Below are 141594 nucleotides of genomic sequence, written 5' to 3'. Positions count from 1 at the left end.
ATGGGCCACAGAACAAAGGAGCTGTGAAAGGACAGGTCAGGGAGAGGAATGAAACCCTGCAGAACCACGGGCTGACCTCAGGGCCCTGGTCCTTCCTGCTCAGGGGGATCAGCTCCTGCAGGGCTCTGCCCAAAGTCCTGCCCTGCAGCCTCTGTGAGCCCCAGCAGCTCCTTGGGACACTGTGGGTGCAGGGAGGCCCTGGAGAAGTGCTGAGCTATTCCTCCCCCTCTCCTGGGCTGGGAACTGCCCAGGCAGGCAGCATCCTGCAGGAATTCTCTCCTCTATGGCTTAGCTTGGCTGAAAACTTCACGAGCCTGAGCGGAGTTTGGGTTTGTGATCGTATCCAAAGCGGGAGATGTTTTGCCAGGGGGTTGCTATGAAAATTGCTCCCAGCCCCGTTGACTGCCTGTGCTGCCTCTGCAGCATCAATTCTATCCCTGGCTGACACCTTTGATTTTGGAATTGTCTCCATTTTCCACAGAAAAGTATGTACATCAGCTATTTTTGGATAGCTTATATTTAATCTCCTGCAAGAAATGGAGCAAGTCACTTGTTCCTTATTTCCAGAGCCATTACATTTCTCTTGGTGACAGCTCCAAGGAGCAGAAACCCTTATCTTGTCTAATGTCTTCATCTGGGTGATCCAAAGACGCCACAGCAAAGATTCCCTCCTGTGCCACTGCAAATCCTGTGCAGCCCCAGCCAGGTGAGGCAGCTCCTCCCTCATTTGCTGAAAGGGAATGTTCAGAAGGAGCCAGGGTCAGGTTCTTGTGTCTGCCTGGGGGCCAAATGAAAATGCTCCAGGCTGTTCATCATCTTCTCTGGTCATTCTTTTCTTTTATGCCTAGCTGAGGATAAGCTGTGGTCTGTGCACCATGTAAAGTGTGTTTGGACTCTTTGCTGGAGTGAAAAATGAGCTGTTATCTGTGCCAGTACTGAGCAGAGAGGGAGAAATCTGGGACAGTCACAGGGGCTGCCAAGGGAAACAACCCCTGGAAGATCTGAGTGGTTTAACAGAAAACACAGAGAGCAGAGGCACTCACTGAGAGCTGCTCGGGATGGAAAAGTGTCCCAAAGCCTGAGCAGCTCCAGAGGGGCTCAAGGACAGGCCTGGGGGCTCTGGGCTGTGCCCAGACCAGGAGAGCTGGGCTGAGGAGGTCCTGGAAGGGCTGAGGAGATCCTGGAAGGGCTGAGGAGATCCTGGAAGGGCTGAGGAGGTCCTGGAAGGGCTGAGGAGATCCTGGAAGGGCTGAGGAGATCCTGGAAGGGCTGAGGAGATCCTGGAAGGGCTCTGCACTGCCCAGGGCTGGGGGATCCCAGCACAGCCCCAGCCCCAGGGGCTGGTTTGGTTTGCTCTGCTGTGCTGCCCCTCCTGCTGTGAATCCCCAAAGCTGGACACACAGGAAGGTCACCCAACAGTGGGACATTGTCACCTGGGAGTTTGATAGCAATTCTTCTCTCCTCACTGGCACCAGCAGCCAAAGGATGGAAAAACTCCCCAGGAAATGTTGGAAGGGCCATCATCTACTCAGCTGTGTTCTGGTGGGGAGTCACAGGAGGGGACACCAGCACTGTGGAATGAGGAGTGGTGCATGAACAGCTCTGTAAACCCAGCTGTAAATCCTCTGAAATGCAGCTCAGCTGCAGAGGAAAGTGTTGATAAAAGGGATTTCTGTTTCTGGCAGGACAGGTGGGCTGCAGGAGCATGGAGCTGGACTCAATGACCTTGTGGGTCCCTCTCAACTCCAGATTCCATCATTTCACTTTCTGCCTGGGTTCTGGCTGACCCTGAATGCATCTGATGGAGCAGCAGACCCAGAACACATCCAGCTGCCTTTTCCCTGCCTCTGTTTGCCAGCCCAGGGGGGAGAGGCTCCCTGAGCCTGGCTGGGAGCAGCAGCTGCTGGGGAACCACGAGCAGAGCGTTCTCTGGTCACCCCCAACACTGAGCTGGAGGATGGAACACTTGGGGAGCAGCTGGTGACCTCAGAGGCACAGCAAACACACACCAGGGCTTTTCAGAGCAGCCAACTCTCCCACTGAGCACTCCCCTGCCTTTGCCCTTTCCCTGTGCCACCCCTGCTGCTCCCACAGCCTCCTGAGCAGCACTCTGTCCCTCTGCTGTCTCAGCCCTCCCTCCAAGGCTTCCCCTTCCCTGCTCCCCATGGAGCTCTTGGCTCCTTCTGCTTTGGGTCCATTTTCCACCTGGCAGTGGATTGCCAAACATTTGTGACACCTGAGGCTCAGATGACTTTGCCCTCAAGGACAGAGCAAATTCCAGAACTGGGGGAAATCCGTGATTATTCACTGAGAACCCACCAGGGCTGGGTGCTGCTGTCCCCTGCCTGGAGCCTGTCCCAGCTGGGAGGTGACAGATCCATGTCTGCAGGACCTGCAGGGAGCAGCTCCCTTCCCTCACCTCATTCTGGCCTCTGCAGTCCCCAAATTACAGATGGCCCCTGTGGCCATGCCAGACCCTGGCTAAAAATTGGCATTTTCTGTGTGCTGGGGGGGAGAAGTTGAATTCTTTGCTCATAACAGTTTTGTAAACTGTGCTGCTGAAGTTGTTCACCTCTCACCTTCCAGATCCTTCCAGCCTTGCCAGGCCCTAGGACAGTGTGACATTTATGCCCCAATATCAGCCCTTGTGGACACTGCTCTCTGGGATTTCTGTCACTCCAATGCAAGGCACAAGAAAATTTCTTTCTTGCCAAGAAATGATTCTGAAATTTCAGAGGAGCAAAAGTTAAGGGTCTGGATTTGTAATTTCCTCTCATCTCAAAAGCTACAACTCATATTAACAATTTACATCAACAGCAGTAAAGCATCACACACAAACTCTTATAAAAGACCAGCACACCCAGAATTCAGACCTGAGTAAATTTTTGCTAATTTTACTCAGATAACTTCTGTTGCTTCACTGCAGTTGGTGGTGTTGAGCTGGAGCAGAGAATCAGACCACAGACACTTTAATTGCTGCTTTGTTGAAGGCCATGCAAGGGTTTCACTCAGTCTGATCCTCAAGTGAAGAATTTTGGCTCAGAACTGAACATTAAGTAGGAGAAAAGGCTGGCTCTGCAGTTGGGATAATCCACACAGGAAGAGAGGGCTGACCCTGCTTGGCTGCTGCCTCAGACAGCTCTTGGTGGGGACACAGAGAGTGCCCAGCCTGGGACAGCACCCAGGGAACCCCTGCAGGAGCAGGGCTGGGGCAGGAGCTGCTGCAGGGCTGTGCCCTGGGGTGATGAGGATGTGGATGCTCCTTCTGTGTCCCACAGGTCATTTCCCACCCTGCAGCCCCCAGGTCCCTCCCTGGCTGCTCCTTCTGTGTCCCACAGGTCATTTCCCACCCCTGCAGCCCCCAGGTCCCTCCCTGGCTGCTCCTTCTGTGTCCCACAGGTCATTTCCCACCTCTGCAGCCCCCAGGTCCCTCCCTGGCTGCTCCTTTCCCACCCCCAGCTCTCCCCCAGCTCCTGCAGGGACCAGGGCAGCATAATCCACCCTGCTGGGCAGACTCTGCCTCTGAGAGTTTCATTGTCAGCCCCAGGGCAGGAGTGCTGCCTCAGGGCTCTGCTCTTCCTGCTGCCAGTGCTCTTGCAGGCATCAAAAAGACTTTATTTTATTTATATACATATATATACACATGTTTAAAGAAGAGACAAAGCTTCTCCCAGCACCCCAAAATATCTGCCAGTGCTCTTGTAGGCATCAGAAAGACTTTATTTTATTTATGTACATATATATACACATGTTTAAAGAAGAGACAAAACTTCTCCCAGCACCCCAAAACACCAGCCATGGCTGATGGGGCTGTGGCAGGCAGGGGCAGCCTGGGGTCCCCTCCTGGGCAGGAACTGCTCCCTGGGGACAGCTCTGCCCTGCCCTGGGGACAGCTCTGCCCTGCCCTGGGGACAGCTCTGGGAGCTCAGGAGTGACTCCTGCTCTGTGCTGCTCACTGCCCTGCACAAAACGTGTTTGTCCAAAGCAGCACCTGGAGCAGCCCTGGCCACGCTTCCCTCCTGAGGAATCTGCACAGAAAGGTCAAATTCACAGCATCAGCACCTCCCAGTCCCTGCTTCCACTTCATTAAAAAGAATCAGATACTAATTAGTGGTTTTAATTGGGCTTATCAATTCCAAATGAACCCAATGGAAACCAATAAAATCCAAGTTCAGGACTTCATTAGCAGAATGAGAAGCTGTCTATTCTCCTTACAGAATGAAGCATTAATAAATAAAGCATTTCCTTACAAAATAAAGCATATTCTGAGGAATAAAGTTGCTCAGAATTTCCATCTGCCTTTGCAGAGCTGTCTGTGAATCCCCCAAGATGGTTTTGGGAAATTCACCCAAGGCAGCCAGGCTGGCACAGGGCTGGTGGCACAGGGATGGTGGCACAGGCTGGTGGCACAGGGATGGTGGCACAGGGCTGGTGGCACAGGGCTGGTGGTGCAGGGCTGGTGGCACAGGGCTGGCAGCACAGGGCTGGTGGCACAGGGATGGTGGCACAGGGCTGGTGGCACAGGGATGGTGGCACAGGCTGTCACAGGGCTGGTGGCACAGGGCTGGTGGCACAGGGATGGTGGCACAGGGTTGGTGGCACAGGCTGTCAAAGGGACGGTGACACAGGGCTGGTGGCACAGGGCTGGTGGCACAGGCTGTCAAAGGGACGGTGACACAGGGCTGGTGGCACAGGGCTGGTGGCACAGGGTTGGTGGCACAGGGTTGGTGGCCCAGGCTGGCACAGGGTTGGTGGCACAGGGCTGGGGACACAGGGTTGGTGGCGCAGGGATGGTGGCACAGGGCTGGTGGCACAGGGCTGGTGGCACAGGGCTGGGGACACAGGGCTGGTGGCACAGGGATGGTGGCACAGGATTGGTGGCCCAGGCTGGTGGCACAGGGCTGGGGACACAGGGATGGTGACACAGGCTGTCACAGGGCTGGTGGCACAGGGTTGGTGGCACAGGGTTGGTGGCACAGGGCTGGTGACACAGGGTTGGTGGCACAGGGTTGGTGGCACAGGCTGGTGGCACAGGGATGGTGGCACAGGGTTGGTGGCCCAGGCTCTCTCCCCAGCAGAGCTGTGCTAGCAGCAGCAGGGGTTTTTGGAAATATGGAAGAAGAAATTCCCTTTTATTTTGCTTGGAATCCTCTAAGTGTCTTTGACAAGCACGGCCATAATGTTGTTTACACAAGCAGAGGTACCAATATCTGAAGTATGGAAATATTGCCACAGAATAAACACAGAGCTGGGCCCAGCTCCTCCCCGCTATCGATGGGATGTTGCCATTCTCCTGACATATGGAAATGTTTTCTCCCAATAATCTCCTGCAGAAGGAGTTCTGGGCCAACCTCTCTTACATTCAAATTCCATAAAATATATAGCACAGCTTATAAAGTTATTAGAACAGAAATGGCTGGAGCTCTCATTTCGTTGTACAATGTGCAGCTTCAGCAGAAGAGATCTGTAAACAGCTCCTTTAGCTGAACACAAAACTCTCTTTAATATTTACTCTGACAATCTCACTGTGGACCTCAGCCAGTGTGTTTGTGCAGCTCCATGCCTGAAGTTTGTGCTCCAGCTTTACAGCTGAATGTTCTCCTGTGTGATGGACGATTATTTCAAACTGCTGCTCTCCCCAGCCCTCAAACCCAGGACAGTTTTTGTTTTGAGCTGTAATTTCAGTGTAGGGGCAGATTCCACACAGATTTCATGTCAGTGTTTGTGCACGAGGAGCAGAGCCTGAGGTTCCCTCTGCAGGAGGAACAGAACAGAATCAGTCCTTCAGGATTCAGTTAAAGAGCAATAAATAACATTGATGTGCATCCTCTGAACAATTAGGTTTACTAAAACAACCAAACTGAAACACCATCCCAGGATCTTTATGGCAGTTAAAATTCAACATTAAAACTGCTTTTTACAGTTGTTGCCTGGACACCCAGCGCTGGATCAGGCTGGGTGAAAGTCAAAGGAAAAGAGCTTTGTTTGGCTCTGAGCGCTTGTTCCTGCCTCCCAAAGCCGAGGGATGCTTCAGGAGAGACACAAACAATTCCCCAGGAGCTGGCTGCTCGATGCAGAGCTCATCAATGCAATTAGTGCAGCTGGCTGAGGGCTCAGTCAGCTTTGGGCAGAGCCTGTCACACACTGCCACCAGCAAAGGTGTGACACCCACAGCTCCTGCCCATCCTTTGATGCCACTATTGAATTACCTCCTCTCCCATCTGCACAGGCCAGGCTGATATAAAATGATGTGAGAAGTGTGCAAAGAAAAAGGTTTTTAAAGGTAATTTAAACAGAGTACCCTGTGAAGGGCCTGAGGAAATGCTGCTGAGCAGTGTGTGATAATGGAATAGAGGCAAAATTATGGAAATTGCTGATCACTGAGCATTTATTCTGATATAACTCAGCTCTGTGCCCATCTGTAGGAGGTGTAAGCAGAGTTCAGGGTGGCTGGGGCACCTGCACTGCTCTGGTTGCTTTAGTGACTGATGGTGAGCTTGTACTGAGGCTGGAATTTCAGAAGGGCTCTTCCATTGGCTTGTTTATATTTAGTGTAAGTCTAAATAGAGCAGCAATCAAATGATGAGATTAACACCAATTTTGATGCACTTTTACTGATTGCCACAGTATGACCTTCTAATTATTCTGTGCCTCCGACTCAGGCACCCTGAAAAATCCACGATTGCATCACTGGGGTTTCTCCTTTCAGAGCATGGTTCCCTCAACTCCTCCTCAGTTTCCTGCAGCCTCTGGGAGCCTTTCCTGCCTGTGCTCAGTGCCAGTAAAGGTGACACGAGTGACAAGGAGTCAGGAATTTGGGCTCCTGACATGACTGAACACACTTTGTGCTCAGTAAATATCTTCATGTCTCTTATTCCAACCTCTGTAACCAAAAACTAAATCAACACGACCTTGCCCAAGAACATGGATTTTGGTTTGGTTCCTAATTTTAACTTCTAGATAAAACTGAAGAGGTTTGGCTTTTGCCATCACTCCTCATTCTGAGCTGGCATCTGACCTGGGTGATTGAAGCAGCCTGGCTGCTCTCCAGGAGCTCCCTGAGCTGGGCCAGGCTCAGACATCTGATCATTATTGTGTGGCCTTATTGACACACTGCTTAGAGAGTCCCTGAGCTGGATTGGAAGAGACAGCTTTAAAACCCTCTGCAGGAGTTTTCCAGGAACAGAGGTGTGTGTTTATGTCCAGGGAGGGCTCTGTGCATCACCCCAGGGTCCCAGAGCCCCCAGCCCAGCCCACCTGTGTGCAATGTGGAACACAGCTCCAGACATCTGAGCTGGAAATGTGTTCACTTGTGGTATTCTGCCTTTCATAAGTCTGAGGCTTTCTGATGTTTTGGGACTGTTGTCATCTTGATTTATTTTCTGGGCTTGAAAGACTTGAACTTGGATATCCATCTTTAGGTCTGTGCCTGTCTGCTCAGCACTTCCCTGGCTGCTCTGGTGTTTTATCTTCCTGGAAGATTACTGTGCTGGAGTGAGTGTAAGGATGGCAGAACCCTCTGGAGGCAGTTTGGGCTGGTTTGTTTAGGAAGAAAAATGCAGGAGATTTTCAAAAACACTGCCGTGGGAAAGAAGGGAACAGGGAGTCTCTCTCCTGGAAATGTCCTGCTCAGGTGATCTGAGGGATGTGATCAATCCCCTGCTCCCACTGTGATCTGCCAGTGTGGGGTGTGGGAAATCACACTGAGCTGATTTCCAGAGTCTGAGGAGATCCATCCACTCCATTTCCATCTGGGTTTTGGTAGGCAGAAGGTTCTGGAAGTGCTGGGCTGTGGCAGGAGGAAGGTTCTGGAAGCACTGATGGGCTGTGGCAGACACAGAAGATTCTGGACTGGGCTGTGTCACACAGAAGGTTCTGGAAGCACTGATGGGCTGTGGCACACAGAAGGTTCTGGAAGCACTGATGGGCTGTGGCACACAGAAGGTTCTGGAAGCACTGATGGAATGTGGCAGACACAGAAGATTCTGGACTGGGCTGTGTCACACAGAAGGTTCTGGAAGCACTGATGGAATGTGTCACACAGAAGGTTCTGGAAGCACTGATGGAATGTGGATCACAGAAGGTTCTGGAAGCACTGATGGGCTGTGGCACACAGAAGGTTCTGGAAGCACTGATGGGCTGTGGCACACAGAAGGTTCTGGAAGCACTGATGGGCTGTGGCACACAGAAGGTTCTGGAAGCATTGATGGGCTGTGGCACACAGAAGGTTCTGGAAGCACTGATCTGTGGCACACAGAAGATTCTGGAAGTGCTGGGCTGTGGCACACAGAAGGTTCTGGAAGCACTGACGGGCTGTGGCACACAGAAGGTTCTGGAAGCACTGACGGGCTGTGGCAGAGGGAAGGTTCTGGAAGCACTGATGGAATGTGGCACACAGAAGGTTCTGGAAGCACTGATCTGTGGCACACAGAAGGTTCTGGAAGCATTGATCTGTGGCACACAGAAGGTTCTGGAAGCACTGATGGAATGTGGCAGACACAGAAGGTTCTGGAAGCACTGATGGGCTGTGGATCACAGAAGGTTCTGGAAGTGCTGGGCTGTGGCACACAGAAGGTTCTGGAAGCACTGATGGAATGTGGCACACAGAAGGTTCTGGAAGCACTGATGGGCTGTGGATCACAGAAGGTTCTGGAAGCACTGATGGGCTGTGGCACACAGAAGGTTCTGGAAGCACTGATGGGCTGTGGCACACAGAAGATTCTGGAAGCACTGATGGGCTGTGGCACACAGAAGATTCTGGAAGCACTGATCTGTGGCACACAGAAGGTTCTGGAAGCACTGATGGAATGTGGCACACAGAAGGTTCTGGAAGCACTGATCTGTGGCACACAGAAGGTTCTGGAAGTGCTGGGCTGTGGCACACAGAAGGTTCTGGAAGCACTGATGGGCTGTGGCACACAGAAGGTTCTGGAAGCACTGATGGAATGTGGATCACAGAAGGTTCTGGAAGCACTGATGGGCTGTGGCACACAGAAGGTTCTGGAAGCACTGATGGAATGTGGCACACAGAAGGTTCTGGAAGCACTGATGGGCTGTGGATCACAGAAGGTTCTGGAAGCACTGATGGGCTGTGGATCACAGAAGGTTCTGGAAGCACTGATCTGTGGCACACAGAAGGTTCTGGAAGCACTGATGGAATGTGGCAGACACAGAAGATTCTGGACTGGGCTGTGGCACACAGAAGGTTCTGGAAGCACTGATGGAATGTGGCACACAGAAGGTTCTGGAAGCACTGATGGAATGTGGCACACAGAAGGTTCTGGAAGTGCTGGGCTGTGGCACACAGAAGGTTCTGGTAGTGCTGGGCTGTGGCACACAGAAGGTTCTGGAAGCACTGATGGGCTGTGGCACACAGAAGGTTCTGGAGGTGATGGGCTATGGCAGACACAGAAGGTTCTGGAAGCACTGATGGAATGTGGCACACAGAAGGTTCTGGAAGCACTGATCTGTGGCACACAGAAGGTTCTGGAAGCACTGATGGAATGTGGCACACAGAAGGTTCTGGAAGCACTGATCTGTGGCACACAGAAGGTTCTGGAAGCACTGATGGAATGTGGCACACAGAAGGTTCTGGAAGCACTGATGGGCTGTGGCACACAGAAGGTTCTGGAATCACTGAGCTGTGGCACACAGAAGGTTCTGGAAGTGCTGATGGGCTGTGGCACACAGAAGGTTCTGGAAGTGCTGGGCTGTGGCACACAGAAGGTTCTGGAAGCACTGATGGAATGTGGATCACAGAAGGTTCTGGAAGCACTGATGGAATGTGGCACACAGAAGGTTCTGGAAGCACTGATCTGTGGCACACAGAAGGTTCTGGAAGCACTGATCTGTGGCACACAGAAGGTTCTGGAAGCATTTGATGGAATGTGGATCACAGAAGATTCTGGAAGTGCTGGGCTGTAGCACACAGAAGGTTCTGGAAGTGCTGGGCTGTGGTTGCCGTCACAGGGCAGATTTTAAAGAGCAGCCTTAGGACCTGGTTTGAATTTTTTGCAACTGTCAGATGTGTTTTAATCCCCGTCTTCTTTGACCAACAAAGACTGTAGATAAAAACTGTATTTCCTTGTGTTTTTCCGCCATCTGTTTGATGCTGCTCCAGTACCAAGTGATTCAGACAGCTCAGGCTGGGCGAGGGGAGAGCCAGATCTCCCTTCTTGTCTTTGCTAAAGCATTTCGGGGTCAGCTCCTCAGCCTCGCAAAAATGCAGCTCAGGAACGTTCCCGGGTTTCTGGTGCCAGGAGAGCTTTGTGGCAGTCACTTCAGAGAGCTGAGGGAACTTTTTTCTGAGATAAATCACCACCGCACTTTGACAGCAAATATCCATCTTCAGCCCAGAGCACTTAATGGCCATGAGCTAATCTTCATCATAAATACCAGTTCCAATTTTGCTTCAAACAGGTGGAATGTCAATGGTGAGTGTTGGCCAGCTGAAATTAGTTTGATCTTGATCAGGACTACAGTGGGAGCTCTGGCTCTGAGGGCAAACACAAAGATTAAGTGTCACCCTGCAGAAAAATGATGGATTTGCTGCAGGGGAAGAAAGAAACTGAGCTCCTCATTTCCAAGCCCCCTTGTTGGAATTGCTCCAAGCAGACTTTGCTCCGTGCTCAGAGCACACAGGTTCTGAGCACTGGGCAGTCAGAGTCCCCAGGGCTGTGCCAGCCAGGACGTGGGGACACAAATTCCCAGTGCCCTGAGTCACCAGTGTCACACAGCTCTGGGGGTGCTGCGGCTCCTCCAGCTCAGCCCAGCTTTGTGCCTTAAAAAAAAAAAAGGATTTTTTATATCCTTTCCCCCAGTTCCCTGTGAACTCCGCCCAAATTACCCAGCTCTGTGTTTCCTAGCCTTTTACCCACGATGAGAATGGCTTTTTTGTGATTACTAAAAAAGAATTCCGAGCTTCCCAGACATCATTGTGCACTAAAAGCATAAAGGAAGGTGCAGGCTGTGCTGGGGGGCTTCACAGGCTGATTTCTGTACCAGTGAGAGACTCCAAATCGAGCTGTAATTGAGCAGTGACTAATACTGAGTGCAGCTTTCTCCTCTTATTTAGATCTCGTGCATCACTTCTATAATAATGCTGAATAACATCACCAGGACTGGCTTGTGGCTTCTCTGAGGATTTCAGCTTGGTTATTAAAATTGCTGTATGGGCTCTCAGGGAGGCAGAATGGTTTGGGAGGTACAGCATCCAAATCAGGACTGAGATGTGTGACAGAAGGACAGAGGGACAGTGGGACAGAGGGACAGAGGGACAGAAGGACATGAGGACAGCAGGACAGAGAGACAGGACACGAGGACAGCAGGACAGAGGGACATGAGAACAGCAGGGCAGAGGGACAGAGGGACAGAAGGACATGAGGACAGCAGGACAGAGGGACACGAGGACAGCAGGACAGAGGGACAGTGGGACAGAAGGACAGAGGGACAGAGCGACATGAGGACAGCGGGACAGAGGGACAGAGAGACATGAGGACAGCGGGACAGAGGGACAGAGCGACATGAGGACAGCAGGACAGAAGGACAAAGGGACAGTGGGACAGAGGGACAGTGGGACAGAAGGACACAAGGAGAGCAGGACAGAGGGACAGAGGGACAGAGGGACAGAGAGACAGAAGGACACAAGGACAGTGGGACAGAAGGACAGAGGGACAGTGGGACAGAAGGACAGAGGGACAGAGGGACATGAGGACAGCAGGACAGAGGGACAGAAGGACAGGAGGATGCTGCCTACACAGCAGGGAGGGGACAAGGCCATCCCTGGGGCATGGCCACCACAGGTGGGACAGGAGGGACAGCACTGGCCAAGGTCAGCCCCTCAGAGAGCCCCCCAGGGGCTCTGCCCTGCAGATGTGTTGTTTATAAATCCGTGCTGTACTTTGGAAAGTGCCGCTCAATTCACCAATAACGCTGGATTTATTTTTCCCAGTTGTCTCCAGTCTCCGAGCCAGAGCTGTGCAGCCCATTGGCTGCTCGTGATGGTTTCTCAGGAAACTGGCAATTAAGGAGCAGGAAAAACGTCTGTGAGTCACAGAGAGTTATAAACAAGCTGGGGGGATTGATTGGGCTGCAGCAGGAGCCATCCAGCACTGCCAGGTGCCTGTCCCGGGGCTGGCAGAGCCATGGATGGGCTCAGGGATGGCATCAGGGCTGGCAGAGCCATGGATGGGCTCAGGGATGGCATCAGGGCTGGCAGAGCCATGGATGGTTCAGGGATGGCATCAGGGCTGGCAGGGCCATGGCTGGGCTCAGGGATGGCATCAGGGCTGGCAGAGCCATGGATGGGCTCAGGGATGGCATCAGGGCTGGCAGAGCCATGGATGGGCTCAGGGATGGCATCAGGGCTGGCAGAGCCATGGATGGGCTCAGGGATGGCATCAGGGCTGGCAGAGCCATGGATGGTTCAGGGATGGCATCAGGGAGTGACTGCTGTCCCAGTGCTGTTCTGGGCTAACCAGCTGAGTTTGGTGCAGTCCTGGTGCCATCCTGGGATCACCAGCTGAGTTTGGGTCCATCCACAGCCCTGGTGCAGTGATTGTCCCAGCACCAGTGCTCTGTGCCCTGCAGCTCTGGGCAGGGAGCAGCTGGATCCTGCTGCTCACACTGGGGACACAAGGACATTGAGGACAGAAGGACATTGAAGACACAAGGACATTGAGGACACAAGGACATTGAGGGTCCCCTGTGCACCTGGCAGGAGTAACCACTGGCATCTGGCAGGAGTGGCCACTGGCACCTGGCAGGAGCAGGAGTGACCACTGGCACCTGGCAGGAGTGGCCACTGGCACCTGGCAGGAGCAGGAGTGACCACTGGCACCTGGCAGGAGTGACCACTGGCATCTGGCAGGAGTGGCCACTGGCACCTGGCAGTTATGGCCACTGGCATCTGGCAGGAGTGACCACTGGCACCTGGCAGGAGCAGGGATGGCCACTGGCACCTGGCAGGAGTGGCCACTGGCACCTGGCAGGAGTAACCATTGGCACCTGGCAGAGATGACCACTGGCACCTGGCAGGGATGGCCACTGGCACCAGGCAGGGATGGCCACTGGCTCCTGGCAGGAGTGACCACTGGCACCTGGGAGGAGTGACCACTGGCACCTGGGAGGAGTGACCACTGGCTCCTGGCAGGGGTGACCATTGGCACCTGGCAGGAGTGACCACTGGCTCCTGGCAGGGATGGCCACTGGCACCTGGCAGGAGCAGGAGTGACCACTGGCACCTGGGAGGAGTGACCACTGGTGACCACTGGCACACACTGGGTAGGACTTTGGCCCCATTGGTGGTGGCCACCAGCCCCTCATGGTCTGTGCTGGCCCAGTGGGAGCTGGTGAGCAGTGAGGCACTGCAGAGGGAGACAGGAAACAGCCAGGGCTCCTCAACAGCTTTTTCTGTTTATTCCCTGCCCATTGGAAAAGCGATTGTGTCCCGGAATAATTCCTGTGCTGTGGTGCAGGAGCTGAGCAGAAGCAGAAATAGCAGTGGGAGCTGCTCTGGGTGTGCTGCAGACACAGCCCCGCTCCCTCTCCTCACCTTCATCCCCCAGCTCAACAGCAATGCTCAGAAATTTTGGGGAATTTCTCCTTTTCATTCTGAACCTGCCTCTCAGGGCCACACTAAACTGTCAGCGCTCCCATTATGGGTTTTGTACATTCTGACATACATTAGCCTGGAATATAAAAATCTTCTCTCATATTAAAGCTAATCTAGAATTTTGATTTAATAAATTGGATCATGCTCAAGGAAATCAGAGTGAAATATCAGCTTGTTAAGTTTCATATCACCAGCTCCCTGATAGGTGTAATACAGCAATTTCTGGTGAATAAATTATCAAAAGTTTTATGTGCTGTGTCTAATCTCAATTTCCATCAGATAGAAATTACCACCTACCTCCCAAAGGATGGATTTTTTATTATTATTCTTCTGTACAACAGCAAAATTAATTATGCTGTTTGGGGTGGGAGTTTATGAAAAAGACACAGAGGGTGGTTCTTAGGGAATTATCTTATTAATGTTCCTTCAGCCATCCAAATAAACACGAGGGATTCACCTGAGAGGGAGGCAGAGTCATCAACTGCTTCGATTCAGGGGATCAACTCTGTCCCACTTCAAAGTCTCATCTTCATTATTTGGCACCAGCTCCCAGCTTTATCAGTTTGTTAAATGCCCTCCTCTGCTCAGCACTTTGGAGATATTTTCCTGAGGGTTGTTTGTTCCACTGGCCCTTGCTGAGCTGCATCATTATTCCACATCTTAACGGCGCTCTAATCTTCCTCCTAATTACGTGTAATGAGTATTTTGGAGTTGACAGGAGTACATCAAGACATAATAATAAAGAAAATTACTAAATTGAGTCTTCCAATTACATTCTATTAGCTCGGTTGGTTGGCATCTAGTAGAAATAAAAATAGGCATTATTAAAATCCTTCAATTTTCCCTTGGTGTTTTCCCCTGACCCCACATGGTGCTTCCACAGTCACATCAAGAGCAGGCTGTGTGTCCGGGCAGGGCAGGGCAGGGCAGGGCAGGGCAGGGCAGAGCCAGGAGCTGCTGTGTGCAGAGGCCAGGACAGCTCTGGCTGCCCTGGGAGCAGCTCCATCCCTCAGCTGGGACCTGACCCCACTGAATTCACAGGAGTGAGGGCACTCAGCCCTTCCTGGGGTGAGCTCCCCTTTTTTCCTGTTGCTTGTTGAAGATTTTGTTCCTTCTCTGCCTGAAGGCTGGAGGCTCTGCTCCTCTTTCCTCACCACATCTTGTATTGTTTGTGTCTCTTTGCACAGTGCTGGTTTCAGTACAAATGGAGGAAAGGTCTGAATGGCCACAGCTCTTCCATCCACGGGTCCCTGTGAGATTCCTGCCCTGTGTGAGCTGTGCTCAGGGCAGGGTGAGCGCTGCAGGTCCTGCACTGGGAGCTGCACAAACTCTGCAGCATCCCCACCCCACATCCCCATTGCAGCATCCCCACTGCAGCATCCCCACCCCACATCCCCACCCCACATCCCCACCCCACATCCCCACCCCACATTCCCATCTGCAGCATCCCCACCCCACATCTCCATCTACAGCATCCCCATTGCAGCATCCCCACCCCACATCCCCAGCCCACATCCCCACCCCACATCCCCACCCCACATCCCCACTGCAGCATCCCCACCCCACATCCCCACCCCACATCTCCATCTGCAGCATCCCCACCCCACATCCCCCACTGCAGCATCCCCAGCCCACATCCCCACCCCACATCCCCACCCCACATCCCCACCCCACATCCCCACCCCACATCCCCACCCCACATCCCCAGCCTCAGCATTGGCACCCAGGCTGTCCCAGGGTCGCTGCTTGGTGCTGAAGCTGCTCTGGCTTTGGGATCAGTGCAAACACAGCTCCTGGGTTTGGCTCACCTTGTCCTCACCCTTTTCACAGCCTTCAGCTTCTCTTCTGTTCACCCCACTACAGAGGGGGTGAAATTTGGGAAAAGCCCCTCCAAACAGGGAGAGAACAGCTAGAGAAGAAGATTTAGCTATTTGACCATGTCCATGAGTGCTTTGTGACTCCAGGACAGGCTCAGAGGTTCATCCCTGCCCAGCCAGGGGAGAGTCCTGCAAGGCTTTCCCTGCTCCCCCAGAGCGGCCTCAGCTCCGGCTTGGAACGGATTTGTTAAACTCAGGATTAACAACGAGTGAGGATGAGCTCTGTGCTGTTCTGGGACACAGAACACTCAGCCATGCGGGGTCTGCCCTGGGACACAGAACCAGCATCCATGCAGGGTCTGCCCTGGGACACAGAACACTCAGCCCTGCAGGGTCTGTCTGCCCTGGGACACAGAACCCTCAGCCCTGCAGGGTCTGCCCTGGGACACAGAACACTCAGCCCTGCAGGGTCTGCCCTGGGACACAGAACACTCAGCCGTGCAGGGTCTGCCCTGCCCTGCCCTGGTCCCAGCAGAGCTGGCAGATGAGCAGTGAGCCCACGGTGTGCCCCAGCTGTTTGCTCGCCCTCCCCTCCCAAGGATGCTCCGCTCCCAGCAGTGCCAGCCCCACGCTCAGGCTCATCCCTGGGTGCTCAGAGCCATTTCCCACCGGCAGGGCTGCAGGAACAGGCTGGGCTGGAGGTGCTCCCTCGTGCAGTGCCGTTTGGAAGCAGCAGTGTGATCAGACTGAGGGATTGCCCATTAACTGCTCGAGTGGTGGAAATGAAACCTGTGAACAGCCCGGCTGTTCCTGCAGGGGAACGGCCCTGCTGCCGCTCAGCCCGGCTGAGCTTTCCCAAAGACAATTACAGGATGCAAATATTTGTAAATCACCCTTTTATTTTATGCCCCTCGATATGTTAAACACAGCCTCTGTGTTTCCAGCGAGGCCTGAACAAGCTCTGCCCTTGTCCATCGCTCCTGAGCGGGGACACGGGAGCTGCTGGGGCCTCAGGGCTGTCCTGGGGGAGCCAGGATCACATCCCCATATCCCTGCTTTCCCCAATCCCCACATTCCCCATCCCCACATCCCCATATCCCACATCCCCAAATCCCCAAATCCCCATATCCCATATCCTACATCCCCATATCCCTGCTTTCCCCAGTCCCCACATCCCATATCCCACATCCCCAAATCCCCAAATACCATATCCTACATCCCCATATCCCTGCTTTCCCCAATCCCCACATCCCCACATCCCATATCCCACATCCCCAAATCCCCACATCCCCACATCCCCACATGCCTAGATCCCCCCATCCCCATATCCCACATCCCATATCCCACATCCTTTATCCCACATCCCCACATCTCCACATTCCCCCTCCCCATATCCCATATCCCACATCCCCATATTCCCAAATTCCCACATCCCCACATTCCCCATCTCCATATTCCCACATCCCCATATCCCCACACCCCCTATTCCCAAATTCCCCCATCCCCACATCCCCCGTCCCCGTCCTGCTCAGCCTCCGGGATGGGGCTGCAGTTCCTTTCCTTTCAGAGGAGCAGGATGACGTCCTCCTAAAATTTTCTGTGATGCACTGGGAATGTGGAACTGGCAAAAAGAGAGAAGGTCCCTTCGGAGCTGCAGGTGTTGAAATGCAGTGGAATCAGCATTTGCCAGTTTGCAGTGCCAGCAGTGCCACCCTCCCCTGTGCCCCCAGCACTAACACTGTCCCCCAGCCCCTTTTGCTGCAGTTCCAGCCCTGTGTGTGAGCTCCTGTCCTACCCCTGCAGGGCAGGGAAATGTCCCCGTTTGTGGTGATGGGAGCTGGCTGTGGAGCCAGCCCTGCCCTGGCACTGCAGAGAACCCAAATCCACACTGAGCCTTTGCAGGACCATCCCTGCCTGGGGCTGGCTGTGGAGCCAGCCCTGCCCTGGCACTGCAGAGAGCCCAAATCCATCCTGAGCCTTGGCAGCACCATCCCTGCCTGGGGCTGGGTGTGGAGCCAGCCCTGCCCTGGCACTGCAGAGAGCCCAAATCCACACTGAGCCTTTGCAGGACCATCCCTGCCTGGGGCTGGCTGTGGAGCCAGCCCTGCCCTGGCACTGCAGAGAGCCCAAATCCACACTGAGCCTTTGCAGGACCGTCCCTGCCTGGGGCTGGGGCTCAGCTCTGCCTCGGGCTGGAGCGGGATCAGGCACGCTGTGATTTACACACCCTGGCACAGCAGAAGAAAAGCAGCGAGTGGAATTGCTGCTGTCACTTGTGCTTGCTGTTGATGAGGCAGCCGTGGGTGACACAGATGTCAGCATCTGCACCGGCTCAGGTACGGGGGAAATCAGGGAACATGAGCTCTCAAATCACATTTCGGTGCCGATAACTTCCTTAGCAATAAGGGGAGGAAGAAAAACAATTTCAGGAAAAGGCAGTATATAAGGCACGGCGGCTCCTGGAGCAGAACAATTATTGCTGCTATAAAGGAGCCTGTGATGCATCATCTGCTCCTCAACAACTCCTGGGAGAGGGGAGGGTTATCGAGGGACTCGGGGGGCCAATCTCCAACCCCAATCTTTAATAAAGAGCTGGAAAGAAGTCAGGAAATTATACACTTGTAGGGTTGATCTCAATGGTAAATGCGAGTCTACAGAAATTAATAAAGGATGAGGTCACCCAACAGCTGGAGGAGTTCGTGTTGGTTTGAAAAAAATGCTCCAGATGGCTTTTGTAATTTCTTTTTTAAAGGAATAAGGCCTTACCTGAACAGCTGACAGAGGAAACAAGGAAGGTGGGCAGGGGCAGCACCTGGGGGCAAACACAGCTCAATATTCCCGTGGGCAAGGGGGGCTCAGCCCCATGGAGGGGCACAGCTGGGAGCACAGCTGGACTGCCCTGCACATTGAACCAGCCAGATTTAACAGCTACAGTGACCTGGGGGAAAAACCCTTGAGTTTGGGGAGAAAACCCTGAGGGGTGTTTGGGGCTCGGGGCTGGTTTGGATCAGGAGTGCAGGGCTTGGGAGAGACAGGAGCTGCCTGCAGCCCTCCGAGTCACTGCTGGATTGTGAGAATGGGGAGGGCAGGAGCTGCCCACACCGTTCCACTGCCCCACAGGAGGGTCATGGCCAGCAGGGACAGGAGCCAGAGCTGGCCAGGAGAAGCCACCCCAGGGCAGAGCTGGCCCTGGGCAGAGCAGGGACAGCCCTGGGGATGCTCTGGCAGCGAGGTGCTGCTCTCCAGCTGGGGATGCACAGCCTGGGAGACTTTATCAGGAATTTCATGGCAGTGTTTCCTCACTGACGAGACTTTCCTCAGCTCTGCTGCCAAGACTCACACAATACAGGAATTTCTTTTGGTTTTACTGCAATGTCTCATTTTAACCTATTACTCCAGCCCCAAAATTGCAGTAAAACCCCAGTGAGTGGGAAATGCAGCAGAAAAGAACCTGCAGGAAGTTTTCCCAGCTGGGTGGTCTGTCCCTCAGCCCTGCAGCTCCCACATTTTCCACAGAGAACTTCAGGTGAACTTTTAGCACTGAGCTAATCCTGAGCTGGGGTCAGCAGGGATGAGAGCAGGGTTTTACAGGGCAGGGATTCTCCCCCAGCAGCCTCCTGACCCTTCCCTGCTGGAGAACTGCTCAGGGGACAAAAAGGGGCACCCTCAGCTCTCTTTCTCAGCCCTGGAAGGAGATGTGATGAGTAAATAAACATTTCAGCACTGAGCTGTGTCTGTGCTGGGGATCGTGGGGACTGCAGGGACTGCAATGAGTGAGCAGCACCTGACCCTCTGAGCAGGCCCTGACACGCTTCTGCCCACCCAGCCCTGCTGCTTTTGATAAAAATTCCTTGTTTTCCAGCTGTCTCTAGAGCCCTGTTAACCCCTTTGTGCCCTGGTGTGTGGGAATGGTTTTATCCCCTGGTTCTGCTCAGCCTCACGCTCTGACAGATTTCCTGGCCCTGTGCACCAACACAGTTACTAATCTATTTACTAATCTCTTCAACAACACATTTACTAACATGTTTACTCATTTATTGACTGCACACTAGTAAATATTCTGGCTGATTGGGTGGAAGCTCCTTCTGTTGGGCTCTTTCTCAGCTCCAGGGTGCTCGAGCTGTGGCAGCCAGAGCTGGGAGCCCCAGCCTGGGACACCCTGGGCTCCCTGTGCCCCTCTCTGGGCAGGATTTCACAGTGTCCCTGCTGCAGCCAGAGCTGGGAGCCCCAGCCTGGGACACCCTGGGCTCCCTGTGCCCCTCTCTGGGCAGGATTTCACAGTGTCCCTGCTGCAGCCAGAGCTGGGAGCCCCAGCCTGGGACACCCTGGGCTCCCTGTCACCTTTTCTGGGCAGGATTTCACTGTGTCCCTGCTTTGTGGTGTAACCAAAACCATAACTTTGGTCTTTTTTTCCTAATGCTTGATAATGGATACATGGAGGGGGAAAAGGAGAAAACCTCAACATTTGACCAGTCCCAGAGATTGCAAATCAGGGCAAATTTGAAACTTATACAAAGAAACTTACTTAAGATTTTTTAAATTTGATTTTATCTAAACTTAAGATTTCCATCATTTCCCTTCCCATTAAAAAGCTGACACACAGGTGCATGTCTAAGTCCACCCATTGCCATCTTTCATGTCTTGGCCCTTTTTGATTGCCCTTTTCTTTTTACCCCTGCTTCTATTCTTTCTCTCTTTTACTCAACAGTGACAATTCAAACCACCTTTTTAAAAACACGCTGCCAGGTCAGTAAATCACAGCACACACTTTCTAAAGTTAGGCTGCAACGTGCACGGCCATAAACAGCCAATAAATAAAATTGTTGGCATCTAAAGGTGTCCTCTCCCAACAACTTTCTTACAGTCATTTCCTAATTTTCCTGCTGACTTACCAAAGTCGTTCTTTCAGTCCTGAGGAGAGAAAGAAGAAATACTAAAGGATTTTTTTTTTTTCCATCAGCTATTTCTGCTCAATCAGTGGTGGGTCACGCTGGCTCATCCCTGCACCCAAATGGAGCTGTGCTATAAAAGCAGCGTGGTTACCGTGGGACTGGGGAATGGAGTTAAAAATAATCAGGGACCAGGGCAAGGTGGGGCTGGAGATGTGGCTCATCCCCCTCGTGAGCCTGCAAACGCCTTTTCATCCACCCCTCTGCAGGGGATGGAGCAGGGCAGGAATTATTGCAGTAATGTCCCTGTCACTCTGAATAAAACATGAACAAAATTAGTTACTCTTGCCTCAGATTGAAGCAATTATTTCATGTCTGCTTGCACGAGGCCATGTGTAACCGATTGCAGACAGGGCTGTAAAGGATGGAGGAATAACAGCTGGGACTAATTGGAGTTGTGGGGACTCGATCCACTCCATTTATTTATTTATTTGTGCCTGTGCAGGGAGGGGAGGGACGTTTCCCCTCAGCATGCAGAGTATTTAAAGGGAAAAGAGCCGTGGCAAGCGTGCTGGTGAGCTTGGCTGGTTTAATTGACCTTTCCACACTGACCCATTGCACTGCCCAGCTCATCACCCTGCCAGCACCTGCCTGTCCTCCCCAGCCCTGGTGGCACTGCCAGCTTGTCCCACCCCTGCTGAGGTGGGCACAGGGAAAGCCTTTCCCTGGGCACCCTGAGCTCCTGCTCTCTTTATCCATCCATGTCATTACTCACAGGCGTAAGGAGGCAGCTCTGAGAATTTTCAGGTGGCTCAGGCTGAAATTTTGGGTGCAGCCCAGAGCCCAGGCAGGCTCTGGGAGGGCTGGGGGGATCCTTTCCCAGGATCAGGGCAGAGGGATGAGGAGCTGGTGGAAATGTCTGGAGCACAGCAGGGTCCTGCAGCCCGCTTGGGCTCTGAGCCAGTGATGTTTGCACCCAAATGTGGGGTGTGAGCAGCCCCAGGGATCCACCAGGGCCACCCTGGGCTCTGCCCACCCCTGTGCCACCGTGGGACCTGGGGTGTGTGGGGTGTCTGGGGTGTGTGGGGTGTTTGGGGTTTCTGGGATGTTTGGGGTTTTTTGGGATGTTTGGGGTTTCTGGGGTGTCTGGGGTTTTTTGGGGTGTCTGGGATGTTTGGGGTTTTTTGGGATGTTTGGGGTTTTTTGGGGTGTCTGGGATGTTTGGGGTTTTTGGGGTGTCTAGAGTGTTTTTAGTGTTTGGGGTTTCTGGGGTGTTTGGGGTGTCTGGAAATCAATCCCCACAGTCTGAAAACAGCAAAATGCTGCTTGGCAGAGGTTGAATGTGTGAGAGGTTGAATGTGTGAGAGGTTGAATGTGTGAGAGGTTGAATATTTGAGAGGCTGAATGCTTGCAGGATGTTTCAGAAAGGCTGAAGCCTCCTGGCTACAGGTACAGAACCCACTGAGTCCACTGGGAGCACAGCACAGCTCATTTCGAGACATTGTGGGTTAATCTGGTGGTTTTTCTGCCCTACTTTTTTTTTTTTTTTTTTTTCCTTAAGATGTGGCAGGATGCTACTGAAAAATTTTTAAGTCAGAGCAGTGGAAAAAAATCCTGTGAGTTGCAGTGAATAAATGCAGAGCAGGGAGTGTAAAATAGATGTGTTTTTTAATATTTATTCATAGATTAAAAAGCCAATATGGTGGCTGAGATGAATGCTAAAAACTTTAATTAAAACCCAAACAACAACAACAACAACACTTTCTTTCAGTTGCTGTAGCAGCACAGAAAATGTAGGTAAACATCCTTCTCTCTGAAAAATGAGCTTTTCCTAGCAAAGCCCCCACCTCCCTTTCCCAACAGGAATGCATCATCCTGCTGAACTGAACCATGAAATGACACCAGGCAAAGTCCTCGGAAGTCAGCACGAGCCTTTCTGCTGATCTTGCTGGACACCGGATCAGGAGGTGGAAAATTATCTCATTTCATTAATTAGCTGGGAGAAAATTAATCATCTTCTGATGCATGAAAGGTTGAATGCTGATTTCCCCTCTCTGGGCTGTCGGTGCCAGGGTTGGGGAGCTGTGGCTCCTGTAAGGCCACGCTCAGCTCAGCCAAGGGTTGGGACCCACCTGGGCCTGCAGAGAGCAGAGTTTAACCCTGGCTGTGTTCCATGAGCCAGTGGAACCAGGGAACGCTGAATCTCTCCTACAAAAACCACATTTCACCAAATGTGGCACCATGAACGTTGATAACGTGTTTCAAGATGGGGACAAGCACCGAGCGTTGTCAGCTCACTTGGGTTCCATTGCTGGGGCTTCTCCCACTGCTTGTGTCATCTCCCACCACAGGGCAGGGATCAGGGATGGATGGATGGAAAGATTGATGGATGATGGATGGATGGATGATGGATGGATGGATGATGGATGGATGGATGATGGATGGATGGATGATGGATGGATGGATGATGGATGGATGATGGATGGATGATGGATGGATGATGGATGGATGGATGATGGATGGATGATGGATGGATGATGGATGGATGATGGATGGATGATGGATTGATGGATGAAAGATGGATGGATGATGGATGATGGATGGATGATGGATGGATGATAAATGGATGGATGATGGATGGATGGATGATAAATGGATGGATGATGGATGGATGGATGATGGATGGATGGATGATGGATGGATGATGGATTGATGGATGATGGATGGATGATGGATGGATGGATGGATGATGGATGGATGATGGATGGATGATGGATGGATGGATGGATGGATGATGGATGGATGGATGGATGGATGATGGATGGATGGATGATGGATGGATGGTTGATGGATGGATGGACGGATGATGGATGGATGGATGATGGATGATGGATGGATGGATGATGGATGGATGGATGGATGATGGATGGATGATGGATGGATGGATGGATGATGGATGGATGATGGATGGATGATGGATGGATGGATGATGGATGGATGATGGATGGATGGTTGATGGATGGATGGATGATGGATGGATGATGGATGGATGATGGATGGATGGATGATGGATGGATGGATGATGGATGGATGGATGATGGATGGATGGATGATGGATGGATGATGGATGGATGGATGGATGATGGATGGATGGATGATGGATGGATGGATGGATGGATGGATGATGGATGGATGGATGATGGATGGATATGGATGGATGGATGGATGATGGATGGATGGATGGATGGATGGATGGATGGATGGATGGATGGATGGATGGATGGATCTGGCTGCCCCTCTCCCAGTTGTCCCCACTTTGGACACTCCCAGGGACAGGGCCCCACAGCTCCTCTGGGCAGCCAGGGCCGGTATCCGGAGCAGGAGCTCCACGGGGTGCAGAGAGTGACTCACAGCTGCTTTGGAGATGCTTTATTGGCCTGGGGGAGAGCTGAGCTCCTGCATGTCAGAATTAGAAACCATTACTGCAGAGTTTGACAGAAATCAACTCAACCTTGACTGTTCACAAACATGGCCTGACATTTCCCTCGCTGCCTGCACACAGTGGGCAGGTTTTTAGAGTCCAACCCTATATAAAGGCTCACTGTTACGAAAAATAATTTACATTGGTTCCTTTCCCAAATACATCAATTACAACCTCAATAAGAGCACACGGTGTTTGCATTTCCACTTCCCACCACGTGCTCCTGTGAGAGTGCACTGCAACAGCTGGGGCACTTTATTCCTTCCACAGAACCTGGTATTCCCACTCCATGGGGCCCTCCTCATGGAAACATCAGAGTTTCAGGATCCTTTCAAGAGGAGACAACACAAATAAAATAGTCAATAGAACATTAATGTGTGTGGATACCTGTGCAGGATACCTGGGGGATGTGTGTGGATACCTGTGCAGGATGATGTGGGATCTGAGTGGATACCTGTGCAGGATGATGTGGGATGTGTGTGTGGATACCTGTGCAGGATGATGTGGGATCTGAGTGGATACCTGTGCAGGATACCTGGGGGATCTGAGTGGATACCTGTGCAGGATGATGTGGGATCTGTGTGGATACCTGTGCAGGATACCTGGGGGATCTGAGTGGATACCTGTGCAGGATGATGTGGGATCTGAGTGGATACCTGTGCAGGATGATGTGGGAGCTGTGTGGATACCTGTGCAGGATGATGTGGGATCTGTGTGGATACCTGTGCAGGATGATGTGGGATCTAAGTGGATACCTGTGCAGGATGATGTGGGATCTGAGTGGATACCTGTGCAGGATGATGTGGGATCTGAGTGGATACCTGTGCAGGGTACCTGGGGGATCTGAGTGTGGATACCTGTGCAGGACACCTGGGGGATGTGTGTGGATACCTGTGCAGGATACCTGGGGGATCTGAGTGGATACCTGTGCAGGATGATGTGGGATCTGAGTGGATACCTGTGCAGGATACCTGGGGTATCTGAGTGTGGCACAAACTCCAGCTCTCCTGCCCAGCTGGCAGCAGCTTTGCTTTATATTAAGACCTTGCATGCAGCTCAGTTACCACAAATGGTGCTGATAAGGAATAAAGAATATCAACAGCAAAACAGGAAAACAGAAATTATGTAAATAGCTGCAGGAGGAGTGTGGTAAAGATGAACTTTTCCCATTTGGGTATATTGAGTGTTTGATTGTATTTGTGGAATCGCAGCCTCTCCTGGGGCTGCTCTAACGCTGTGGTTTGCATGTGCTACTCTCAAGCCTAACCAGCTGTCTGCATGCCAGGGACATTTTTCCCCCCTTTATAAATGACAAGATTTTGATTTCACACCACAGTTATATCAATATTGCAGTCTCCCGAGAGCCTCTCCATGCGATGACAATCACAATATTAGTTCAGGCTGCTAATCCCAGGGCTCCTGTATTTCAGCATCTCCCCAATCTCATCAGAATTATATTCTTTCTAGAATATATTGTTGTGTTTATCTTCATATGTACCCCATAAATAATGCTGATGAGCATCCAGGCCACGTTCAGGAGAAGTTTCCAGGGGAGGGTGAGGAGCTGTGTGTGGTGCATTTGGCATCCTGCACCCTCCAGGAGAGCTTCACAGGCCACCCTGCTCTGCTTTTCATGATTTCCTTTTTTTTTTTCCTACTTTTACAGAGAGGAATTGCCTGGTGCTCTTTGCAGTCTCCAAAAGGAGCTCGAGGGGAAAATCCTCAGTGGATTTTCAGCCCTTTGGGAGGGAATGGTTTGGAGACCTCCCTGAGATCTCCTGGGCAAAGCAAAACCATCCCAGGGGTACAAAACCTGGGAGTTCCTTTGGTGCTGGGCTTGTTGTGGTTTGGGGTTCCTTCCAAAAAAGTTTCTGTGAATGTTTTGTATAAATTGGAGTGTGCTCAAGGTGGGTTTGTGCTGGGGGAGGCTGAGTCATGCAGGGGATGAGCCCAAGGCTGGTGTTTGTTTCCCACACGAATGGTGTGATTTTATCATTAACCAGATAAGGAGGTGCTGCCTGAAGCTCTGTGAATGATCTCACCCACCTTGCAGTGTCTTCTGTCTGCTGTTTAATTAGCCTGGGTTTTTAATGCTTCAGGCAGGCTCTAGATCTGGCTGTGACTTCAGGAATGGTGTGTGTGACTCCAGGAATAACCCTGCAGTCTGTTCTGAGAGGGTGCCACAGCTCCTCTGTGCCCTGGGAGCTGCACCTCGACCTCATGGACCACGAATAGAGGGAAGGTTGGGGAGATAGTGCAGCATGGAGGCAAATCAGAACCAGCACACAGCTGCCAGCTCGTGCTGCCTGCCTTTCCTGGCTTCAAATCACTCATTTGTGTTTAGCAGAAAAGAGGAATGTCCATAATAATTAATGTTATTTAGCAGAAAAGGGGGAATGTCCATAATAATTGTTATTTAGCAGAAAAGGGGGATGTCCACAATAATTAATGTTATTTAGCAGGAAAGGGGAATGTCCATAATAATTGTTATTTAGCAGAAAAGGGGAATGTCCATAACAATTAATGTTATTTAGCAGAAAAGGGGAATGTCCCTGGGAGGAGCAGGGTAGCAGGAGCTGGCACGTCCCCTCTGCACAGCTCAGGGTGCTCCCAGCCCTGCCTGGTGATTCTGGCCCAGGTTTGCTCCCTTCTGTGTCCCACAGGTCATTTCCCACCCCTGCAGCCCCCAGGTCCCTCCCTGGCTGCTCCTTTCCCACCCAGCTCTCCCAAAATTTCTCCCACAGCCCTGCCCAGGTGTGTCAGCACCCAAACCTCAGCCACACCTGGGGCAGGTGGAGCTGCCAGGGCTCCCCAGCTGGGGCTGGGGCTGTGGCAGGGGCAGCCTGGGGTCCCCTCCTGGGCAGGAGCTGCTCCCTGGGGACAGCTCTGCCCTGCCCTGGGGACAGCTCTGCTCTGCCCTGGGGACAGCTCTGCTCTGCCCTGGGGACAGCTCTGGGAGCTCAGGAGGTGACTCCTGCTCTGTGTCTCTGCACAGAATTAGAACTGCAGCACACTGGAGTCTCAGCACAGACCTGCATCCCCTCAGTTCAGGAAAAAGCTTGTGGCCCCCACAAGAGTGAAGTTGCATTAAACCCTTTTGTCTGCAGAAAAACCTACAGCAACACTCGCAGAGCTCCTCAGAAATTCTGCAAGTGGCCCAGAGCTTGCTTCGTCAAAGAATTTAAACATGTAGTCTTGACATGTAAATATTTCCAGAAATATTTCCTGAATAAATAAGATTCCTTCCAGGATGACCTCAGCCCTTGGCAGCAGTGGGAGCTGTACTGTACATCTTCCAGCAGGATTCATCTGCTGTGCTGGAGCCCCTGGAGCTGCTGCCAGGAGTTTGGCACCTCCAGGGGCTGGGGCAGCTCTGGGTTCTGTCAGCCCTGCCCAGCTCTCTGCTCTGGAGTCTCTTTTCTCTCCTCACCCCGTGTTCCTACAGGTCTGAGACACCCCTGGTCCCCACCATGTATAGGCAAATGTGGGGAGGCAGAACTGAGCACCAATGGAATTTATGGCCCATAAATCTGTTGGGTTTTATAGTTTCTGTGACTCCTCTCGCATTCCAGATAAGCAGGGCTGGGATTGGTTTGCCTCCAGTTTCTGGGGCAGGTTCCTGGGGCTCTGCAGGGCTGCTCCTGCTGGTCTGACCTTCCAAAGCCCATGTGGCCTTTTCTCCACGGTATTTTTGGAGTTTTCCTCCGGGGTGAGCATCTGTCCCTGCAGCCTGTGCCAGCTCCTGGATCCCTGAGGGACAGGGAAAGCATTTCCCTGCCAGCCTGGGGGGACTGAACCAGTGAACAAATAAACACAGAAATCAGTGTTCATCCCAGCCCCCTCTTAGAGCTATTTCCCACCTCTGTGTTTGGGAATTTCCCTGCCCCTTCCTTTTTCCCAGTCCCCCAGAGCTTTGCTCCCTCCCACCCTGAGCCCCCAGCCCACCTCTCCCCTGTCCCCAAACCTGGCACCTGCAGCCCTGTCCTGCCCAGCTGGCACAGCACAGGTCATTCCTGCCAATTCCATTTTCTCCAGCCATCCCCAGCTGGTTTCAGATGCCCAGGGAGCAGCAGAGTCTCAGTTCCCTGCGGAGGGGAGCACTTCTGCCTCCATAAAACTCTGCTTGTTCTCTCTGCTTGTCTGAAGCCATAAAAGTGATAAAAAACTCGGCTCATTTCTTCAAGTTCAAGGAGAACACAGAGAGTTTCCCAAAGGGTATCTCTCCACAAAGGAGGGTTTTAAAATCAGTTTTGTCTCTTGGCCAATTTGTTGCTCAGCCCTCGCTGTGTTATCACAATACTGTATTTGCAGAAGTGAGCAGGGCTGGCTGCAACACAAGAATGTCATTTTTTTGGAAAAGCCTGAGACTGAAATTTGTTTGCAATGCAAGTTGAACACAACCAAACACATTTTTTCAATAGGAAAAAAAAAGGAAAATGTGCAAACTGTGCCTCCTGGATGGGAGTGAGTTCAGCCCTGGGGACACAAACCCCTTTGGGGACACACAAACCCTTTGGGGACACACAGACCCCTCTGGGGACACACAGACCCTTTAGGGACACACAGACCCCTCTGGGGGGGACACACAGCCCCCTCTAGGGACACACAGACCCCTTTGGGGACACACAGACCCTCTGGGGACACACAGACCCTTTGGGGACACACAGACCCTCTGGGGACACACAGACCCCTTGGGGACACACAGACCCCTCTGGGGACACACAGACCCTTTGGGGACACACAGACCCCTCTGGGGGGACACACAGACCCTTTGGGGACACACAGACCCTCTGGGGACACACAGACCCTTTGGGGACACACAGACCCTTTGGGGACACACAGACCCCTCTGGGGACACACAGACCCTTTGGGGACACACAGACCCCTCTGGGGGGACACACAGACCCCTTGGGGACACACAGACCCTTTGGGGACACTGCTGTCCCCTGCACTGCTGTCCCCTGACATTTGTTTTCTGCCTCTGGCTTTTCCCCTCTTGGCTAATGATTGCAGTTCTATTGGAATGATGCATTTGGTACTGGACTATGGATTTCAAAAAGTTTTTGTGCTTAGCTGGAAATATGTTCTGGCCTGACTTGTAATTCCCTCTGCAGCCCTGTTGGAGTCAGGTAATGTACCTGGAATATGAAGTCAATAAAATTGTGCTGTAAGTCACTGCAGATTTAAAGATTCTTTTTTTTTTTTTTTTTCCTTTTAATGAACAAGAATCCCAGGCAGCCAGAAATCATTTCAAAAAATTCCAAGGCCTAATTAAGAGAATCGTTGAAGAACATGGTGGGGTTTAAAACAATCCAAGGGCTTTGTGTGCACAGGGATGGGCAGGGGCTGGGCACAGCTCAGCAGGGGCTGGGCACAGCTCAGCAGGGTCTGGGCACAGCTCAGCAGGGTCTGGGCAGAGCTCAGCAGGGGCTGGGCACAGCTCAGCAGGGTCTGGGCAGAGCTCAGCAGGGGCTGGGCACAGCTCAGCAGGGGCTGGGCAGAGCTCAGCAGGGTCTGGGCACAGCTCAGCAGGGTCTGGGGGAGGCAGGGAGGGAGCTGGGAGGTTTGGGCACTGCAGGGGATTTTCCTGCCAGCAGAAAGCAGAGGGGAGCAGAACATCCATCCTTGTCCTGGGAGCTGCCACAGCTGGGGCCACACCCAGGTGGCTTTGGGACCTTGTGCAGTGTCACCAAAATCACAGGGAATGAGAAAAGTGCTCGGGACAGAGCAAGAGCGTGGCCCAGAGCAAACCCAGCTCAAACCCAGCTCAAACCCAGCTCAAACCCAGCTCAAACCCAGCCCAAACCCAGCTCAGACCCAGCTCAAACCCAGCTCAAACCCAGCTCAAACCCAGCTCAAACCCAGCCCAAACCCAGCTCAGACCCAGCTCAAACCCAGCTCAAACCCAGCTCAGACCCAGCTCAGCCTGCAGCCAGGTCTCTGTGATGGTGACAGTTTCCCTCTGCAGCTCTCCAATGTCCCATTCTGCTCCTGAGCTGCCAGGAAAGTGTCACTGCAAAGCCTGGGGGACCCTGAGTGACCCCAAGTGACCCCTGGGACCCTGAGTGACCCCTGGGACCCCTGAGTGACCCCTGGGTGATCCCTGGAACCCCTGAGTGACTCCTGGAACCCCTGGGTGACCCCTGGGACCCTGAGTGACCCCTGGAACCCCTGAGTGACCCCTGGGACCCTGAGTGACCCCTGAGTGATCCCTGGAACCCCTGAGTGACCCCTGGGACCCTGAGTGACCCCTGGGTGATCCCTGGAACCCCCTGAGTGACTCCTGGAACCCCTGGGTGACCCCTGGGACCCTGAGTGACCCCTGGAACCCCTGAGTGACCCCTGGGACCCTGAGTGACCCCTGGAACCCCCTGAGTGACCCCTGGGACCCTGAGTGACCCCTGGGTGATCCCTGGAACCCCTGAGTGACTCCTGGAACCCCTGGGTGACCCCTGGGACCCTGAGTGACCCCTGGAACCCCTGAGTGACCCCTGGGACCCTGAGTGACCCCTGGCTGATCCCTGGAACCCCTGAGTGACTCCTGGAACCCCTGGATGATCCCTGGGTGATCCCTGGGTGACCTTGAGCTCAGGTCCCTGCCTCAGCCCTGAAATCCCAGGGAATTCCTTCATTTCCTCCCCCAAATGCAGCCCAGGGCTGGGGCTGGGGGCAGCTGGGACAGGGCACAGCCCCGTGGGGTGGGGGAGAAGCCCTGGGGCACTCAGGGAGATTCCAGCTCACCCACACAAGGGCAGGGCTCAGGTGAGCCCAGCTCAGGTGAGCCCGGCTCTGCCCCCCAAGGGCTTTCCCTGGCAGTTCTGCAGTGACAGCAGGTGTTTTTTATTCACACAGCCACAACCATACACAGATCCAGACTGCTGGGGGTACATTTGTCCTGTTTGGTTTTTTTTAAAGCAGCCTTTTTGTGGCTGCTTCTCCCAGTCAGGGGCAGTGTGAGCTGTGCCTGGAAGCAGCACTGCCCCAGGGGTGCACCCTCCTGAAAAACCCTGCTGGGACACATTAAAATAATGGTTTTGTTTAATGATTAATTCCACCTAATTCAGAGTTCCACTGACCTCAAACACAGGTAAAGCCTTCCTAAAGAATGCAAGATATGGTGGTTATTATTATTATTATTATTATTGTTATCATTAATTGATTATTAAATTATACCATTTCTGGGAAGCATCTGTTGTGTTATGTTTAACCTGGAAGTGTTTAATTCTGGACATAATTTGAAATAATGAATTTTGCTTTAGAGATAACTTGGAAAGAAGAATTCCAGTGAAAGGACCTGTGGTTCCAGCACCAGGCTTGTTTCTTCAGATCTGATAACTGATGGAGTCAAAGCTTATTCAGCCTCATAAAGCAAATGAGTGATTCACAGGCTGCAGCTCAGCACAGCCACTCTATTTACACCATCCCAGAAATGATATAAATACTGTGTTAATCATACATCTGCGTTCCCTTTGATGGCAAGGCCATCACTTCTCCCTAGCACAGCCCCATTCAGCAACTTCCTAGAGCTCCAGAGATCATTTAGTCCAGAAAAAAAAAGTCAAAACACACTTTAAATGGTCAGCAGCATCCTGCCCATGGTGTCCCTGTCACCCCCACCAGGGCCCTGCAGGGTGGGCAGTGCCCTGAGCCCTGCAGTGTCACCACTGCTGTCCCTGAGCCCTGGCAGTGCCACCACTGCTGTCCCCTCACCCTGCAGTGTCCCCTGAGCCCTGCAGTGTCCCCTGAGCCCTGCAGTGTCCCCTGAGCCCTGGCAGTGTCACCACTGCTGTCCCCCTCACCCTGGCAGTGTCCCCCTCACCCTGCAGTGTCCCCTGAGCCCTGCAGTGTCCCCTGAGCCCTGCAGTGTCCCCCTCACCGTGACAGTGTCCCTGAGCCCTGGCAGTGTCCCCTCACCCTGCAGTGTCCCCTGAGCCCTAGCAGTGTCCCCTGAGCCCTGCAGTGTCCCCTCACCCTGGCAGTGTCCCCTGAGCCCTAGCAGTGTCCCTGAGCCCTGGCAGTGTCCCCTGAGCCCTGGCAGTGTCCCCTGAGCCCTGCAGTGTCCCCTGAGCCCTGGCAGTGTCCCCTGAGCTCTGGCAGTGTCCCCTGAGCCCTGTCCCCGTCCCCTGAGCCCTGTCCCCAGACCTCCCTGCCCTCCTGCTGACATCCAGAGCTCCCAGAGCTGCTCCTGCCCCCCCAGCACTCCCAGAGCTGAGCTGCTCGGCTCCATCACCCTGACACACTCGGGCTTTTCCCAAAAGATGAAAAGAGCAGCTTCTTCAGAAGTTCCTTATTGAATGCATAATCTTGTTGAGCAAAACCATCCTGCTTTTAACTCGTTTTGAGGCCCTTTCATGGCATATTTGTCCGTGCTTGATCTACAAAGTGCTGTAAGTTTGGCAGGATTCCGTGGGTGTCGGGGGCTGTTTTCTCAGGCTCTGGTTTGGAATGGGAATTATTGCCAAGACAAAGCAAATGTCCCCATGCCAGGCAGGTTCTCCAGGCCCTTGTGGCCTCAGAGGTGGCTGTGTCACCTCCCAGGAAATGGGTTGGGGCAGTCCCCAAAACCTGGGTGCAGAGGGGAGCCCTGTGCTGGACACTGGACACTGGGCACAGAGAGATCCAGCCTTGTGCTTTATTGATATTTATTTTTATTTATTTATTTATAACCCCTGGGAGATTGTGGATGCCAGGCTGAGAGGATTGCTCCTACAGCCCCAGTGCCCAGCCAGGGGAACCTCAGTGCCTGCAGCCCCTGGGCTGGCTGCAATCCAGAGCTCAGCCTCCAGCAGCCCTGGGAGCTGATGGCCAGGTGTCCTTCCTGGCTCCTCTCCTTCCCCTTCTGGCTCCTCTCCTTCCCCTTCTGGTTCTTCACCTTCTGCTTCTCCTTCACCTCTGGCTCCTCTCCTTCACCTTCTGCTTCTTCTCCTTTACCTTCTGGCTCCTCTCCTTCCCCTTCTGGTTCTCATTCACCTCCTGCTTCTCCTCCTTCACCTTCTCCTTCTCCTCCACCTTCTGCCTCCTCTCCTCCACCTCTGGCCCCTGCCCACTCCCAGACCATCCCTGGGGCTGTCCCAGCTGCATCTCTTGGGCAGGATCTCTGCAGGAGTGGGGCAGTGCAGCTTGTCCCCATCACTGGCAGAATCCTGGTGTGCCAAACAAACACTGCAGTTATTCCTGCAAGGAAAAACTGAGCTGGCACCTGGATAAAATATCCAGATTCTATCAAATATTAAGGTTGTTCAGGTACTAGGTTAAATTACTTAATCTTTGTTTCTTTTTGTAATTTTTTCCAGCTCTAATTAAAATCTCCCTAAACCCTTGGAATTCATGCAATTTCATATCTATTTTAGCCAGGCAAAAGCTTTTAAAAACATTTCTCCTACTATGTTAGGGGAAGAAAAAAAATGAAAAGGAGAAAGAATAAAGCAATGTAGCAAAGGAAGGCTGTTGTTAGATTACTTCTGCAGCCAGGGATGATCTTGCTGTTGAAATCCATCACAAGAATGAACTGTGCACATTCTGTGCCCAAGATCTGGAGCAGCAGTGACCTCAGAGGGTCCCTGCAAGAGAATCCCTTTGTGTCTGAGTGGCTGCCCTGACCCTGCCATGGCAAAGCTGCATTTCTTGCTGCAACCAGAGCAAATAAATGAACAAACCACATAAATCTGAGTCCCAGCTGGGGCTACCCCCCCGAGCTCAGAGCTGCCCTGGCTTTGGCTGTCCCTGCCGTGTCCCTGATTTCCCTCTGCAGCATTCCCAGGGTTTGCCATCCCAGTGGAACTCCAGAGCACATCCCAGTGACGGGGAGGGGATGTGGGCAGGGACCAGGACGGCTCTGCCAGGCCAGAGCAGGAACCCGAGCTCCTGCAGGGCTGGGGGTGTCCCAGGGGCACAAACACCCCGGGGACAGCAGCAGGGGCACAGCAGGATGGCTGGGCAGGCTCTGGGGCTGGCACACTGCTCCTGCAGGAATGGGAATGGCAGGTTTTCCTGGAATTCTGCATGTTGTACAAAAACAGCTCTTGTCAGCCCCAGCAGACAGAAGCAGAGTAAAATAGGGGTTTGGAGTGGAAAACTGCCAATTATTCCAGATTGTTGTGATAGTTTAGTGATTCACACAAGACTTCATAGAGTGCTGGAGAGAGCTCCTTCTCCAAATGCTCTCCAGAGGCACTTTGGGAATAAAGCACATTTTAAAGGACTCTTGCATGCCCTTCTCCTGCTTCCTGAGGACTGCCAGGGCACCAGCAGGGTGGGCACCACTCCATGGGCAACCCCAGGGGACAGCACCAGGGCTCAGGTGGGGCTGGGGACACCCCAGGTGTGCCACCCACACCCAGGGCAGGTGGGAGGAGCTTTACCTGCAGCTCTGTGGTTAAATGAAGATAGTAGGGGAAAAAAGAAACACCATATTGACTCATTTCTACCTTACCTAAACTTCTCACTAAAGTATGGGAGTGATAGAATGTGCATGTGGCATCAGCTCTGTTATGAGTGCCAAAAAAAAAAATTCTATGCAGTTTATAGAAACCACAACAGACCTCTAGAACAAATGATTTTGGGGTTTTTTTCTTTACAATTTTGCAGTGTTGGCAGTTTAAGGAATCTGAAAATTGAATCCATCCATCTGGCATTGGGAAAACAAACAACATATTTGTCTCTGTTCTCTCTTCACTCCAAAGCTTAAAGATGTGAAACACAACCAAGCAAATGTGACACAGGAGGGGAGGGGAGGGCTGAAATCACTCACCCCTCAGGCTGTCAGCTCAAACAGGTTCTGAAGACAAGATTTGACTCATTCACCAAAATTCCTCCTTGAAAGTGAGAACTGTGGGAGATCTGGGGAGTGCAGAGGGTGTGAAAGGCCAGGAGCTGCTGTGGCAGCAGGGCTGTGCTCCTGGGCAGCCCCAGGGACACAGGGACCCCCTGGCACCCTCTGCCCCACGGCTTTTCCCTGCTGGACATGCAGGAGCAGTGCTGGGGTCTGTCCAGCTGGTCCCTCCTGCTGCCCCCCAGGAACTGCAGCAAGGCACAGGTTCTGTCCTTGGTGTGCAGGATGGAACAGGTCCAGAAACTGAGCTCCCCCTGGGACAGCTCCCACACCCCTCAGGGCTCTGTGCTCTGTGCTGTCCCTGCTCTGCAGGGGATTCCTTGGATTTTGCTGTGCTGGGCTCTCCCCAGAAGGAATCTCATCCTTCAGACACTGAGCACACTCTGAGGGCAGCAGGGGGAAACTGAGGCTGCCAATTTTCACTCCTGGGTTCAGCTCAGTCAGGAATGGATCACTGGGCACCTGCTAAACCAGAGAAACTGCAAAGAGTTAATCTTTATCTGAAAAGCATAAGCACACTTAAGCACACATAATGGCCACATTATTTCCATTAAACTCCCTCCTCCCATCTATAACCTTGGTCACATAATCAGGAATGAAAATCATTATCTATTTCATTCACATCTGTTAGTAATTTTTTTTGAAACCTCCTTTTAATCTGATTAGAACTTCTCCTGTAAACCAAACAAATTCTAAACTCAAGGCTGGAATATCAGGTTAGCTTAGCAATCCACATAATATTTTCATTTTCTCTTCCTAATTGAATTTGTACATTGACCCACGTTACTGTTTCTCCTGGCCATTGTTCCCAGCTGCTTCCCAGGTGCCCAAGGTGTGTGATGCTCTGGAGGGCACTGACAGCTCTCTGCTTTTCCAGGCTGTCCCCTGGCCCTGCCAGGCTGTCCCCTGTCCCTTGTCCCTGTCCAGGCTGTCCCATGTCCCTGCCAGGCTGTCCTCTGTCCTTTGTCCCCTGTCCCCTGTCCAGCTGTGCCCCTGTCCCTGTCCAGGCTGTCCCCTGTCCCTGCCAGGCTGTCCTCTGTCCAGGCTGTCCCATGTCCCTGTCCAGGTTGTCCCCTGTCCCTTGTCCCCTGTCCCTGCCAGGTTGTCCCATGTCCCTTTCCCCTGCCAGGCTTTCCCCTGTCCCTGCCAGGCTGTCCCCTGTCCCCTGTCCCTGCCAGGCTGTCCCCTGTCCCTGCCAGGCTGTCCCCTGTCCTTTGTCCCCTGTCCAGCTGTGCCCCTGTCCCCACCCAGGCTGTCCCTCTGTCCCATGTTATGCCCAGGCTTTCCCCTGTCCCTGTCCCCTGTCCCTGCCAGGCTGTCCCTTGTCCCCACCCAGTCTGTCCCTTGTCCCCACCCAGGCTGTCCCTTGTCCCTGTCCCTGCCAGGATTCTGCTCTGTTACTCACTGGGATGGCATTTTCTTACCTCTCCTCCTGAGTGTCCCCACTATCCCAGGCATTTCCTTCTGTCCCCCAGAGTGTCCCCACCACTGTGCACGGCTCAGGCTCTCCAGGCAGCAGGACCCCAGCAGGGGCACAGGGAAGGAGCATCCCCTGTGCAGGGTGGGGGCTCCTTCATTCTGCCAGCTCTTTAGAGAGGTCTGACCATAAAAAACACAAAAACAGGCACCAATGCCCCTGGGGCTGCTCCTGCTGAGCCCAGCAGCAGCAGGGCCATGCCAGGGCTGGCCTGAGCTCTCCCTCCCTGGGGCCAGGGCTGGAATGACCTGGGGGGTTTCACTTAGTTGTGCTGAGGAGAGCAGATGCTCCCAGGCAGTTTCCCCCTGAGATCCTTTAATAAAGCAGCCCCTGGAGCTGGGGCAGAGCTGGGGAGGAGCAGCAGAGCCCCCCAAGCCCCAGCTCCAGGAGCTGCTGTGGAATTTGCTCTCAGCTGCCTCCAGTTTTGTTGCCTGTGTCCCAGCCCCTCGGGGGCTGCAGGCCCAGCAGGGTTTTGGCAAGGAGAGCAGGCTGTAAAGCTTTTATTTGCCTTCTGCAGTTGTTTCAGGTCCTGTTCCTTGTTAAGCAGTAATGGAAGAAGTCAAACCCTGACCTCTCTGTAAGCACAAAAGAGCCTTTTGGGGCACTGCAACAGCCCCTGAGGACTCCTGCAGCTCTTCACAAGTCTGAATAAAAGTTACTGCTCATAATCAGCTTTTTCCTTCCTCTCTGATGATGACTGAGTTATTTTAAATCAGTGTTTCTTGGTTTGTGAGTAAATATTTCTCATTGCCATGCATTCATTGGGAGCATCCTCTTACACTGCTGGTTTGGGGTGCAGGTGTCCCTGCCCATGGCAGGGGATTGGGTCAAAATCATCTCTGGCCCTGCCAGCCCAGAGCTGTCTGGGATTCTCTGATTCTCCACACATTTCCTTCAGCTTTCCCAGAAGGAGAAGCAGGCTGAGCACTCAGAATTCCCCGAGGAGCTGAGCTGGGTGCAGGGCCATGGATTCTGACACAGCACAAACCCCTGCTGATGCCAGAGCCTGTCCTGCAGACCTGAACTGCTCACAGCAGCTCCAGCTCCTGAGAGACGTGAGAAACCTCTGTAATAATTCCCAGCGAGTTCTGAGCCTGCAGCTCCCTTCATCTCTGCCGATGCCCATAAATCATCACACCTGCAGGACTCCTGCAGCCCCTTGGGCTGTCACAGCAGGGGTGGGGCTGCCTCTTACCTGCAAATTAACCAGGAGCTCCACACCATACCTGAAAAACCAGAGACGACTTGTTTCACAGGGGAAACATTTATTTTATTTTTTTTTCTTTTTTTTTAGGAAGTTTTGCATTGATACAGGAGAGCCCAAACCTGCAGCTTCATTAAAGCCTCCAAGCCAATGAACCTCGCTGGGGCTCTCTTGGGGAGAAGTTTGCAGAGTGAGGAGCTGGAATCCTGCAGGTGAGCCCATGCTGGGGCTGAGGTTTCTGTCTGCAGGGTGAGTCAGGCTCTTTTCTCCCTGCAGGAATCTCTGATTTCCCTGTGCTGACACCCACGGCAGAGCTGAGCCCATCATCTCTCCTTGCTGGTTTTAATCAAAGGTCAGGCTCCCTCTCTGCTCTCTCAAGGCAGCTCTCATGTCAGACAAATTGAGCTGCCCAGGGAAAGGGAGAGCACCCTGGGAAGGCTCAAAGAGTGGCTAAAATGTGGAGGCAAAAGGCAGGAAGAAATAGATCATTTCACAGCTAAGTGGAGTCCCACAGAGATCTCTGCCATCCCAAATACCCGTAAATGACTTGGGAAGGGAGAGGAGGTGGCAGGAGGTGACAAAGTTGTCTGCTGAAAATACATTATTCAAAGCAATAAACCCAAAATCTCACCGAAAAGAGCTGCAGAAGTACCTGACCCATGCCTGGCCTGGAAGTGGGCAGATATCAAATGCCAGGCTGGATTTATAATGCACAGAAGATAATGATGCACACGAGGAAAAGCAAGAAAAACACGAGTGTGTGCCATGACAAGCTGTAAATTAGGGATTGCCACTGGAGATATGGAGCTCTTCTGAAACAAACTCCCTGCTGGATGTCAGAAAAATCATCTGGAATGTTCAGATGTCAGAAAAATCATCTGGAGTGTTCAGAACGATGAGAAAGAGCTTTGTGTGACCATGTCTTGTGGTCTGTGTGTACTCCTGGTCATGCCTCTCAGCAAGTCTATCCTAGAATTAAAAGGTGTAGAAAAAACCAAGAAATAGGATTAGGGCAAAGCAGGGGCTGCTCCAGGCTATTTCTGAACAAAAAGTGGGAGAGGCCCTGCTCCTTGAAATATTTTAAGTGATGCTGTTTCTGACAGAGCTGCTGCTTATTTACACCAACGTGTTTCGCTCACCAGTCTGGGTTTCAGTGCTGCTGGCAATGCAGAAACTCTCAGGTGGCAAAGAGCCACCTGTTCTGGAGAGCTTCGTGTTAGCAGAATGTTGGGGCTGCCTCTAAACGCATCTTTAAATAAGATAAGACAATATGATTTTCTTTTTATTTGTTTTCTCTTTTCAGCACCAATTCCTGTGATGTCAGTCTGATGCCAAGCACCATCCCACAGAGGAAATACCTTGGTAAATCTTCTGGTATTTTTTAGAAGATCTCCCAACTGAATCACAGAAAAAGCTGTTTAAAACAGCAGTGCTTTGAAAGTTATATCCATGTAAATACTGGAACACAAAACACAGGGAGTGAAGAGGATGGAGCTAAAGGACAAGGACAATTAAGCAATTTTTCCATAAGAAATTAAAAGATCAAGACCTTGCATCAAATTCATTTCTATATATTCTCCTCTTGGCTACATGAAAGGCCTTTTAATTTTTATGTCCCAGCTCCTTACCTAACTCCCTTTGAATTCTCCCATTTTGGGTATGTGATATTTAGGAAAAGGTTCAAAAATTCTTTCTCCATATGGTGCTCACACTGCAAGTCCAAGAATCCTCCCCCTTGCCCCTGGGATTGCCTCTGGCTCCCATTTAGGACCCATCCAGGGCACTAAACATGACAGAGTTTGGAATTCTGGTGCCAGTTTGAGGAGGTACCAGACCTCTTGCTGTGAAGGCAGATGTTTTAAAAGGCACGTGGCATTTCACAAAGCACGCTTTTAGTGGAAACATTTTTGTTTTGTTCACACCTTTGCTTACATATTTCACTCCTGAGTCCGAAAGCTCTGCCAGTGTCACAGCTGACTCTGTTTCGTCAGAGCCCAGCTGCACACAACTCTGCTTTATTGCTGCAAGCCCTGGATTTGTGGAACATGGCTTCAAATCATCAACATGGGGAGCAGGACGTGCCTTAGAACTAAAGAGGTGTCAGCCTGTGGTGTGTGCACTCCTGCCATGGATCTGCCAGGGTGGAGTCCCTGGGGATGCAGCTCCAGAGTCCCTGGGGATCCAGCTCCAGAGTCCCTGGGAATTCAGATCCAGAATCCCTGGGGATGCAGCCCCAGAATCCCTGGGAATTCAGCGTCAGAATCCCTGGGAATTCAGCTCCAGAGTCCCTGGGGATGCAACTCCAGAGTCCTTGGGAATTCAGCTCCAGAGTCCCTGGGAATTCAGATCCAGAGTCCCTGGGAATTCAGCTCCAGAGTCCTTGGGAATTCAGCTCTAGAGTCCTTGGGAATTCAGCCCCAGAGTCCCTGGGAATTCAGCCCCAGAGTCCCTGGGAATTCAGCTCCAGAGTCCTTGGGAATTCAGCCCCCAGAGTCCCTGGGAATTCAGGCCCAGAGTCCCTGGGAATTCAGCTTCCAGAGTCCCTGGGAATTCAGCCCCAGAATCCCTGGGGATTCAGCCCCAGAGTCCCCAGGGATTCAGCCCCACAGCCCCTGGGAATTCAGCCCCAGAGTCCCTGGGGATTCAGCCCCAGAGTCCCCAGGGATTCAGCTCCAGAGTCCCTGGGAATCAGCCCCAGAGTCCCTGGGGATGCCCAGCTGTGCCCAGCTGTTTCCAGCACACTGCTCCAGTGCTGCCTTGGCTCTGGTGTTCATCTGCTCCTCTGCAGCAGCACCACAACATTCCAGAACCAACAGAGCAGCTCCCAACGCTGCTGTTGGGAATTTCTGCTTGCCTGGCTCCTCACACGTGGCAATTCATGGAGCTGTGCCAGGAACTGGTGAGCCAGGTCAGGCCTCCGTGGATTCACCTGCCCAGGTAACTCCTCCCTGAGCCAAGATCACCCCATCAGGTCTCTTGTAACACAGGGAGCCCCCACAAACCCTCCTGCCCAAGGAGGGGCTGTGCTGGCAATGCCACAGACTCCCCTAAAATCTGTGTGCCCCTGCCTACTGCATTTCAGCAGGAAAAATCCAGCTCCAGTCAAAGGTGGTTCTCTTCTTGCAGGCATCCTGTAATTAGCTCAGTTTTTCTTTTTTTCATGGAGAGGTCTTGATGCATAAACCAAAGGTTTCCTCTTCCTTGCATGTTGTTGCCAGATGTTTCTGCAAAGCTTCAAAACAACAAAGTTGTTTGTGTGTACTCACACATGACTTCACCCCATGCCTGTCACAAAGTGCTCCTCCTCCTCATCAATTAACCCAATTAATTCCTCTCCCTTCCCCCTCCATTTCTGACCCCTGCATCTCACTGTCTGTCTGTCCCAGCACCTGGAGTCTCAGATCCCACAGGAATGGGTTGAGCTTTGAGGTCCCTTCCAGCCCAGGCCATTCCACGATCCTTAAGGGAAGGAACGAAGGGATTCAGGATGATCAGATCAATCCATGTAAAGAGGAAGGAGCAGGGAAGGAGAATGGCACAGAACAGGAGCTACACAGTGGTTCATGAAGAAGTGAAAGACCTGGTGGGAAATCAAAGCACAGCAGACAAGGGCTACCATGGGAAATACAGGAAAAACCATGGTAAAAACAGAAAAAAAAAAAAAACAGGAGTCATGAATGCAAGGAGGAGGTGGAGGGCAGGGCCCAGCCCCTCTGTGCCTCAGCCTGTCTGAGCACAGCTAATGGCAAAAGCACACTTGGAGTGAGCTCAGAGCCACGAGCTGCCCTGACAAACACGTGGAGGATGCTGTGAGTCCTGCTGGAGCAGCAGCAGCTCCTGAGCTGTGGGAGTCACAGCTGGGGAACATCCTCATCCCCTCCTGCCTTCCCTGCAAAGCTATTGACAGGCTGCAGGCTCTGCTGAGGCACTTTGATGCATGTTCAAGAATTAAACAGAATTACTCTCGAGCTGATAGGGAACAAAAAGCAGCTCCTTACAAGGCAACCAAGATCTTGGAAGATTTGGGCTTGGGAAGAGCCCCAGACACTGGGCACGTCCCTGCCCTTCTGGAGAGAGCAGAGTGCAGAGGGGGAGCAGCTCTTCCTGCTTGACATGAGCTGTGTGAGGCACAGCCACAGAGCTGGCATCTCACAGGGAAGGGCACACAGCCCTTCCTTCTGCAGGCACTTCCAAGCAGGTTAAGGACTTCACTAGCTAAGTGTGGACTCCTCACATCCCTCACTCCGTGAGTGCAGGCTCTGAGCTCTCCCCACACCGAGATGTTTCCTGTGCCCCACGTTCTGCACGCTGCCCCAGTCAGAAGGGACAGAGCTGTTTGTCTCCAGGTGTCCACATCGCCCCTGCCGACCCCAGGCAGATTTATGGCAGCAGCTGGCAGCCACAGGAGTTCCCCTCGGTGCTTCAGATGCTCCTGCTGACCTTTGGGAGGCTCCACACAAAGCTCAGAGTGGCTCCTGCTTCCATGAATTGCCTGATTTCCTCAATGAGAGCCGTAATTATGTTTTAATGATTTAATAGTATTCTCCACTTCTATATTTTAAAGTCTATATTTAGTGTTTGTTAAGGTCAAGGCTCATTATCTCTGCACTATTATTACATTGTGGTGTAGGAATGTGCAGCCATTTATAGATTTTTGAGATCTGTAGTATGACAATTGGCACCACTCTCCTGGGGCTCCCCAAAATTCCTGGGGCTCTGGGCTCCAAGCAGACCTGCACTTACCTGCTCCCTGGCACAGGAGCATCCATCCTTGGGCAGTGGAGTATCCCTGGCACAGGAATATCCATCCCTGGGCACTGGAACATCCCTGGAGACAGGAACATCCATCCCTGGGGACAGGAATATCCATCCCTGGGATGCTCTGAGCTCCTCCTGGCCAAGGAGCACCTGGACAAGGGAGAACCTGAAACATTCTTTTCTCAATTTTATAGAGAGAGGCAAAAAACATCTGATTTTTTAATCTGCTCCATTCAAATGGAAACCTCTGAAAAGGAACAGATCTCAGGGACAGGATCCAGTGCAGACCTGGAGCTGCTCTGGGCACCCACCCTCTCAGGGTACAGTAAAATTCTGTATAATAACCCAAACTTGGGTTCTTTTGGACCTAAGATGACATTAGGATAAAGAATTATTCATTAGAGAAGGAGTGTCCTACCCATTACTGCACAAACCCAGCTGTAATTAAGCATCTGAACGGGTGTTTATAAACAGATGTTCTCATCGAAATGTCTTCGAAATAAACAGCTTTGTTATTCCAGTTCCCCCAAACTGCAGAAGGAGGCACAGCTTTCCTCCAGCCTGGTGTTCTCCCACATACCCTAATATCTGAGTGCCCCACATTGCAGGGGTAACAGGGGTCCCCAAAGGCAAGACAGCTTCTGCAGCAGAACATTCCCAGAGCAATAATGGAAATTTCCCAGGTTCAGTCCCAGCAGCACTTTAGGATTTTTTTTTGAGAGACAGCATTGCTTTTATTGAGCAGCAGGAGCTCTGAACAGCCCTGCACTGGTGACACAGGTTTCAGTCTCTGTGAACACTCTGACTTCTGCTATTCTTGCATGGGAAGACGCGTTTCCTGAGAGCTGTAAATCCATTGCATCATTCAAAATGCACCACAAGACAGTTTTGAGGGTTGCCTTAAACACATCTTTCAAATATGGGGAAGAGCTACAATTTTTGGAGCCATTTTTCATAACTTGTGGGGGAAAAATAATGTTAATGTAACATTGTGTGCATGTGTTTTGCATTTTAAAAGTAAAACAACAGCTTCTAAAAGTCAATGTGGCCTGAAAAAATATTATAACTTAAAAAAAAAAAAAAGGGTAGATAATTGTGCTGTAAAATCTCTTCATCTTGCCCAACCCTCTGCCAAGGCAGGGTCACCTGGAGGTGACCCAGGAATGTGTCCAGGTGGATTTGGGATGTCTCCAGAGAGGGAAACTCCGTGCCCTGCCTGGGCAGCTGTTCCTGCCTCCCTCCATGGGAGGAAGGTCTTTGTGTTGAGGTGGAACTCTTTGTGTTTGAGTTTGTTCTCCTTGTCTGTCACTGGCACCATCCTCTGCCAGCCTTGGAGATGCTGTGTGGATTGATGGGATCCCCTCTGAGTTTTCCCCAGACTAACCCAGCCCAGCCCCACAGTCCCTCCTCATCAGAAAGATGCTCCAGACCCCTCAACATCTTCATAGCCTCTGCTGGACCCTCTCTGGTAGCTCCTTGTCTTGCCCACAGAGCAGAGCGTGGAGCTGGACACGGGATGGAGATGGACATGGGATGGAGCTGGACACGGGATGGAGCTGGATATGGGATAGAGCTGGATATGGGATGGAGCTGGACATGGGATGGAGCTGGACATGGGATGGAGCTGGATATGGGATGGAGCTGGACACGGGATGGAGCTGGACACGGGATGGGGCTGGACATGGGATGGAGCTGAACATGGGATAGAGCTGGATATGGGATGGAGCTGGACATGGGATGGAGACGGACATGGGATGGGGCTGGACAGAGGATGGAGCTGGACAGAGGATGGAGCTGGACATGGGATAGAGCTGGATATGGGATGGAGCTGGACATGGGATGGAGCTGGACACGGGCTGGAGCTGGAGTTGGACACCGGATGGGGCTGGATATGGGATGGAGTTGGACACGGGATGGAGCTGGATATGGGATGGAGCTGGACACGGGATGGAGCTGGATATGGGATAGAGCTGGATATGGGATGGAGCTGGATATGGGATGGAGCTGGACAGGGACTGCAGCTGTGTCTTGCCAGGGCCGAGTGGGAGCATCTCTCTGCTCATCCCTGCTCGGCTCTGCTCAGCTCTGCCCTGCCCGTTCTGTTCTGTCCATTCTGCCCTGTCCACTCTGCCCGGCTCTGTCCGTTCTGCCCATCCCGCTCTGCCCAGCTCTGCCCGTTCTGCCCTGTCCATCCCACTCTGTCCGTGCTGTCCATCCCGCTCTGCCCAGCTCTGCCCGGTTCTGCCCGTTCTGCCCTGTCCATCCCGCTCTGCTCTGTCCGCTCTGCCCAGCCCATCCCGTTCTGCCCTGCCATCCCGCTGAGCCCCGGCCCGGCTGCACTTTCCCGTCTCGGCCAACAGGTCGCACCGTTCCCCCTCGGCTGGGGCTGCCCCCGGAGCCGGGCGCGGCGGGGCCGGAGCCGGGCTGGGCACGGCACAGCCGAGCCGGGCCGGGCCGGGCCGGGCTGGGCGCGGAGCCGCTCCGGCCGCGATCCCCCGGCCGAGCCGCTGTCTCCACTCCCTCTCCACGTCGGGGAGGCGGAGGCAGGGAGGGAGAGAGGGAGGGGAAGGGGAGGAGGCGGCCGCCGCCGCCGTCCTCCATTTTGTGGCGGGGGCAGAACCGCCGAGCGCGGCGCTGCCCGGCGCAGGGACGGGGCGGGGAGCGCGGGGAGGGGGGGGCGAGCTCCGCGGTGGCAATTAGCGCTAATTAACGGAGGGGGCGCCGCGGGGACGGGGCAGGGTGCGGGGCCCGCGGAGGAGCCGGAGCGGCGGGGGGAGCGCTCTCTGAGGGGCGGCTGTTCACCCCTCAGCCGCCATGGCCCTGGGCGGCTGAAACCCCAGCGCGCTCCCCCGGACGAGGTAAGGACGGCGGGGCTCGGGGGGCTGCGCTTCCCTCTAGGACCTTGCCAGGGGGGTGGTGGCTGTCTGGCTGTCCTTACAGGCATTCCCGGGGCGGGGGGACCGAGGCGAGCCGCCCCCGAGGAGCGGCGGGGCCGTCCCGGCGGGGCGCGGGGACCCCCGGGCGGGCCCCCCGTGCGAGTCCCGGGGGAGCGGGCGGGGAGCGCGGGGAGCCCCGCGCGGGGCCGGCTCTGCCCCGGTGGGTGTGCCAGGAGACGGCTCAACAGGTCCCGACACATTTCTCTGAAAACTGTACTTCGCCAAGGCGATTTTATTGCGATCCGGCGGTTTTGAGCGTTCGCAGCGTTTTCCGCCCTTGGGCAGGCTCTCGCAGCTGATTTTTGACACGTTTCCTACGCTGCACGATTCGCTGCCTTGGTTATTTTTTTTTGGGCGTTGGGGGAATTGTCAGATGAAAGTGCCATTTACCTCTCCGACATGCTCCGCTTCCCTCCCGGCTCCCCTCCACGCTCCGAAGGAAGAAGGCAGCGCTGGAGGTATTTTCTGTAATTTCTCTGTTTTTTCCGGTCGCTGTCGGGTGTCCACCTTAAGCAGCGCGGCGGGTCGGGGCCGCCCCGCTCCCGGTGCGGGTCGGTTCTGCCGGGCTCGGTTCGGTTCTGCCGGGACAGACCGTGCCGTGCCGAGCCGTGCCGGGTCACCGGGGGCTCAGAGCCGCCCCTCGGCTCCAGCACCCCCGGGCCACCTTAAGGCTTTTCCACGTGTGGCCTTTCTGTCGGTCGCAGTTAACTTTGCACACAGAAATAGCGGCGGGGCTGTGCCCGTGCCCTGTGTCCGTGCCCTGTGCCCCTCTCCGGTGCTCTGCGGCCCCAGGGAAGGCCGGACGCCGTGTCGGAAGTTTGCCGAAGAATTTACAGTGTTTCTCCAAATATTTATGCTCTCCGCTGGGGAAAAAAAAAAAAAAATAACAACGCGGCATGTAGCAAATGCAAACATCTCAAAGTTACGAGGTTTGTTTTCAGTGTCGGGTGCGTTTTTGGAGAGTAGCCGTGAGCGGGCAGAGCGCTGGGAGAGGATAAAAATGCTGCTGTATTTTTAGCTAGGTTTTATTTGTAAGTTTGAGATGTTTGAAGAATTGTGCGGGGTTTGCTGCGGGAGGAGTGGGCTGTGTTTTAAGGCTGAGCCCGTGGCAAACGCTGTGTTTGTGGTCGAGCCCTGGGGAGTGCCAAACCTCGGACCTGCTCTGCGAGGGGAGAGCTGCCTGGGAAACGGGGAAATTTCATTTTACCCTGCTCAGGGTGCAGTGAAATAGCAGGGAAATTCACCTGGCGAAACTCACAACCCTTCCACAATTCTCGCAGTTCCCAGAGCGGGGATGGTGACAAAGCTGGAGCGATGTCACGTGCTGGAGCTGCGTTCCGAGCTGTGTACAGGCTGCCTTTCCCCTTCCTCCAGCTTCAGCAGAGCTTTAACACATGTAGTTCCTCCTCACTAGACAGAAAACAAAACCTAGAACCGCTGAAAACAAGCGCAGTGTGTTTGGGAGACGTGGCACGTGTCAGCCCCAGCGCGGCGTGCCGTGCCTTCGCTCTCAGAGCAGCTCAGCCGGGCACAGGGTTCACACTTGTCATCTTAAAGCTGTTATTAATGTGTCCTTGCTGTGCTGACTTTGCTTCTCATCTTTTCGTAGTTAATGGTAAAGTAATGGATTCCAAAGAATTGCTTAACCCGTTGGATCAGGACAAAACCAGGAAAAATGCACTCATCAGTACCAAAGGAGGGATCGTGATGGACTTCCATCCACCCTTCAGGGGTGGAGCTACCGTGCAAGCCCCTGTGTCTACATCTCCTCTCCCTGCATCCTCTCAGTCGGAACCCAGTCAGCAACCTGCTTTGGCCGACTTTCCGAAAGGATTAGGAAACAATGTGCCTCAGCCAGACCTTTCCAAGGCAGTGTCGCTCTCGATGGGACTGTACATGGGCGAGACAGACGCCAAAGTGATGGGAAACGACCTCGGGTTTTCGCACCAGGGCCAAATCGGCGTCCCCTCCGGAGAAACGGACTTCAGGCTCCTGGAGGAAAGCATTGCGAGCTTGAACAAGTCCTCGAGCCTGGCCGAGGACGCGAAGGGAACCGCGTCTTCGGAGGCGCCGCTGGAGCCCGACTTCGCGGGCATGGCCGGGCGCGGCGTCCCCGCCGAGCCGGGAGCCGCGCTCCAGAGCCAGGTGGGCTCCAACGGGGGCAACTTGAAGTTGTTCTCTGAAGACCAAAGCACCCTGGACATCCTCCAGGATCTGGAATTGCCGCCGGTGTCGCCGGGCAAGGAGCCCAACGGGAGCCCGTGGCGGCTGGACCCGTTGCTGGATGACGGTGGCTTGCTGTCGCCCATCTCCGCCGACGACGCCTTTCTGCTGGAGGGAAGTCTCGCCGAAGACTGCAAGCCTCCTCTTTTATCTGACACTAAACCTAAAATTAATGACCGTGGTGACCTTCTACCCAGTTCCAAAATGCCAATGCCTCAAGTGAAAACGGAGAAGGAAGACTACATTGAACTGCATACTCCCGGCAGCATCAAGCAGGAGAACACGAGCCCGCTTTACTGCCAGGCCAACTTCGGGTCGAACCTGCTGGGTACGAAAGTCTCGGCCATCTCCATCCACGGAGTCAGCACCTCTGGGGGACAGATGTACCACTATGATTTAAATACTGCCTCGCTCTCTCAGCAGCAGGATCAGAAACCAATTTTTAATATCATTCCATCCCTTCCTGCCGGGTCAGAAAATTGGAATAGGTGCCAGGGATCGGGGGACGAGGCATTGGCTCCGCTGGGAACACTCAACCTCTCTGGCAGACCTGCTTTCTCTAATGGCTATTCAAGGTAATTAGTTTTTGTTGCTCTTTATTAAAACGCTACAAGTGTGTTTAGCACGACTCCATGCATGCTGGTTTGTTGCTTGGGTTTTTTTGCTTTTTTTTTTTCCACTTTTCCATTTGGAATGTGCGGCTGATCAGACATTGTTCCCTGTAAACATGGGGAATGTTTATCCCACAGTACAAGAGCAGCTTTAAGCAACTACTCAATTATTGGCATTAAAGGGAAGAAAAGTGGAGGGGAGCTGGCATGCTCTAAAAAGTAAATAAATAAAAATAAAACTTCCAGGACACAGTTTATAGGGAAAATCAAGTATGTGGTAGCAGGACCCATACAGAGGCAGTATGGGAGGAAGTATTTAAGTGTATACAAAAACTCCTTCGTTCCCAGGGGTTAGAGGATCAATCACTGTGGGCTTTTTTTCCTTCCTAGCACTACTTAAATGTTATGCACAAAAATAACTTGGTTGCTGGGTAAATTTCTAGAATTGCATTGAAGCTGAACTCGAGTTTTCGCCGTGCTCGGTATCGCATTTACCTTACATGGACAAGAAGATTCCGAGTGGGAAACGCTCAGCAGCTTGTTCAATAACTGCCTTGAAAGAGATAAGAATATTTGCACTTGGACTTCAACATACCTGGAATTTAACTCTGAGAGCAGCAGGAGCGGGGTGTGGGAGCTGGTTCCTCCCTGGGTTGTTTCCTGGAGTAATGCAGGGGTGCAGCTGCTGCAGGGGGGGCTCCTGGAGGGGCAACGTGGCTGGGCCACCTCTGGGCCACCTCTGGGCCACCTCTGGGCCACCTCTGGGCCACCAGAGCAGTTGTGATTCCAGGGAACACCCAGCTGTGTCTGTCTCACTGCTCTGTGTTTACCAACTCCTCGCTCGAGCAGCGTGTGGCTCCACGGAGGATTTTGTGCAGTCGGGTAGAAAATGGCTTTGCCATTTGTGCCTCTGCAGAACCCTGATATTTGTAGGCTGCTGATGAAGGATCTGGTTTGACATTCTGGGTTTTATTGCTCTGCTGACAATTGGATCCCCAGGGTGTTCCTGGGGCTCTCCCTGCACAATGTTTGCTCCATTTTCCCATGGCTGGAATGGAGTGTGTAAGAATTTCCTTGTTTCAGGAAGACAACTTTTAGCTTGCTTTCCTTCTCAATTGCTTTCACAGATTTTAATTTCTGCTGTAAATATTTTATTTTTCTTTGAAGTGCTTGAAGCAATTTGTAATGTAAGAGATCCAGAAGAGAAAATCAGAATCTGTGGCTAGATTCCACCTTGATACGTGAATATTGAGCGTGTCTCACCGTTGATTTCGACAGAGCACCCGTGCTGGGTGCTGACCTTTTGCACAATCACTCCAATTCCGAGCTGGGTTCACTTTGTTTCGTGGGGATTTTTTGGGGAGTTTATTTCCTCTGCTCTCACTGTATCTTCAGTGATAATCATAAACTGTGTGTCAGAGCAAGAAGTGTTTCAGGGGAGGAGGATTTCAGGGACAGTGTAAATGTGCTGAGATGGTGGAAATGCCACTTTTGAGGGTCATTCTGGTGGTGGAAATGCCACTTTTGAGGGTCATTCTGGTGGTGGAAATGCCACTTTTGAGGGTCATTCTGGTGGTGGAAATGGCACTTTTGAGGATCGTTCTGGTGGTGGAAATGCCACTTTTGAGGATCACTGTGGGGAGGTGTGTGGTGGCACAGCTGTGTGCCCAGCTCTGGGGAGCTCAGGCAGGGCTGTTGTGTCCTGAGTGTGATCCTGGAGGGGTGGGAGCTCCTCTGGGCTGTCAGCCTGGCACAGAGATCCCGCAGAGATGTCCTGGAGCAGTTTGGGGCAGGGCTGGCAGTGCCCAGGACAGGCAGGGAGGCTCCCAGAGCATCCCAGCCCCAGCTGCCTCCTCCAGTGCCCGGGGTTATCCACGCCAGGGCTCCAGCATTGACGTTCTTGCTTCCTGCAAGGTCATCTTGTATTTTATTGCTTCCTTTTTGCTGTAAGATAATGGATTTTTTTTTTTCTTTATGGAATGTGTGAAGAATTTCGAGGTGGCTCCTAGTTGAGCTTTGCATAAAAATGCATTATTCACAGCTTTGTGGAAGCTGTTCTTACTTCCTGAGGATTTTTGTGCACTTCAGCTACAAAGTCCAGTTCTAAAAATGGCATTGTTTGGGTTTGCTTTATTATTTCTGTTCTATAACATTCAGGCAATTCCATCATCCTTTTACAGTGTTTGAGGTATTAATGAGCCCTGGGCTTGAAGCAGGAATTTTCTTTCTTCTTGAACCTTGCCAGAAATATTTGGTCTAAACTGGGTTAGTTTAAGGTGATGTATTGTGGATTTGTTTGTTTTTCTTGTAGAAGACTTAACAAAATTGGCATTTGTTTTAGAAACAAAGGAAGGACTCTCTTGCCAGGTTCCCGTGGTCTGGTTTTTTTAAGGTACTAAATGTGAGAGGTGGAGGCTGGGATTTTGAGAAGCTTCAGGTTCCAGGAGGAAATACTTTTTGGTGTTTGTAAAATTATTTGTCTACTAATAACATACTAATTGTAGGCTGAACTCAGGGGGAAGAAGAGCTGCAGTTCAGCCCTGGTGCTCAGGTTGTGTTTAATGGGGAGCCTGGAATGTCCCTCTCTCCCCACCCAGGCTGGAATTGATGTCCTGCCATTTCTGGGTGGTTGGGCTCCTCCAGGTAGCCCAGCGTGCTGGCTTTAATGAGACAAGTGATGATCAGCCCAGGAACAGCAATCAATGCAGGGAACTGCAGGAGGGACCCAGGAGCTAACAAGCAGGATGCAAACTTCAGGAGTGTAATTGATGGGGGTGGATTGGCAATAATCAATAAGCTGTTGGTGCTCCTCAGGCTCAGATCTGAGCAGGGGGAGGCTCTGCTGTGGCTGGGATTGCTCTGGGATCACTGAGCAGTGCAGGGAATGGAAAAGGTGGGCAGAATAAAGGGAGGAAAACAGGCTAGCAGACAGTTTACCTTAGATTGTCCTTAGAGGCAGTGAGAAGCAGCTGGAAGAGCAGCAAGCTGTGCTTCACTGAGGAGCTGGAGCTTTGCTGTGTCCGTCTCCAATGGGATGTTCTGTGATTTATTGCACAAACTCAGGGAAAACTGCTCCATTTCAAGGAAATGGTTTTAGCAACACACACTCCTGGGGCTCTTGCATGGTATATACATTAAATCTTCGCTCAGCTCCTACTGCTCTGACTTCCTGGAGATGTGGCTTGTTGTGGGGGGAGCGAAGGATGCTGAGAAGCAGCCCAGCAATGCAGGGTTTGCTCCTGCAGCCAGAATTCACAGAAACTGGGCCCCACTGGCACTGTTATGGCTTCTCTTATTACAGTTGAAATCGTTCCTAGTACTTAAGCTTGTGGGGGATAAGGATCATTAAGGAGTTTAAGAAAGGCAAGAGCTTGGGAGAAGCCATTAGAGAGGAGCAGAGTCTGGAAGGAGGAAAAGTTTTGTCGGTCGGTCACAGCCCAAAGCCTTGCTTCCAACAGTTCCCCTGTGCCTTCACTCTTTAACTGGGATCCTCCTTGGGCTCAGGTGCTGTGTGGGAAGGAAGGGAAGGAAGGGATTGTTTGCCAGCAGTGCTAAAGGTCAGCTGTCCGTTTGTCTTGCCGCTTTGTTTCCCTCGGCCGCTGGCCAAGGCCGGTGGCTTGGCAGGGCTGGAGCAGCTCTGAGCCTGCCTGACTCAGCACAGGGGGGTGGAGGGGACATCTCAGCCTCCTCATCCTCCTGCAGTGACACAAAACCCAGCTGGGCTCCTCATCTCCTGCAGTGACAGAAACCCAGCAGTGATGTTCGGCTCAGCAGGCTGGGGTGTGATTTGTCACCTTAGTGCAGTGCTGTACTTGGGGTTTGACTGGGAGTACATGGCAGAAGAGCCCAGCTGTTGGATCAGGAATGTCCTGCAGGATGTGCTCTGAGGTGCTGTGGGAAGGGAACTGGGTAAAGGAGGGGTCATGGAGGGTGGGATCCACTTTTCCCAGTTTGGGCTGATCCTTCCGTCGAGCTCACAGCCAAGGAGGTTGTTGTAAATCCAGTCCAAGTGGTTAACTTCTGCAAATTTATATCTCCCTACAATGGTCTCTATTTTAAACTTAATTCTGGCTTATAAAGCAACCTTATTTTTATTGTCCATACCATTTAAAATAAATAATCTCCATGGCTGAACCTTTTGTATTCTCCTGCTGCCAGTGTAAGCAGAGCTGTGGTTGAATGAGTGCTGCTCACGAATCTTCTCAGAAATGTGAAATACAGGTATTATCCAGCATTGTATCACTCCTACAGTGTGTATTTACCAGGCTAAAGATTACTTTTACAGTGAGAGCAATTCATCTTGAGGGAAGCAAATTTCCCTTCTTCCTTGGATTATTGCTGCTCATTCTGGAGATGAACAAGTGGTGCATATTCTGTGTGTTTGTAACTGCAAGCTGGAATTATTTCTGTATTTTAAAAGGTTCCCAAGTCCTCCTTGGATTAGCATTTGTTTTTGGGATAGTGAAGCTCCCCCAAGGTGCTACTGTAGTGTCACATATGCATTCTGTCAATGGTTCCCATGGAAAACAACATCCCAATAAAATCATGTTTGCAGCCCAAGGTAGGGGCAACGGGAGAAGCTTGTGGTTACAATTACCTTGGTTTTGTGCTGTTGAAATAACTGAGTGTCACCTCTGTGTAGAGAAATGAAGCTGGGATTGCCTTTGTGAGGGATGAGCTGGGAGCTCAGCAGCACAGAACAAATGTGTGTGGTGTTTTCTGGGCAGAACACCTGGGTGTGCTCAGTGCTGTGCCCCAGACCCAGGCAGTCTGGGTTAAGCTCTCTGGTTTCCCAGCCTTTGTCTCCCAGAGTCTCAAGTACACACAGATTTTAATCTTATTTACTGAAGAATTAATGTGTGGCACTGTTGCATGTCCAGATGATTGTTCTCATCCCAGGGATTTTCTGGCTGACTCACTGTAGTGTGAGATCCATTGATAACCATTTGTAGCAGCCAGTGTAGTGTGAGATCCATTGATGCCCTTTTATTCGCCAGCCTTTGCTGGGATAGGCAAGGAGAGCAGGAGTTAATCCTGTTCTCAGTGCTGGCTGCTGGAAATACTGGTCAGATGCTGTCAGTGCATGGCCTCGTCCCCCTGGGACAGGAGTGAACCAGTACAGCTGGAGCAGATGACACACGCAAAAAAAGAATAATTTCATCTCATTGTCTTGGCTCTGACTCCAGAGCAGCTCTTCTGGGCTATGTGTGGGAAAAAAAACAAAACACAGAATGGAGGGTTTGTGTCAGGGTGTGACCAGCTGTGGCTGTGGCAGGCTGGTGACCTGCAGGGGATGTCAGCACAGGGTCACCTGCCCACAGGGTCACCTGCCCACAGGGTCACCTGCACACAGTGTCACCTGCCCAGGGTGAGCTCCACCCTGGGTCCCCCACTCAGGGGACAGCTGGGGGCTCTGTGCAGCTCTTGCTGCTGTGGGCAGAGCAGCAGGGCTGGCTGGTCCCCATGTGTCCCCTCTGGGGTGTGACTGTCCCCACAAGTGCAGGATGGCTGGCAGCACAGTCCAGCACGATTCCTGGGTCTCTGCTGGGGTTTTCCTCCTCATCTCCCCTCCCTGCAGGGAGGGTGTTGTGCCTGTGCTCCCAGAGCTGCCCTGACTCTGAGCCTGTGCTGGGATGTTCCTGCTGGGCTCCATCCCTGCATGGAGCAGTGTGTCCCTGTGCTGTATGAACAGAGCTATCAAACACCCCGACAGAGGATTTCCCTCCCTCCCTGCCCCTCTGGCTGTGTCACCTCCGTGTCCCAGAGCAGTCTGGCAGGAGCACTCAGGATCTGTAAAGCCTGGAGCTGGGCTTTGGAGCAGGGCTGGAGATGAGCTCAGGTTTTCTCTCTGCTGGGCTGGGAGAGGCGAGTGAGGCTCCAGGACACGCTGTTACTTACCAGGATGTCATGTAGAGTTCTAAACCCTGCTGCCTTAAATCAATAATCACCACAATTGTGTGCATGTCTGGAGGAAACTGTGCTCTTCAGAAGTCATCTTGACGTGGGGTGTGGGGAATATTTCTGTACCAGCCCTTCTAATCCAGCCAGTGCCACCAGTAAACCCCCAGATTCCAACTCTACCTGTGGAACTCCTAAATCTTCCTAAAAAATTACAGTCCCAATGTATTTTGGAAATTAATATCCCACAGGCTGCTGATACTTTGCTGTGGGGATGTGACACCATACACAACTTCTCCTTTTTGATCAAATATCTCAGGTTTTGTGAGATTGCTAAGGCAAAAGTACTGCTGGAGAAGGAGTTCTAAAATAATGATCTTGTCTTTCTTGAATTCACTTCACTGCTACTGTAATTTAGTAAAGAAAACTAGTTTCATATTGGATTTTACAGTATTACATTCTTCATACTATTTGTAATATGTTTGTACAGTTACTGTGTGTCAGAAAGCAGCTGGAGATCATCAAATTTCTGCACCACGGTCACACAAGATTTAATGGGAAACTTGTGAGCAGCAGGGCGCCATTTACTCTTGTGTTGCTTTATTCAGATACTTCTTATTTCTCCTTGCTTTTATTTGTGTAGCTGAGTTTAAAGTTAGGAACTGTTGCTCAGGACAGGACTCTACAAAGAAATGAGGGCACAAATGAGTTGTTTGCCTCAGAATAGTACTTGGGAAGCTCAGAAATGTGCTGTGGAGTCAAGGAGGAGCAGATCATGACGTATCAGTGAGGTCTGTCACCTATTCAAGAGGCAAATAATGGAAGTGATTTCATAGCTCCTGCCTTGGTTTCCTTTTTTCCAAGAAAGAAGGAGAAGATCCCATTCTCTTCTGCAGTCTTTTCTTAGAACCTTTGAGGCAGGGGTGACGTGGAGAGGTTTGCACGTTCCTGTCCCTGTGTTTGAATCCTGTTCCTGCTGGCATTTCTCAGGGATGAGGGCTGGCAGGGGATGCCCCCTTTGTCACTGAGGGCAGTGTCCTGGCTGTGTCCCACTGCTGAGGGCTGTGACAGCAGCACAACTGGGGTTAGAAATTCTGTGAAACTTCTAGAGAATGAGCTGTGGGACGTGACTCCTCCAGCCATGAGCCAGCTGTGTGATTTGGGCATGGCAGGGAGGGTGCCAGGTCTGTTCACTCCAGCTGGGCAGGGGAAGGTCCCTGCTGTCCCTGCTGTGATCCCTGGCCCTGCTTTGGTCCCTGGAGCCCTGCAGAGCCTGGCTGGTGTGTCCTTGCCTCCCCCTGCCCTCCCAGCCTGCTGTCACAGCATCACTGGCACCTCTGGGGCTCCCAGGGGTCTGCATTGCCAGGCTCCAGCAGTCTGGGATCTGGGATCTGGCAGGGCAGAGCAGCTGATGGGGATTGTTTGTGCTTGGAGAGCCTGCTCCAGGGTGTGGAGGGTGAAGGGATGGAGGGACAGGGCTGTGCTGCCAGGGCACTGCAGGGCCAGGAGGGCAGGAGCCTTTTGGGGTGGGCACAGAGAGCTGGCAGGAGCCTTTTGGGGAGAGCACAGGGAGCTGCAGGAGCCTTTTTGGGGTGCTGGATGGGCACAGAGAGCTGCAGGAGCCTTTTGGGGTGGGCACAGAGAGCTGCAGGAGTCTTTTGGGGTGCTGGATGGGCACAGGGAGCTGCAGGAGCCTTTTGGGGTGCTGGGGTGGGCACAGGGATCTGCAGGAGCCTTTTGGGGTGCTGGGGTGGGCACAGAGAGCTGCAGGGGCATTTTGGGGTGGGCACAGGAAGCTGCAGGAGCCTTTTGGGGTGCTGGGGGGAGCACTGGGAGCTGCAGGAGCCTTTTGGGGAGAGCACAGAGAGCTGCAGGAGCCTTTTGGGGTGCTGGATGGGCACAGAGAGCTGCAGGAGCCTTTTGGGGTGCTGGGGTGGGCAGGGGGAGCTGCAGGAGCCTTTTGGGGTGCTGGATGGGCACAGAGAGCTGCAGGAGCCTTTTGGGGTGCTGGGGAGAGCACAGAGAGCTGCAGGAGCCTTTTGGGGTGCTGGGGGAGCACAGAGAGCTGCAGGAGCCTTTTGGGGTGCTGGGGGAGCACAGGGAGCTGCAGGAGCCTTTTGGGGTGCTGGGGAGAGCACAGAGAGCTGCAGGAGCCTTTTGGGTGCTGGGGGAGCACAGAGAGCTGCAGGAGCCTTTTGGGGTGGGCACAGGGAGCTGCAGGAGCCTTTTGGGGTGCTGGGGTGGGCACAGGGAGCTGCAGGAGCCTTTTGGGGTGGGCACAGGGAGCTGCAGGAGCCTTTTGGGGTGCTGGGGTGGGCACAGAGAGCTGCAGGAGCCTTTTGGGGAGAGCACAGAGAGCTGCAGGAGCCTTTTGGGGTGCTGGGAGAGCACAGGGAGCTGCAGGAGCCTTTTGGGGTGCTGGATGGGCACAGAGAGCTGCAGGAGCCTCTCAAGGTATTTTAAACCAACACCTCTATGCTGATTGCTGTGTACCCATATTTTTTTTCCTCTTGCTTATTTTTTTTTCCCCCTGAGAGCTCCTGTTACTTCTCTGAAGCAATGACTTCCTAAAGCCCCAGCAGAGGATTTGCATCAATCAATCCATGCTGGAAACGTGCACGTTCTGCGTGCTCATGTGTGCGTTTGTTGTGCAAGAATGCAGCCCAGGCTTGTTAACTTCAAAACCAAAAGTGAAGAAAGAGGAGAACTGGCAGACTTGATGTGGATTTCAGTTTGCATCTTGATTTCAGTTTCCTACTCCCTGGCTGTTGTTTTCTCTCTTGCATCTTTTGCTGTGGGTTACTTTTGCTCCCGGGGCCTTTGATGGTTTGTTTTGCCTGTTGAATTTCTGTTAATCTTGTGTTCTGTATGAATTGCTCCCAAAGCAATTGTGCTGTCCCCATATGAGGGTGATGTAGGTATAATTAGACTTTTTTTTATAAAGGACTCTGCATCCTGGTTCTCGTAAAACATGGACTAGATTAGAACATAAGCCAATATGAGAAAAACAGTCATATCTGAAAACAGACTTTAAAAACAACTTTGAAAATTAGAAATCTTAAATGTTGTATGCAGAATAGTTTTTGGATGCTGCAGATGTATGGAATTTAATTTCACTTCACACCTTCATTTTACTGAGACAGGACATGTTTATTGAAATAATGGCATGTGGGGCTGAACTGCCTGGTGAGGATTGGCAGTGACCTTTGGGCTCCCCACACCTGGCTTTTATTAAAAAGCCTTTTCCAAAAGAAATGATTTTAGTTGGAAAAGCCCTCCTGGCCAAGCTGTGCCCAGTCCCTGCCTTGTCCCCAGCCCAGAGCACTGAGTGTCATGTCCAGGTTGGTTTTGGTACCTTGCTGGGATTTCCAGACATGAATTAAAATTGGTTTGTAGAGAACGATCTTCCATCCTTGCCTTTTGATTAATAAATGATGCAATCTCTTTTGGTGGCCAAGGAAGGCTTGTAATCCTTCTGGGGTTATTTGCTTTGCCCAAGCAGTCCTGCTAAGTCTGACAGCAAGCTGCAGGTTCAGTTTGTGCAGTTATTTGAAGCAGCCCCAAGTGCAGCCGTGGTCCTGGATGCCAGCTAGGCTCTCCCAGCTGGAGCAGCACTGCTGCTTTAATCCATATTTCAGCAAAGGCTTTTTCTCTGACCTACTTTGGGCCAACCCAGGCTTTGGAGAGGTCCCTTGGCTGCCCTGCTGTGGGCAGTTCTCTGCTCTGGGGTCCTGCTCTGCTTCCCTCCCTTTCATTTTCATGTGGCTTTATGAATTCTGCCCTTCCTGGACACGTGTTTCTGCTAAGCCCTGCACATCTGCCATTTTCTGAACTGGAAAGGAAGCTTCTCTGACACCTTCTTTTTTACCAAAACCCATCTAGCGAGTTCTGTGCTGCCTTGGTTTCCGTAGCTGGAGAAGACAAGTCTGTTCTCATGCAGTGCCAGGTGATTTGCAAGTCCTGTGCATGATTTGATAGAAAAATTAGTGCTGAAACTCCCTCGTCTAAAATGTAAGTGTTGTAAGAAGCTGATGTGCTCGGGAATTCTGTGTTAGGAGCCGCAGAGCATTCCTTTTTCAGCTCTTATTGAAGGGAGCAGTTAATATTAGGATGCCTGCACGACAACATCCTGACTCATCGAGATACTTGACAGCTACTTTCCAACCAGAGCAACTGGTTTGACAAATGAGCTTGGACTTATTTTATCACTTTAAAGATAAACCTTTAAAGGCTCTTTTAGCACGTTAAAGGTTGGGACATCTGATATTTTATTAAATAACAATCTGGAGGTTTCCAAGTCCATTTATTTTTGTGCCTGAGCTGGTTTGGTGTTGCAGATCAAAGCCTGGCATACCAGTGGGGAGGAGGAAGTGACTGGGTTTCTATTCCTGGCTGACCCCAGCCTCGGAACCGAGGAAGAGCTTTAAAGGAAATGCAGCATTCAGCTCTCTGAGTCTTTCCAAGTATTCAGAAGTGCTACCAGCCCTGGCTTCCTGCATGTGGTGTGTCGAGGCGTGGACATCTTCAACCTGTCCCAGTTTCAGAATGAAATGGGTGACAAGGGAAGCCCTGAACTTCATGGCAACAGCAAAACTCGCAATTCCAGATTTTACCTGGAGCATCCATCCTGTTTGTGCCTGGCAGGCAGCTCTGCAAGCCCAGCCAGGGTGGGAGGTGGCTGGGAAGGGATGACCAGAGCCTGGTGGTGCTGGGTCTGGGCAGGGAGAGCTCCATGGGCTGGGAGATCCCTGGGCCAGGGGCAAAGCCCAGCAACCTGGAGGGGCTGCCAGACCTCAGTGCAGGGACCAGGGCTGGGAGAGCCCTGAGAGCTGCTGTGAGCAGGGACCAGAGCCTGCCAGGGCTGGGAGAGCCCTCAGAGCTGCTGTGAGCAGGGACCAGAGCCTGCAGGGGTGGGAGCCCAGCCCTGGCCCTGGGCACAGGGCAGCTGTAAACCTGTAAGGTCACCCAGCATGTGGAGGCTCTTGCGAAAGAGCTGCCCTTGCTCCTGGAGAACATCCCCAGCAGTGTCCTGGGCTTCTCTGGGCTGGGGGAGCTGCAGTCCAGGTGTTCTGAACAGATTAGAATTGCTTTTTCTCTCCCCCAGCAGCATCCTGACTTTTCTGAGCTGAGGGAGCTGCAGTCCATGTTCCTTGAACACATTGGAATTGCTTTTTCTCTCCCCCAGCAGTGTCCTGGGTTTCTCTGGGCTGGGGGAGCTGCAGTCCAGGTGCCCTGAACACTTTGGAATTGCTTTTTCTCCTTCCTTGAAGACTTTTCCTTGCCAGGGGCCATTTCAGAGGGAAGAGCCCCCCAACCCTGCAGGCTGGCTGGAGCTGCAGGAGCAGTTCTATGGGCTGGAGGAGCAGTTCAGGGGCTGCAGGAGCAGTTCAGTGGGCTGCAGGAGCAGTTCAGGGGCTGCAGGAGCAGTTCAGGGGCTGCAGGAGCAGTTCAGGGGCTGCAGGAGCAGTTCAGGGGCTGCAGGAGCAGTTCAGGGGCTGCAGGAGCAGTTCAGGGGCTGGGGGAGCAGTTCAGGGGCTGCAGGAGCAGTTCAATGGGCTGCAGGAGCAGTTCAGGGGCTGCAGGAGCAGTTCAGGGGCTGGGGGAGCAGTTCAGGGGCTGCAGGAGCAGTTCAGGGGCTGCAGGAGCAGCTCTGTGGGCTGCAGGAGCATTTCAGTGGGCTGCAGGAGCAGTTCAGGGGCTGCAGGAACAGTTCAAGGGCTGCAGGAGCAGTTCAGGGGCTGCAGGAGCAGTTCAGGGGCTGCAGGAGCAGTTCAGGGGCTGCAGGAACAGTTCTCTGGGCTGGATTTGGGGCAGGTTTGGGAAGGGAACGTGCACAGAGGGGTCTGGGTTTAGCTGATCCTGAGCTATTTTGGGTGCTGAGTTCCAGCCTGGAGAGCTCTGTGAGCACAGAGCAGAGAGAGGAGCTGGGAAATGTAAAGCTGTGAGCCTCAGGAGGGTTCTGTTGCTGTACTTCCATTCCACTGGCTGCCAGGGCACTGCTGTGCCTGGCTTTGGCTCCAGTGCTCAGAACTGTCCCCAATAAACAGCCACAATGGCAAATCCAGGCTGGTGCTGGTGATGTCCTCCTGCTCAACACTTTTTCCTTCCCTCCCTTTTGATACTGGGATATTCACAGTGTGTATTCCCCCCACGCCGTGTGTAAATTCCACACTTCATTTAGTCTTTAAAATTTCAGATAAATCAAGGTGATTAGAGGAAACAGGCACTTCCAGATGCTGCCTGGGGAAATTCCTAAGGGCTTGAAAGCCATCCTTCACTTCTGTCGTGCTGTAGTCATCGTTGCAGAGACATCTAGGAAATTAAAATCTTCCATTATGAAGATGGGTTACTCTGTCACACAAATTACCGTCAGTAGCTCCCCTTGCTGTCCCTGTTGTCCCCACAAGCTTTGGGTTGCTGTCCCAGCTCTCAGGAATGTTCTTTTCCCTCCTGTGCTGCTGCCACAGATGTGCCACCAAAAACAACCAGGCCCCAGTTTGGCAAAAATAATTTTTTTCTCTAGTTTAGCTGCAGGGAGATTGTAGTAAATACAATATCAGTTGATTAGAATTCATACAGATTTGTAACTGAAATGTAATCTTTTGAAGTATTTCCTACAAACACAACAAGAAAGAACTTTAATTGCTGAAGAAAAATGAGAACTTGTCCATGTTCTACCATTCCAGTAGTTTATTTTTCTTTATTTTCCGACTGCCAAGGCTAGAACTCGGTGCTCTGCTCTGGTTAATCATTCTTTCCCAGGGAAGGTGATTATGTTCGTGGCTGCTGTGTTAACAATGTGCTCCAGACTCCTGCTTTGGAGGGTGCACGACAAGCAGGGGGGTTCCCAGGTGAGAATTGGGGTGCTGGGGGGGCTGGCTCTGTGGGCTGTGTGGAACAGGCTGTGGTTGGGGTCTGCAGGGGCAGGCTGGGCTCCCTCCTCACTCTGTGTGTGCAGTACATTGTGTTTCTGCTCTGCATTTCCCAGGGTGCTGATGAATCCCGAGCAGCTTTCCCAGAATTGTAGTTTTAGTGAATAAAGCTGTTCTCGGTGCCAGAGTGGGGAATGGTGTTGGGAATCCTGGGCCCATTTCTGCCCTGAGGAGCTTGCTAATTCTTTGGGTTTCTAATTCTTTCCAGTAGAAAGTCATGGTGCAGATACTGCAGAGCATGAATTGCCTGCACTTAGGCTCACACAACATGTGAAAATTAACAGCAATACAAACAGGCTGGGGCTGGGACACTGCACTGGGGAACACTGTGTTGAAATGACAATTGCTGTCTTCTCCAGGCTGTGTTTTGAAGACCTTTGTGTGCCCAAAGTGAGACCAGGCAGGGAGCACTGGTGGCTCCATCCTCCCTGGCTGCTGCTCTGCTCCAGGGCACGCTGCTCTGCTCTTATTTCTGGAGCCAGGCAGGGCTTTCAGCTTGCTGGAAAAGCAGTGTTTTTTTGGTTTAGAGGCGTGGGGCAGTGCTGTCCTGGCTGCAGGATGCAGTTTGTGCAGCAGTGGCACAGCAGAGCTGCGCACTGGAGCAGTTTCTCAAGGAAGAGCTGTTCCACTGTTCTCACTGCCCTGGACTGCCTGGGATGCTCCAGCTCACAGCCCGAGCTTGGCCTGGGTACTTGAGTTTCTTTGGGCTCTTTGGAGCTGTTCAGAGCAGGTTTGAGTTGTCACCTGCCTTTATTAATGCCTTTACAGCATCACACTCACCAAGCTGCTGCTGTTTGGGGAGGGGCTGTCTGTTACCATCAAAAACTGCACTCAGGTATTTGATTGTGATTTTGGAGCACTCCAGCACTGACACATTCACCTTTTATTTTGGGTCCCTGAGTTGTTGAAATCTCTACTTTCTTTTTTTAGGCACGGTGAAGACAGGATCATAGAATGGGTTGGAAAGAGCTCCAAAGCCCACCCAGAGCCCCCCAGCCATGGCAGGGACACCTCCCACTGTCCCCAGTGTCCAACCCCAATGTCCAGCCTGGCCTTGGGCACTGCAGGGATCCAGGGACAGCACAGCTGCTCTGGGCACCCTGTGCCAAATCACCCAAAATTCCATCTAACCCTTCCCTGTCAGTTTAAAGTTTAAAGCTTTTCCCCAGATCCCTGTAAAAAGGAAAAGTGCCTTTTGTCTCCTTCTAAGTAACCTTTTGCCAGTCCAAATTTCAGTTTTCGGGCCAGTCAGTCTGGTTGTGCAATTGCCTTTGATAAATAAGCAGTGTCTGGGTTTGCATGTTGGAATCCACTTGGTGAAGCCTTTTGGCCAGTGAAAACTCCTTCATCCTGGTGGTGCCTTTTCCTGTTACAGCACCAGCTGTGGTTGGATCACTTACCCTGGGCAAGTGCATTTTGCATGTTCTGTTCTGAAACCTGTGCTTACTTTGATTTGGAGGCACCTACAGAGGGCCTGTATTTACTGCTCAGTATTTTTAGAGAAGCAGCGTGCCGGTTTTGTCTCAGGGCAGACATGCAAATGTCACACAGACACTCTGAGTCACAGCATTGGAGGCTGTTGGTCAGTCCCAGCCTGTGGGACAAGATTAGAGCGTGTGGATGTGAGAGATGGCCGAGCAGTGAGCCCTGTCCTACCAGAGCACGGCTTTGTCACCGTGCAGGGCAGGAGGAGAGCTCAGGCACTGCTTATCAGCTCTGTGCAGCCTGCCTGGAATCACAGGGCAGGAGTGGCTGCTGCTGGCACCTGCAGGGTTCAGCCTTGTGCAGCTCTGCAGAGCCAGGTGTGTGCTGGCTGTGCCCTGGCACTGCAGGAATGCCAGGATGGGGGTGCTGGCTGTGCCCCTCTGTCCCTGCAGGGCTCAGCCACCTTGTGCAGCCCTGCCCAACCAGGTGTGTGCTGGCTGTGCCCTGGCACTGCAGGAATGCCAGGATGGGGGTGCTGGCTGTGCCCCTCTGTCCCTGCAGGGCTCCTGAGCCCTGCACAGCCCAGGTGTGTGCTGGCTGTGCCCCTCTGTCCCTGCAGGGCTCAGGCACCTTGTGCAGCCCTGCACAGCCCAGGTGTGTGCTGGCTGTGCCCCTGGCAGTGCAGGAGTGCCAGCATGGGGCTACTGGCTGTGCCCCTCTGTCCCTGCAGGGCTCAGGCACCTTGTGCAGCCCTGCACAGCCCAGGTGTGTGCTGGCTGTGCAGGAATGCCAGCATGGGGGTGCTGGCTGTGCCCCTCTGTCCCTGCAGGGCTCAGAGCATCCTCAGGGAGTGTTGGGCTGGGGTCAGCAAGGGGCTCAGCCCAAATCTCAGTGCTTTGTGTGGCTGCAGGGCAGGAGAAGCTGCGGGGAAAGGCACTGCTGCCTGCCTGGGGGCTCACAGGCACTTCCCAAACCCTGCCAAGGCTCCAGCCTGGCCAGGTGGCACCTGGACACCAGCACTGTGACCCAGATGTCACGAGTGGTGAAGGTGCTGTGACAGCACTGTGTGCGCTGCAGGACTTGGAATATTTTCTGAGTATTTTGGAATGCTTGCCAGCCCCCATCAGCAGGGCTTTTCACTTGAATCACAAGGTTAAACTTAGCCTTACATAGCTGAGAGCTCTTGGAGGGAAGCAAACATCTGTGTGGTGTGTGTGCCTCAGGTCTGCACGTGCTGTGTGCTTGTGCTGGCTGACAGAGTGCTCAGAGCTGGAATTGTACCTGGCAGCATTGCTCCTCCATGCTGACACAATTCCTGCCTGTATCTCACTGCTCTTGCTGATCTGTAAGAGCTTTCATTTCACCCTGGATCCTTGACTCACTGTATATATTCAGGAGTGTAGTAGCCATCAGCAGTGAATGTTTTTGTTGTTGTCTGCCCTTCCTTCCTCGCAGAGCAGAAAGCTGGGTGGGTTTTTGGATTCATGGATGCACTCTGGAGTTATCAGTGGTTAGACAACAAGTAAACACGTACTGTACGTGGGCTGCTGGCCAGCTGGCCCTGGCAGCTCAGGGCTTGCTCTCAGCCCCACAAGAATGCCTGCTTGCTTGGTCATTTCCTCTCCTTTCAAATACAAAAAAATAAATCTTCTTTTTTCTCCAATTAAATTGCTTTCCTGGCCTAAATATTGAAATTAGGGAGAGAGCTCCTCAGATATTGGGGCTCGGAGTTTGGGAGGAGTTTCTGAGTTTGCATAGAAGCCCTCAGGAAACAGTTGTGGGGATGCTGGGCTGGGAGGTGACAGCCTTGAAATTCATCTTTTTTATTCCCTTTCTTTGTGGGGAGTTTAACGCTGAGTTTGTGTCCCTGGCTGCATTGTCTGTGGCAGCTGTGCCTGTCCCCAGGGAGGTGCTGGGGCACACAGAGCCCTGCAGGGACAGTGCCATGACCATGGGCTGTGTCCCTGAGGAAAATCCAGGGGGTTTTCTGCATGTTTTGTACTCCAGGGTGGGGAAAGCAGCTCAGAACATGACCTGCAGCACCCTGGGCCGTACCTGGCCACAGCACCCTGGTGTTTGCACCACTGGGACTGGTTTTCTTCCAGTGTTTGAGTGATCACATTTCTGTAATGTGCAGTTAAAAATGTCTGTGCTGTAAACTGGAGAACAATTAGACTGAATGCATGTCTGTAATTGATCTTTTTGCTGGTTATTACACTAAAGATCTGCCAGGAAATTTGCTTCTTTTCCCACATCCCTTTTCTTCTTCCCTCAAAATGTGTTCAGAACCTCCAGAACAGAACCCCTGTGCTGGGAAAGCCTCAGCACATGAATCGAGGCTCGTGGCTGTGGCTCCCTGCTTTGACCAGAGGAGGATTTTTTCAAGGGCACCAACACAATGTGTGCATTATTCCCTCCAGCTCATGGCTTCTTCAGGCTGGGATAATAATATATGGGCAGGTTTGGCTGCCCAGGGAGGGCTGGATCCCTATCCCTGGAGTGTCCAGGGAAGGGCTGGAGGTGACACTGGGGACAGGGAGGGACACAGCTGGACTGGATGGGCTGGGAGGGCTTCTCCAGTTGAAATAATTCTGTGCTTTTCACGGCATCCTTTCCCTGTGTTACATATACCAAGGAATTACCACTGGGTGTTGGAGTAAATCTGCTTTTGCAGGGGACTTCACAGCAATTGTTTCTTACACAGCAGCCTTGGTTGTCCTCTCCTTCCTGGCTCCAGTCTGAGGTCAAAAAGAAACCAGAGGACCCTTGGCAGTGGGGTTGGAACAGCAGCCCAGGTGTTGTTGGGTGAATGGCTTATTCTGCAGGACCCTGTTTCCAGCTGTTTTCTCTCTTCTCTGCTGCTGTCTCTGCCCATGTACTGCAGATTTGCAGCAGCAGTTGCATTTCTGGCAGGTTCTGGGCTGGTTTTGCCTCCTTGGGGTGGCAGAGCTGGCTCTGCACACCCACACCACCCCTGCCTGTGGTGAGGGCTCAGGGGGAAGGTCTGGACTGGAGCATGTGGATGTGTCTGCTGAGCTTCTGAGAGGCTGGAGAAAGCCTGAGCAGAGATCTTGGGAAATCAAAATAGCAGAGGCTTTCAGGGGAGTGAAGGCTGATGATAGGAGCCACCTTCTTTTCCAGCTGCCTCCAATAAATGTCAAGTAAAATGCTTATTTTACACACCAAGGGTGTGGGGGAGCTTGCCTTTAAAAAGTGTGTGAAAACTTTCTTTTCATATTGTAATTCGGGACTGAATTTAAAGTCTGGTTTTGAAATCAATAATACTTAGTGGAAACTGGTTTTGACTATTTTGAATGGTTTTCTTCATTATTAATTTTCCATTTGAGCACTTTAAAGCCTATCAAGTCCATTTCCCGTCTCCATGATCGCACTGAGATTACTTGGTGGTTTCTCTGATCTCCTCAAGGCCTTGCTTTCTGTAAATGACAGTCCCTGTGATATTTATAAAGCTGTTTGTTACTCGGTGGTGTTATTAAAGTGGAGCTGGAGAAGTGAGTCTGGGAGGGATGAGTTTGGTTATTTCTCACTTTGCAGCACTCTGGGGTGGCTCTCACTGGGGGAAGGAGGAGCTGGAGCAGAGCAGAGCAGTAACCAGGGTTTGTGCCATGTCTTGGGACATTCCTGGCTGCAGGGGAGGCTGCCATGGGTCCTGTGCCATGTGCAGTCCCTGCAGGGCTTCAGGAGCTGAGCACACAATACACTGAATATTTGGGAAATACCTGCCTGGACATGCAGGTGCTGCTCCTTAACCCCTGCACCAGGAGCAGTGGGGCTGCACTGTGGAGCTGGCATTTGTCACTGGGGCTTGGGCAGTTTGGGAGGAAACTTCTGAGGTCTTTGAGAAAAGATCCTGCAGATCACAGAGTCCCAGAGGTGGGAAAAGATCCCCAGCACCATCGAGCCCAGTGCCCACCCTGTCCCCAACCCAGAGCTCCAGGTGCCTCCTCCAGGGATGGGGATCCAAACCTCCCTGGCAGCTCCTTCCACACCTGTCTGTTCACTAGCACAGGCTGAAGAATGCAGGAGCTGGGAGGAATAATGTTTTCTTTTTCAATAATGTTTTCTTTTTCAATAATGTTTTCTTTTGCTTTTCTTCGTGCAGCAGTTCAAGCCCATTTTCTCTCCCTGGCTGAAATCAGAAGTGCTGCTTTGTTCTGCACATGCATTTCTCAGCCCAGAACAGATTTTCTGAGAAAAGACAGATTCCCTTAATTGTCAGCCCTTAAGTGAAGCTGAAGGAGAGGTGCCAGATGCTGCAGGATTTGTGATTCAAGTTGCAAGAATGAGCAATCCAGGGAAACACTTATCATTGTCTGCTTGGGAAGGCTGAGCTGCTTCTCAGCACCAGAACTGCAGCTTCTGCCTGGATCTGGCATTTCCTTGTGGATTGCTGCTGGGCAGAATGGGGTTAAGTTTTTCCAAACTTTTTGAAGCACCACAGCTTCTGAAATCCTGAGAAGCAGCAGCTGGAGTGGAAGTTGGAGGGTCTGCTCCTGTCCTGTCATCTTTGCAGTGTTTCATGGTGATTCCTGGCTCCATGGGTTACACACACACACCAGGGGTGAGAGGAGGATCTGTATTACAGGTGGGAGAAGCTGTACATAGTGATGGTGTGTTCAGCATCACAAATGAGAAAATACAAAACTGAAGACATTTCTTCCTGTCAGTTTGATGATAATTTATATTCAGGCGTTGGTTAATCTCATCTAAATTCAGATGTGCTCAGGACTCAAATTTAAGAAGGTAATTATCCATAGTTCAGTTTTCTGCGTGAGGCAGTGGGGAGGAGAAACAGGCTTGGATTGTTCTTTGATGTTCAGGGTTTCTCTCTATTGCCAGGTGAGTATTCATTATAGCTAAACTTCTAAAATGAGTACCTCTTTTGGTTCCTCAAGTGAGATGAAATTAATTTGGGGGGCAAAATTGACTCTAGTTTTTTTTTTTTAATGTTTTGTTCTTAGGATGTGTTAGTTCTTTTACTTTTCATGTTCTGTGGTTGTGGTTTATTTGTTGATAGTCCCAATTATACTTTACAGGTTGGTTGTTGAGACACTGAAATGTTCTGTCTGTGTCCATCCTGCATGCTCCAGATATTGTTTTAACTTTTACCCTGCTTTGTCTCTCAGCCTGATCCTTCATTCCTGTGCCACGAGTAGGCTGGGTAGGGAAGCTTCCCTGGGCAGGGTGGAAAGGAAAAGCCCCAAGGATGACTCCAGAAAAACTGGGAGCTCCTGTTCTGCTGGGAAAGCAGTGGGATGGCTCCAGGAAACCTAGAGCCCAGGAAGGGCCAGCACAGCAGATTGCAGCCTGACAGCCCTGGCAGCCACACACCTGTGCCAGGTGAATCCCTGCCCAGCCAGGGCTTAGTCTGCACACAAAGGGTTAAATGTGCACTCACAGCTGGGCTTGTTCCTGCTGCAAACGTGCTGTGACCTTTGTTTAATGTTTCTCAGACAGAACATGTGAGTGACATAAGAGCAGTTCAGACCCTGCCAGACAGACCTTAGCCTGGAAATACAGCGAGGCTTTGGTCACACATGGGTTTATTGCTCCTTTAAAATACTCCTGGGGCAGCTGCCCCTTCTGGGGGGGCTCAGAGCCTGGGGAGGAGCCCTGTGCTGGTCCCAGCCTTGTTTCATTGCCCTGTGCTGGTCCCAGCCTTGTTTCACAGCCCTGTGCTGGTCCCAGCCTTGTTTCATTGCCCTGTGCTGGTCCCAGCTCTGCTCTCAGAGCCCTGTGCTGGTCCCAGCCTTGTTTTCATAGCCCTGTGCTGGTCCCAGCTCTGCTTTCATTGCCCTGTGCTGGTCCCAGCTCTGCTCTCAGAGCCCTGTGCTGGTCCCAGCCTTGTTTCAGAGCCCTGTGCTGGTCCCAGCTCTGCTCTCAGAGCCCTGTGCTGGTCTCAGCTCTGCTTTCATAGCCCTGTGCTGGTCCCAGCTCTGCTCTCAGAGCCCTGTGCTGGTCCCAGCTCTGCACTCAGAGCCCTGTGCTGGTCCCAGCTCTGCTCTCAGAGCCCTGTGCTGGTCCCATCCTCCTTCCAGAGCCCTGTGCTGGTCCCATCCTCCTTCCAGAACCCTGTGCTGGTCCCAGCTCTGCATTCATAGCCCTGTGCTGTCCTGGCTCTGCTCTCAGAGCCCTGTGCTGGTCCCATCCTTGTTTCATAGCCCTGTGCTGGTCCCAGCTCTGCTCTCAGAGCCCTGTGCTGGTCCCATTCTCCTTTCAGAGCCCTGTGCTGGTCCCATCCTCCTTTCAGAGCCCTGGCTGTGCTCAGTGTCTGGAGTCTCTCATGCTGCTTTGCTCTGAAGCACTGTTAGAGACAAGGAAGGATTCAGCACTTTGCTGTTTCCTAGAGGTGCTTTGTTTCAGGATTAATTTCTCTACAGCCCCACAGATCTGAGGGAAGCTTTGCAAGGATAGAAAAGCTTTTGTCAGAGGAAGCTCAGTGGAGTTTGCTGAGCCATTGGATCAGTGTCTCAGTTATTGTACAGTTAAAGCAATACAGAAATGCTTGTTGAGACCAGGGTGTTGTGTTTATAGATGAAAGCACCTCCATGTGCTTTTCATTTGCAAACATGAGGCTTGCTGAGTGTCAGCACCCCCTGTTATTTGGAGTTAAAGCTTCTTGGGTGTGTGATTGCACCTGTCTGGGCTCTGCACCCTGGCAGTTCCAAAAGCCTGGGAGTTCCAGTGCTGCTTTGCTCTGTTTCTCTGGTCCTTCTGCTGAAAAAGCTGATTATAAAGCTGAGGTAAATGAAGTTGTACCCCAGTGAGGTCTTCTCAGTAATGTCTGATTGAAATGGAGCTTTTTTTTCCTCCTTTGCTTTATGTTAATATTTCTGAAAAGTGGGATTGTTGCATTGACTGATCGTCTGACAGGTTAAAGGAATTGGCTGATAAATTTTCATTTTTTTCTACCCTGTCTTGTGTCTAGCTTTGTCAGATTTTGTCAGGTGCCCCAAGCTTTAAAACCTTTCCTAGCTGCAGCTCAAAAAGCATTTTCTGGTATTTTTATATTATTTGATTTCATCAATAGTATGGGAAACTGATGCTATACCTGCTCTCTCACCCCCTGAGTAATTAGGCTTATGTAAGGAGATAAGGACTTAGGGACTAATACATAATCTTAAAACTGAATTAAACACCTGTTTTCTTCAGGTGCTGATGGGTGAGCTCACCTCCCAAAGCAGCATGCCGTGAGTTCTGCCCTTCCCATGTTTCAGTAATAAACACTCAGTCATTTTTCCATCGCTCTCTAACTGGAACAGTCTTTAGGTGACTTCAAAACCTGCTGCAGCTGGGAATGCAATATATCCTCCATTGAGTAAATCTTGAGTAATGACCACAGTTAAAATGCTTGATCTGAGCTGTTGTAACGTGTTCTAATTCGGGAAAAAGAAAAGAGTTTCCCAGCAGGGAAGTTTTTAATTCTTTCCAGTTGGAATGTTGGAATTGCTGTGGTTGGACACAGGAGGAGCTCTGGGAGGAGAGGGGAGCTGTGAGGGTCTGTCTGTCCCTGCCCTGTGCTGTTCTGTGAGAGGTAAACAGCCCATTAATGAAGTTTACAGATGGGCTTTAATTGGGAGGGGTTCCCAGCGCTGCTCAGGAAGAGAAAATACACAAAGAGGCAGAGAGGAACAATGTGGGCAGGAAATGGTGCGAGGTTCAGCGAGGAAGGAATAGAGCTTCCTTCAGCTGGCAGGGAGGGGAGAGCACCCAGCTCAGGATAAAACCAGCCCAGCAGAGACAAGGAAGGCAAGAGCTCCAAGTGTCATGTGGGGGAAAAGCACACCGAGCCCCAAGGTGAGAATTGCCTGTAGAGGCAGCAGGAGGGATGTGGTGAAACATCTTTATAGTCTTGAGAGTGTGGCAGGGTTGCCAAGTGCAAATAAAAGCAGGTAATAACCTCCTGTGTGTGCATGTTATAGCAGAAATTGTGTCTGTAATTGCTCGACAGTGTTGACAAAAGTAATTACAGCACTCTACTGGATAATTCAATAAAGGTGACTTAAAAGTGCCTTGGAAATGACATACAACGCACACGTCATACAGGTCTGGGTGCTACTCCTTGCTTGGCCTTCTGAGAATATTACACAAGTTTCTGTGGCTGATTTTGTGTCAATAAACAAACTTAGGCCGTGCTTTTCTTCCTGTTGGTGCGGGGAAGAGTGGTTTCGTATTTGTTCACTGTGTCAGAGGCCAGCTAAAGCAAAGTGAAATTGAGTTCTGAAGGAAAAGTGATCTCAAGAGTTTGGGACGTGCTTTTCAAACAGATCTGCTCAGTTCTGAGCTGTGTCATGTAGACACACAGATGTGGATAAGAAAGCTAAAATGCACCAAAAATTAAATGTAAAACAGGAAAGAAAAGCTTTGTGTAGGGTTTGGGGGCAGCCTTGGCCTCTCACCGCGCTCCTCCGTCAGCAACTCTAATTTTTAAATCGCCAGGCATTTTGAATTTGCTGCTTGTGTTTCCTGCAAGGATTGCTGTCCCTGTGTGAGCTGATGGAAAGGGTCCCTGTCCTTTGGAGTGACGTGGTGCTCCCGAGCGAGCCCTGACCGTGAGCACAGCAGAGCTGGCACGGCAGAGCTCGCTGCCGTCATCCCCTGACTAAGAGCTCAAAGTCATCAAAGTATTTTTGTCTTCCAGCAAAGTACCCAGGATGTGATGCTTTGATTGGGTTTTGTTTGCTTTTCATGCTGTCAGGAAGGGTTTGCTGTAGCAGAGCCCGCTCTCCCTTCCCGCTGCATTAAAGGCAGCTCAGCTCTCCTCAGCTCGTTGCTTCAGCTGCTGATGAAAATAAGTGGATGTAACAATGGATTTCCCTCTTAGGGGATCAAAGCCTGCTGAATGCGTCCCTGGAATTGGAGTGCAAACACAGTGAGTTTAGTGAACAGCTTGAGAACAGCAGGGATGAACCTGCAGTGCAGATTCCTGTTGGTGAATATGAATTATCTGTGTAATGAGTCTGTTTCGTGTCATATCCATGGGAAAGCAAAGCTGTGCACTTTGTGCCGAACAGAAGTGCCTTCAGTACTGCAGCACTAACTTCTGGGGGTTAAATATTTTCATTTTCAGTTGTAAGTTGAGCATTGGCTGAGCAAATGACCAGTGTGCTCATTGAGCATCCAAAATTTCAGGAGTATGCTCCTGTTAAAATACAGTTCTCATTCACCAGTTGATTTATTTTGGGGGGAAAAGATTACTTTCCTTCCTACAGATATTGGGAGTATAACAAACATGTTTTAAACCATGAGGTAGCTTTTGATTTTTTAGCAGTTTCTACTAAAAGCAGATGTCATTTAAGGAGAGTATTTTTCTTGTTTATGTGCCTTACTTAAACTCTGTTTTGGCCGCTTTCTTTTTGGTCCACTGGTGTTTTCTGAGCTTCTGGACTCCTGTTCAAAGTTTAAAGAACAATAACCAGTCAAATGTAAAATAATGTCAATTGAACCAACCGATGACTCAACAGCCAACCAAGTCATCCTGGCCCTGCACCAGCTGGACCAGGGCCAAGAGCTGGAGCTGGCACGGGTCCTGTCCCTCTTCTCCCTGGGTTTGCACGGAGGCAGAGCCCAGAGAGCAGGAGCTGGTGAATGTTCCATAGTGGAGTGCTGCATGTGCAGGTGTGTGCCTCCCTTGGAGCCTGCCCTGCAGGGACAGGAGCTGCAGGGGGACTGGGAGATGGGGGAATGGGGAAATGGGGGAATGGGGAATGGGGGAATGGGGAATGAGGGAATGGGGAATGAGGAATGGAAATGGGGGAATGGGGAATGAGGAAATGGGGAATGGGGGAATGGGGAATGGGGAAATGAGGGAATGGGGAATGGAAATGGGGAATGGGGAAATGGGGAATGGGGAAATGAGGGAATGAGGAAATGGGGAATGTAAAATGGGGGAATGAGGAAATGGGAAATAGGGAATGGGGGAATGGGGAATGGGGGAATGAGGGATGGGGAAATGGGGGAATGAGGAAATGGGGAATGGGAAATGGGGGAATGGGGGATGGAAAATGGGGAAATGAGGGAATGGGGAAATGGGAATGGGGAATGGGAAATGGAGGAATGGAAAACGGGGAAATGAGGGAATGGGAAATGGGGGAATTGGAAATGGGAAATGGAAAATGGGGGAATGAGGAAATGGGAAATGGAAAATGGGGGAATGAGGGAATGGGAAATGGAAAATGGGGGAATGAGGGAATGGGAAATGGGGAAATGAGGGAATGGGGAGATGGGAAATGGGGAGTGGAAAATGGGGAAATGAGGGAATGGGGAGATGAGGGAATGGGGAATGGAAAACGGGGAAATGATGGAATGAGGGAATGGGGAAATGAGGGAATGGGGGAATGAGGAAATGGGAAAATGGGAAATGGGGGAATGGGGAATGAGGAAATGGGGAGTGGGGTTTGTGCTCCAGGAAACTCAACAGCCTCAGTTCCTTCAGGATCTCCCCTCTGAACTGAGCTTCCTGGAAGGGCTGGAGAAGGAATGAAGGGAAAAAAAAATTCCTTTCTGCTTCTCTTGCCTTCTTCTCTTCTTCCTGCTCAGAGTTAAGGTGTTATTCCTACTCTGTTATTTGTGCTTGTTCCATTACTTTTAGTTTCTTTCTTTGTATTCCTTCTGGTTTTTGTTGTTGTAAAGCAGGAGTTATCTCTGCAGTGCAGCTGAAGGTATGAACTGGTGAATGAAGCTGTGTGTCCACATTGAGACAGCTCCAGGTCCACACCACTGTTAGATGTCCCACTGGCAGCAGGACTGTCTTGATTTTATTGTGGGGTTTTTCAGAATAGAAGAAATTAACTTCCTAATTACAAGTCTATTTATACCTTGATGATTATTTGACTGTGGAAGGGCTATACTGCAGCTTTGAGGCTTTTCAGCCTGGAGAAGAGAAAGCTCCAAGGGGCCTTGGAACCCCTCCCAGTGCCTAAAGGGGCTTCAGGAGAGCTGGAGAGGGAGCAGGGAGTGACAGGACAAGGGGGACTGGCTTTCCACTGCCAGGTTTGGATGGGATATTGAGGGTGACAGGGCTGGCACAGGTACCCAGAGCAGCTGGGGCTGCCCCTGCATCCCTGGCAGTGCCCAGGCCAGGCTGGGTGGGTTTGGAGCAGCCTGGGACAGGGGGAGGTGTCCCTGCCATGGCAGGGGGTCTTTAAGATCCTTTCCAATCCAGACCATTCTGGAATTCTACTGCAGTTTAGTTGAATTTTTTGCTGCCTTTTTTTCTGTGTCACTAATATTTTTCCATGTATGTTAGAATCAGCTTTCCAGATGTCTCCCTCCTTCCCTAGCAGCATCATTCTGGCAGCCTGAGCCAGCCCTGTGATTGACACGGGCGCTGGACACGGCTCAGGCTGAGCTCATTCATGGAACAAGTCCTGTTTAATATTTTAAGTTCAGTTCCTCTGGTGCAGCATTAATGTGTGCTGGAATAAGGGGTCAGAGCTGATGTATGCTGAGTGTGGAGGAAGAGCCAAGCTGCTGGGGCTGCTCTGAGCTCATGGATCTCTTGTGATCACTGCAGAATGTCTCAGAGCAGTTCTGCTGCTGCTGGGTTCCAAGTGCTGGCCCATGGAATTAGTGTGTTAAAGGGTCAGTGCTAAGACAATACATTTTTGGACAATGTCCTGGCTCTTGGTTAGTTTGCAAGGTTCAGAAAACTAAAACCTGCTTCCAAGGGAGGTTAAGCAGCTCTGAGGCTGCTGAGATCTGAAACAGAACCCCAGAATCCTCAGAAGTTGGAAAAAATTTGTAATGTTACCAAGTCCACCCTGTGCCCCATCCCCACCTTGTCCCCAGCCCAGAGCACTCAGTGCCTCCTCCAGGGATGGGGATCCAACCCTCCCTGGGCAGTTCCAGTCCCTGAGCACCCTTTCCATGGAGAAATTCCTGCTGTGCCCACCCTGAGCTCCCCTGCCCAGCCTGAGCTGTTCCCTCTCCTGTCCCTGTCCCCTGGGATGAGATCCCAAGTCCTCCTGGCTGTCCCCTCCCATCAGGGAGTTGTGCAGAGCCACAAGGTCCCCCCAAGCCTCCTTTTCTCCAGGCTGAGACATTTCTTTGAATGCACTGAAAAATAAAAAACCTAATTCTGCTCAGATTTCTGCACTCCATTGTGCAGTGCATTATTCTTGCAGCTGTCCCAGTTCTGGCTCCCCTCAGCCCGAGCTCTGAGCGTGTCCCTGTGCCTGTGATGTGTCCACGAGACCAAGTCTGTGCAAGGCAGGTTTGGGATGATCCTCAGGCTGTGAACACAGAGCAAATTGCTGTTTTGTCATCCAAAAAAGCATAAAAATGTGTATGCCCAGGGTAACTTGATTCCATGTTCTTATGTAAAGTTTGCATTTACATACAGACGTTCTGGCTTCTGTCTGGGTCTCTTTTTTTGCTGCCTCTTTATTTAGGGAAGGAAGGGTGCACAGTGAAATTAAAAAAGCAGCACAAAGCTTTGGAAAAGTATGCCTAAATTGATTCATACAGAAATGAATTCTACCCTTGAAGGTAAGACATTTTGGCCGCTTTACTGGCACTCTGTAATAAATATAAAAGTTTAGAACATATAATTTAATTATCATATTCTGGCCATAAATGCTTTAGGTCTGTAGTACATTGGAAATCCCAAGAGCTCTGGCTGAGGTTGCAGCTGCAACATCCATTACCATTTATCCATTCCAAGAAAGCTTTGCCTGTGCCCTTGAAACCTTCAGGGGCTGGAGAGGCTCCAGCGGGAGCGTGACACCGGGATGGGAGCGGGCACCAGTGCACCCTGCACCCTGCAGGGATGGGAGCGGGCACCACTGCACCCTGCACCCTGCAGGGCTGGGCTCTGGCACTGCCAGCACTGCTGGGGGCTCTGGCACTGCCAGCACTCCTGGGGCTCTGGCACTGCCAGCACTGCTGGGGGCTCTGGCACTGCCAGCACTGCTGGGGGCTCTGGCACTGCCACCACTCCTGGGGCTCCCAGGGCTGGGCAACTCTGGGCAGGATACTGCACAGCATTTGGGATGGCTCAGAGAGCTCAGGGCCCCCTTGGTGGGATGCTCCTCAAGATTTGGGGAATAGCCCAGAGCTCAGGATCCCCTTGATGGGATGTTCCTCAAGATTTGGGGATGACCCAGAGAGCTCAGGGTCCCCTTGGTGGGATGCTGCTCAGGATTTGGGAATGGCTCAAGGAGCTCCAGGTCCCCTTGGTGGGATGCTCCTGAAGATTTGGGGAATAGCCCAGAGCTCAGGATCCCCTTGATGGGATGTTCCTCAAGATTTGGAGATGGCCCAGAGAGCTCGGGTTCCCCTTGGTGGTGAAGAACCCAGAGAGCTCAGGGTCCACTCAGCAGGATGCTGCTCAGCATTTGGGGATGGCCCAGAGTGCTCCAGGTCCCCTTGGTGGGATGCTGCACAAGATTTGGGGAATAACCCAGAGCTCAGGGTCCCCTTGATGGGATGCTCCTCAGGATTTGGGGATGGCACAAAGGCTCAGGGTCCCCCTGGCAGGATGCTGCTCAAGGTTTAGGAGCAGCCCAGAGAGCTCAGGGAGGGCTGGAAGCGCCACTGGCCGTGGGCAGCTCCGTGTGCTGTGTTGGGAATCTGCACATTCCTGTTGTGCTCCCGTGCTCCTGGGCTTTGCCTGCAGTGTTTGTTCACCACAGATCCTGCAGGAGCTGCAGGTGTGTGAGGGATGTGAGAGGCGTGTCCTGCAGGTGAGACCTTGCTGCTGTTTGGTGCTGTAAATGTTCCTGTGCCCTGGCAGTGTCCATGTGGCACCAGGGACAGTTCTGGGCACACACAGGAGTTCCTGGCTCTGGCAGTGCAGGAGATGTGGCCTCGGCCTCGAGCAGTGACACATCCCTGACGGTGCCATTATCTTGGCCGTGTCACAGAGGCGCTGCACGGAACGAGACCGTTAGCTCAGATCTGATTTCCTGGCTTATCGGGGCTTTTAATACAGTGTTTATCTGGGTGTGTGATAGAGGAAACCGTGCTAATCATCCTGCTTCTCAGAGCAGCTGGAAACCAGAAATGCTGGGCACTTTTGTTTACAGCCTTTGGTTAAATGCACCAGAGTAGATTTGCCGTTTGTTTGTCACTGAGGACGTGCTTGTCGACAAGACCAGCACTCCTACCAAAACCATCCCATCTCCATTTCAAACAGAAAATGGGAAAGAGGACTGAGGAGCAGGTGGGTGTGTAGGGAAGTTGTGGAGGGAGGATTTGTGGCTTTGTGACCTGAGCCAGGCACCTTGGCTTGGGGTCTGCCACCATGTGCTCTGTGTCCCCTCTGTGCCCCCAGCCAGCCTGGCTCTGTGTCTGCACAGTTCAGGCAGCCTAGGATGAAAACCTGGGCTCTTACCAATTCTCAGTCTCTTCAAAATGTAGTGGAAACATGTCAACAGACAGAAGAAACCAGTGGTTCAGGTTCTCAGCAAAATGCCTTTCTGGAATTGTTTCCAATTGGCAAACACAGTTCTATTTTAGTAGTCATGACAAGTCAACAGCCTTGGATTAAAATGTTTTCCTGCTTGAACTGAAAGCTACTTCCCTGCCTAAGAGGATATAAAAATAATTAATAGTTTCTCTAGTTAATGAAGAAATAAATAAACAATTAAAAAAATGTAATCAGGCAGTGTCCACAGCCTGGTGTTTACATTGTTCTCATTGCTGGAAGATAAGGAGGAGGCCCAGATGGCAATGACATTGAAAATGGTTTCTTTACTCTTTGGTGACACCACACACCAGTAAGCAATTTGCCTTCAGGAATCCATTCCCAGTGGTTCAGTTGAGAGCCAGGGTGTGGTGGTCACGTTCTGGTGTCTGGGTGGGTCAGGAGGGAGCTCTGGTGTGTCCCTGTCCCTGTGTCTGTGTGTCCCTGTGTCCTGTCTGTGTGTCTGTGTGTCCTGTCCGTGTGTCTGTGTGTCCCTCTGTCTGTCCATGTGTCCCTGTCCCTGTGTCTGTGTGTCCTGTCCATGTGTCTGTGTGTCCCTGTGCCCCATCCATGTGTCTGTGTGTCCCTGTGTCCTGTCCATCTGTCTGTGTGTCCCTGTGTCTGTCCATGTGTCCCTGTGTCCTGTCTGTGTGTCCTGTCCATGTGTCTGTGTGTCCCTGTGTCTGTTCATGTGTCCCTGTCCCTGTGTCTGTGTGTCCTGTCCATGTGTCTGTGTCCCTGTGTCCTGTCCATGTGTCTGTGTGTCCTGTCCATCTGTCTGTGTGTCCCTGTGTCTGTGTGTCCTGTCCATCTGTCTGTGTGTCCATGTGTCCCTGTCTATGTGTCCCTGTGTCTGTGTGTCCCTGTGTCTGTCCATGTGTCCCTGTCCCCGTATCCGTGTGTCTGTGTGTCCTGTCCATGTGTCTGTGTGTCCCTGTGCCCCATCCATGTGTCTGTGTGTCCCTGTGTCTGTGTGTTCCTGTGTCCCTGTGTCTGTGTGTCCCTGTGTCCTGTCTATGTGTCTGTGTGTCCCTGTCCCTGTGTCTGTGTGTCTGTGTGTCCCTCTGTCCCTGTGTCCTGTCTGTGTGTCCCTGTGTCCTGTCCCCGTGTCTGTGTGTCTGTGTGTCCCTCTGTCCCTGTGTCCATGTGTCTGTGTGTCCCTGTCCCTGTGCCCTGTCCCCGTGTCTGTGTGTCCCTGTGTCCTGTCTGTGTGTCCCTCTGTCCCTGTGTCCTGTCTGTGTGTCCCTGCTGTGAGCTGTGGCTGTGTGTCCCTGTGTCCTGTCTGTGTGTCCGTGTGTCCTGTCCGTGTGTCCCTGCTGTGAGCTGTGCCTGTGACCATTCCCCAGCAGGACCCTGAGGCAGGAGCTGTCCCCGGGCTGTCCCCACCCCCAGCCGTGCTGCAGTGACCCTTGAGCTGGGGTTGAAGTCTCTGGTCAATGATTAACTGCAGTGCCTTTAATTAAACACCTTGATTGCTGCCCAGCTCGTTACTGGGGCAGCATCTTCCCTGAGCCTCCCATTCCATCCCTACATTGAGATTTCCCATTTCACCCCAGCATTATTTCCCTTTTCACCCCTGCATTGAGATTTCCCATTCCATCCCTACATTGAGATTTCCCATTCCATCCCTACATTGAGATTTCCCATTCTATCCCTGCATTGAGATTTCCCTTTTCACCCCAACATTATTTCCCATTCCATCCCTACATTGAGATTTCCCATTCACCCCAACATTATTTCCCTTTTCACCCCAGCATTATTTCCCATTTCACCCCTGCAGTGAGATTTTCCATTTCACTCCAGCATTGAGATTTCCCATTCACCCCAGCATTGAGATTTCCCTTTTCACCCCAGCATTATTTCCCTTTTCACCCCAGCATTATTTCCCATTCACCCCAGCATTGAGATTTCCCGTTTCACCCCAGCATTATTTCCCATTTCACCCCAGCACTGAGATTTCCATCTCACCCCTGCATTGAGATTTCCCATTCACCCCAGCATTATTTCCCATTCCATCCCTGCATTGAGATTTCCCATTTCACCCCTGCATTGAGATTGCCCTTTTCACCCCTGCATTAAGGTTTTCTGTTTTGCCCCCATAGATCCTGTGACTGGAAATGATAAACACACCTATACAAATAAATAAAATCAGATTATATGTGAATAGTTTCTGAAAAACACAATGGGAACATACTTAGGTTAGTACCCCATACCGGTACCTTGCCTCCCAAAAGGAAATTTAATCAAAGATTTTACAGATTTGGAACCCTGCAAATTGGGTGTTTTTTCCTCTCTCATCTATGCTGCTTGGTTTTTTCTTTTATCTAGATCAGACTCATCGTTTATTAGGGTTTTGTTGAGTTGAAAGCAATTTCTGTAAATACTGAAAGATATTGTTATTATATTATCTCAGGGTGTAATTTCCTTGCCTTACCTCTTCCTTAGGAAGTGGTCATTTGCCTTTCAGTGTGTGCACTTCCTAGGTGAGAGCTCGATGTGAAATGTCAGCCTGGGAAGCCGAGGCTCCTGCAGGAGCTGCAGTCCTGCCTGGCAGCTCTGCACACCTTAGTAAACATTGCCCTTATCTGATCCAGCCAGGCTGGCAGGACGTGCCTGCAGCCCGGATTGGATTGCTGGCCGCTGCTTTATTCATCAATGTAATCATTTATTTTTAGTTTTCTAAGTCATATCATCTGTTTTCTATCTCATGTTACGTTTTCTGTGGTGCTGGTACAGAAAATGAGCCCTGTTTAAAAATTAAAGGTGACTGAAAAGTTTCAGTGGAATATGTTTGGCGCTGTCATGGTTTCCCTGACAGCTGATGAATGTTTCCTTAAAAATGCTTTTGTCAGAAATTTGAGAGGTATAAAGAGTTTTATTTTTGTATCTAAATTAGCTGTCTTCAAAACTATACATGGAAAGATTTTCCATCTCTTTCTGGTTTTAATAATTTCAATGAAGCAAAGTTCTCAAGTTATATATTCCTTATTTAAACTCAGCTTTCAGCCTGTGCTTCAGTGTTTAATCTGAGATATTTAGTCTTAGTAAGGGAGCAGCTGGGCCTAAACCTTTAGAGAAAATAAAGCATCCTAGAGCAGCCAGTGATTGCTGCTTGTAGAAGGGGGATTGCTTGGTTTTGAGGTAACTGTTGGGGTTTTTAATTGGGGTTTTTTGCATATGACAGTCTAAAAGTAGAGAAACAAATTTATTTTCCAAATGTGTCAGTAAGCTGGGGAGAGAAGAGAAAAAAAATAAAGAAATTAGTAAGTGCATCACATGAAAGGAAGCAAAGCTTTGAGGTCAGAGTCACTTGTGATGATCAGACAGGTGTGAGAGCAGAGAACCAAGGAGGGTCTGCAGGCTGAGCTGCTCCTCTGGGCTCCTGAGAGCAGCACAGCACAGCTGGAGCAGCAGCACAGCACAGCTGGAGCAGCAGCACAGCTGGAGCAGCAGCACAGCTGGAGCAGGTGGCAGCTGAGCCCTCAGCTGGCCCCAGGAGGGGACAGGACAGGGCTGGGGGGTGTCTGGGGTGTCCCTGCTGGGAGGGGACAGGGGTGTGGGGTGTCTGGGGTGTCCCTGCTGGGACAGGACTGGGCTGTGGGGTGTCTGGGATGTCACTCCTGGAAGGGGACAGGGCTGTGGGGTGTCTAGGGTGTCCCTCCTGGAAGGGGACAGGGCTCTGGGTGTCTGGGGTGTCCCTCCATCCTGCAGAGCTGTTCCTCGAGGTCTGTGCTCTTGAGGAAGGCAGAGAGCAGGATGAGGCTGTAATTAAAGCTGTGTGTTCCTACAGACACCAGATAGGTGGGACAGGCTTGAGTTACCCTGTGCCATGGCTTGGGAGCTGGGCTGTGCAGCCAGGGGGGTTTATCCAAGCTCCTCACTCTTCAAAACAACACAAACTGATTGGAGAGACCAGGAATGCTGTGCCATGGCTGTGGGCAGGGATGGAGCCCCCAGAGCCTGCTGTGATATAATCTGTGGGGTTGGTGTTCCCAGAGCCCTGCTGTGACAGAATCTGGGGGGTTGGTACCCCTAGAACCCTGCTGTGACAGGATCTGTGGGGTTGGTGTCCCTAGAGCCCTGCTGTGACAGGATCTCTGGGGTTGGTACCCCCAGAGCCCTGCTCTGAGAGAATCTGTGGGGTTGGTACCCCAGAGCCCTACTCTGACACAATCTGTGGGGTTGGTGCTGTGCTGTGGGCAGGGATGCTGGGCAGGGATGCAGCCCCCTAGAGCCCTGCTCTGACACAATCTGTGGGGTTGGTGTTGGTACCCCATAACCCTGCTGTGACACAGTCTATAGGGTTGGTACCCCCATAACCCTGCTGTGACACACTCTGGGGCTGGCAGAGCCTCCAGCAGACGTGGGGATCATTCCACAGATCCTTGCTGAACGCACGGCAGCGATGTGACAGATTTCACTTCTTCTCCAAGTTCTGCAGAGAAGCATTTCTTCCCTTTGGGGAGAGAGGGGCCATTTTCTTCCCTCTTCCCTGCAGTTTGACTCACTCCTCCATTCCTGCTGCCAGCCTTTCCTGCTGATGGCTTTGCACCAGCCTTGTTCTGGTCTCTACTCTCCCTTCCCACTGCTCTGCCAGCACGTTCCTGTCTGGAGTTTTCTACTCTGCTCTGAGACACAGCTCAGCCTCTCCCTCTGGTTTTAGGGGGTCTGCCCATCCCACAGGTCTCTGCCTGCCTGTGCTGTCTCATTTTTTCCCCCTAACACAAGTAATTTTCACTTCTCTCTGCCTTCTGGTTCCATTTTTGTCGAAGTGAGAACTTCATTGACACATTTATTGTGGTTTGACTTTGATCCCTCTGTGTTTGGGTGGGAGGATCCTGCTCCTTGTCTTCTGGTTGCCTCAATCCCTATAGGAAAGAGCAAACACAATGGCAAAGTCCTTGGGACCCATGGCTGGGCCATTTCTCAGGTGCTGTCTGGGGATGGGACATGAGCTCCCAGGTGTTGGAGTGCGCCATTTGGGATGGAATTTTAGGGTTTGCGTGAGCGTGGTTGAGCCGTGGGTTTTTTAAAATGTGTGACCAAATCTGCTCAGACTTCCTCGAGGAGAGGAAAAGGAATTTTCCATGCAAAAGCCATCCCACATACAAATGTTAAGCCCACATCAGGGAACGTGGATGGTCTGGAGAGTTTCCAAGGAGAGGCACCAAAACCTTAAATAAAAGTGTCATTTTTCTAGCTTCATCTGGAGGGTGGCTGGAACCCTGGTGCACAGGATTTTCTGTGAAAATCACTTTCAAGTGAAGCAGGCGGTACAGAAATCGTGTTTTAGGAGTTTGAGACTTAGTTGGGAATCACAGAGTAGCTGGGGTTGGAAGGGATCTCTGGAAGGGACCTGATGCAGTCCAACCCCCTGGCAGGGCAGGGACACCTGGGGCAGGGGACACAGGACATGTCCAGGTGGGTTTGGGATGTGGCCAGAGGGATGTGCCCTGCTGGGCAGCTGCTCCTCATGGAAGGAAGTTCTTCCTCACGTGGAGGTGGATGCAGTCAGCCAGCTGAGCCTTTGCAGGGCTGTGGGGCAGAGCCAGTTTTGGGGCTGCAGCTCTATAAGATCATCCCCTAAGCTCTGGCTCAGCACTGCTGGGTCAGCCCCGAGGATTAGGAGCAGCTCCAAGGTGATTACGATGGATTGTTTGTTGTTCTGAGAGGGATTTGGGTTTTTTTTTTTCTTGTAGCTGGGCTGGGTGTTTACATCCAGATCCTGAAATGGGGAATATTTCTCACTCTTCTCCCAAGCTGCTGGGGTGAAATGATCACTTGTTGCTGTGAATATTTGTTGCTGTATGGCCCAATTTGCACAGCTTCTTGCATAACAGCGTCCCAGCAGAGCAGGCAGTGGTGGTGCTGGGAAGGGAGCCCTGGTGCACACTGCAGGGAATGGGGCAGTAATGGAAACAATGTGGAGTAAGAACGTGTTTTAAGAGTCAATTTTAAAGGCTGGGATAATTGTGCAAGAAACTTGGCCTCAGAAATGTGTAAGGGAAGGAATCTTGATGGAGCCAAACAGGCCGTGAACAATCCCTACAGCTCCACTTGGGGTTTACAGAGTCCTTGTTGAACTGTTCTGTGTGAGAGCTGTGCCACCAAGGGTGGGGACAGGCCATTGCTGGCAGGTGCCACCCCTGTGTTCACCTCTACCCCAGTTAAAGTGCTGCTCTGCTTTGTTTCAGCCCTGGAATGAGGTCAGATGTAAGCTCCTCTCCATCCACAACCTCAGCGACCACGGGACCACCTCCCAAGCTGTGCCTGGTGTGCTCTGACGAGGCCTCCGGGTGCCACTACGGTGTCCTGACGTGTGGCAGCTGCAAAGTGTTCTTCAAAAGGGCGGTGGAAGGTAGGAGCTGCTTGTGGCTGTGAAATCCCCACTCATGCCATCCATTTTCACACCCAGCATCCTTGGATTTGTTAGAACCCTGCTGAGCATCCCGTCCATTAGGTCACTGGTCTTGTCGTAGGAAATCACATTGATAATGGTGCATTATCCAAGGCATGGATTCCATTCACATTGCTAAAATGCTCCCATTCACTCTGGCTAAAAGAATTTATTGTTGTCTTGGCTTTGGTCTCTTTCATTTTCTTTCACTGTTGTTTTTGTTTATCTGTCCCATATTTATACAGATATTTGTCTGTGTGCAGTAGATGTGTAAAGTTTGTGATTTTTCAGTTTAAGGTTAGTTGGTTTGTGTAGAAAACTTACATGGAACTCAGTAAATCTCTTGTGTGTGAGGTTAATGCTGTTTTACAGTTCTGCCTGTAAACAATGTTGGCTGAATTGCATCCATGTCCCTGGGTGTTATTTGCAGGGACACTGGGTACCAGGGTGTGGGGTTGGATCACTGGGATTTCTGTCCAGTTGTGATCAGAGAAAATCATTCTGGAAAACAGAGATGCTGGAGTGAATGAGAATGAGGACTGTGTGATTTTTGGGTGCATCAGGAGCCAGTTTGTGACTGGTTGTCTTTGATCCTGATCTCGAGGTTGTGCCTCAGGACCTGCCTGCTCCAGTGTCACATGCAGAAAACTGGAGCACATTCCCAGTGTTTCTGGGAATTTGGTCTGAAGAGCATCATTCTTAATCCTGGGTTTCCTGTCTTGTGCCTTCCTCGTGCAGCCCTGGCTGAGCCAGGCTCTGTGCTGGCATTTCTGGGGTCACTGCAGGGAGGGAGGGCTGCTGGACCACACAAGCCACCTCTGATCTCAGAAACAGCTCCTGCTCCCCTGGGGCCATGGGCAGCTCAGGGAAGGGCAGAGCCTCTCCCAGGGGTCAGGAGAGCCAAGTTCATGGTTCTGCTGCTCACAGAGGGGTGCTGCCTCTGTGAGAGCTGAGGTGCAGCTCAAGTGCAAGGCAAATCACACCTGTACCTTGGATAAAAACGTGGTCACAGAGATCCTCAGAGTTCAGGCAGCTGGACATGTGCCACAGCCATGGCTTTGCCTGTTCTCAAGCTTAAATGAATCACCAAAATATTGATGCAGATCACCCCAGTGATGTTTCTTTTTTTTGACACACCATAAATAAACTGTCTCGATATTAAAAATGTCAGCAGGCTTGTGGCAATCAGTTCCTCGAGGCTCACCTCTGCTTCCACTTTGATTGTGCCACAAATAATCCCACTTTTCACAGAATCCCAGAGTCATTAAGGTTGGAAAAGACCTCCAGGATCATCAAGTGCAGCCTTTGATTGATGACCACCCTGTCAGCTGGGCCATGGCCCCAAGGACTGAGCCCCCTAAATCCTTCCATTAATGACATGGGTGTTTGCAGGACAGCTTCCAGCATCTGTTAGTCTTACTCTTCACTTTAAGGAACAAATAATTTGGTTTTGTCTTTTATAGGCATTTTTCTTATTAGGAACACATGTAAAAAGAATTTGTTCCTGCAATATCCTTTTTATTAGAGGCTGCCAGGCACCTGTTAGTGTTCAGATCGAGCTGACTCTGCACACTCATTATCCAGCCTTGAGCCAAAGCCCTTTTTTCCACCTTTGCCTCCAGGTCTGTGTGCTGTGACAGAAATAGTCACAGAAACTGGAAGTGTCAGTGCCTGGGAAGTCAATATAAAGGGCATTTTCTCAGCAAGGAGTAGGGTGAAGGTGGGATAGCAGCAGCTGATTCATGTGCAGCTCTTCAGGCATTTCTTCAGGAGCACAGGCTGGCCAGAGGAGGCTTTTCCTGGTCCTGAGATATGGGGATGGGATTGGGGATGGGATTGGGGATGGGATTGGGGATGGGATTTGCCAGCCTCTGAAAAACAACCCTGTGTGCCCCAGCTCCCCCAGAAACACCTGCATTGGCTCACTCCTGGTTTTCACCAGGGTGTTTGTGGAGTGTCTGGGTTTGGCAGCACAGAGAGCTGAAGCACATTCCTTTGGCACATCCCTGGGCAGCAGGCAGATGTGGGGCACCAATTCCCTTCATTTTCCCCCAAAATGGTCATGTGTGACAAGAGAGCTTTGGTATAACACAAAGAAATAGTGTAGCTGGTCTTGGAAAGGCAAGAACAGGTGAGCAGTAAACACAAGAAATGAAACATTGGTGGATGGGAATCTCTTTGTTGGGAATGGAGTGGAGCAGCTCAGGGGAGTCCTCAGGTGCAGTGTCTGTACTGGGGAGTCAAGGAGCTGCTGTCTGAATTAATTAAACACAAAGCTCCTCTTCCCCAAGTGCTGGAGGTGGGGAAAACTCAGAAAAAACATTCCTTGGAATATCAGCTTGAGACACTTCACAGGAGAAGCTTGGCCAAAGCCATAGGAATGAACTCGGCATGCCCATAATTTTCACAGCTGACTTGTAAGAAATTCCTTCTCCAAGCTGTTTTCCTGTGAGAAAACTCTTGGACTCTGTTGTTAGTAACTCAGTATTTGGAAAATCTGTTTGTTTCTCACAAGATTGTACTGTCAGGACTTTGCAGTACAGTGTAAAAGCCCAGGCTGCAGCTTTCTGCCCTCTGGAAAAACATGCTCCTTGACCCCTGTCTGGGAGATGGATCTGTGCTTTGCTAATACCTTTCCCTAAATAAGTTACATGCAGACATTCATTCACTCACATAACTCATGTAATTAAGAAGAGATATTTCTGTTTCCTGCTCTAAGCAGCTAAGAAACACAATTATTTTAATTTATGTACTTCATCTTGCCATGTTTTCAGAGCCAGTTTTGCTGTGAATCTGCAGATAAATAAAAGTGTCAGAGAATTTGGTCTGTCCAGGTCAGGCTGTAAGTTACAGGACGGTTCCATGTCTGTCCAGCTGATGAAGCTGTGCCTGTAGAAATGTTTCCAAGTGTTTTCTCAGAATGTGTTTGTGCACATTATTTATGTCTCTTGTCAAACTATTTAGAGAAATAGAAGAGCTGTAGAAGGCGGCTTTGGTAAATGCAAGGGGAAATCCTGTTAAAAATAGAAGCTGCCTGATGTTAACAAATAGAAAATAATATTTCCACCTGAATGTACGAAATAGAAAATAATATTTCCACCTAAATGTACAAAATAGAAAATAATATTTCCACCTGAATGTACAAAATAGAAAATAATATTTCCACCTGAATGTGCTGGCTTTGAGGTGTGAACACGAGAGGTGGGTCTGGGTGCGTGGGCTGTGCTGCTTTGGGCTCCCTGCTGTGACTGCAGGGTGGCTGGGGCTCTGTGCCCTGGGGCTGACGTCTGTCTGTCTGTCTGTGTGTGTGTCTGTCTGTGCCCAGGGCAGCACAATTACCTGTGTGCCGGCAGGAACGACTGCATCATCGACAAGATCCGCAGGAAGAACTGCCCCGCCTGCCGCTACCGCAAGTGTCTGCAGGCGGGCATGAACCTGGAAGGTACCGGCCTGGGGTGGGGTGGGGTGGGAGGGGATTTGGGGTGGGATGGGATGGGGTGGAGTGGGATTTGGGATGGGATTTGGGATGGGATTTGGGATGGGATGGGGCAGGGACAGGGCAGGGGACACTGCTAGGGCAGGGATGGGATGGGATATGGGATGGGATGGGATGGGATGGGATGGGATGGGATGGGATGGGATGGGATGGGATGGGATGGGATGGGATGGGATGGGGGCACTGCTGGGGCAGGGACAGGGCTGAGGCAGGGCTGGGATGGGGCAGGGATGGGATGGGATGGGGCAGGGACAAAGACAGAGACAGGGCTGAGGCACTGTTGGGGCAGGGATAGGGCTGGGGACACTGCTGGGACACTGCTGGGGCAGGGACAGGGCAGGGGACACTGCTGGGACACTGCTGGGGCAGGGACAGGGCAGGGGACACTGCTGGGACACTGCTGGGGCACTGCTGGGGCAGGGACAGGGCAGGGGACAGGGCTGGGACACTGCTGGGGCACTGCTGGGGCAGGGCTGGGGACACTGCTGGACACTGCTGGGGCAGGGACAGGGCAGGGGACACTGCTGGGACACTGCTGGGGCAGGGCTGGGGCAGGGACAGGGCTGGGGACACTGCTGGGACACTGCTGGGGCAGGGACAGGGCAGGGGACACTGCTGGGACACTGCTGGGGCAGGGACAGGGCTGGGGACACTGCTGGGGCACTGCTGGGGCAGGGCTGGCCAGCACAGCAGCCTGGGCTGCATTGGTGGGCATTGCAGGAGAGGCAGCAGCTCTGGTGGTGCAGCCTCTCCTGGCTGTGCTCACCTGCTGGCTGTGTGTTCATGCACACTGACAGGGGTTGTTTCTCATTCCTGTCTGAATGGGAGACAGCAGAGCTGCTTGAACACTGGGAGGGAGGTGTGACACCTGGGGAGGGTGTGTGAGTGAATGAAACACCTGCAGCAGTGTGTTCAGTCTGAGTGAAACACCTGCAGGAGGGTGTGCTGTGTGAAACACCTGCAGGAGAGTGTGCAGTCTGAGTGAAACACCTGCTGGAAGCTGTGCTGGGTGAAACACCTGCAGAAAGGTGTTCAGTCAGAGTTACCTGACACTGAGACCATGCAGGACAGGGATGGGAGTGGGGATTGCATCCTCCAGCTGAATGAAATTCAAGTACTTTTGTTCATGCTGTGGATGCTTCTTAAATACCTGTCAAAGTTCTCCAGAAAACGTTGGTTACATTTAACATGGCACCACATCCTTGTTCTCTGCTGAGTCCTGAATGAGTTGTCAGAGTCTGAAGGCCACATCAAGCAGAGATTTAGCAGCAGTTGTAAAATGGCATAAAACACTTTTATTAGTGTCAGCTTCGTTTTATGTTTGCTATTTTTCCCTGAGCAGCAGAGATTAACACAGCACTTACTAGTGCAGTTATCTGGTGGTACCTGTGCAATCAAAACTGTCAGATAAAATAAAAATGTCAAAGATGTATTTGTCAGCTCCAAGGATGAGCAGAATTGCATTTGAGTCAGTGATCATATCCTTGGTGAGGTGTAAGTGATAAGTTAGAGATCCATGAAGCACAGGCTGTGGTAGCAGATCCTTCCTCTGCTCCAGCCCTGCTCAGCAGCACACAGCACCTCTTCTCCTGGGCTGCAGGGGCTGGAGCTGCCCCTCCAGGCTCGTCCCCTCCTCAGGGAGCCTGGGGTGCTGCTGTCTTTGCTTTTACTGAGCTCTTGTCATGGTCTGTGTGCAGGAGGGGAGGCTGCAGCCAAACCTGCAGCTGTGGGTTCTGCAGTAAATCCCCAAAGGACACTCAGGATCCCAGGAGCTGGATTTAGGTTTGGACACTCCCAGGGGGCTGCACCTCATCATTGAGAGGTCAGAGCAGGACAGGCCTCTTGGGGACAGGTCCATGGGGACAGGTCACTGCCCTGCCTGGGAGCAAGGGCTCATCACAGCTGAGCCTGAAGGCAGCTTGGACCATGCCCAACCCACAGCTCTGGTTTTGGGGTGGGAAAGAACTCATCTTGGTTAAGGCTGATCTCTATTTTTTCTCTCCATAGCTGTTTTCAGAATAGCTCTGTGGTACTCATTATTTATCTATTGAAGAAGCTCCCTCACAGTCAGGAGCAGCTCTGACAGGTTTGGGGCTCCCATTGTCACTTTGCCCTTGCAGTGCCACCAGCAGTGCTGGCTGTGGCTCTGGGACAGGGACATTGTGGGAAGGTTGGGCTGGGAAGGGCTCAGGTGAGCCCAACCTGGCCCCTGTGCAGCACCCACAGTCAGGGAGGGGACCTGGGGCTCCTGTCCCTGCTCCATCAGCCCCTCCACAGCAGTTTGGCTGGATTTTGGCACAGGGAATCCCAGAGAACAGCGAGGTTTTGGAGGATGGATTTGGTTATTTAAGTTGTTGGGGAGAGGGAAGCTTTTATGGCTGAGAGGGAAAAGGAATCTGGGAATTCAGAAGCATAAAATGAAAGAACCCAGAGTAGTGTGAAAGGGTGAAAAACAGCCTGAAAACAAAGATTTTTGGGACAGATCTGAACAGATGGAGAAGTGGTCATGCAGAAAAGCAAGCTGGGAGGAGCATGAAGTGCAGAAGAGAGTAAAATCCAGTATCTTTTATCTTGTCTATTTTAGGGTCACAGTTCAGGAATGAGTGTTATTGAAAAGAGAATTAAATTTGCATGGTTTTTAGACAGTAATTTCTTTTTGAGAAGTCCCCAGCTGCATGCTCAGAGCATGAGCAGTGGTTTTAGCAGAGCAGTGAGTGGTCAGAAGAGATGCAGTGTCCACCAGTCCTTGGGCCCTCTCCTGATTCCCTGCTGGGCTTTTCCCAGCAGCCTGCCCTGTTCTGGGTGTCTCTTTCTAGCACCTACAGTGCATTTTACTGTTGGGTATTGGTTAACTAATTAATTTTTAAATTAATGGAATCGTTCATTCATTCTGCCATGCAATGTTTTCATTGACCTGTTCTTGTCCTGAGTTAAAAGTGGCCCTTTCTAGTCCCTGGATAATTTTCTATTCGTCTTTTTTTACCATAATTTACCATAATAAATGACTTTTTTACCATAAAATCATTAATGTTGGAAAAGACCTCAAGTCCACCAGTCATCCCTTTGCCCCTGCTTATCATCCCTTTCTGGAACTTTCTTTTTTCTGTTGCATGTTTTTTGGGGTGTAGGTGAGTGGAAAAACATCAGACTGTCAAGCTGCAGGTACCAGAGACTGCCACAGCACAATGATGATATTTTGTACTGCAGCCTTTATTTCCTGGAGTTCTCATTTCCGCTCCCACCGTTAATTGGTGTTCCTTGGCACCCTTTCTCTTTGAGATGTGCTGGAAGAAAAGATTTATTGTTAGGTTTTATGCCCGTGAAAAAACAGTCTCATAATTTTTTTGGCTTTTCATGCTGCATTTTACAGTTAAACTTGGCAATTAATTAGGTTTTTCTGCAGACTTCGCTTTGAATTTATTTCCATTTTTTTTGAGGAGTCTTTAGTTCTTTCTCATTGCTGCTGTCCCTGCAGTGGGCTGGTTCTGGCTGCCAGTTTGGGAGGGCAGTGCCTGGTGCCCGTGGATGCTGGGGGTGGTGGCTCAGGTGCCAGCCTGCAGGAGCTTGGGCCTTGGGGGAGTTTTGTTGTTTTAAATAGAAAATCTTGGATGCTTTTCTCTCCACAGTGAGTTTATCTGTGGGGGTTATCTCTGCAAGGTGCCCTCAGGAACTGGCTTTAAATTCATGGTCTTTTTATTGTTTGAAAATTAATTGCAAGGAAATATATTAGCTCAGCCTTTTTTTTTTTGTGAGGTACAGCTATATATCTAAGTCAGGACTGGCAACAACCTAATGAAAATTCTTGCATAATAATTTGTCTTATCAGATCTGTTTATTTTGATTATAATTTTATCAGGCTTTCTGGGCTGGAAATACTCCATGCAGGTGTCTGCAGGAAGCTGAAGGCATGTGCTTCTAAATTTAAGTCAGAGCAGTTCATTTGCTCTTCATAACACGGATAATGGGGCAAAAAAACGCCAGAATATGACAGGATTTTGAAGCAGCCATTTCCAAACTGAGAGGAGAATAACAAGAAGCTCTTTGCTCCAAGGAAACAGCTGTTGCTGTTCCCTCATGGCAGGCTTGGCACATGTGGCCAGCACACAGAACCTTTGGAAATGCAGTTTCTGCAGGGTCTGTAGGGATCCTGTCACTTTGGCTGTTGTTTTCCAGAGTTTCTGTTGGAGGGAGCAGGGGTGCAGGAGGGGTTTGTGTGCTGGCACTGCAGCCTTGGTGCCTTTTGGGGGCTCAGGGAATTCTGGACAGGTCTGGAAAGCTTGGAACACTCGATGTGATGCTCCCTGGGCTCCAGATTCAGTTCAGAGCAGAAATCAAATAAAGGAGTGAGGCAGCCAGGAGGGAGCTGGGCGGGTTTGTCCTGGTTAAACTGTGAGCTCCTGCATCCAGGAGAGCCAGAGCCAAGCAGGAGACTCCATTAGGGACAAGATGCTAATAAAACTGTTGCTCCAACTTTTTGTAGTTTACAGTTAACATCTCTGTGTGATGTTTTATTTATTTGGTGAGCGAGTTTTATGGTTTAATTACGCAGCAGTGATTTATATGCAAGAGAGCTGGCAAGAGAAAAAGCTCCTCCTGCCCAGCATTTGAAAAAAAACCCCTGTTTTCCCTGGCTCAAGAGATCCAGTAACTTCTTACCCATTAAATGTGGTTTTTTTCCCTTTCTTTTGCCTAGTTTCTACACTTGCAACTTTTAAAGTGTGCAGTCCTGCAGATATTTCCTGTGGTGGGATTGAGCCTTGTACATTGTGTGTTAGGGTCAGCCTTGTATGTTAGGGTAAGCCTTGTATTTTAGGGTCAGCCTTTAAGGTACCTGCAGACATTACTGAACATTCTGAAGCATTGGTGTGAATGTGGCTTTTATTAAAATGTAAAATACCATTTTCACTGGAAGTTTGCTCGGAAGGAATGCGAAATCCCTGACTTTGCAAACCAGTGCCGTGCTCCAGCTGGGGAGGGGAGAGAGCAGCATTTGCTGTGCTGTGCTCACATCTCTGTGTGCCCATATCCATGTCCTTGTCCTCACCTGTCCCTGCCACCTTTGCAGCCAGGAAGACCAAGAAGAAGATCAAGGGGCTGCAGCAGGGCGGCGCGGCGGCGCGCGAGGCTGCGGAGGCGGCGGGCAGCAAGAGCCTGGTGCCAGCCTCGCTGCCACAGCTCACCCCCACCCTGGTGTCCCTGCTCGAGGTCATCGAGCCCGAGGTGCTCTACTCGGGCTACGACAGCTCCCTGCCCGACTCCAGCTGGAGGATCCTCTCCACGCTCAACATGCTGGGCGGCCGGCAGGTGGTGGCTGCGGTCAAGTGGGCAAAGGCGATCCCAGGTGAGGGACAGGGGGACACGGGAGGGACAGGGGGACATGGGATGGACAGACAGAGGGAGGGACAGAGGGACAGGGGAGGGACAGAGGGACACAGGGGATGGACAGACAGAGACATGGACAGAGGGATACAGGATGCACAGACAGACACGGGGGATGGACAGACAGACACAGGATGGACAGACAGACACAGGATGGACAGACAGACACAGGGAATGCTCCTGCAGACTTCCCACTGAACCCAAACCTGCCTGTTCCCCTTCCAGTCTGCACAGATGAAGTGTTGATAATGTCACAGCTCAGGTGCTTCCAGAGCAGAAAAAATTGCAGATGCAAACATTTATTTACCACAAGTTAGGTCATTTGAATTGAACACTTTGACCACTGGATGCTAAAATTCATATTTAAATGGGTATTTGTTGTTAAAGCATTACAGAGAACTGTTTGCATTAGCTCTGTCTCCACCTCAGATTCACAGAATGCCAGAATGGTTTGGGATGGAAGGGACCCTGAATCTCATCTCATCCCACCCCACCGTGGCAGGGACACCTCCCCCTGTCCCAGGCTGCTCCAATCCTCAATATCCAGCCTGGCCTTGGCCACTGCCAGGGATCCAGGGGCAGCCCCAGCTGCTCTGGGCAGTGAACAGTTATTTCTGGAATGATTTTAGCAATGAGGTTCTCCTGACTTTTGCAGCCCAGCATCTCCGTGCTGGCTCACTGGGTCTGCCCATGGATGGATCTTTCCTGACTCCCCCTCCCTGCCCAGCTCCAGGGGGGAAGTCAGGGTGTTATTTTCTCTGCAGCTCTGTTCAATCTGACCCTTACCTGTGCAGGGAGGGAGGATTGCTGCTCTTCTGGCTCCTTCCTAAAGACACAGTGAGGCACAGAAGAAATGATGTCAGATCTGAGCCTTGGACGTGGCACATGGCATCTGTCTTGGAGAGGCCAGGGCCAAGGGGAGCTGAGATGTTTGTTCCTACAGAACAAAGCCCAGTGTTTATCTCCCTCACCCCTGTCAGTGCTGTTCACTACCTGTTCTCAAAAACCCTGGCAAAAACACCTCCATGACGCATAGGTTGCCCAAAAATAACATCACAGAACAGGTCTGCCAAAAAAAAAAAGGAAAAAGAAAAAAGCCTGATAATGAGATTTATGAGTCATAACTGTGTCTCTTTGAGCAGGGGAAATAAATTAACAGTGGGAAAGAAAGGCTGGAGAACTCGAGTGCATCCATGTCCAGCAGAGATGTGACTGCAGAGGCTCTGGGGTCTGCTTGGACTGGGGGATCCTGGGGGGCTTCTGCAGCCTCAGGGATTCTGGCACCCTGGGCCAGGGCTGCTTGCACTGGGCACTTGTGCTGAATTAGCTCAGGCTGCCCTAGGAGAGGCTCACATGCACACACCTCCTTCTGGGACAGGTTTTTGGGAGACCATCTGCTATTCCCAGATTTAGATTGCGCTTCTCTGTTCGTCATCTCTGCCGAGCACTTTTTGCAATTAGCCAAACCCTTCAGGTTAGAGCTTATGCTCTCAATGAAAATGCCAATCTTCCCTTTAATAGCAGCTATCCTTATCGTTTTTATCTCCTTTCTTTTGTTTGTGAGGAGGTTCCTCAGCAGTGTTTAATTTGTATATCCTGCTCCTGGTTGTAGCCCATCAGCCGTGCTGACAGCACGCCAGCATTCCCTGCCAAACCCTTTAGTTGGGATTTCAAAATAACCTTTTCCTGGGGAGGCTTTGAGCACACATTTGGAGGTTTGACCCAGAAACTCTGGAGTCACTTTGAAACCCTTTCTTTGTACCCCAGAGGCCGTAGCTGCTCACTCCTGGTGCCTCCAAAGCCAGGGGCTGTGCTTGGACCCACCAGGTTTGTTCCACGTTCATCCACTGGCTCTGCCTGTTGGCACAGCTTCAGGAAGCAGCTCTTTAGATGTTATGAGCTCTTTAGATGTCAGCTGCTTCATAAAAATAGATAAAATCAGCCTGTATTCAGGCTCTGATAATGGCTCCGTATGGCACCACGGTTTCTTGGTGAGTGTAGGCTGGATCTGATAGGAGCTGCTGCTGCAGATCCGAAGCTGGTGGCATTTGCAGACTCTTTGGGGGACCACTTGTCAGGTTTTACTCATTTCCTCCTTGCTCACTTGGCTCTGTTCATGCTCCATGTGAGATTAGGAGCAGTTAATGCTGGTAACTGGTGCACTGCTTGCTTTGTAGGTTCAGTGTGCAACTGTTGAGTAAGAACAAAATTTGATGTTAAATCATTTATTGTCTAGCAGAGGGCTCTGGTGCAAAGGAGCTGACCCTGTTGTTTTTGGAAGGCAGCCCAGTGAATTGCAGTGTGTGTGAACTGGAATTGTTGCCTTTTGTGATGTATCTGAGTGACCCATCAGTCCCAGATAACCCCACACATGTGCACTGTGATTTTTCAATATTCCATCTCTGTCACTCCTGTGGAAACTGTGCACTGATAACAGCACAGTGCTGCTCGTGGCCCTGCTCCCTTCCCAAGCCACTTGTGTTGCTTTTTTCCACCTGACACCGTCCCCCCCCAATTTTTATTTCTCCAGGTTTCCGGAATTTGCACCTGGATGACCAAATGACCCTCCTGCAGTACTCCTGGATGTTCCTGATGGCTTTTGCTTTGGGCTGGAGGTCCTACAAGCAGTCCAATGGCAACCTGCTGTGCTTTGCCCCAGACCTGATCATTAATGAGTGAGTAGGAGCTGCCAGAGCTGGGCTGAGCCTGGGGCTGCCCCTGAGCCCTCCCAGCCATCCCCTCCTTTCCCACTTGTTTTCCCCCAGCTCTGCATTTTCACTCAGCAAACTGAAGGTAATTGAGATATTAAGTGTATTTATAGCCAGAAGTTTTTGTGGGAGGTGTTTGTGCTTTAGCATTCCATATTGTGACTGTTCCTGCACCATTCACTAGAATCATTCATTTTATCAGAGCCAACACAGTCAGGGCTAAAAATATGCCTGGGATGGAGAGAAAAGTTTGGCAAATTGCATAATGTTCTGTCTGTTCAGTGTATCAGAGTGGCAGAATGGCCCTAGAGTCTGCCAGAGGGAAACATTTCTGTCTGAGCTGATGAAATTGGGGCTGAAGAGACAAGGTTAGAGATGGAACCACCTGCCTGATTTACATTTGCTGGTGGAACTTTGGTGTCAGCTCTCAGGCAGAGCTGAATTTGGTGGAAAGTTTGAAGATTTTTTTTTTCTTGCACCACACATCGTTTTCCTTGTACTTTTCCAGGTTTGTGTTGTGCAGTAATTCTGAGCTGGAGAAGAGGAGATTTGGGATTGTTGGGGTGATTGGATCTTATTTGTGTCTCTGTTTTTGGTTTTGGGATGGAGGCAATACCTCTAGCCTGCTTTGGCACAGTTTCATTTTTTTGGTCCTATTTCACTTCAAAATCAGATCTCCCAAAGGTTTTCTCTGCTTAAAAAAAATACAATAATTGCTACATTTCATATGGGATCAGCAATTTATATTTCATGTTTATTTATTCCCTTGCTGTTTTTTTTTTTCACTGTAAATATTTATGCAGGCTTTTATAAACTGTAATCATTGCCCTATAATAATATTTTTTTTTAAAAGGCTGAGGAGGAGATGGTAGGTGAGGGCTCATCTGTGTACTTGTGTTTATCAAAGTGCTTAGAACGTGTCCCTGGAGCAGAATAGTCTCTGTGTGGTGGAACTGAAATAATTGAAGTTGTCACTAAGTGCAATAACATCTAATTTGCTGTAAGTCAGAGGTCTCCTGCTGTTCTATCAGTGGGTCAAAACCACAGAGCTTCAGTGCTGGGTGTTGGAACTCCTGAAAAGCCCCAGAAATGAAAGGGTAATGCAGCTCCAGCAAACAGCAATTCTCAAATTCCTTCCAGCTCCAGTTTGGTGAATGGTAGATCAGAGTGACATTTGTTTTCAATAAAACACTGAGCTGACTGAGAGCACTGCAGGCCCTTCCAGGCAGCTCCAGGTTCTCCATAAAACTCTCTGGTCGTAACTTTTTATGTCCCAGCCCTCAATAAAACTGAACCAGCTCGGGGGGAAAAGCTGACAAACACCAGGGGAGGCACCAGAGCCCTGCAGGGAGGGCAGGAGAGACCTTGTGGGCAGGGAGATAAATCCAAGTGACAAAAATCAGTGCCCAGGGGTTGGGGATTGCTGTGTCCTGTGTGAGGCTGGGCAGGGATTTCTGAGCTGGGCTGGGATTTCTGAGCTGGGCAGGGATTTCTGAACTGGGCAGGGATGCTGAGCTGGGCAGAGATTGCTGAGCTGGGCAGGGATGCTGAGCTGGGCAGGGATTGCTGAACTGGGCAGGGATTTCTGAGCTGGGCAGGATTTTCTGAGCTGGGCAGGGATTTCTGAGCTGGGCAGGGATTTCTGAGCTGGGCAGGGGTGCTGAGCTGGGCAGGGGTGCTGAGCTGGGCAGGGATTGCTGAGCTGGGCAGGGATGCTGAGCTGGGCAGGGATTTCTGAGCTGGGCAGGGATGCTGAGCTGGGCAGGGATTCTGAGCTGGGCAGGGATGCTGAGCTGGGCAGGGATTCTGAGCTGGGCAGGGGTGCTGAGCTGGGCAGGGATTCTGAGCTGGGCAGGGATTTCTGAGCTGGGCAGGGATTTCTGAGCTGGGCAGGGATTTCTGAGCTGGGCAGGGATTTCTGAGCTGGGCAGGGGTGCTGAGCTGGGCAGGGGTGCTGAGCTGGGCAGGGATTGCTGAGCTGGGCAGGGATGCTGAGCTGGGCAGGGATTTCTGAGCTGGGCAGGGATTTCTGGGCTGGGCAGGGATTTCTGAGCTGGGCAGGGATTTCTGAGCTGGGCAGGGGTGCTGAGCTGGGCAGGGGTGCTGAGCTGGGCAGGGATGGTGAACTGGGCAGGAATTTCTGAGCTGGGCAGGGATGCTGAGCTGGGCAGGGATGCTGAGCTGGGCAGGGATGCTGAGCTGGGCAGGGGTGCTGAGCTGGGCAGAGGTGCTGAGCTGGGCAGGGGTGCTGAGCTGGGCAGGGGTGCTGAGCTGGGCCAGCACAGAGCACAGAGCCAGGCTCAGAGCAGGGCAGCTCCTCTGGGTCATTGCCCTGGCCTTTATGGCCTTTGGAAATCATTTATATCATCCCTGAGCTCTCAGTGTTCACTTCCCTCTGTCACAGCTCAGTGTCTTCAGCCTCAGGGGGAAAACTCCAGAACTTGGTGCTTCAGCTGGACAGGACTGCAGTTACTGACTGGTTTCTTTATGGGATTAATTCTATTAATTAATAGACTTTCTTTAGCCTCATGTTTCTGCTCAAGCATCTGAGCAGCATCATTCCTTGGTGCATGGATCCTGCCAGCCCTGCCCTGTGTGTTCTGTGTGTTCACTGCTACTTCATGGAGTAGCAACAACCAGTAGCTCAGTGTGTGGTGGGAGAGAGGATTGAATTCTCTTCCTATGTCTTAAACTGGCATTTTAGTCATTTGCTCAGTCCCTAAAAACGGAATATTTATTGAATATTCTGCTTTTACGTCTGTACTCCTGTAATTTATTGCATTTTTATGGAGGTATGTCTATACTAGCTGGCAGTTTTATATACATTATACGTGTTTTTGTACACACGCACATGAAACTCGATTCAAGCTGTTGAAAAGTTTGGCAGCTGAATAAATCTCAGGCTTTAGGCCATTATTTAGTACTTGGAAAGGGTTTAGACCTGTGATTTTGCAGTATTGTATAACTGTTTCCCCAGTTTGTGATTGAAAACATGCCCTGCTGGAGCTGGAGCTGTTCTGTCTCAGCTTTCATCCTCTGGGCATGTCCCAGTGTACCCAGACCCCAGTGAGCACAGTGACAGTGCTCATCCAGGAGCAGATGCCATTTCACTGCTGTCCTGCTTGGGACAGGAGTTCCTGGAAGTCCTGGGCCTCAGGATTCTGTCCCTGCTCTGTGTTTGTCCCTGCAGGAGTCAGGTCACACGTTAGTGCTGTCCTGGCCAGGCTGGGCTGGCTCTGAGCACCACACAGTGAGGGCAGTTTGGGCAGGAAAAAATGAGGGCAGTTCTGCAAGCAGTGGTTTTTTTTGGGGTTTTTTTGTCACTACCCTCATTCCCCGAATTTTTCCCCCACGTTCTTTTGTAACTCCTTGCGTGGGGTTGGTGGTGTGTGGTTTTCAGCATCTCCAGTTCTGGGGTTTGGTGCTGTGCAGCTCTGCTGAGCTGGGACTCAGAGCAGTGCCAGCCCTGCTGTGCTTCCCCTGCCCTGAGCCCCAGACATGTGTGCCATCCCTGTGCCATCCCTGTGCCATCTCAGTGCCCATCCCTGTGCCCACCCTGTGTCCAGCCCTGTGTCCATCCCTGTGTCCATCCCAGTGCCATCCCTGTGTCCATCCCTGTGTCATCCCTGTGCCATCCCTGTATCCATCCCTGTGTCCATCCCTGTGTCCATCCCTGTGCCATCTCAGTGCCATCCCTGTGTCCATCCCTGTGCCATCTCAGTGCCATCCCTGTGTCCATCCCAGTGTCCATCCCAGTGCCATCCCTGTGTCCATCCCTGTGTCATCCCTGTGCCGTCCCTGTATCCATCCCTGTGTCCATCCCTGTGTCCATCCCTGTGCCATCTCAGTGCCATCCCTGTGTCCATCCCTGTGCCATCTCAGTGCCATCCCTGTGTCCCATCCCTGTGCCATCCCTGTGCCATCTCAGTGCCATCCCTGTGTCCCATCCCTGTGCCATCCCTGTGCCATCTCAGTGCCATCCCTGTGTCCATCCCAGTGCCCATCCCAGTGCCATCCCTGTGCCCATCCCTGTGTCCATCCCTGTGCCACCCCTGTGCCATCCTTGTGCCCCTGTCCCAGTCTGTGTCCCCAGGACAGCTCCCTGTGCCAGCTGAGATCATCTGATGTGCCCTGGCCAGGCTGGGAGCTGTTCCAGAGCTGTGCCAGCCCTGGGGTGAGCTGGTGAATCAGGCTCTTGTGCTCTGACACGGGCACAGGGCTGGGCACAGGACTGGGCACAGGGCTGTGGCTGCTCCTGTGCTCTGGCACTGCCCAGAAGCTGTGTCCCCCTCTGGCTGCTCAGCCTCCTGCGTGGGGCAGAAACAACAACAGGCTGACCCTCTCATCATTTATTTTAACCTACCCAGAAATGGGCACAGATTGCCATGAGGAGAGCTGAGCCCTGGCAGAGAATGGTTCACATGGGAAGGTGTGGGGTGCCCTTTGGTCCCAGGGGCTGGGACAGCATTTCCACCTGGCCAAGAGGTGGAATTGTGTGAGAAACAGCCCAGAGCCACCCCTGCCTCAGTGTCCCTGCAGCACTGTGCCCTGGTGCTGGACTGGGCTGGGCTCTGGGTGCCACAGCTGGAGCTGCAGGTGTGGGGCAGTGCCAGCCTGGCCCAGGAATTGTCCAGCAGCTGCCTTGGGGTTTCACACCTGGGCTTGCTCTGCTTTAACACAGTTCCAGAAGTTTGTGTTTTTGTCTTTCCAAAGCCATCAGAACTCCCCCTGGTTTTTGCACCTTGAGGAAGGGCTGTTCCCTGTTGGCACTCAGGGTTTCCCAGGGTGATTTGTGACTGTTTAATCCTCCTTAAGGACTAGGGGAGGGAGAAGGGAGCAGTGATCAGCTTTGGAGGAATTGTTTCATAACCAAACTCCCACAGCAATCCCATTTTGTGTCTGTGGAGATTGCAGTGCTCCATGGGTGATACCAAGGAAAGGTGACACATCATCAACAAAAAATGAGGGGCTGGCATCACTGCAGAGACATTGTGTGCTCATGGCACGCAGTGATTCTACTTGTCTTTTTCTCTGCTGTAGAAAAGCCATGGAAAAGCATTATTCTGTCTTACACTCTTCAGAATTAGCCTGTTCTTCATTTCCCACTCCAAACTAATTCTGCAGTTTTCACAGTAACCAGCTGTAAGAGCACCCATAAGCAAGATTGCTGTGTCAGATGAGGCATTAAAGGAGTTCCTGTCTTGATGCAAGGCTTCATTGAAATAGGACAAACAAATATACAAAATCATAATGTTTGCTGTTCTCATTCCAAGATTTGCCTTTGCTTGTCAACATGACTTTCCATTTATGGTTAGAAATGAGTTTATTACAGTACAAAGATAATGAAGTTTAATTGCAGTGCTGGTCATTGCTTCAGGAACATAGATGGGCACAAACATAAACTTTGAAAACTGAGAAATTCCAGGAAGATATGCCTAAATATATAAATGTGCATTAAATCTGGTGCACTTCTCAAAAGTATTGAAAGGATGAGAGAAATCCCAGCTCTGGTGTGGCACTCCATCGTGTTTCCCTGGGAAGATGAGAGGTTCTGGGGCTGCCAGGCTCAGACTGAGCTTGGTTTCTGTGTCACTGCTGGTGGCAGAGCTGGCTGCTGGTCCCACTCAGGGTGTCCCAGGGCTGGTCTGTGTCACCAAGGTGTCACCTCAGGGGCACTCTGGGCAGTGGGGAGTCCTTGGCTGTGCTGTGGCTCAGTGCAGCCCCCATGGCAGGCTGGAGGAGCAGAGCAGAGTGTGCAGCCATGGCCTGACTGCTGTGCCTTGTCCCCAGGCAGAGGATGAACCTCCCGTGCATGTACGAGCAGTGCAAGCACATGCTGATGGTGGCCCGAGAGCTGTCCCGCCTCCAGGTGTCCTACGAGGAGTATCTCTGCATGAAGACCCTGCTGCTCCTCTCCACAAGTAGGTGAACAGCTCAGCACCAAGCTTTTGGCTTCTACAGATGTGCTGGGTTTATGCAATGTGATGCTACATGCTGGGTTTTGTCTCTATATGCTGCAGTTAAACAAGTCATAGCTTAGTAAATTCTGTCTGTGCTGCATGAAAGTTCAAAGTGCAGTGTCAGAAATAATCCTTTTACAATATTCAGAATCAGCTAACCTGAGACAACATAACTAATGTAAGTGATGATGTGTAAATTCCTTTTACAGTGCTGTTTTTCCCCTCTGTTATGTCACTGTAGCCAGGGACTTTGTTCTGCCCTGCTCTGTGAGGCTGGAGCTCCCTGAGGGTCTGGGCTCAGACCAGGCTCAGCTGCAATGCAGGGAGACTCACACAGCAAAGAGAGAGAGAGTGAGAGTGCCTGGGTGTGAGTGTGAGCCACACACCTCTCTCCAGCACAGCCTCTGTGTCCTGGGAAATCCCATCCCAAATACCATCCCATTATCCCATCCCAAATCCCATTATCCCAAATCCCATCCCATTATCCCATCCCAAATCCCATCCCATCCCACCCCATCCCATTTTCCCATCCTATTTTCCTATCCCAAATCCCATCCCATTATCCCATCCCATCCCAAATCCCATCCCATCTCACCACATCCCAAATCCCATCCCATCATCCCATTCCATTATCCCATCCCATCCCAAATACCATCCCATCAATCCCATCCCATTTTCCCATCCCATTTTCCCATCCCATTTTCCCATCCCAAATCCCATCCCAAATCCCACCCCATCCCATCCCATCCCAAATCCCATCCCATTATCCCATCCCAAATCCCACCCCTCCCCATCCAATCCCATCCCATCCCATTTTCGCATCCCAAATCCCATCCCATTATCCCCCCCCACCCCTCCCAGGGTGTCAGGGTCCCAGGGAGCTGCCCCAGGCAGGACTGGCGTGTCCCTGCTCCTGCCTGGCTCCAGGGCTTTGTTCAGAGCAGGGACAGAGGTGCCATCGTGTTTGAGGAGCACCAAGAGCAGCTGAGCAAGTGAAGATGTGTCAGTGTTCTTGGGTACTTCTGCATCACCCTCCTCATCCTCATCACCCTCCTTATCCTCATCAGGTGCTTTGGCTTGGAAGCCAGGCATGATGGAAAGGAAATGTTTTTAATATTCCAGTGAATGACAGCATTGATTCTTACACAGCAGTGAGGATTTGTTCACCCTGGGCTTTTTCTGGGTGGAGCAGGAGGATTGGGAGCCCAGCCCTGCCCAGGTGCCAGGGCAGTGTGAGGGTGCCATGGGCAGCTCCCCCAGTGCCCAGCAGCCTGGCATGGCCAGCCCTGCCTCAGTGCCAGCCCACAGCTGGACAAGGGCTCTTTCACACGAGGCTTTCAGCTTCTCACGCCGTGGGCTTTGTAGGAACTCCAAACTTCCCTGAAACTGCAGATTTCAAACAGTTCCTGTTTGATTCTGAAATCTCTCCCAAAAATTCCTCAAGTGTTTTGGGTGTGGTGGAGGCCAGCTTTCCTCACAGGAGCTGGAAATTTCCATGGCAGAAGTGGTGAGGAGGCAGCACTGGCAGGATTCAGCCCCTGCAGCAGCTGGCACTGCCCAGAGAGGCCTCTCCTCTCCATTTCCAGTGGGAGACAATTTATCTTCATTCTGTTAACTGCACACATTGTGTGAGTGGTACTTCTGCAGTTGAATAGCAGAAATTTCTAAAGCTCTTCAATCCACGACTTGACAATTTGAATTTGTTTATTGTGTTGTGTGTTAAGTTTTCCAAGAGAAGAGGAGGAGGAGTAAAGCAGGAATCCCACACAGGTCCAGACTTGCATCTGACACACAGACACAGCTCAGAGACCTTTTCCATGTGAAACACCCGACAGGTTTCACCTCCTGTGCAGGCAGGACAGGAGAGCTCTTTGCAGGCTGTCTCAGGTGCTGGCAGTGCAGGGAAGGATGGATTTCCTGATGTGCTCTGTGGCCTCTGTCCCCTGTTGTGCTGTGGTCACCTTTGTCTCAGCTCTTGCTCTTCTCTGTCTCCAATTTTCACTTCCCCAGGGTGATCAGGGGTCTCAAAGGAGGCAGCTCTGGAGTCCCCCTGCTCCAGGCTGGTCCCTGTCCTTGGAAGGGCCATCCCATGGGAGGGACAGGCACAGGGTCTGCACTGACTGCACTGCCAGCCCTGGCTTTGTGTCCCCAGCCCTGTCCCAGCCGTGTGTCAGCCCTGGGTTTGTGTCCCAGCCCTGGCTTTGTGTCCCCAGCTCGTGTCCCAGCTCATGTCCCAGCCCTGTCCCACGCCCAGCTTGCCCCAGTGCTGTGTTTGTGGCCCAATCTCTCAGTGCTTTCCTGGACCTGTTACCTGATCTGAGTCAGGAGGCTCAGGACCAGATGATCTTTCAGGATCCTTTCCAAGCCAGGCTGTCCTGTGATCCCGCCCTTGCTCTTCCCTGGCACGCGGAATTTTTGTGGAACCTTCCTCATGTCACGTTTGCCCAGGGCTGAGAGCACAGCAGCTCCAGCCCTGGTGGTTCTTGGTTCTCCATCAAGAGGCTTCCAGGGCTGGGTGTTGTTGCCTCCATGGTCCAGTTCCCTTCCTGCTGATTTTTTTGGGATACCTTTGGAGGTTTGATTTTTTATTTTGCAGCAGGTCTGTGCCTTATGTTCAGCTGGTCACTGTCTCATCCTGCTCTCCCCTTGTCTCTCTGCTGTCACTTCAGTCAATCCAAGTCCTTTTTCTTCTGCTCATTTCCACAGAATGGTTTGGGTTGGAAGGGACCTTAAAGCTCATGTCATCCTTCCACCAGGGCTCCAGGGAACAGCCCCAGCTGCTCTGGGCACCTCCCACCCTACCAGGAACAATCCCATATTTCCCCCCAAATTTGCTCCTTGTGCTGTCAGCCCCTCTCCTGCTGGAATTCCCTGTGTGTGAGCAGCAGGAGAGCTGGGCTGGTGCTGTCTGAGCCTGCAGAGGTTCCAGGCTGTGTCCCTGTTGCAGTTCCCAAGGAGGGCCTGAAGAGCCAGTCCCTGTTCGAGGAGATCCGCATGACGTACATCAAGGAGCTGGGCAAGGCCATCGTCAAGAGGGAAGGGAACTCCAGCCAGAACTGGCAGCGATTTTATCAACTGACTAAACTGCTGGACTCTATGCATGATGTAAGTCCTGACAGGAATGCTGCAGGCATTCCACACAAATACGTCTGGGGCGGACACTGCGAGCTCCTCGGCTCTTTTGATTTAAAGAGACAAATTTAAAGGCAGGAGGAGGAGGAGGAGGAGGAGGAGGAGGTCATGCTCCTCTGCTGTCTCACAAAAGGCAAATTGACAGCCCTGAACATGGTCCTCTCGGCGCAATCCACAGCAATTAATTGGATAATTAATCTCATTTGCTGTCCCTCCAGTTTTTAAAAATCACCTGGCTTTAAAAAGGAGGAGCTCAGGAAGTGTAGCTGAGTTTGCAGTAAAAGCAGAAATATGATGTTTGAAAGCAGTCTTATCTCAGAGCCCAAAAAGTAGAGAATTGATGGAATAGTTTGAAATTCTGTTAAAACAATGCCTCAGCACTATGTGTGGTGTTAGCAGTGATCTAATTTTGAAGGAATTTCCAATTCAGACTGTCTCCTTTGGCAGTTTAATTCTAATTACACATGGAGCACAAAGCAGTGTTTAAGACAAGGGTAACTTTGAGACCTCACAATTACAGTTTTTTTTCTTGTTACTGTACCAAGCACCTGGAAAGATCTCATTTAGCTTATCCACGTGTGTTGTTTATCTGCTGGAGTGGGAGCTGTACTGATCTCAGTGTTTGCAGAACCCTGCACTGTCTGTCTGTTTGGTTCCTATCAGAGTGCCCCAGACAATAATTAATGAACTAAATGAGGGTGGCTGATTGTCCTGCCTGAGCCCATCCTGGGGGCAGCAGGGAGGTGAATGTTCCCTGGATGTCCCAGTAATTCTTTGTCTTGTCGCTCATAGGTGGTTGAAAATCTTCTGAGCTTTTGCTTCCAGACATTTTTGGATAAATCCATGAGTATTGAGTTCCCAGAAATGTTGGCAGAAATCATCAGCAATCAGATACCAAAATATTCCAATGGAAATATCAAGAAGCTCTTGTTTCATCAGAAGTGACTGCCTTAACACAAAGGGTTGCCTTAAGAAACCGTCACACGATAGCTTTGTTTTGTAAAGAGAAAACCTACAGACCTTGTTCCCTTTGTCCTCGCAGGTGTTTCTTTTGTAATTATGCACTACATGTGGTTTACAGAGGGCCAAGAGTTAGGCTGGAGAAGCTGCGGATTTCTCGCCTTTGGGAAAGGATGGGGGAGAAAGGAAAGGAAAAGGAAAAGGAAAAGGAAATCGGTTTGGGCAGAAATTTTCTCTCTCCCCTCGTGCACCATCCCTGGGTGCATCAAACCACCAGTGACAAGCTCTGAGGCTGTTACGAACATTCTGCTAATTAATTAATTAATTGCTGCAGTTGGCTGGAGACAATTTTTTAGGCTTTTTTTTTTTTTTTTTATTTTAGTAAAGTGTTTTGGATTTTTTTTTTTTTTTTAAAGTTAAGATAGTATTTTGGTTTATGCATGTAACCTGAAGAAAGTTTACAAGTGTATATCAGAAAAGGGAAGTTGTGCCTTTTATAGCTATTACTGTCTGGTTTTAGCAATTTCCTTTAACTTTATATACCGTGAACTCGGCTTGTTCATTTTTTCTTACATAATTTTTTTGTAATACTTCAAGATGCCTATTGTACAGCAGGTTTTTTAAGGTGGGGCAGCTCGTAGCTTTCCTAAATGACCTCTAGACAGTAAATACTCGAGTAGATTCATGTGAAACTGGGTTGGGCTTTTCTAACCTAATGCTTTCAACAGGCAAAGTGGCCATAAAAATTGGGCTTTTTGTAAGGGCCAGGGTGGGTGGGAGAACACTCTCAAATCTCATTTCAGTAGATCCGGATGAAACAAATCCTTTTGGTACATTGCAAAAGCGTTGGATATGCAGATTCATAGAAAATTAACCCAGTCCTAACTGGATGTAAATGAGCAGGTTATTTTATATACTGAAAAACAAAAAAAAAGAAAAAAAAAAAAAAGAAGAAGAAGCCTGATTTTTGCATATGATGCAACAGCCATAACGCAAAGAGTCATGGGCTGCATTGATGCCAAGAAGATCAGTCCTGACTGCCCATCAGGAAATTTTCAGGAAAATATGCATAGCTTCAGAAAAGTTTACTTCTGTGTGGAGAAACTCCGTTTTGTACACACCTAAAGCTGTCATCACACCGACGTTTCTGGAGCCCCCACGGACAGGGGAGGACGTGCGAGGGCACCGGGGGCTGGGGGGATCCTGGATCCTCCTCCCTGGGGATGGATCCCCCAGCTCGACTCACCTGGTCAGAGACCCAATTCCACATCCCCACCCTGGCTGGCTGCTCCATCCTCCCTGGAGAGCAGGAGAGCTCCGCTACTGACTTCGTGCTCTTAGAGTTGTCCGTCAAACTTTGTCTTTGTAAGGCTGCAGCCCTTCACATGGAATTCCTGGCGTGCCATAAATGCCCATAGGCCTTGTGGATTTCTCCTTGTTGCCATTGATGAGGATATTTTCGACATTTAGAAGCTGTAGTAGCCTTTTCTACGTGCACCTTAACAATTTTCTGTATCTCAAAACTGAAATATTTACTATGCCACTCTAAAATTTGATTTTTACTCAAAGTGGCCAGATCGTTTGTGTAATAGAAATGAGAAAGATCATCTGAGAAAATACAAAACCTAATATATTTTTATATTTAGTTATAGTTTCAAATATGTATAATCGGTATATTCGCTGATCCGAGAAAAAAAAAAGGGAAGGGCTACTGCAGCTTTAAAAGCAATTTATTAAATGATTGTAAAATAGCTTGTATAGTGTATAATAAGGATGATTTTTAGATGACAGATTGCTTTATCATGATACATGTAATTATATTTTTTGTAGGGGTCACAGATGCTGAGTGGGGAGCGCGGCGTGGCGCTGCCGGGGTTGGTATCCAAAGAAGCTCAGAGGGGAACCTGTGCTCCCTGGGTGTGTGTAGGGTGGGCTTGTGTTTCTTGAATCACTGTGTACAATTCCCGTTGGTTTTTTGGGGTTTTTTTGGGGTGGGATCCTCCTGTCTGTGTGGTGGGGCACGGCTGACCCAGACCCCGCTGCAAAACCGTCCCAGCTCCGAGCGGGGGTGCAGGCACAGCCTCCCTCCCTCTGCAGAAACCGCTTCAGAATCGGGCAATAATCCACATCCAGGTGCCAGCAATATGTAAATACAGAGCGTGGGGTGTTCACAGCACATTTCTACAGTGAGCAGACCTTGGTTTCCAACAGGAAACTCGGTTCTCATCCTTTCTTAAAGCTCTTTTTGAATGTTATACCTACTCAACAAAAGGTCCTATATTCAGTACTTTGGAGTAAAATAGCATCTTTAATAAAAGGAAATAATCACACTCTCTTGGATCTGTAAGGAATATGTACACTTTGTAAGAGGTGAAGGTCAGGATTTGAATTCCAGCCTGCAGTGCTGGGCACCGTGTGATACAGATTGGAGTTGGTGATTGACAGGAGTTGGTGATTGACAGGAGTTTGTGATTGACAGGAGTTGGTGATTGACAGGAGTTGGTGATCAGAGTTTGTGCTGGCCTGGGGGCTCCTGGGGCTCGTGGGCTCGTGGCTGGGGAAGCCTGCTCGAGGTGCAGGGACCCCAAATTGTTCTTTGTGCCAGCTGCAGTGAGCTCCAGCAGAGGATGGAGCCAGGGCTTGGAGCTGGATGAGCTCCAGGATCCCTCCAGCCCAAACTGGGGTTCTGTGACCCCTGAGAAGCGGTGCCACAGAGGAGTGGTCCCACAGCCCCTCGTGTCTGTTTGCCTGTATTTTCATTTCCAGTCTGGGTTTCAGGGGAAGCAAAGCAAACTGTGCTGTGCGGGGGGAGCGTCCTGTCCGTGCTGTTGAGTTGTGCCCCCCCAGGGGGGCTGCAGCCAGCATGGGAGTCCGTGTCCTGTGTTCGTGTAGCAGGGGAGTCCCTGCACTCTGGATAAAGCAGGGACAACTTGGCCCTTCAGTGCCTTATCACAAAGTGCACGGAGCCACTCAGGACTCGCCATGGCCTTAGGGGGACACGGGGACAGGGATGGGGCACGGGGAGGGCGGGGGGCTGGGGAGCGCCGAGGGAAAAATGAAAAATGAGAAATGAGAAAACGACCTCGCCGTTTCCACAGGGAAAGGTTGGGAAGGGGAAGTGCCTGGATGGGCTGTGGGAACATCCTGCAGCCCAGCTTCGGAGAGGGACGGCTTCAGGGACACGACTTGGGCTGAGATTTTATAGAGATTGTGTTATTGTTGTTGTTATTATATCCCTGCAAGTGCTGGAGGCCAGCTTGGACAGGGCTTGGAGCAGCCTGGTCTGGTGGAAGGGGGAATAGATCAGTTTTAGGGGGAATGGATGAGCTTTAGGGGGAATAGATGAACTTTAGGGGGAATACATGAGTTTTAGGGAGACTGGATCAGTTTTAGAGGGAATAGATCAGTTTTAGAGGGAATGGATGAGCCTTAGGGGGAATAGATCAGTTTTAGGGGGAATGGATGAGGCTTAGAGGGACTGGATGAGTTCTAGGGAGAATAGATCAGTTTTAGGGGGAATAGATCAGTTTTAGAGGGAATGGATGAGTTTTAGGGGGAATGGATGAGCTTTAGAGGGAATAGATGAGCTTTAGAGGGAATAGATCAGTTTTAGAGGGAATAAATCAGTTTTAGGGTGAATAGATCAGTTTTAGGGTGAATAGATCAGTTTTAGAGGGAATAGATCAGTTTTAGGGGGACTGGATCAGTTTTAGGGAGAATAGATCAGTTTTAGGGGGAATGAATGAGTTTTAGAGGGAGTAGATCAGTTTTAGAGGGAATAGATGAGCTTTAGAGGGAGTAGATCAGCTTTAGGGTCCCTTCCAGTGTGGGTTGTGTGGTCACAGACCAGGCAGGCTCTGTCCTTGCCCAGGCTGCAGCCAGGGCTTGCTGAGCCATCGACGTCTCATAGGAACCAAATTTTCTGTGAAGTCGAGGCCTGTCCAGCCTCGTGTCCGAGGGAAGGCTGAGAGTGTGTGGGGACACCCCACCTCCCCCCCTGCCCACAGCAGAGGCAGCAGTGGGTCATTACTCTATTTTGTATATTAAACAAAAAAGATATATACTGGGGACAAATCCTATATCATACCAGTGTATGGCATTATTTAAAAAAAAAAAAAAAAAATCATTATTTTTATCACAGCAATTTTAAACAGCATTAAAAAAAAAATTAAACCAGTGACTCCTGTTTAAAAATAAAAGTTGTAGTTTTTTATTCATGCTGAATAATTCTGTAGTAACAAGTCTGTAGTTTTCACCTACTCAGTGAAATGTTGGACTGTAAAAGCTTGTGTGGAATTGTTGAACATTTATTTTTTCATTTAAATTTGCTGTTCTGGTAATACAAAGCCACACATCTGTACAGAAGTTGCAGTAAATGTGAGCCATTTACAGCAATGCCGAATAATGGACAGAAACCATATAATAAAATTCTGCTTTTTTCATTAAATGGCTCCAAAATGCTTTTGTGGAGTTTTTGTTGTGGGCCTGGAGAGGGTTGGGTCTGACCTAGCAGGGGAGGGACTCTGAGGTTAAAGTCCCTTCCAGCCTCAATCCCTCTTTAAGGCTGAGATTTTAAATGTGTTTGGTCACTGCAGTGGCTCCCAACTCCCTGATCCTCAGCAGAACGTGATAAAAGCTCCTTGCCAAGGCAGCAGCCAGCTGCCAAACACCAGGGCCAGAGGGAAATTCAATGTACAGAGAGCTTGGGGTCCCCAGGTGTGCCTGGGCCAGAGGGAAATTCAATGTACAGAGAGCTTGGGGTGCCCAGGTGTGCCTGAGCTGCCCTGGGCAGCCAGAGCTGAGCTGAGAAGGGAGAAGGAGCTGGTGGAGCAGCAGAGCTGGAGGAGCCTCTCTGCAGCTCTGAGGATGCTCTGGGTCACAATTCCAGCCCTGGAACAGGAGATGCTCCCACGAGGCTCCAGCATTGGAGTTCCTGAGCACAGAGCGAGGCTGCTGCACTCAAATCTCACTGAACTGCAGCAGAAAGGGCCGAGTTCCCAGCAGGGAATGAGTTCTTTGAATTGTTTGCAGTTAAATCCAAGCTCACATGAATTTCCCTTCGGTGATTCCCGAGCTGCAAGGCTGTGGTCAGAGGCAGGACAAGGATGGGGTTTACAGTTTATTGTTGTTTGTTGGGGTTTGTGGGGCAAAGGTGCTTCAAGGAGAGCCATCAGACAGAGATGAAGAACTCAAGGAAAGGGCACTGAGCCCTCGGGGGTCACACTGCCCCCAAATCCCCCTGTCCCAATGGCCAGGGCCCCATCCCTGCAGGATTTCTATCCCTTCCCTCTGCCCACCCTGCTCCATGGCCTGGGGTGGGACAGGAGCTGCTGCCCCTCACTCCCACCTTGCTCTGCTGCTCTTTGCTTTTTGGGCTCTCTCAGCTTCCCAAAATCCAGCCTGCAATCCACGATTTCTGCTCTGTTCTCACCATCCCACTATAAAACCATGGCATTAAAAATTCCATTAAATGCCATTTTTACAGCTCTGACATTTAAGATTTGAGTTTTTGAGCTGGTGTTTGCCCCAGGATGGTCCCAGGGGGTTTGTCCCTGTCCCCTGCAGCCCCAGCTCGTGGCTGTGCCAGCTCACACATCCTGGGTTTGACACAATTAAAAACTCCTTGGCTGTGAGCTATTGGTTATCCCAGAGGGGCTCCCACATGTTCCCAGAGCTCCTGCCAAGCTCTGCCTGGGCCCAGCAAGTTTGGGGCATTTCCTTACCAGGGTGACTGGTAACTTCAATTGTGGGTGAGCCTGAAAATGTATTATATAAATATATTATACATAGTGCATGGACATTCCAAAATAAAAAAGTGTAAACATGGAATTTGTCAGAGTCTGGCTGGAGCAGTGGCACAGAGGGGAGCCCTGAGGGGAGCTCAGTGATGTCCAGCTGAGCCCAGGGAGCAGCTGATAAAATCCAACCTGGAGCAGGGGAGTGGCAGTAAATGCCTTTATCCAACCCATCACAGCCTGGCACAGCTCCAGAGCATCACTAAGGATGTTCTCTGAGGTCACAACCTTAGGTTAAAAAAATAACAAGTAAGTGGAATCCTTCTAATTATGGGATCTGTTGATTTGGGATCAAACCACATAAAAAGGTTGGGGCAAAACTGCTGAGGCAGCATCAGCTGTGGCATTGAGTGTGCTCTGATGCAGGACAGGGTGACACCTCTGCTGAGAAAAGTGGCCTGGGGTGCCCAGGGGCTTGGGATGTGTCCCCAGGGACTCAGGATGTGTCCCCAGGGCTCGGGATGTGTCCCCAGGGGGTCAGGATGTGTCCCCAGGGGTTGAGCATGGAGGGGAAATGGGGAAATGATCTCCAGGGATGGGCACAGGAGCTGCACCCTGGGGAGCTGAGGGAATGGGGGACAGGCAGTGACAGTTTGGGGAGTGGGGGGACAGGCAGTGACAGTTTGGGGACTGGGGGACAGGCAGTGACAATCTGGGGACTGGGGGACAGGCAGTGACAGTTTGGGGACTGGGGGGACAGGCAGTGACAGTTTGGGGACTGGGGGACAGGCAGTGACAATCTGGGGACTGGGGGACAGGCAGTGACAGTTTGGGGACTGGGGGACAGGCAGTGACAGTTTGGGGAGTGGGGGACAGGCAGTGACAATCTGGGGACTGGGGGACAGGCAGTGACAATCTGGGGCTGTCCCTGCCACCCTGGGCCCCAGCTCACCCATCTGGGCTCCTGCAAGAACAAATCCCGAGTTCAAACCCAGCATTTTTAATTCCTCATTTCTCTCCTGCCCTTTCCTTTTTCCCCTTTCTGCTGGCAGCAGAGTTCCTGCAGCTGGGCTGCAGCCACACGTGTCCTACCCCAAACACACAGGGCTGGCCTGCCAGCCTCCAACACAGCAATTACTAAAAATAATTCCTAAAAATCCGCCCAGCCCAGCCCAGCCCAGCCCAGCCCAAGGGAAGTTCAGGGATGTGGCTCTGCCCCCTCCCCTCCTGCAGGTCTGGGGGGTCCTGGGGGGCTCCTGCCCTCGGTCACTGCTCAGCACAATGGGCTGAAACAGCTCAAAGCTGTCAGGCTAAATATATCCTCGTTGCTGGGGAAATAAATAATAAACAGCACGTGGGGATGGTGCAGTCACTGAGCTGCAGAGCCCCAGGTACCACTCAGGGCAACCAAAGTGAACCAAAGCTGGGCAAAACCAGCAGCACTGGCTGAATAAACAGCCCAGCCAAAGCCAAACCTGGCCAGAAACAACCTGAGTAAAGCACTGACTGAAAACAGCCCAGCCAGAGCCAAACCTGGCCAAGAACAACCTGAGTAAAGCAGAGGCAAAAGCAGCACCTGCACCTGCCAGTCACCAGTGTTCATGGCAGGGAATGGCTGGAGCTCAATTAAAGGGCTCTGAAAAGGAGCAGAGCATCTCCAGGGGCTGCTCCACCCCTGTGTCTGCGGGCAGAGGTGGCACTGTCCTGCTGTGCTGTCACCAAGGTGCCATGGCTGGGAAAAAAGCTCCTTGGGGACACGGAGCCAGCAGCTGGGAACGAGCTCTTGGCTCTGTGTGACCAGGGAGAGGGGACAAGGATGGAGGGACAGCACAAGGGAATGGCTCCCACTGCCACAGGGCAGGGCTGGGTGGGATTTGGGGAATAAATTCTGCCCTGGGAGGGAGGGTGGGCAGGACTGGCGCAGCTGTGGCTGTCCCTGGATCCCTGGCAGTGCCCAAGGCCAGGCTGGACACTGGGGTTGGGACACCCTGGGACAGTGGGAGGTGTCCCTGCCATGGCAGGGGGACACTGGGGGGGCTTTCAGCCCTTTCCAGCCCCTGTGCCAGGGAGATTCTCACCCCAGGGTACCTTCACTGCCACATCCCAGCCCCTGGGGCTCACCCTGGAGCCTCTCCCATCACCCACCCCTCTGCTCTGCTCCTCACCATGGCTGGCTGTGAATGAAAGCTCAGCAACCTGCAGATACCTCATTATTCTGCAGATATCTCATTATTCTGCAGATATTTCATTATTCTGCAGATATCTCATTATCTGATTTCCCAGGGCAGCAGGGGGATCCTGGGGCAGGGCAGGGCTGGGGCAGCACTGATGGGGACTCTGGGGGGCTCCCAGAGCTGGGGACACAGCAGGGACACAGCAATCTGTCTGTGGAGATGGGATTGCTCCCCGTGCACTCCCCCAGCCCCTGCTGTGCCATCCCCACCTAATCCAGGCCCTCCTGCTCTCCGGCTCCTGCAGACTTTTCCCCTTCCTGCGTGCGTCACTGAGTTTAGAGCCCAGGTGTGATTTTTCTAGACCCTTTTGTCTGAGGTTTAGAAGCAGAGAAAGCTTCATTAGCAGAAGGATTTACAGTAAGTAATAGGTAGGTGCTACCTTGTGGGCCTCAGGCTGGTGCTAAATGAGCAGCTGAGCCCATCTGAGCTCCTGGGCCAGACTGAGCTTTAAACGGCTCTTCCTTAAAACACCTCTGCTTTTATTCGTCATTTCCCAAAAGCTGGAGGTCTGAATTAGCCCAAATGTACAAAGTATAATTGCTTTGAGGTTTCTGGTTCGTTAGGAGAATTAAACCATCACACTCACAGACACACCTCTCCATGCTCTGCTCTGTGCAGGTGAGTTCTCCCCTCAGCCCCTCTCCATCCCTGGGCTCCCCTGGTGCCATGAGCAGGGACAGGGCAGGAGGAAACGGCCCCAGGTACCCAAACCAACCCCAGTGCAGCCACAAACCAAACCCAGCCACAGCCCCAACCCAACCAAACCAACCACAGCCACAAACCAACCCAACCCATCCAATCCAATCCAACCACAGCCACAAACTCAATCCATCCAATCCAACCACAGCCATAAACCAAACCCAAACACAGCCACAAACCCAACCCAGCCACAGCCACAAACCAAACCCAACCAATCGAACCACAGTCATAAACCAAACCCAACCACAGCCATAAACTCAACCCATCCAAACCAACCCCAGTGCAGCCACAAACCAAACCCAGCCACAGCCACAAACCAAATCTAACCAATCCAACCACAGCCACAAACCAAACCAACCAAACCAACCACAGCCACAAACCCAACCCATCCAAACCAACCCAGCCACAGCCCCAACCCAACCAACCCAACCACAGCCATAAACCAACCCAACCCATCCAATCCAATCCAACCACAGCCACAAACTCAATCCATCCAATCCAACCACAGCCATAAACCAAACCCAAACACAGCCACAAACCCAACCCAGCCACAGCCACAAACCAAATCAAACCAATCCAACCACAGCCACAAACCCAACCCATCCAAACCAACCCAGCCACAGCCCCAACCCAACCAATCCAACCCCAGTGCAGTCACAAAACAAACCCAGTCACAGCCACAGACCAAACCCATCCAATCCAGCCACAGCCACAAACCAAACCCAACCCATCCAATCCAACAACAGCCACAAACCCAACCCATCCAAACCAACCCAGCCACAGCCACAGACCCAACCCAACCACAGCCATAAACCAAACCCAACCAAACCAACCCCAGTGCAGCCACAAACTAAACCCAGCCACAGCCACAAACCAAATCAAACCAATCCAACCACAGCCATAAACCCAACCCAACCAAATCCAACCCATCCAATCCAATCCAACCACAGTCACAAACCAAACCCAACCAACCCAACCACAACCGAGCCAACCCCAGCCCAAACCCAAATCTAGCCACAGCCCAACACCAAACCTAAGAGCAAACCCAGCCCAACATCAAGCCCAAACCAACACCAAACCCAGCCCAACGCTAAACCTAACCCAACACCAAACCCAACCCAACACCAAACCCAACACCAAACCTAACCCAACACCAAACCCAACACTAAACCTAACCCAACACCAAACCCAACCCAACACCAAACCCAACACCAAACCTAACCCAACACCAAACCCAACACTAAACCTAACCCAACACCAAACCCAACCCAACACCAAACCCAACCCAACACCAAACCAAACCCAACACCAAACCCAATCCAAACCCAGCCCAACAGCAAACCAAACCCAACACCAAACCCACCCACCCCAATTAATGCAGCTGCCACCAAACCCAAACCAAACTCACAGCACACTTGTGGAACACCAGCCATGGATGTGGAACACAGCAGGGTTGCACCAAGAGCCTCTTCAGTTCCACCAGCTCTTTGTTGGGTTTAATGCCCACAGTGCCCAGCCAGGGGCTGCAGGAGAGGCTCTGCCCATCAGCAGAGTCACCACCCAGCTTTAGTTTCATTTTGGCTGATGACTCTAATGTTAAGCATCAAATGCTGTGTCAGGCTGGTTAAAAAAATATTTCCTATCTTTAATTTCTCTTGGAATAGACCAATGTTTACTACAGTATTAAAGCTGGCCCAAAATGGGAACATTTAGTAAGAGTTCCAGACAAGTTTTTCTTTTTGGAAAATTTTAATTTAAAAAAAAAAAAATTCCACTGGCTCTCCTGTAAGAGAAGTAAATTCTGCCTCCGTCTGATTTCCTTTCCTCCAGGAGACATCCCATAAATACATCTCAGTGGGACTTTTGTTCCCAGAAACTCTCTAGGTAGCACATCCAAAAGCTCCCAAGTGCCTCTGAAAAGGAATTTACTCTGGGCTCAGAGTGACTGGAGTACCCAAGGAGCCAAAGGGGACCCTGCACGGGAAGGGGCTGTGGGGACACGGGGGCAGCTGGAGCTCACACAGCATTGCCAAGCAGGGCACAGAATGCCCCAAACAATGCCCTGAACGCCTCTGGAGGGCTCCTGGCAGGTTTGCAGCTCCCATTCATGCCCAGCACTCTGCCCTGGCAGCATCCTGGGCTGCAGAAACACAAACAAATAGTGCTGACAGATGAAATATTCAGGGGTTTTTTACATCCTTTCCACCAGCCCTCCCCATCCCTGTCCCACCCCAGGGAGGGGCCCAGGCCAGCCCCAGGTCCCACAGCCTGGATAAAGCCTGGCTCATCCTAAGCCAAGCCTGGGTCCAGCCCAGCCCCAGGTCCCAGCCACAGCTTGGATAAAGCCTGGCTCATCCTAAGCCAAGCCTGGGTCCAGCCCAGCCCCAGCTGATGCCAGGGCTGGATAAGCCTGGCTCATCCTAAGCCAAGCCTGGGTCCAGCCCAGCCCAGCTGATGCCAGGGCTGGATCAAGCCTGGCTCATCCTAAGCCAAGCCTGGGTCCAGCCCAGCCCCAGCTGATGCCAGGGCTGGATCAAGCCTGGCCTCACTTCAGGAAAGCCAAGGAGCAGCACAGATTTGGCCACAAATCCAAGGATGGAGAGGAACCAGCAACGTGCTAGGGAATTTTATCCCTACAAACCTCTCACCCAACACCTCAGAGCAGAGAGCAGGAGGCATCCTGGGGACTTCACCCCTGCCCAGCCCTGTGACAGTCCCAGGGTGTCCCCAGGGGTCAGAGTGTGATGGAGAGGGGGTGACCCCATGGGAACGAGCTGTGCCACCCACCCTGGAAAGCAGGAACAGAATCATCACCTCTTTCCTCTTTTTTAAACCCAAGACAAAAGCCCAGGAAGTTTAATCACTGTGCACAAACAGGTGAAGAGGGCTGAAATGTCAGCTCCCTTCTCTCTGGTGACACCATGGAGTGGAGGAAGCAGCAGCTCCAGGCTGGGGGTCGGGGGCTTTGGAGCCCCTTGGTGACACCTTCAAGTGTCCTCTGCTCCTCTCGTTACAGCTCTTCTAAAAATATCAAATATAGATCTTTTCCTCATAATACTTTAAGATACTCTATTTATACATTAATCCTTTCAAAAATAAAAAGTGACACATAGAGCAATTCAGTCACTCAGAGTCTTTAAAACTGTTACAAAAAGCCACGACATCCAACCCCAGCGCCACGGCCTGGGGGCTCTTTTGAGACTTTCTTTTTTATAAAATGTGATTCCAGCTCTCCAAATCGCAGCTCTGTAGCCCAGCAGGGCTCCTTCCCCTGGAATGGTGAGGGCTTGGCCCTGCTGAGCCCGGTGGTGTGTCCATGCAGCAGGAGCTGGGCTGGCCCTGGCTCTGCACCAGCAGCAAACGCCCCCAGGATGGCAAAAATTCACCTGGCACAAGCAGCACTGCACAGAGCTGGCACAAGCAGGGGAGGCTGAGAACAAGGCTGGAGAGAGGCAGAGGCAGCTCCAGCAGGGCACAGCAGCAGCTGTGGGAGCACAGATGTGTCTGTACAGACTGGGGAGGTACAAACACCCCAACACCACTGGGGGGGCTGGCACACACTGAGGGTCACCCCACAAAACCAAAATCCTCAGAGAAAAGAGTTGGAGAGGTTCTGTCCAGAACACCCTCCCTGCAGGCAGCAGTGCCTGGTGACTCTGCCAGCCCTGAGGGGCTCACTCTTGCCTGCAAGAGCTGGCACTGGTGTGGCAGGGGCAGGGGACAGCCCCCAGTGCCCTCCCTGCCCCCAGAGCTCAGAGCTGGGGCAGCCAGGGAAGGTTCCAGAGCACAGGGGACCGTTCCCAGTGCTCACTTTGGCTCCTCAGAGCACCTGGCCGTGCCTTGGCTGCTGTTCCATGGCTGGGATGGGGGCTGGAGCACACCCAGCTGGGGCTGGGGGGCCTCTCCATGTCCCCAGCACCCCTTCCCTGCAGTGCCACATGAGGAGAGGTCACATCTGATGGGCATCAACACCCAGCAGTGGGCACAGGGATATCCTGATGGGCACACACACCCAGCAGTGGGCTCAGGGCTGTCCTGATGGACACACACACCCAGCAGTGGGCACAGGGATATCCTGATGGGCACAAACACCCAGCAGTGGGCACAGGGCTGTCCTGATGGGCACACACACCCAGCAGTGGGCACAGGGATATCCTGATGGGCACACACACCCAGCAGTGGGCACAGGGCTGTCCTGATGGACACCAGCACCCAGCAGTGGGCACAGGGCTGTCCTGGTGGGCACACACACCCAGCAGTGAGCACAGGGCTGTCCTGGTGGGCACACACACCCAGCAGTGGGCACAGGGATATCCTGATGGGCACACACACCCAGCAGTGGGCACAGGGCTGTCCTGATGGGCACACACACCCAGCAGTGGGCTCAGGGATATCCTGATGGGCACACACACCCAGCACTGGGCTCAGGGCTGTCCTGACCCTGCTCCCAGCCTGGCACAGGGATATCCTGATGGACACCAACACCCAGCAGTGGGCACAGGGATATCCTGATGGGCACACACACCCAGCAGTGGGCACAGGGCTGTCCTGCCCCTGCTCCCAGCCTGGCACAGGGCCTGCAGACCCCCATGGATACCATGGAACGCTCTCAGGGGCTCTGGGCACCCCTCTCCTATAGGAACTCCACGTAGTTCTCGGGGATCAGTCCTGTCCTGCCGTTGAGGGTCCCCTCCAGCCAGCCGGGCTCCTGCGATGGGTGAACTGCGGACACAGGGGAGGCTCCAGGTGAATTTTAAGAAAGGAAAGAGTTAACTGACCCAAAACCATGCCAGGATTCTGTGAACACACTGAGAGCAGTGCTCTGTCCCTGCCTGCTCCCTGGGCCCTTCCTGCACCAACTGAATCCCACTGCAGGCTCCAAACACTCCAAGGGAACTGAAGCATTTGGGATAAAATCAGGGACTCAAAACCTCCTCTGGATGTGAGCTAAGATCTCCTGGAAGTTGGAGAGAACGTGGTTAACTCCATCTCATGGTAACTGCACATCCCTGCTGGCCTGGGCCCAGGCTGGGAGGGAAATTGCATTAGGGAACAATCCCAGAGGGAAAGCAAACCCTGCAACCTGATTGTGTGCAACCAGAAACCTGATCAGTCCTCAGAAGCTTCTCTTCATTCAATCAACACCCAAAAACCTGCTGACTGTGCAGGAGCCAGGCCTGCAGGCAGAGGAACATCCCCCTCCCACAAAAGGTGTTCAGTGGGTGTTCAGAGCTCCTGGAGCTCCCTGGGCTCTGCAGGGCTGCCCTCACTCCCAGTTGAACTGGAGCCCTCCCAGTGCCCTGTGATGGAGCTGCTCTCAGCCCCTGCACCTCCCAGAAGCTCCAGGTCAGAGCAGACCCTGGCTCCCAGCCCTGCCCAGTCCCCCTGCCCTGGCTGGGCTCTGTAAAGCCCTGCCCAGACCCCCTGCCCTGGCTGGGCTCTGTAAAGCCCTCGGTCCCAGCAGGATCCCACCCAGCCAGGCTGGTCCCACCTCAGAGCTGCACCAACGTGAGCCCTGGCTCTGCTGCTCAGGGACTGGAACACGCTGTGTACTTTTCCCCTTGAATAATCCATTGATTTTTATCAGCAAACATGATGTATTTAATTCAAACTTGTTCCCCTCCTAGCTGCTCTGATTCCCACGGGCCCTCAGAGGGGAGACCATGTTTATTTATAAGATGACTATGGAGCTGCTTTGGAGAAGGATTGTCTTTAATTCACATTATTCACTCTCCTCCCTTTCTGCTCTGTTCGCCTCCATATCCCAGGGCAAAACCAGTGCCTGTGGTAGCAGCTTCCCAAATGACAATGCTTAACAGCTGAAAGCCAAGAATGACTTGGAAAGCAGTAAAAAGGGATTGTAAAACTGGGATTGTAGCTAAGCCAGAGCTGCTCAGCTCCACGGAGCACAAACCCCTGGTGCAGGAAACGCCAGATCTGTGTTCATTGGTGTGGCCTGAGCCAGCAGAGCCCACCTGCTCCAGCACTCACAGCACAGGCAAAAAGCACACGTGGCTTTCCCATCTCCTGCACAAAACACTGCAGAGTATTTCTGGTGCTGATACCCAGAATCTAATCTCCCCTTCACAGAACCCTCTGGGAGTGCAGCAAACACAGGGGCAGGCACAGCTCACCAGGCTCTCCCTGAAAGCCAGAGGAGGGGAGAGGAGCCCAGGGGGGATGCCCAGCCCCAGGTGAGGAGCACAGGGGGGATGCCCAGCCCCAGGAGAGGAGCTCAGGGGGGATGTCCAGTCCCAGGTGAGGATGCCCAGCCCCAGGTGAGGATGCCCAGCCCCAGGTGAGGATCCTAGGGGGATGCCCAGCCCCAGGTGAGGATGCCCAGGTGAGGATGCCCAGCCCCAGGTGAGGATGCCCAGGGGCCTGCCCAGCCCCAGGTGAAGATCCTAGGGGGGATGCCCAGCCCCAGGTGAGGAGTCAGGGGGGATGCCCAGCCCTAGGTGAGGATGCCCAGCCCCAGGTGAGGATGCCCAGCCCCAAGTGAGGAGCCAGGGGGGATGCCCAGCCCCAGGTGAGGATGCCCAGCCCCAGGTGAGGATCTCAGGGGGATGCCCAGCCCCAGGTGAGGAGCCCAGGGGGCCTGCCCAGCCCCAGGTGAGGATGCCCAACCCCAGGTGAGGAGCACAGGGGGGATGCCCAGCCCCAGGTGAGGATGCCCAGCTCCAGGGGGGATGCCCAGCCCCAAGTAAGAAGCCCAGGGCACTGCCCATCCCCAGCCCCCCAGCACAGGCTGGCAGCACAGAGCTGTGCCTGCAGCCCCCAGCACTCACCGTTGTCGAACACGGTGCCGGCCGTGAAGGAGAGCTCGGAGTCGTGCTCGGCTTTGCAGGCGTACAGAGCGCGGGCTTTGCGCAGGGGGGAGCTGCAAGAGAGGCCAGCAGTGGGCACAGGGCCACCAGCACAGGGCCACCAGCACAGGGCCACCAGCACAGGGCCACCAGCACAGCCTGGGGGCTCAGGGGTGGGCCAGCACCCTGCACATCCCAGGCTGAGCCAAGCTGGCGCTGCTGCACCGAGCCCACACGGTGCCCAAACAGCTCCAGCCCGGCCAGGGGTCCCCAGACAGGCTCCAGGCTGGAGCTGGAATGTTCTGGATCTGAGAGACCTCACTGAGCAGGGGCTGGCACACAGCAGAGGTGGCAGCAGGTGCTGGCAGTGCCCCACTGCCAAACCCATCCAAGCGCAGCTGCGACCACAAGGAGAATTTCACAGGGAAGAATTAGCACTTGGGGAAGGTTATTTACAAACAAAGCCAAGCAGGGCTGTGAAGAATTTGCTGCACTTCTTTAAAGCCTGTACCTGAAGGTAAAAAAGATTGAACAGGCATTAGATCTTGCTGGAAGGCTCAGCGTGCCCACGCTGCAGGGGAGGAGGGAGCAGGGAGAGCCAGGAATGGAGCAAGCTGCTGGCACAGAGAGCAAAATGAGGCACCTCAGGCACAGCACAGGCACACAGAGCTGTCCCTGCACGTGGAATCCCCACCCATCCTTCCCAGCTTTGGGCTGGAGCAGGGCTGCTGGAAAGCTGGGACACTGCCAGGCTGCTGTGACAGGGACAGTGACAGTGGCAGTGCCAGCCCAGCCAGGCCCTGGCCACATCCAGCACTGCTGCTCAGCTGTGACACCACCAAGGGAAGTGATGAAGTGCTGCTGGGAGGGGAACGAGGTGTCACCATCCTCAGCTCAGTGGTTTCACCAGTTTTTGTGTTTCTGAGGATTTGAAGCTCCCAGGGAAGCAGCAAGGCTTCATGGCAAGGGCAGCTCCCTTCAAACTGCAAACCCAGCACTGGCAATGCTCTGGCTTTGCTGCAAAGAGAGCCCCAAAAGTGAGATCTCTCCAAATTCCAGCTGCCTGACACGAGCAGCTCCCAAACACTTCAAATCCAGGCTGGGCAAACAATCCTCCCACTGCAAAGGTCCTCCCCTGCCAGGAGGCACCGCTCACACTGCAGAGCACCAGATAAAAACAGAAGGGTTTTCAGCATCACTGCACTCAGGGCATTGCTGGGGACAAGGCCTGGGACCCCAGGCAGTGCCAGCTCTGGCACCTCAGGGCACAGGGGGACCCCAGGGGCTGGCACCCAGCTCAGCCTCTGCCACCCCCTGCCCTCCTGGCATCCCAGACATCCTGTGGGCAGGACACCAGGGATGGCAGAGTTTCCAAACTCCTGCCAGGACACTTCTTACCTGCTGCAGAGCAGAGCAATCCAGCACAGAGCTGAGCCTGGCCAGCAGTGCCAGCTCCTGCTGCCCCCGAGGGCTCTGAGAGCTCCCCTCTTGCTGAGCGCTGTGCTGGGAGGGCAGGGTGCCAGGGGAAGGGAGGTGAGCTGGGGAAAACCGGGGAAATTCAACAGGAAGAGCAAAAGCAACGAGAAGCCAAGGGAATTGTGCAACAGACCTGATGGGGGATGAGTCGCTGGACGTGGAGGAGGTGGGCATAGGGCTGGATGGCGCGGAGAACATGGGCCAGGACGGTGACAGGGGTGACGTTGGGCTTGCATTCTGAGGGCTGCAAGACATAACCAGAGACCTGATCAACGTGCAACACAGCAACAGACAGCACTGACACACACAGAGGACACCCACGACAGCAGAGCCCTGGGGAATCCCAGGGTGACACAGCCACGACACGGAGTGCCAGGACCTTGGGAAGGGCTGGAGAACAGCTGGAGCTGGTAGTGAGCCCCCAGCCCACTGCCCCAGCACCAGAGCTGGCACAGGTGTGCCCAGGGTCTGTGCTGCTCCACTTACCTGCCTGGTGCTTCCCCAGAGCTGCCAGAACTGCTGCTGGTATTTCTGGACGTTACTGATGCCTGTGAGCAGCCTCCACCCCCTCTGTGTCTCACTCGTGGTGCTCATACATTCAGTGAATAAAAATGCCAGTTTGTTTTACATCCCTTTTTCCCTCTGTGCTGATTCCTGAAGCCACAGCTGTCAGCTGGAGCTGGATGGGGTTACTGAACTTGTAATTGCACACAGAAGTTTTTGGGTCCTTCCAAACTGTTCAATTCAGGTTGTTCTCAGGTTCACCAAAAAGCAATATTTTACACTAAAATAGGTCATTCTCAGGTTCACCAAAAAGCAATATTGTACTAAAATAGGTCATTCTCAGGTTCACCAAAAAGCAATATTGTACTAAAATAGGTCATTCTCAGGTTCACCAAAAAGCAATATTGTACTAAAATAGGTCGTTCTCAGGTTCACCAAAACGCAATTATTTCACTAAAATACCAGTTTGATTCATTTACTGCTGCTCTGCTTAGCAACTCATTTGTATTCCCTATCCAATTCAGATTAGAAACTCCATCCCTGATAAATCCCAGAAATCCCCCTCCACACTGCAAACACCTCTGTAAAAACAAGAAGTTTTGTAAAAGCATCAGGACTGTTTTGTCCTTGAGGGAGGGGCAGTACCCTGACCCCAGAGGTCTGTGATGAGCTGGGGACAGACACAACCCCCAGGATGTCCTGATCCCTCCTCCTGGGCACAGGGAAGGGACTCAGGGAATGGTGGCTCCGTTCAGGAGGGAACTTCAGCCCTGCAGGAGCTCAGACCAACGTTTAACCTTCCCCAGTGTCCTCTGGCTGCCACCACAGGGAGATATTTATGTCACAGATGCTTTCCCCTTGGAAACTGGACCATCTCTGCTTAAGGCCAAACTCTTGGCTTGACTCCTCACAGAAGCTGTGTCTCTGGATTGGACAGACACTGATTAATTCCCTCTGAAATTACAGGCAACACCTTTATTATGTCAGATTACACACACAGAGAGCAGGATACAGCAGTGAGTGCAGCATGGCTTCACCAGAGGCTGGGAAATGGGGAATGCTGTCAGGCAGGCTTTCAACAGATCCCCAAAACATTCTGCTAATAATCATCACCATTTAAAAACAATCCTTCAGCACTTCTGTCATCAAAACTGTCCCTCTTTTGACAAATGAGTTTTCCTTAGTCTGTACCAAACCTGACAGCCATGGGTACTCACCAGGTACCCCATCTACTCCCACCCCACATGGGAGCTGCCACCAAGGTCACCAAGCCATCCCCAACTGCCAAAATCCACCCTTTACACACCAGTGCTTCCAAAGAGATGCCTGGAATCCCCTTCTCCTAGAGGAGCCTGGCCATGGGCTGGGGACCAAAATGTGGCTGAGACTGGGACATGGCACTGGGAGTGCAGCAGGGATGGCACTGGGACATGGGGATGGCCATGGGACATGGCACTGGGAGTGTCACAGGGATGGCCATGGGACATGGGGATGGCCATGGGACATGGCACTGGGAGTGCCACAGGGATGGCACTGGGAGTGCCACAGGGATGGCCATGGGACATGGGGATGGCCATGGGACATGGCACTGGGAGTGCCACAGGGATGGCACTGGGACATGAGGATGGCCATGGGACATGGGGATGGCCACAGGACATGGCACTGGTGGCCACTGTGTCTGCCACCAGCCCTGGCCCTCTGCACTGCACAAGGGAAGGAAAATCCAGTGGCACAGGGCTCCAGACCTGCTATTGCATTTTTTGAGCTGAAATCATGGCAGAAGAATGGAGCTCCCATTTCTCCTCAGTCTCTCTGTCACTGTTCCACAGTGCCTGCTCTGCTCAGGACAGCAGGAATGCAACCAGCAGGATTTCAGAGTGAGCAGGGAAAACAGCCTGGGAGCAAGAACCAGCACTGGGCCAGCCTCTCCTGAGAGGGTGCCACTGCTTGGGAGCTGGATGTTGGTGTCTTTGGATCCTTGGTGTCACAGAGAACGGTTCACTAATGCCTGGGGTGTGCAGGGCACCCCGTGGGAGGAGATGAACAGTCCTGCAGTGACTGAGCAGCTCTGCCAGTCCTTCCAGAACATTCCAACACGAGCCATGGATAGCTCAGGACCCACCTGGGTGTGATGGCTATGGAGGGTTCACCTCCCTCCCATCAAACACAGGAATTTATTCCCAAGCTGCTGCTTGAGCATCACCCTCCTGAGCTCCTGTGAGTGCCAGCCCCAGGTCCTGCCCTGCTGCAGGTTCAGGGCTGTCCCGAGGTCTTTGGCGGTTTGGAAAACAGTTTTCTTGTAGGATCCAATTTCCTTTGTGTCTCACAAAAGGAGCAGAGTGGTGAGAGGCTGGGGGAGGTTCTGGCTGCTGCCTGCAGGCAGCAAATGTCAGCTGGATGGTTTTTTTTCCTTCTTCTTACTCGGGAGGGCTTTGCGAGGGGCTCTTCCTGTTGGGTGCACAGTGGAAACAAAACAGAGAAAATTGCTGAGAACCAAAACCACCAGAAGCAGGAAACAAAGAAATGGCTCAAGTTAGAGTCCTCCAAGGTGGGAATGGACCTTTCCTCAGCAGCAGCAGCTGGGGGAACTCCATGAGTCTGTAGCCCAAGGCATCCTGAGGCTCCTGCCCTCCTGCTGCTCTCAGCAGTGCTGTGGTGCCAAGGCCATGCAGGGCCACCTGCACCTTCCACTCCATGAGTCCCTGCAGAAATCCCACTCCTCCAACAAACTCAAACTTGGAAATGAATTTAGGAGCTAAATCCTCCTCCCTGCCTTTCCCAAGCAGATGCTTCGTTTGCTGCCCAAACACGTGAATTAAAAAAAGAAAAAAAAAAAGAAAAAAGCAGTAACTCTTGTTTCAAGACTCTGCTGGAGTTGCTGGAGCTAAAACATTTCTTCTGTGATCCCTTTTCCTAACCTGCCTCTTTCATTCCTCTTCCTCCACCCAGGCTGCCTCAGCCCCCAGGGCTTGTGCAGCTCTCAGAGCCCCTCTCTGCAGGTCTCCAGCCAACTTCTGCTGCTTTGTTCTCCTCCCACAGGACATCAGTTCCACTTCAAACATGTTTACAACTTGTTTATTTTTGTGGAACTCGGGGCTATTTCTGCCACAGAACATCTCACAGCCATGGATGGGCAGAGCCCACTGGTGCATTCCAGCCCTTTCATGAAATCACCTCAAGAATAAAAAACAATATTCCCGTTCTGACACCATCAGTAAAACACATCAAGGACCACCAAGCCCTCTGCTCCCTGATCTATTCCTATAGAACAAAGCTGCAGAACATAAGGTTCTTCTCAAAGGTAACAAGAAAAAAGAAAATTACAGCTTTATGTAATGCCAGAGCACTTCAGCTCTGCTGAAACAAGGACAAGCTCAGCAGCAGCCATGGCTCTGCAGCCCAAATAAACCAGAGGCAGCCTGGCTGGGGAAGCTCTTGGGGCTCCAGCCTGGCAGGGCTCTTCCTGTGCTTGGTGCTTCACTGCAGAAGAATGGTGCTAAGCTCCCTGCAGTGCTGCTCTCAGGAGGAATGCTGCTGTGTGCTTGTTTGGGTGGGAAAAATGACACATTTAAAATGAGCAGCTGAAATGGCCTGTGGTCCTCATCACTTGACCAAACTGGTCCAAAAAATCTGAAATTCTTCAGCACAGACCTTCCCCACATCTCCATTTAGCAGGTCCCCATCTCCATCTGCAGATTTCAGGATCTTCCTTCCGAGCACGGCCGTGTCCCTCTGCTGACACCCAGCAATGGGCTTGTCTTGTCCCTCTGCTGACACCCAGCACTGGGCTTGTCTTGTCCCTCTGCTGCTTGGCTGATTTCCCACGTGTGGGAATATTTCCCTGCTTTAGTCATTGCACAAAGCGTCTAAAAGCTTCTCCACTTGGCCAGGATGGCTGGGATGAGCGGTGACTCTGGGGAGGAGAGCTGGAGCTGCTGTCCCACACTGCCAGGTGCAGATGATGGTGCAGAGGGAGGAGATGACAGAGCTGCTGGGGGACAGAACGGTGGCACAGAGCTCAGAGCCTGCTGCTGGTGCTGGAGAGAGCCAGGGAGCAAGCAGAGATCAGCAGTGGGTGAATCTCAGCAGGAGCAAGCGCTGCAGGAAGGAAGCTGCAGGTGCCAGCACAGGTGTCCTGGTGACAGCCCAGGTGTCCTGGTGCCAGCACAGGTGTCCTGGTGACAGCCCAGGTGTCCTGATGCCAGGTGAGCTCCAGGTGACATCCCAGTAACAGTGCACAGCTTGTTTGGAACAGAGAATTCCCAGTATCACCAGTGAGCTGCAGGCCCACCAGTGGCTGCTGTGGGAGATGGGGCAGCCACATGAACCAGCCTGGGCAGGACACAGGCACAGAATGGGGGCTGGAAGGGACCTTAAACCCCCCCAGTGACACCTGGCAGGGACATCTCCCACTGCCCCAGGCTGTTCCAACCCCAGTGTCCAGCCTGCCAGGGATCCAGGGGCAGCCACAGCTGCTCTCCAGGGCTCAGCCCCTCCCAGGGAAGGATTTCTTCCCAATACCTCACTCCACCTTTTGCTGCATTTTCTGCTCCATCAATACCCCCCTCCCTCCTCCTCTCTGCCCAAAAGGCTCTCAGCAGACTCAAAATCAGGCTGGAGGGTTTTATGTTGAACCAAATGCTTTCAAACTGTGTCAAAGCCCTTAATTATTAATAGAAAAGTTGTAATGTGGCAGCAGGGAGCCAAAGTGGCAGCTCAGGAGGGAAGTGTTGGTAAATCAGGAGCCAGTGTCTTAGTCATGGTTTCTCCATCGTGCCACAGCCTCCAACATGAGATAATTCTGCAAGGCTGGTGCGTTAGTCACCAGCAAATTCTGTCTGCAATTAAGCAGAACTCAACAGCCCTCCAGAAATCTCACTCCACTCTGGCATTCAATGCACTGCTACCTTCCATCCCCCTGAAAAGAAAACTCTCCCATCTGCCACCCCAGCAGCCATATGGGATCCTTGGAAAACGAAGGAAATTAAAGTCCCAGTGGGATCCCAGCTCCCAGCTCAGCTGTGGGGGGCTCGGGAGGATCAAATATTTGAGTTAAACACATCCTGTGCCCTGGGGCACTGCAGAGCTGCCTCTGCCAGCCACCAGCAGGCAAAGCCGAGCTCTGAGCTCAGGGTGACCTCCTTTTGGGAGCCCAGGGACACAGAGGGATGCTGTCCTTGCTGCCAGCCACCCTCACTGCCCAGGGGGGACAGCCCTGACCCCTGGCCAAGGCTCCTGCCCAGCCCAGCCCGGATTTGGGGGCAAACTGAGGGATTTTGGTCCTTGCTGCCCCAGCCAAGCCCTCTCTGCTGCAGGGAGCCAGGAAGGATGCCCAGGTGGCCCAAGGCAGTGCTGGGGCATCCTGCTCTGCCCCAGGGAGGAAAAGCAGTGCTGTGCCACCTCCCAGGAGGGCACAGACCTGGGGTGGCAGCAGCAACTCCCCCAGGAGTGGCACTGCCAGCTCTCCAAGGGGAGAAGAGCTTCCTTTCATTTTTTAAAGCAGTTTCTGGAAACCACCACAACAGTTGTTCCCTGCTGTAAAAAATCCATTCCTGGCTAAGGAATATTCCCCACATAACTTGACAGGAGGCACTTCCAGGCTCAGATCAGGAAACAAAGGCAGTTTCCCTGAGCCTCATTAGCACCACGGGCTCCAGCTCTCATTTTCCAGAGTGCAAATCCCCTCCCTGCACAGGAGGAGCCAGGCACAGCAGTGGGACAAACAATGGGCATCACCTGGGCCTGGGAAGGTGATTCAGGAATAATGGGGGAGTAAAGCCACTGCAGAATCATTTTCTGCATTTTCCTGTTTGCCTGATTTTGTTTTGTCCATTTGGCCAAACAGCAGCTAGCAGAGCTGATCAGAGCACTTCACTGCAAACCCCACAGACCCCAGCACAAACAATCCAATCAATCACATCTATCAAAGGAACACCACGTTAGCTCTGCTCTCTCTTTTTTCACCGGGTTTTTTTTTGTTTGTTTGTTTTTTCCCCCTCAAAACCACAAGAATTTGTAATGACATTTTTCCTGATCACTCTAACCAGCAGAGCTGTGCTCCTGCAGCCACACAGCCCTCCCAGGTTACTGGCCCAGCCTCAATGTCTCTCTCTGCCACCAAGCTGGCCATGCAGCCTTGGAGAACTCTCCCCAGTGATCAAACACACCAAAGACCAACTAATACATCAATTCACTTCTTTCTGGTTGGGTATTTTTCCACTTCTTATTCCTTGTGCTTTCCCAAACCTCCCTGTGCTGCCCACCCAGCCCTTCCAACCCAACCTCCTGCTGCAGCAGGGGCTGGAAGGGACCTTAAATCCCCCCCAGAGCCATTCCTGCCATGCAGGGACACCTCCCACTGTCCCAGGGTGTCCCAACCCCAGTGTCCAGCCTGGCCTTGGGCACTGCCAGGGATCCAGGAGCAGCCACAGCTGTGCCAGCCCTGCCCACCCTCCCAGGGAAGGGTTTATTCCCAAAATCCCACCCATCCCCGGCAGTGGGAATGTCACTCCAACTCCAGCTCTGTCCAAAGCCCTTCTCCAGCTCTCCCTCAGGGCTGGAAGGGGCTCTGAGCCCTCCCTCATCCCCAGCTCTCCCAGAACAGGGGCTGAGCCCTCAGAGCATCCTTGTGGCACAAGGGGACCAAGGGGACAAAGGGACAAGGGGACAATTCCCCTGCAGCTGGGGCTCCCAGCAGAGCCCTGGGTGCTGTGGGGAGCAGGGAACCATCCCCCCCTGCCCTCCCTTCCCAGCCAGAGGATTTCCTCAGCCCACAGCCTGTTTTATTCTCACAGCACTCACATTTCCCAGTGTTGGTCACACACCACCAGAGGATGGGTCCTGCTCCCTCCCCACTGCCCAGCCAGGACACTTCCCTGCAGGATCCCCCTCCCAGCCCAGTGCTGGGGCTCGGTGCCAGGCTCTGGGGACAGCCAGGGGCTGGGGACAGCTCTGTGCTGCTGACAATGTCCCAGCTTAGCACTGCCCTGTCACCAGTGTCTGCGGGATTGGGTTACCCCCAGGTGAGGGCAAAGCAGCCCCAGCTCATTTAGGGGATTAATCAGGCACAGGGATCTCCTTTCAGAGGAGACACGATGTCTCTGAGAGCCAGCAGCCCTGCTCAGTCCCTTCCCAGCCTCTTGCAGGGACAGGGTTTGGGGTGGTCCCATCTGCACCCTCCTCACGTCCCCTGTGCCACCCCAGCTCCTGGCAGCTGCAGCCCGGGGATGCTCCAGCACTGCCTCAAAACACCCCCAGAGCCCTCAAAAGACTTTTACAGGGCAGAGTCTGGGCTTTGAATCTGATCTCCCTGCAAAGGAGGAACCAAAGAATGCACTGGGCCGTGTCCCTGCTGTATTTCACCTGCGGTGACATTTACAGGGCAGCGAGCCCTGATGTGCCACCCTCTGCCTCCAGCAGGCTCAGAGCAAGCTTTGGCTGGGCTCACACTTGAGACTGAGCCCAAGGAAATTGGGGAGCACTGAGGGGCTGGGAGTAAAATTTCCATTAGCCAATGTTTATCTGAGGTGGTTTTGTTGAAGAAGATGCTGCTGTGCAGCCATCTCCACACCAATTACAGGAATTAGCAAAGCAGTGGAGTGCAAGATCTCTTTTTTTTTTCTCCCAAGGCTTTCCAGAAAGCTGCCTCTTTAAGCATCATATGTGGCTCAAGTTTAAGGTGCTTTTCTAGAACTCCTGCAAGGAAATCTGAATTAATTCAGCTTGTGAGAAGCACCCTTGGATGCTCCCAGAGCATCACCCAAACAGAACCTCAGGGCACAACAAGGGAACAAATTCACAGAATCATTAAGGTTGGAAAAGACCTCCAAGATCATAAAGTTCAACCTTCTATAATATGAAATCTGTATGTATACATGTATATATTTACACACATACAGATATAAATTTAAAGATTATATGGCCATCAGCAACTGAGCCTCAAGTGTATTTATGTGTGGAGTCACTGAGTTTGCTGCCTGTGTTCTCCCTGAGCCAGGTTTGAGGACGTTTGCCAGAGCCCTGAATCACTCTGGTTTATGGAGCTTTCTCACCACAGGCATGATCTAGGACTCCCAAGCTAAAACTGCTCTAAAAGAAACAAACACAGACACCCTCACAACAGTCTGCACCAAAAAAATAAATAAGTCATAAGATAGTTTGAATGTGATGTCATCTGGAACCAGCCAAGCAGCAGACTGGGAATTTTAGGAGATTTTCTCAAGCAAGAGGACAGGGAGATAGGCGGGTTCTGTTCTGAGCTGGCAGCAAGGTCTGAGCACAAACCAACCCTGTGTGAGGCACAGGAGATGCAAACCCTGAGCAGCCACACCAGGAGGCATCGAGGGGAGGGGAAGGGAAATAATCCATACCCTGACCTGCCTGGAGGGCAACACCTCAAGCAGCAAAAGCCTGGCTGGGGACCCAGGGCACCCCTGCACCAGCTCCAGCCACCCCCCTGTGCTGAACCACAAATATTGGGTGTAAAACTGGTGAGAATCCAGACACTGGATGTAAAACTGGTGAGAATCCAGACACTGGGTGTAAAACTGGTGAGAATCCAGACACTGGGTGTAAAACTGGTGAGAATCCAGATGCTGGGTGTAAAACTGGTGAGAATCCAGACACTGGATGTAAAACTGGTGAGAATCCAGACACTGGGTGTAAAACTGGTGAGAATCCAGACACTGGGTGTAAAACTGGTGAGAATCCAGACACTGGGTGTAAAACTGGTGAGAATCCAGACACTGGATGTAAAACTGGTGAGAATCCAGATATTGGGTGTAAAACTGGTGAGAATCCAGACACTGGGTGTAAAACTGGTGAGAATCCAGATACTGGGTGTAAAACTGGTGAGAATCCAGACACTGGGTGTAAAACCCAGCCTAGCACCACAGCTGGGAGCTGCCCTGCTCCTCTCAGAGAGCCATTCAGATAAGGCTGCTCTGGAGCTGCTCTGATGACAAGATTTTACCTAATCCCCCAAAAATGCCATTTATTGTTTGGCAGCTCGCAGATCCGCCCCTCGGGGCTGGCCTTGGCCATCCAAGCCCAGATCAGGCACAAGAGCTGAGTTTTGGGGTCTGGGCTGGGCTCTGAGTGCTGCAGGATGCAGGGGATGTTTTCCTGCAGCCACCCAGGGGTGCCCAGGGCTCAGCACCCCAAGGAGGGGCAGCAGGGACACAGCAGCAGGGAGGGTCCCCAGGGAGCCCCTGCAGCCTCTCCCAGCTCTTGGCTCGCTCCAGAGCCGTGGTGGCTCCCGGCCAGGCGGCCACAATGCACTGGAAGGAAGAAGAAACAGCTTTGTTTTGCCCAAAGCCTCGCAATTAATCAAGTTCCTATTTCCTCACAGCTCCACATCCCCACCCCAACGCTCCCAGCAGCTCCCTGAGCCCAGCACAGGCTCTGCTGCACAATTTCACGTGAACAGAGAACCAGAAAATGAAATTGAAGTGGAATAGAAACCTGAATGGTGAGAACAGAGTCCAGAGCTGCAGAGCCTCTGGAGCCCCATCCCTGCCAGCACCATCCCACACAGAATCCCAGAGTCACTTAGGCTGGAAATGACCTCCAGGAGCACCAAATGTGCCCCATCCCCACCCAGAGCACTCAGTGCCACCTCCAGGAATTCCCTGGGCACTCCAGGGATGGGGATCCAACCCTGCCTGGGCAGTTCCAATCCCTGAGCCCCCTTTCCATGGGGAAATTCCTCCTGATTTGGACCCCTCTGAGCACAAGTCAGTGTTTTTTAGTGACACACAGCAAAACAAACCAGCAGTGCACTTCCCTGGCCTGTTTCCAAACTGAAGTGGGGCTGGATGTCAGGGTGGGAGGAGAGCAGTGAGAACCCAGCCTCAGGGACAGCAGCACTTGATTTATGAGCAAATTTCTTAAACAGAAGTCCCAGAGATGCCATTTGAGAGGGACATTCCCAAAGTGGCTGCCGGGAAGGCAGGATGAGGGTGGGACCTGCTCCTGCGCCTCTGCACCTCTGATTGCCATTATTCTTCAGGAATATAAACAACAGGAGCCAGCGAGCAGAGAGCCATGAGAGCTCAGCAGAACCAGGGCCTGGGAGCACAGGGACAGGAACTGCAGGTCAGGCAGGTTAAGGACTCATTCCTGGCTCAGCACAGCCCCTGTGGATGAGCAGAGATGGGCTCGGCACAGCCCAGCCCAGCCCAGCCCAGCTCAGCTCAGTCCAGCCCAGTCCAGCAAAGCCCAGCCCAGGCTCTCCTCAGCCCTCTCCAGCTCCCAGCAGAGGAACCAGCAGCATTTAAAGCTCTGTTTGCTCCACCCCACATGCTTTTACTTTCACGTGTCCCAGCTGATAATTGTCAAAGTTAACTGTGTTTTTAAGAGACCATTTTTCAAAAAAAAAAAAAAAAAAAAAAAAAAAAAAAAAAAAAAAAAAAAAATTAAGAATTCCTAACCCTCCACTGTCCCATCCAAGGCCAGGCTGGACAGGGCTTGGAGCAGCCTGGGGCAGTGGCAGGTGTCCCTGCCATGGGATGGAGGAGCCTGAAGGTCATTCCAAACCCAAGCAATCTGTGATTCCACGATTCTGCACCCGGATTTGGGATGGTCAGGGCCCTCAGAGCAGAGCACAGCAACGGCAGGAAGGAGCAGCATCAGCCCAGCCCCACAGCTCTGGTGTGCTGCCCCTGTCCCCCTGCCCCTCAGCTCCCTCCCAGCCACCTGGAGGACAACACTCATCTCTGGAATTTCTCTCATTGTCAGGCATGGAAAGAGAAATGTTCAATTTTAACTGGGATGCCTAATGAAGATTTATTTATGTGGGAATAAGCACTCTTCCTTGGAGTAACTGGGTTATTTTTTCATGACCACTAGACCTTAGATCTGCTCCTCATTTCTTTCCATACCCACAGAGGGCAAGAAATAGCCATACTTGGTCAGTGAGAAAATGAAATTAAATGCAAATAGACATGGACTGACTAAATCTGAGTTTCCCAAGGTTATTATTTTCCTAAATGCCAAGTCCCTGGGGTGAAGGGGGGGCAGCATCAGCCTGGCAGTGTGGGGGCTCAACCTGGCCCCATCCATCAGTGCCCTGGGCCTGAGGATGGGCACAGGAAGGGGTTAAACTGCTTTAATCTCCTTGGCTGGAGCCACCCAGTGCCACCCCTGCCATGGGGACACCTCTCATTGTCCCAGGGTGTCCCAGTCCTGTCCAGCCTGGTCTGGGCACTGCCAGGGATCCAGGGGCAGCCACAGCAAATCTGGGCACCTGTGCCCTCACAATTCCTCCCCTGCATCCCAACCATCCCTCCCCTATGGCCTGAAGCCATTCCCTTGTCCTTCCCTCACTGAGGAACACATCTCTGCTGGTCACAGCCCCATGCCTGGCTGTTTGCTAAGGGAGAGGCTCTGCAGGGGCAGGAAAAAGGCAAAAACAGGGCAGGAAAAAGGCAAAAACAGGGCACAGAAACCAACAGGACACACACACAAACCAACAGGGGACACAGAAACCAACAGGGGACACAGAAACCAACAGGGGACACACACACAAACCAACAGGGCACAGAAACCAACAGGACACACACACAAACCAACAGGGCACAGAAACCAACAGGGCACAGAAACCAACAGGGGACACAGAAACCAGCAGGGCACAGAGAAACCAACAGGGCACACACACACACAAACCAGCAGGACACACACACACAAACCAACAGGGCACACACACACACAGAAACCAACAGGGGACACACAGAAACCAACAGGGGACACACAGAAACCAACAGGGGACACACAGAAACCAACAGGGGACACACACACAAACCAACAGGGCACACACACACAAACCAACAGGGCACACACACAAACCAACAGGACACACACACACACAAACCAGCAGGACACACACACACACAAACAGGGCACAGAAACCAACAGGGCACACACACAAACCAACAGAACACACAGAGAAACCAACAGGACACAGAAATCTGCTGGCTCACACAAACCCAGCACTGCTCTGGGCACAATTCCCTGCCCAGGGTTTGGTGGCCCTGGTCCCTGCTGCAGTGACAGCTCCTGGCACAGGACAGCAGTCCTGCTGACTCACCCAGTACAACTCCTGCCCAGAGCAGTTATTCCATAAAAATAAACCCAGCCCCAATAAATAAATGCATTCCCATCGTAAAAGCCCGATTGGTGGCTGGGAAGGAAGAGCCTGAGCCCTGCAGCAGAACAATTTCCCTCTGGATTGGGACTCTGGGTTGTGCTCCAGGGAAAGCATGTCAGAAGGAGCCCATTTCCCTGGGCAGGGGGGCAGGGTCCCCAGCCCCAGCACAGCCCCTGCTGCAGCAGAGCAAGGAGTGACTCGCTCACCAGGGGGATTTAGGATTGGCAGAGCTCCCAGCAGAGCAGACTTGGGGGATACAGGAGCGTTTAGCAGGGAGCCAAGGGCTTTTGTAAACAGAAGCTCAAACAAACATCTCTCATTTCACAGATGGTGCTCACAATTTACAGCTGGCACTTTTAAAGGCCACCCTGGACTCATCGGTGCTCACGGCCACAAATGGGACACAAGAAATGCCCCAGGCCTGCAGCCTCAACATTTGCACTTCAAGGAGGCTCCCTCTGCAATCCACAGGAGTTATTTCCACAGGAATATCAGCGGGAATGAAGAACATCAGAATGACACAGCTCCTCTCCCTGCAGCTCCCAGTTTGGGCCAGCACAGCACTCGTGGGACACAGCCCCTCCTGCACAGCTCCCCAGCTCCACAGCCTGGCTCTCAGCTAAAAATCACACAGAATTGTGAAGAACACAAGCAAAAATCCCAGAGGCCTGAAGCAGAGCTCAGGGATAGGTGTCACAGCACCAGCAGAGGGTTTGGAAGGAGCACAAAGCCCAAGGCACCTCCAGAGCTCCCCATGGCCACAGATCCCAGGGGTGGAATGGCAGGGCAGCCCCAGAGCCTGGCACAGCAGCACAGCCCCAGAGCCTGGCACAGAGCACAGCCCCAGAGCCTGGCACAGCAGCAGCACAGCCCCAGAGCCTGGCACAGAGCACAGCCCCAGAGCCTGGCACAGAGCACAGCCCCAGAGCCTGGCACCGAGCACAGCCCCAGCCCAGGGCAGAGCGCAGGGCCCTGCAGAGCCCACACTGCTCAGCTGCCTGCACAAACAGAAGTGCCTTTATGGGGACATGATTTGGGCAGCCCAGCTGGACACTGGCACCATTGACACCCCCTGCCCCAGCCCAGCCTGCACCATGGGGTCAGTCCTGCTGCTGCAGCCTTCCTCACCCCCCTCATCCTCAGCACTGCACACCCAGTGGCACCGAGGGACAGCCCCACAGAGCTCCCAAAGGCACAGGCACAGCTCCTGGGCAAGCACAGGGAGTGACATCCACTCCCCACAGAATAAAATCCAGCTAGATGCTTCATTTCCCACTGAAATATCGGATTAAAGATATTTAATTTAAATATGTGGGGTCACAAAGAATATTTGCTCTGTGGTATTATCCCTTTAGGATCCACATTTCAGCCTTCAGCTCAGCACAGACCAACATCCCATTCCTGCATGTGCAGGAATTATCTCACAATCACTGCACTTGTGGAAAAGCCCCAAAGAGCCACGAGCTGCCAGTGCTGCCTGCTCAGCCCTGTTCACTCACACAGCTAAAGGCTCTGTCAGTGGCACAGCACCTGGTTCAGTGCCAGCCCTCTCACCTAATCCCTTGGGAACAGCACAGTCCTCTGCTCCCCAGAGCCTCCCTGAGCTGGGTTATCCTGCTGGATTCCTCTGGAACTTCTGCTAAGAAATGAATCAGTAGGAAGAGGCAACTCTTGGAATCTGAAAAACTGTGAATTTGACAGCAGTCTTTGTAAGGTCCCAGCAAGACCCAGGCTCACAAACCCCATTCTGTGATAAGACACACCATTTTCTTCCCCTTGAAGGATAAACCAAAGCCATCCTGTTGGGGGAATGGGATGTGACTGACTCCAGAGCTTCGACCAGGCATGAAGAGAGAAGCATTTTCACTCTGTACCACATCACAGCACAGCCCTGATGTGGAGGTGTCCTACCTTTGGGTGGTGTGTCCTGCCCCCACAGCTCCCCTGTGGGATGATCCCAGGGAGCAGGCAGGCACAGGAGGGGCTGTGGGGCTGTGCAGCTCACAGTGCAGTGCAGGAGGAGGATGATGGAAGCAGAGCAGATGGTGAAGCTGGATGAAGGCTGGGTCTGTTCCACACTTACCTTCCTGCAAGAGCCAGGCAGGGCCTGGAGCCATCCTGAATGCTGGAGTGAGAGCTGCACCTCCAACCCAAACCCAACCCAGCCAAGCCAGCAGTGTCACTGTGCCCTCAGCACCTGTCCCAGTGAGTCCCACTGACACCCAGCTGTGCCCTCAGCACCTGTCCCAGTGAGTCCCACTGACACCCAGCTGTGCCAGCACACCCTGCCTGTCCCAGTGAGCCCCACTGACACCCAGCCATGCCAGCACACCCTGCCTGTCCTGGTGAGTCCCACTGGCACCCAGCTGTGCCCTCAGCACCTGTCCCAGTGAGTCCCACTGACACCCAGCTGTGCCAGCACACCCTGCCTGTCCCAGTGAGTCCCACTGACACCCAGCCATGCCAGCACACCCTGCCTGTCCTGGTCAGTCCCACTGACACCCAGCTGTGCCAGCACACCCTGCCTGTCCCAGTGAGCCCCACTGACACCCAGCTGTGCCAGCACACCCTGCCTGTCCCCAGGTGAGTCCCACTGACACCCAGCCGTGCCAGCACACCCTGCCTGTCCCAGTGAGTCCCACTGACACCCAGCTGTGCCCTCAGCACCTGTCCCAGTGAGTCCCATTGACACCCAGCTGTGCCAGCACACCCTGCCTGTCCCAGTGAGTCCCATTGACACCCAGCTGTGCCAGCACACCCTGCCTGTCCCAGTGAGTCCCACTGACACCCAGCCGTGCCAGCACACCCTGCCTGTCCCAGTGAGTCCCACTGACACCTAGCTGTGCCAGCACACCCTGCCTGTCCTGGTGAGTCCCACTGACACCCAGCCATGCCAGCACACCCTGCCTACCCTCAGGGCATGGGGGCTTCAGATGAGGGGGGACTGGGAGTGTGTGGGGCCGTGGGAGGGCTGGGAAGGACAGTGAGGACAGTGTCCCTGCTCTGGGAGATCCCTGCAGCCAGGAGGGGAGAGGTGTTCCATCTGTGGGGATGGGCTGGGGAATGGGATTCACCTGCTGGGAATGGGAATCACCTGTTGGGAATGGGAATTACCTCCTGGGAATGGGATTCACCTCCTGGGAATGGGGTTCATCTCCTGGGAATGGGAATTACCTCCTGGGAATGGGCTTCACCTCCCAGGGATCTGAGCAGATCTGAACAGCTCTGAGCAGATCTCCACGTGGCAGGGATGGGGGTGCTGTGGGAAAATGCAGCAGGGCTGGCAGGAAGGAAATTCCCCCAGCAGGGCCATCGCGCTCGGGCTCTGCCGCCGCCAGCTCAGGGACTTCAGAAATAACTCGGCCATCCCCAGGGAGGCACTGCTAAGGTCACTGTTTTTTCCCTTGAACTTTCCAGATGAAGGAAGCAATAGCAGAAGCAACAGCATAGATTTGGCCAGAGATCAACTGTACTGACAACAGTCACAGGATTGAACTCAGAAGAAAAGTCCTTTGTGTGTGCTGGAGTTATCCCCAGATGGGCTGGGCAGCACTGGGCAGCTCTGCTCAAAAATGTTCCACATGGGCAGAGCCATCAGAGCAGAACTGGTGGCAGATGGAACCCACAGTAACTAACTCACTGCTCAGACAGAGTTAAAAATGGAGGGCAAATGTTTGGGGCCCATTAAAAATTAAAATGTTCAATGGTATCCTTCAGCAAACTGCTGAGCTGGAGAATAAGAAACAACTCTGATTAAAGAGTAAGGATGGAGAGTCTATAAAACACTAATTACCATTGTACTTACAGGGAATTTGGCCTGTTGGGCTTAATTACTTCTAGCTCAAGATCACTGGAGTTCAGGCTGGGCTGGGCAGCGCTGGTGGAGTTGAGGAAGCTGTTTACATTTGAAGAGATGACGGATTCCAGGCTGGAGTTGATGATGCTGTTCCTGTTCTCCTCTAAAAAACACCAAAACCCAAGAATCATCAGCTGCCAGTGCAGACAGAGTGAAGAGCAAATGGCTGGGAAGGGATTGAGCACTCCCAGGAAAGCCTGGGCCAGTGCAAACAGGGACATGTCCCCAGAGCTCAGTTAGTTACAGACACATTCTACATTAAACCAGCAGAAATACCAGGCACTCTTTGGCTCTTTTGGGTTTAAGATGCAGATACACTTCAATGAACACCATTTTTAGTAGGAAAATACACACTTTTCTTAAGGTATTAATATTTCACATTCCTGAAGGCATCCAAAATGCCACAACCTGAAAGAAACTGAAATGAGAGCTCTGTACAGGACTGGATTTGTGTGGCTGAATCAGCCCCCAGGGGATGCAGTGTTGGGTGACAGCAGGACAGGAACAGGGCAGGTCACCCAGGTCAAGCTGCTCCAGCCTCAGGTTTGACAGCAGCTGCTGCTTCTCTTTGCTAGTCAGCTCTGAGGAGGAGGATGAGGAAGAGGAAGGGTCCCTGCTCCATTCTGGCTCAGCCCTTCAGAAATGCAGAGCAGCAGATTTTTCCTGTGGATTGATGTGGAATGGGAGGTGCTGGGCATGCCCCAGTGCTGCCACTGCCCTGCTGACACTCAGAGCTCCTCAGAGCCCCCTTGGGCTCCCCTACATGTGGTGAGAGATGTCCCCACAGTTTGTGCAGGGAGCACTGACACTACTGAGCACCCCAAAGAGCCACCCCAGCTCAGGCACCTCCTCAGCCCTGTGCAGGGTCACTGCAAATCCCACTAACTCATTTCCAGGAGATGCCTTTGCCATGGTCAAACTGCAGTCCAAAAGCATGTAGTGATGGGAAATCCTTGCTCTCAATCCCTTTAAATTCCACCTCTTTTTGAGTGAGGAAAATATTAATATTAATCTGTGCTCATCTAAAGGGGGGTAAAAGAGTGCAAGAGGAACTGCAGGGTTGTGTGAAAGGTTAATCCTGAGCACACAGCAGAAAGGAACTGCCTGGCAGGAGGGCTGGGGCAGCTCTGGCACCACTGCACAGGGAAATGCCACATCAGCCTGTGGGTGCCCAGAGCAGAGCCCAAGGCTCCTTGTCCTGCTCTGGAGCTGCTGCACGTCCCAGGTACCTGGACACAATCAGCACCTGCAGGGCCTGGTTTAGCTCAGGCTGAGCTGATCTTCCAGAGATGAGCCAAGGATGGGTGATGTTGATACACATCAGTGTGCTCCTGACACTGGATTTCATTAATCTCCACCATGGGAAGAAGCAGCACAGACATTCCTCTGTCCCCAACTCTGCCAAAGGGCTCAGAGGGCTCCAGCCCTTGGGATGAAACAGGGAAAAGTGAAGAAAAGCAGAGCACTGACCTCCAAAAATACTGACAGGCAGATGTGATAGCCAGCAGATGAGAAAGGAAAGAAATTAAGCTGTCTAAGGACCTAAAAACCCCAAATCCCTCTGGTTTTGAATCTGCCAATGCAGGTTTTAGGCAGCCCAAGAGAGGCCACCTGTGCTCAGCTGGCCAAGCCCAGGACTGTGCTGAGCCCAGCCCCAAGGAGCTGACCTGAGCCTGGAGTGTGGGCTGACACCAGTTCACTGTTTGCAAACACCTCCTGCCCCAGGCTGAAGGCTGGGAATAAGCTCCCTAAGCTTGGCAGCTCAGTGTGGATTGTGCCTCTAATCTCCAGAGCAGCCACAGCCAAGGGTGAGCTGGGAGTCCCCAGCAGCCACAGAGCTGCAGGTGCCTCAGCTCCAGGGCAAGGGAGATGAAGGGCAGCATCTCAAACTCCTGCTTTGCTTTATTTCCTCCTTCTAAAAAGGCTGGAACTGTTCTTTGCTTCATGTTTTTGAAAGCCCCTGTGAAGGATTCTGCACTGGAAGATTTAATTTGGTTTCACAGCTACAAGAGCAGAGCTGCCCATCAGCTCAAGAGCATTTCCAGCACAAAAAGAAAAGAAGAGCATCCACCCCTTACCCAAACTTTTATCTCCAGAATTCAGGCAGGAGAGCCACGGGAGCCTCAGCAGAGCCTTTTCCCCAGGATCTGCTGATAACTCATGAGGGGGGATGACAAAAGGACTGATAAGGAAGAAAATGGTGTTTGCTGTGCTGGTGACACTTGTGTCACAAGAGCTGCTCCCTGGATAAGAATGTAAATGTTTAACAGCAAAATAATCACTATAACCACAGATTAATCACAATTACCTAATCTGCTCCCCTTGTGTTGAACATGATAATTTTTGAGTTAGACACAGCTTGGCATGATGAATGCCAGTGAAAACTCTGGAAAGACATTGGACTTTGATGGACAGATTTCAAGTGATGGAAAATCCATTGTCCCACTCCACTTATTTCTATGTCAAACTGCCCCAGTCTTAAAAGATGTGCACCCTGCTCCCATTTAGAACGTTTCTAGCTTCAATTTCAACTTCTGATTTCTGTGGTGCTGAGCTGCTGCCCAAGCCCTTGTGCTTCACCCTGACTTAAGAGCCTTGGTCTGTCTCCAGACCAGTAAGAAAAGAAAGGGAGAAAAAAAGAAGAAAGGAAACCTCACATATTTCTTGTGATGTGCAGCAGGGAAGGCAAATAAAACAGCAGTGGCTTCCCAAAGACACAGGAGGTTATAGACTGTCAGGAGGAAAAACAAGAAAACGTTGCTTCACATGGGAATAAATAAAAGCAGAAATAAAGAAATGAGCTCAGTTCCTCTCCCAGGCACGGGAAGATGCACACAGAGGATCAGCAGAGCCTGGAGGCTGACAAGCCCCTGCTTAGTTAGCAGCAAATAAACGACTGGGGCTGGGAGTTTTCACAAGCAGCGTTTGGTATTTGAGGCTGCGGCGAGAGCCGTCCCACACCATTTCCAGAGCACGTCTGGGGCTGCCACGGCTTCCTCAAACCCACGCGGCTCCTTCCGACAGCAGGGCGCTGCTAATCAACAGAAACTCAATCACACGTGTCTGACAGGCAGCACAGCCCCAGTGACCCCCTGTGCCATGGGGAGCTGTGCCCCAGCCCTGCCCTGGTGCTGTGTGCTCACCAGAGACCCTGTGCCTTTCACCAAACTGGGGGAGCCCCTGTGTGCAGTAAGAAGCAGGAGCTGGGAATTGGGCTCGCTGTCACATGAAACAAGAGCCTGAGCAGACACATTTCTGCCACCCCACCAGCAGGGCTGGGCCTTGGCTCCTTCACCCAAATATCTGCAGCATCAATTAGCGACAGAAATGGAAAGATGAGCTCCAGCATTTTTGAACTGCCATGGTACATAATCCTCAGGAAAATGCCGAAGCTCCTGGCTGAGTTTTCCTGTCTGTAAAAGGCAAAGTGCCCGAGGGCATCCCAGAAGGGCCGCCCTGGGGGACGCCGGTGGCCACCCTGGGCACAGGTGTGGCACCCGCAGCTGATGGCAGCGATGACATGATGGGGCCAGCAACATGAGAAGGGGACAGGCAGGTGGGGAGGGGACAGCAACACTCTATCCT

The 141594-nt window shown here is 52.0% G+C and overlaps 2 protein-coding genes across 5 annotated transcripts in view; one reads left to right on the top strand and one right to left on the bottom strand.

Moving 5' to 3' along the window:
• The first annotated feature begins 44830 nt into the window (after positions 1-44830).
• On the top strand, positions 44831-109001 carry NR3C1 (nuclear receptor subfamily 3 group C member 1). Of its 2 annotated transcripts, none has more exons than XM_033073002.2 (9): positions 44831-44927; positions 46615-47803; positions 82717-82880; positions 86245-86361; positions 91481-91756; positions 94325-94469; positions 100293-100423; positions 103410-103567; positions 104387-109001. In XM_033073002.2, the coding sequence occupies exons 2-9, from the start codon at positions 46629-46631 to the stop codon at positions 104537-104539; spliced, it is 2319 nt and encodes a 772-aa protein (XP_032928893.1). In that variant the 5' UTR covers positions 44831-44927; positions 46615-46628; the 3' UTR covers positions 104540-109001. The 2 variants fall into 2 exon arrangements, with proteins under 2 accessions (XP_032928893.1, XP_032928892.1); XM_033073001.2 differs by lacking the exon at positions 44831-44927 and adding an exon at positions 45154-45463.
• An 8178-nt stretch (positions 109002-117179) lies between these two features.
• ARHGAP26 (Rho GTPase activating protein 26) overlaps positions 117180-141594 on the bottom strand; it is a 108505-nt gene continuing 84090 nt past the window's right edge. Inside the window, exons 20-23 of one of the 3 annotated variants that reach the window (XM_033073193.2) lie at positions 137959-138112; positions 121638-121748; positions 120011-120102; positions 117180-117944 (exon numbers count right to left, since the gene is read on the bottom strand). In XM_033073193.2, the coding sequence (XP_032929084.1) occupies positions 117856-117944; positions 120011-120102; positions 121638-121748; positions 137959-138112 (446 nt within the window). In that variant the 3' untranslated portion in view covers positions 117180-117855. Of the gene's footprint in view, positions 117945-120010; positions 120103-121637; positions 121749-124270; positions 124457-137958; positions 138113-141594 lie in introns of those variants that run through there. The other 2 variants (XM_033073195.2, XM_033073196.2) reach the window with 2 other exon arrangements.

This window comes from Catharus ustulatus, chromosome 15, assembly GCF_009819885.2.
Source record: "Catharus ustulatus isolate bCatUst1 chromosome 15, bCatUst1.pri.v2, whole genome shotgun sequence".
NCBI classification, from domain to species: Eukaryota; Metazoa; Chordata; class Aves; order Passeriformes; family Turdidae; genus Catharus; species Catharus ustulatus.
The sequence above is the reverse complement of the archived record's forward strand: the minus strand, read 5'-3'. Positions and strand labels throughout refer to the sequence as shown.

Excerpts from the sequence above, each read along its gene's own strand:
- NR3C1 (XM_033073001.2), top strand. The coding sequence starts at position 45,379 with ATGAAAGTGCCATTTACCTCTCCGACATGCTCCGCTTCCCTCCCGGCT. Across the intron at positions 94,470-100,292 it reads CCAGACCTGATCATTAATGA|GCAGAGGATGAACCTCCCGT; the intron begins GTGAGTAGGAGC and ends CCTTGTCCCCAG. Across the intron at positions 103,568-104,386 it reads TGCTGGACTCTATGCATGAT|GTGGTTGAAAATCTTCTGAG; the intron begins GTAAGTCCTGAC and ends TGTCGCTCATAG.